Genomic DNA, 144,179 nt, shown 5'->3' with positions numbered 1-144,179 from the left:
TCAATTATGATCTCCATTTCTTAGACCAGGAAATCAAGGTTCAGAGAAGCAACCTGAAGGTCCATGGGCCCAGGGCTGGTAGGTAATGGTGCCAGTGTTTGGACCCAGGTCTCCTGACCCACCATATGTGCTGTCTGAGGTGCTTCATAAATATGCCAGTATTTTCATCACTACAGAGGGGGCCTGCCTGAAAGCACCCTACCACAAGCCTGTCTGGAGTTGCAGTGATAGTAAGGAAACCTTTCTTCCTGCTTGCCTGCTATAAATTATCACTCCTTCCCCAGTGAGCTTGTAATTGTCTTTTTATCAGGCTTGATTGGGGGAAGCTTAGCAATCTGGCTCCAAGCCAAAGAGCAACACATTGCATAAAAAAGACAGAATTCTGAAATGAGCAAATTAACTAAAAAGAAAATGGCAGTTTTGCATATTCTTTGAGGAGGAGGAGGATAAAAAATGTAGTATGCAGAAGGGGCCCAGTTTCCGGAAATTATGCAAATTAAAAGAAGTCAGAAATATGTGAAACTTGGACAAAGACTACAACAAAATAGAATTTATCCTACACAGACACTTGCACAGATTTTGTTAGCTTTCATTCATTGGCAGCATGGCTTGTAGGTGTCCCTTCCACAGACCCAGGCAAGAGGGGCTGGCACGTTAGACCAGCCCATGCATACATGAGCACCGTGTGGATTGGGACACTGGCATCCTTCCTCTGTACCCTGGAAGCAAAGGCTGACTGCACCTCAGTGCCAGACAGAGAGGTGTGGAGCACCAAAGATGAAATACTCCCCAGAGATTAGGGATGATTAGAGTTGACAGAAGCACTTACCTAAGCACTTGGGTAACTTCAAACCTCTTCTCTCACAGATATATCAGAAACCATAATTCCCAGTATTACCAAACCCCATTTCTGGCTCCTTTTTCTGTCTCAGTCTATCGCACCAAAAATTAGCACAGAAATTCTTATAACTCCAGGAACTACTCACAAATTAGCAAGGTATTCCCAGCAAGTGCATAAATGGCAGCTGAGCAATATTTTGCAATAGTAAGTAGCTCATATTATTCTTCTGTTTCTACATATGTAGGTCTGGACATAACACATATGAAGCAATATACAGATTATATTGGCCACAAGAGAGACACTGAATGCTAGAGTTGCTGACAGCCTAAATTTTGTAAAAATTATTCATTGCATTTAACAACATACACAAAAATTTTAACCAAATATTTTATTTTTAAATGAGGCTGGCTTACAATTTTGAAACTCATTAATAATTATTTGTATTTTGCTGGAGATGCTAGATAATATTAATATTTTAGGGGAAAATATCTTGTTTAAAATACATGTAAAATTTAACATTTTAAAAAGATTTTTATTTATTTATTTGTCAGAGAGAGAGAGAGTGAGCACAAGCACATAAGAAGGCAGAGGCAGAGAGAGAAGCAGGCCCCCCGCGGAGCAAGGAGCCCTATGCAAGACTCGATCCCAGCACCCTGGGACCATGACCTGAGCCAAAGGCAGTAGCTTAACCGACCAAGCCACCCAGGCATCCCTAAAACTTAACATTTTTAAATTTAACTCATACCTTTTATAAAAACATAGTCTATCTTCATTATTCATGGATTCCCTACTCAAGAATTCACTTACTTCCTAAAATGTATTTGTAACCCCCAAATCCATATCCACAGCGGTTTTGTGGTCATTTGAGGACAGGCACAGAGTGCCAAAAAATCTAGGTCCCCCAGTGCACATATTTCCAGCTGAGGCCGAACAAGGCAATGCTCTGCCTTCTTATTTTAGTTCTCATAACATAAACAACTATTCTTTTTGTAGTATGGATAGTATCCTACTCTTCTCATTTTTGTTAGTGGTTTCACTGTTCAGAATGGACCCATGCATAGTGCCAATGGGCTATCTAGTATTCTCAAGCAGAAGGAAGCTGTGATGATGGAGAAAATACACTATCAGATAATCTTTGTTTGGGTATTTTATAGTGTTGTTAGCCACGAGTTTAATATTAATGAACAACAATATATACTAAAGAAGGTCTTTCAATAGAAACACATAAAACAAGGTTATGTATTGATCAGCTGATAAAAATGTTATGACCAAAAGCTCACAGGAACCTAACTGTATCTGTTCTAGGAGCAATGATTTAGTATTCACTAATTCAGCAACCATGGTGACTTGAAAGAACTAACTACCCTAAATAATGAGAATCGACTGAATGTATACTCCTGTTTTGTATACTTTGAATACAATTGCTTATTTTTTAATTGTTTAGATCATACTATCTATAGATTGCAAGTTATGTGAAAATCTTGATAACAACACAATTCATAATTATGCTTAAGTGAAAGAAAGAAAAAAATTGTGGGGGTACCTGGGTGGCTCAGTTGGTTGAGCATCCCACTCCTGGTTTCAGTTCAGGTCATGATCTCAGGGTCCTGGGATGGAGCCCTAAGTCAGGCTCCAGGCTCAATGGGGATCTGCTGGTGGATTCTCTCTCTTCCTCTCCCTTTGTTCCTGTTCTCCTGCTTGCACACACCAACTCACTCTCTCTCAAATAAATAAATAAATCTTAAAAAAAAAAAAAGTGTTGTACTGCACCAGCCAGCCTCATATTTATAGCTCCTGTGAAGAAGGAAATGAAAGCCAAGGACTGGCCATGTTTAGATGTGCATCACGGTGGAGACACAAAAATTCAGAGAGACCAGAAGTAACCATAAGAAAATTCAGAGAAACCAAGGGAAAGCATCAAACAAGAGTTGGAATCATTCTTCTCTCAATCTCTTTCAGACCCCAGAGGACATCTGGGTGACACGTAAAATTCCAGAAACGTCTGTCTTTTGAAGGCAAAAGGAGAGTTTAGGAGTTAAAGGCATGATTTCAGAATAAAGGATACTAAGCCCCTGATTGAAAGGTTGCCACTATAGCAGGGTTTGACTACAGCAGGGTTTGAACTGCAGCTCACAACCAGTTAGTGGATGATAAAATCAAGTTGGCAGGTCACGATCATATTTTTAATGAAGTAATAAAATGAAAAGGAATAGTTCAACACCAGGGGCCATTAGAGAAATGCAAATTAAAATCTCAATGAGGGCTGCCTGGCTGGCTCACTCAGAAGAACATGTGACTCTTGATCTGGGGGTCCTGAGTTTGAGCCCCACCTTGGGTATGGAGATTACTTAAATAAAAAAACTTTTTAAAAAATTATTTTAAATAGTAACAATACCAAATATTGGCAAGAATGCTAAGAAACTGAATTTCTTACACATTGCTGGTGGGAATGTAAAATGGTACAGCCACTCTGAAAATTGTTGGGCAATTTTCTACCAAATGAAAATACACTTAACCATATGACCCAGCAACCACTGCCCTGGACATGATCCCAGAGAAATGAAACCTTATGTCCAAGCATACCAGAAAAAAGGTACATAAATGTCCATAGCCGTGTTATTTTTAATAGCTGAAAACTGCAAACAATCAAAATGACCTTCAACAGGTACCTTCATGTCATGGAATACCACTCAGAAGTAAAAAGGACCAATCTACTGATACCACAACTAGAATGGATCTCAAGGGCCTTCTGCTGAGGGAGAAAAGCCAATCTCAAAAGACAAAATTTTAGAGACAGAAAACAGATTGTCGTAGCCAGCGGCTATGAGTTGAGATCCAGGAGAGGCGTAGGTGACCTTATAAAGGGGTAGCACGAAGGATTCCCTCTGTGGTGATGGAATAGGTCTGTATTTGGATTGTGGTGGTTGTACAACTCTGAACAAGTGATAAAACTGCACTGAAATGCACACACTTGCACATAATACATGGGTGAAATCTAGAAGTCTGCAGATTGCACCAAGGTCCGTTGTCTGGTTTGGTACTGCCCTAGAGTTATAGAAGATGTTACCATCAAGGGCACAGGGAGCCTCAGTGTACCATTTTTGCAACTTTCTTTGAGTCTATAATCATTTCAAAATGAAAAGATTTTAAAAATGAAAATGAATAGAATAGAGCAGCTTAGAGTACAACAGTCATAGTGAAAGTGAATATTGTTCTAGGGAAATTTGTTTCATTTGTGTGTGCCCATGTGAGTCACAGCGTGAAAGGTACTTGATGCACTTCATGGGGAGGGAGGCAACCATCAAGGTCAAAACAGTTTGAAAACCATTGCTTTACAGCAAGCTTGAAAGACAAAGAGCTAGAGGGGCCAGGTAGACCACGTGAAGTCAAAATGGCCAGGCTCATTCAGATCATCATGGTTCATCTTCCCCACATACCCAGTTCACACTAGGGCGGGCTTCATAATGATATAAGTATTCTTAAATTCCACAGATAGGCAGGCTCTCTCTTAATTGTTTCAACTACATGGTACTCTTGATCTATCTGTTCTCCCCACTTTTGATAGTGCATTAGTTTATCTATTGCTGAGTAACAGACTACTCCAAATCTTAGCAAGATAAAACAGCAAACATTTAGTATCTCACAGTTTCTGGGAATGGCTTGGCTCGGCAGTTCTGGCTCAGGGTCTCCCAGGCAGTTACAGTCAAACTGTCACCCAGAGCTGCAGCCTTCTGAAGACTCAATTGCGGCCAGCGGACCCACTTCCCGACTCACTCGTTGAGAGCCTCCACTCCTCACTGGCCGTTGGCCACAGACTTGAGCTCTTCATGGTCCTCTCAATAGAACTGCTCACGACATGGCATCCAGCTTCTCCTGGAATGAGAGATACAAGATAAAGATAAAGCCAGGCACCTAAGGGGAAATTATAGTCTTTGATAACTTACCTTCAGAAATGGCATATGATCACCTCTGCTACATGACGTTGATCACACAGACCCTATCTTGGTACAACAGAGGAGCAGAATTCACAAGGGTGGGAACAAGAAGTGGATCATTGGGGACCATCTTAAAAATTGCCTTCCACAAGCATAACAAATAGCATGGAGGACAAGGGGAGTTAGAAAGGAAAAGGGAGTTGGGGGAAATTGGAAGGGAAGGTGAATCATGAGAGACTATGGACTCTGAAAAACAATCTGAGGGGTTTGAAGTGGCGGGGAGGGTGGGAGGTTGGGGTACCAGGTGGTGGGTATTATAGAGGGCACGAATTGCATGGAGCACTGGGTGTGTTGAAAAAATAATGAATACTGTTATGCTGAAATTAATTAATTAATTAATTAATTAAAAAATAAATTAGATTCTACATTAAATAAAAAAAGTTGCCTTGCACAGAGAGAGGCCCGGACACAAGAAATATTTCTCTACTATAAAAAAAAAACACCAGTCCAGATAGAAGAAATGACAACTGCCCCCCGGTTTCCATGCTGGGAAGACATTAGGGAGTGGTAGAGAATCCAATAAAGTGAAGAGAAAATGGCCTATTTCAGGGGTGCAGCTGCTAATCACAATGCTGCCATGAGAAGACAGAGATCTTAATGTGGAAATCGTTCCATGTTAAAATTTAATGAAAAATGTAAACCCGGCTTCAAATTTCAACAACACCAATTACCTGCGGTGTGACCTTGACCAAGTCTCAGAGCCTATGCTGTAAAGCAGAAATTATCGAAATAGTGCCATTTCACACTGCCTTTGTGAGGATTCTGTGAGATAATACCCACAGAAGTCCTCTGCACAGGGCCTGGAGAACAACAGCCACTCCATAATGTTAGTCGCCATGATTAGTGCTATTCTAGCAAGAGATGAAAACCAGAGCAAGAACAGTCCCACTCACACTGTGGCCATTAGCCACTTGGACAAGCTGAGCAGCTGCCAAGGCTTAAATAAGGGGTTTTCCTCCACACATTTATAGAGCAGAACAATCATCAATGAGACTGAGCCTCAAAGGCCTGCTTTCCGTTCTTCACAATTTTACTTCGGACAAGTCATAAAATTCCATGACCTACAAAGAGAACTAGGGTTTTGATGGCATGGCGAATACAGAGTTCACAGCCTGATTTCCTTGTTTCCCATACTTCTTTTGTCTGAGAGTCACACAGCTATCCTCAGGCTGGCAAAACTGATCCTCAAAAGGAGGCTTTTTCACAACTCAAGTAACAGCAAGAAAAGGACCAGAAAGGTCATCCGGGGAGAAATAGATTTGCTCACCTGTAAGCCTACTCCCATCCAAGGTATCCAAGGTATGAACTATTTCTGTAATAGTCCACATACCTGGTTATCTACTTCTCATTGAAAGCTTCCAATGACAGAGAACTCATCACCTATCCCAGAATAGCTTATTTCATTTTGACTAAGAATTTTATTTACTAGAGTGTCTTGGTGGCACAGTTGGTCAAGCATCTGACTCTCAGTTTTGGCTCAGGTTGTGACCTCAGGGTTGTGAGATTGAGACCCATGTCAGACTTATGCTCAGCAAGCAATCTGCTTGGGATTTCTCTCTCCCTCTTGCTCTGCCCCTCCCCACCCTCTCTTTCTTCCAAATAAATAAATATATCTTTAAAACGAAATTATGCATTGTTCAAAGAATATTGATTAACCACTTATGGTGGTGCTGGGATATCGTGGTAAACCAGACAGATGAGGTCTTCCATTTCCTAGTGCAGGGTGAGAGACAATAAACAAAGAAAGGAATATAAAACACATTTGGTGGGGACGGATTCTATGAAGAAAGATGAAATAAGGTAAAATTTGAGAGAAAGACAAGGGTGTTACTCTCTGTGGATGGTCAAGGAGGGTTCTCTGAGGAGAGGACACTTACGCAACTTTCTAAATGAAATTAAGAGGGTGCACAACGTGAGCATCTAGACTAAGATGCATGTCACATGGGCACTTCGGCAAGGGCGAAAACCATGAAGCGAAGTGAATGTCTTCCTTACAGTCGAGGGAAACTTGGACTGAACTCTTTCCTCTTATTCACGTAGCCACCAAATTCACCTCCTCTTGAGATGTCATCATGTTCATCACATCTGTGGGTACCTGTAGGGTTTGTGGTCAGATCAAGCAGACCCACATCTGCCCCCATCAGGTCCAATCTCACCATAGTTTGTCCAGCTTCTCCGCTGGATCCAGCTTGCCTTAGTGTTTACAGAGTTACACCCTTTCTAATATAATTAGCATTCTATCTTCATCTCCATCCAAGTCCCCAATTTAAAAAAAAAAAAAAAATACCACATGGAACAGGCCTGAGGAATGTTGCCTCACATATTGTCATCTCCTCTGTAAGACACAAATCTCCAAAGGTGTCCTCCCCTCCACCAATCGCCTCCCTTCACCTCCTCACCCTGCAGTTGATGATCATGGAGAGTCCGTTAGCTTCCTCTTATTAGCTCGACATTTTCTAAAGCATCCTTCTCAACAAAGAAAATGGAAATGTAATTGGGGTTGAGTGGTTCAGCTCTCTCAATACCATCTGTTAACAGTATATAATCTGCTCCAAGCAGCAGGCTGAAATGTTCAGACATAAATGGCACCCAAGTCATAAGTAAATGCAAGGCATGAGCATGAGTTTGTTGATGGACTTACAGTAATTCATTTACCACACTAGCCCTGTAACTCAGGAGTCTCCTCATCTTTATATCTGCCACAGCCGAAGGACACTGCCAGATACTTCATGGATATTTGATAAATGTTTATTGAAAAGAAGTATTTGTGTATTGCAGAAGATACTTAGGAAAAAACCCCAAATGGGTCCTGAGACTGGCACCACTAAGTTATGACTTTTCCACTTCACGGTGCTGCTGCATAACAAAACATTCTCAAACCTAGTGATTTAAAACAACTACAGGTTTATTCTGCTTGTGAACCTGTACCTTGGCTAGGGACAACTTGTATTTGCTCTTCCCAGCATTAGCCGGTGCAGTTCAAGTCTCATCTGTTTGCCTGTTTACTGGCTAATGCTGGCTGTGGGCTCAGACCTCAGCTGAGACTGTTGCTAGAATGCCTACAAGTAGCCTTTCCTTGTTGGTGCTTGGTTTTTCAGAGTGCAAAGGCATCCTGAGAGAAAGTCAGGCGGAGCCCTGTGGCCTTTTTTATGTCATAACCTCATAAATTGGAAAGCATAACCTTCTGCCATATTTCATTTACTAGAAGAAAGTCATTGAGGACAATCTATACTCAAGAAGGGCACCTGGGTGGCTCAGTTGGTTAAGCTTCTGCCTTTGGCTCAGGTCATGAACCCAGGGCAGCTAGGTTCCCTCCTCAGCAGGAAGTCTGCTTCTCCCTCTTCCTCTGTCCCTCCCCTACTGCTTGTGCTTTCTCTCTCTCTCTCTCTCAAATAAATAAATTAATTAATTAAATCTTTGGGGCACCTGGGTGGCTCAATCGTTAAGCGTCTGCCTTCAGCCTAGGTCATGATCCTGGGGTCCTGGGATGGAGCCCTGCATCAGGCTCCCTGCACAGCGGGGAGTTTGCTTCTCCCTCTCCCACTCCCCCTGCTTGTGTTCCCTCTCGCAGTCTGTCAAATAAATAAATAAAATCTTTAAAATAAATATAATCTTTAAAAAGAAAAGAAATGGTGGGAGAACTGTCAAAGGATATGCAGATGTTTTAAAAACACTACCCATGGGATTGGATGAGACTAATAGATTTGACAAGTGTTCTTAAGTAACAAATGCCAAAGAGGCAACCCACTTTCTTAGAGATGGGCAGCAAAACTGAGTAAGGAATGCCTGCAAGTCTCCTTAAGCACCTTTGTTTAGGAATCCTGTATGCTTAATGTGTTTGAAATGTGTATTATAGCTGTCTCTAGAAGAAATGGATTCCTTTGTTTCCAAAATAAAAGTTGGAATTGGAGTTCACCATGGGTCCCAACTGGGACAAATGCTCAGGCCAAAGGTGGGGCCCTGTAAGGTAATACCGAAATAATGCTTGGCATTGCATCTGAAAAGGAATCAAGTGTCAGTGAGACCTTCCTAAGAGCAGATGTCTCAGGATGTCTAGGTACTTTTTTTTTTTTTAAGATTTTATTTCTTTATTTGACAGACAGAGATCACAAGGAGGCAGAGAGGCAGGCAGAGAGGAGGAAGCAGGCTCTCTGCAGTGCAGAGAGCCCGATGTGGGGCTTGATCATGACCTAAGTTGAAGGCAAGAGGCTTTAACCCACTGAGCTACCCAGGTGCCCCTGTCTAGGTACTTTCAAGCTCAAGTTTGGCAGATCTTTGAATAGATATCACGGGATATCTTCAAGGTTAACTTCAAGGAGGAAAACCACACCCTTGGACACAGTGTTCCTCGAGCCCTGTGAGGAGAGTCTTCTTTGACTGTTGGCTCCAACCACCGCCTTTCAGACAATGCTTGTAACCAGGATTTAAGAACACCCGCCACCGCTCCTGCAAGAGCCGCCCAGCTCAGTAAAGCAGACGACGAGAAGGCAACCAGCCCCGATCTGAGCAAAGAGCAGAGGAAATCGGTTTCCCCTGTCCCTTCATCACCAGGAAGCCTCGGCTAGGATTCTTTCAGTGCGTGCGAGACTACGAAGGGCTCAGCCTTCCCGAAGAGAGGAAAAGGGGAGTTGGGGAGTTAGAGAGGGGAAGCAAAAGCCTGAGACGTGGGAAATGCACAGGGATTGGGGGGGGGGGGGGGTCTTGCGAGCAGGGATTACTGCAGAACACGCGCGCCAGGCCGCACATTCATCCACACCTACAACTACACAGACACGCCACATACCCCTTCCCCGCCGGCCCCCACGCCCATTCTGGAGAGCGCCAGATTCCCCGGGAGAGGAGCGCTGCCCCAAACTCTAAGAGAGGGCTCCGCGCCCAACGGCCAGTGCCGTCTCCACTGCAGGGTCGCGGCGAGCTGGAGGCGGGGGGGAAAGGGGGCTGGGCCCCCCCACCCACTCCCGGGGCACAGGAAGAGCCGCGCCCAGCCCCCGAGGCAGCCCAGCGGAGGGCGCGGCGGGGAAGCGAGCGGCCCGCGCCGCCCCCGCCCATCGCCTTCCAGCACCGCCCCCGCTGCGGCGGGCGAGGGGCGGGGCGGGGCGCGGCGTATATAAGGCGAGGGGCGGGCGCCGCTCTTTTGTCTCTTGCTGCAGCAACGCGAGTGGGAGTACCAGGCGCTGGGCTCGGAGAGGAACTGCACGGTGAGCGCTACCTAGGGCGGGGGCCCTATCCGGGTGGGGTCGGAGCAGGTGTCCCTGGCCCGGGCGCGGCCGCCGCAACAGGCGCCCTTCCCCGACGGGACGCCCGGCCGCTGGGCCACGCCCTGGGGCTAGGAGAGGGGTGCGGGACGCGCCCAGATCCTCGGCCTGCGGGTGCAGGGAACGCCCCGGCCGAGTGCCACGTCGAGAGGCGTCGGCAGAGAGGCGGAGGGGACGCTGGCCCCGGCCGCAGGCCAACCGCCCTGCTTTACCCACTAGGATCGCTTTAAGAAAATGGCAGACAAGCCGGACATGGGGGAAATCGCCAGCTTCGATAAGGCCAAGCTGAAGAAAACGGAGACGCAGGAGAAGAACACCCTGCCGACCAAAGAGAGTGAGTGCACCCCCGGCTCCAGGTCCGCGTGCCCCCCAGCCCAGCCCAGCCCTCCCCACTCCGCCTTTTCCTAGAACCCACCCCCACCCCCTATCTGACCGAGGCGCCGGATCCCGGCGGCCCCGGCCCCTTTTCCGTTCCACGAAGCGCGTGTCTCTCCAGCCCCAAGCCGCCGCCTCAAGACCCAGACCTCGTGGGTCCCTCGGCTGCGGGGGGGTTGCAAGGTGTCCTCATCCTCCGGTGTCTGCTTCCTGCTCCCTACAGCCATTGAGCAGGAGAAGCGGAGTGAAATTTCCTAAGAACCCGGAGGATTCCCCGCCCCCGTCATCCTCGAGACACCCCAGTCGTGATGTGGAGGAAGAAGAGCCACCTGCAAGATGGACACGAGCGACAAGCTGCACTGTGAACCCAGGCACTCCGTGCCGACGCCACCGGCCTGAGGGTCTCTGAGGGGACCCCCCCCCAATCGGACTGCCAAATTCTCCGGTTTGCCCTGGGATATTATAGCAAATTATTTGTATGTTTCATGAAAATAAAACACACCTCGTGGCACGGCTGGCGTGGTCTGAGTCTTAGTTGGGAACGCGTGGGCAGTGTCGCTGCAGCAAAGGCCCACGCGCTGGAGACAGTGCTGCGGCAGAGCGGGAGGGGGTCCCCGAACGGCGGGTTCGGAGGGACCATTTATAATTCTGATTTTACCTGCTTCTCCATGAGATTTTGTGGGTATTTGTTGCTGAGCTCTTGCTTACCCATGTAAAATGTGACCTCACTTTGTCATTCCTGGAAGCTCCTCGGAAAGACGCTTTTTCAGGGGAGCAAGATTTGTTTTTAATCAGCTTTTTACAGTCTATTTCTCTGGCCTCATAGTTCCGATTTACACCCGATAAGAGAGCGGTGTTTCAAAGACTGAGAAGAAAGGGGTAAGAGACTAAATACGGAATGTTGAGAATTGGGTGAGGTCACAAAAGTCTCCTGGAGGCTTTCTTGGAACTTAAAAAAGGAAAACAAAGGCCGGATCCAGGGGAAACCACAGCGGGAACATCAGAGCTGGAGGAGTGTGGGGGTGGAGGGGGACAGCCTAGCTTTTTGTCTTTCAGCCCTAGTGCAGAATCTTCTACAAAAGCCAGCCGTTAGAGGGAGTACTGGGCTGAGCAGCCTCCAGTGCTGGGAGCAGTAAGAGGGGTGGGTGTGTGGAGGGAGGGCTGGGGCTAGCAGCTGAGCCAAATAGGGTCACACCCTTTAGACCCCTGAGAAGAGGGGAACCAACCCTGAGGAGTAGTGGATAGGAGGTGGGGAAGCTGTAGGGCATTCTGAAACAAAAGAAAAACTGGCTTATGATTCCTGGGGTGGTTTTCTGCTAAAAAGAGGTGAGAACACCTGGTTTAGTGATTAGTCCCACATTTTTGTGTGACCATAAGGGGCTGGACATTGGGTGAGGGCAAGTAATTTAAATGAGGTGTGATCCCTGTACAGGGGAACTTAAAATTCTGGTGGGTGAGACAGGCAGCCACAGCAGACCAGAGCAGGGATACCTAGGTTGAGGGAGCCAATGCCCATTTTGCACAAAGGAGTGACTTAACAGAGAGACCTGTGCTGCGGAGGGTAAGTGTACCTGGGGTGGGGGTGGGGTCATCGGGGTGGTGGGATAAGGAAGAGAAACACATTAGGGCCATCCCCCACCTCCCTGTGAGGGATGCTAACCTTTACAGGCTGCTGTGAGCCACGCATTCCGTTGGGATTTTTAGTTCTCAGAAACCCTATTAAAACAGTAATTACCCATTTTACAGATGGGGAAGCTAAGGTCAAAGAGACTAGGGATTTGCCAAAGTCACATAGCCAGTGAGGACTGGAGCCAGATTTTGGGACCAAGGTTGTGCTTTTGGGGATTCCATAACCCAAGATTTGGAACATCTGTAGTGTCAAATGTTTCATGAGATTTCATGAGCCTTTACTGCTTGAGCATAATTGACCCCATTGGGTCTATTGTTGGGAGGTTAAAGAAAAGGGAACAGAAGAAATCTCTGCTGCCTTCCGACAGGAACACACTAGGTCTGCTGGTGAAAAGGGCTCTGACGGAAAAGGCTGGGTGGGGGAGGAGTGTGCTGGGACAAGAGAGGGAGGGGAAGCGCCATTGCAGTTTTCAACAGGGCAGTCAAGGGAGGCCTCTGGATAAGACAAGAGGTTCCAGAAAGGGGAACACAAATGCAGGGGCCTTAAGAAGAGTGTGCTAGGCCATCTGAGGAAGAACAAGAAGCGGGAGTGGAGTGAGCAAGCAGCGGGGAGATGGGTGTGAGAAGGCAGGAAACGGAGGAGGCCGATTTGAAGTACTTGACAAGGTTGGTTGCTAAAACGCAGCTCCTTCCGCCGCCCCCCCCCCACCCGCACCTTCCACCTCTGGAGCTCCATGAGCTCTCAGGGGCACAAAGAATCCTGTCTGGGGAGCCACACCTAAGGCCTCTCTGGGGCCCCATCTGGGACACAAATCGCATTCGCCCTTCCTTTAGGTCCCATAGACTCCCGGACCCCAGCGAACTCCCCCTGGAGAGCAGTTCCAGAACCCCGTTTCCCAGGGCGCCCTTACTCTCAGAAGATTCCCATGACTTTCCCACCCCCTCCCCAAGAAATCCTTCCACTTCTCAAGGATTCTTAAGCGGGGTGGTGCTGGTGACTGCCTTGCTCTTCCGAAGAATTTAAGACACAAATCAAGAGGAGCCTTAGGGCAGTTTTGCTTTTCCACCCCAAGACACTGAGCTGATGAGATGGGGCCACAGCGAGGTGGGGAAAGGAAATGCAAATAGGAGAGGGAGGTCACTTCCGGTTTCAGAAGTCTTAAACACAGAATCCGCTTATAACGCCACGCTGCCTTCCCCGACCCATGTCAGCTCCCCAGCTGCACACTGGTGCACACAGCTAGACATCCTAGGACCTGAATGTTAAGATCAAAAAGGCCAGGTATTGGCAGAAAGGCCCGCCTTCCTAGGCCCCACCTCTCTCCCAGTGAGGGATCCCCTGAGATCGGGGTCATCACAGGAGGTTCAGCCCCAGAATCGGAAGGTGGGGTATCAGAGAGCACTGAGGCACCCCAGGCCCTCTTGTCCTCTCATTTCTATGCCTTGCCACCTGTGAATACTGATACCCTTGGGAGAATTATAGTGAATTGCGGGTTTGTACCCACTCCCTCCTTTCTGACAATTCAGGAACCAATTACTAGTCCAATCCAATGAGGCTTGCTCTGAAGCTATAATGAGAAGATTTTTTTCTTTTAAGATTTTATTTATTTGACAGAGAGAGAGAGAGCACATGCAGGCAAAGTGACAGGCAGGGAGAGAGGGAGAAGCAGGTTCCCAGCTGAGCAGAGAGCCTGATGATGGACTCCATCCCAGAACCCTGGGATCATGACCTGAGCCTAAGGCAGCTGCTTAACTGACTGAGCCACCCAGGTGCCCCAGTTTTTTTAATCCTATGAGAAGCTAAGGATTCCCAGATTTTAAGGCCATATAGTTTTAATTCAGAGAAGAGCTGAAAATTATATAAACAAGCTTCCTTGACTATTTCCCTTACTTTGTCTCTTTTCTAATTAGTCACGTATTAGCCATCCTAAGAGGCCATGCCAATCACTTTCTCTGATTAGCCCTCCTGGATTTCCCAGCCAAAGACGTTCTCTTTCTCCTCTGAGCTCCTATCTGTACCTCTCTGTTGGTACCTGGACACACAAAGCTCTACGTGGCTAGACTGAATGGGGAAGGATACTTATTAATTGAAGCCAGCACATAATTCATGCTCAATAAATACTTACTGAATTATAGCTGAAATATCACCTGGCCTCAACTACTCCATCTTGGCTACGCTAAAGGCTCGCCTGTCCCAGGCCCCACGACGGACTTATTATCCATGCTACTGGGCATGGACAGAGCCCAGAAGATTTTAGGTACTGGACTGCTGATGTCAGCGAAATACAGAGACTGTGTTCTGATTCAGTTTAATTCAGCATGCCTTTCTGAGCAACCAGCGGGGGTCTATCACTGGACGAGGCCAGCAGAAGTGCAACAAGACGGGAGCCAGCCAACTGTACAAAAGGCAGAATGAAGGAAATACTCGAGAGAGGGTGTGCGAAGGAGTGGACACTCTGGGCAGGAGGCTGCTTCGTGAGAAAAGAAGCATTTGAAGAGCTTGAGGAGTGAGAGTGGAGTGATGCACAGTGATGTCCTGTTCCATGGAGGCAGAGGGAGCCGTTCGGTGAAAACAGAAGCCTCACAATTAGCCTAGAAAGGTACTTTGAGTGTTTTATTCCCATAGACAGTTGAGAGCCTTTACAGTTTGGAGAGGCTGAGACAAAGTGATCTGAGATGTATTTGATAGTATGTGAAGGATGTTGTGACCGACATGGATGGTTATCTAACCAGCCACCATCAGCACCACAACCTATCCTTCCTTTCCGGGCACATGGCAGCCCAATTTTTTTTTTTTTTTTTTTTTTAAGATTTATTTATTTGACAGAGAGAGTGCAGGAGAGTACAGCAGGAGGGAGTGGCAGAGGGAGAAGCAGGCTTCCCGCTGAGCAGGAAGCCTGCCCTGGGGCTCGATCCCAGGACCCTGGGATCATGACCTGAGCTGAAGGCAGACGCCCAAGCAACTGGGCCGCCCAAGTGCCCTATTGCAGCCCAGTTTTATTTATATCTGAAGCAGGTGACAAGCGTTAAGGGGCCAGCCCCAGGAGCAAAGTTTGATTAGTATAAATATAAGGCACTTAGGGGTTGAGCATTATAGAAATTTCTGGGGATGTTTGGTTGCATTTTGCTATCATAATGATTAGGGAACACTACAGACAGTTCCTAGGAAGGGGTCAGGAATAGGGACATCTGGGTGGCTCAGTTGGTTGAGTGTCTGCCTTTGGCTTAGGTCATGATCTCAGGGTCCTGGGATCGAGTCCCACACTAGACTCCTTGCTCAGCGAGGAGCCTGCTTCTCCCTCTGTGTGCAGCTTCCTCTGCTTGTGCTCTCTCTGTCTTAAATAAAATCTTTTTTTTTTTTTTTTTTTTAAGAAGAAAGGGGAGGGAGTCAAAAATAGTAGACATCCGGCAAGGCACGGGACAATTCCACACATCAAAGATTTGTGCTGTGCCCTACATGACTTTTTTTTTTTTTTAAGATTTTTTTTATTTATTTGACACACAGAGCAGCAGAGGGAGAGGGAGAATACAATATGGCACAGTGATATCCTACCGCTAAAGAAACAGTCTGTACTTGATGCTTGTTTGGACCTACACACAGCCTACCCATGAATCCAGCAGCTTCCAATGAGCACTGATACAATTGCATTGTGTCAACATTTCAGAAGCCAAGAAAAATATCACAGTCAGTGCCACGAACGCTTGGGAAAGCTCGGAGTTAAAACACAAAACGAGCATCCCTCAGTTTACATTTACAGACTAGTTGTATTCCTGGAAAATGCAATGTATACTGAATTGGTGCAGGATTCAGTTTTGCTGGATTCACGTAATTGTAATGAGAGATTTCATCAATACAAATGTTCAGTAATTCATTTCCAAGACCATTTAGACAGAGTTCAAAAGTAGGCAAAACCTATACATGCTGTGAGAAGTTAGGACAGGTAATGACTATCCTAGGCACTAGGATGTGTTCAGTTGGTAAAGGTTCATCAAGCTGTACACTCGTTTTTAAATTTTTTATTTTTTCAAGCTGTATACTTGTGACCTGTGCATTTTTCCATATGCATGTCATACAACAACGAAGAGTCTTTTTAAAAAGTCACATAGGGGGCGCCTGGGTGACTCAGTTGGTTAAGCACTTGCCTCAGGTCACGATCCCAGGCTCCCCGGATGGAGCCTCACATAGGGCTTCCTGCTCAGCGGGGAGCCTGCTTCTCCCACTCCTCCCTCCTCCTGCTGTCTCTCACTATCTCTGTCACTATCTCTGCCATCAAATGCTCTACCACTGAGCTGTCACTATCTCTGAAGAAAAAAAAAAAGAGGAATGCAGAGTCATACAATGGCTTTTCAAGGTCTTCTGGATAGGGCCCTTCCATTCACATTCCATTGACCAAAGCAAATCATAAAGCAAGCCTGACATCATCATGACCTGAGCCAAAGGCAGACGCTTGATGACTGAGCCACCCAGGCACCCCAAGCCTGATATCATTTGAGTGAGGCACCACGACCAGGCATACCCAACCCAGCTAGTGGGTTGGTATGTATAATTCTGTTACAGGGAAGGCAGGGAATAACTGGGAGTCATGATAATACAATTCACCATATAGATTAAATGTACATATATAATTTTTTGTAAACTCTCTTTATTTCACCTTTATATTCCAATAAGGGCCTGTATTGATATTGTTTTGAAAGTAGGTGTGAGCGTAGATTATATTATCTTTAATTTCCACTTCGGGAAGGAGTGTTATAAAATATTTGATGCAAAAGGAGAAGTTGGTTCTGAATGGTTGGAAATTAGCGGTCTGACCCAATTGTGGTAATTTTATTATTACCCTTACAATGATTGACTTAAGAATAGATACGGATTAAAAAAAAGAAGAAGAATAGATGTGGGTTGAGGGGCACCTGAGTGGCTTAGTCCGTTGAGTGGCTGCCTTCAGCTCAGGTCATAAGCCCAGGGTCCTGGGATGCAGCCTCACATCAGGCTCCCTGCTCAGTAGAAAGCCTGCTTCTCCCTCTCCCACTCCCCCTGCTTGTGTTTCCTCTCTCGCTGTGTCTCTCTCTGCCAAATAAATAAATAAAATCTTAAAAAAAAAAAAAAGAATAGATATAATTCTGGTCAAGGAGACCCACGAGAAAGCCTGCTGTGGGATTTCTAGGAAGACCAAATTGCTCCTTGAGAAGGACATAAGAAAAAGCATTACAGGCCCTTGTGTGAGGATGTGATGCCCTCTCGAACCATGACAGTTCTCTTGAAGCCGTGAAGGGAAATGCAACACATAGAGGTGGCAACGTGGAAAAATAAAAAGAATCTGTGTATGTAATGAGCTCTTGAGATGCTGAGGTTTCTTGAAAGTGCCTTATCTTCAAATATTTTGTTATGTGAAGTACATGTTTCTATACTTAAGAAATCTGTATTTAGGGGGTGCCTGGGTGGCTCAGTGGGTTGAGGCCTCTGCCTTCCACTCAGGTCCTGGTCTCAGGGTCCTGGGATCGGGCCCCACATTGGGCTCTCTGCTCGGTGGGGAGACTGCTTCCCTTCTGCTCTCTCTCTGCTTGTTTCTCTGCCTACTTGTGATCCTTGTCTGTCAAATAAATAAAATCTTTAAAAAAAAAAAAAAGAAATCTGTATTTAGGTTTCCTGACTTTCATTCAGGAGTCTCTACAATGATCATCTGCAGTAGGAAGTCTGGGTGCAGAGATGCTGGTTGTGAGGATATTGTCATTGTCCAGGCAAGAAGTAATGAGGACCGAAGTTAGGGGAAGGCCGGTTCATCCACGGTGGGATGCTGGTCAGTGTTTACCCACCAACTGTCAGTCAGGGTGGAGGTAGATAAGAGCTGATTCATAGCATTTGCTGATTTCTGTGGTGTAAATATTGTGAATTTTAAGCTGTCAAGAGTTTAACCATCAGCTTGCTGCCTTCTGAAAATGGGGCTCCTTGGCGGCTGACATGCCTTCGGTTAAGGTCCCTTCCCAGCAGGAAGCCTGCCTCTCCTCACACTCCCCTTGTCTCGCTATCTCTCTCTCCCTCGTTAGATAAATGAGTAAAAAATCTTTAAAAAAAAAATGTAGCAATTGGATCTTTGCAAAAGGAGAACTAGTAAGACTTCAGATGATGAGGGCAATTACAGAAGTTGTACTCTGACAGACAAACAGAAACTTTCACTGGTCTGTGTGACTTTGTGTGTCTCAGGTTCTAGACGGGAACTTGATAAGCAGGGTACTTCCCAGAAAGCACCCTGGGAGACACCGTACTGCTTTGGAGAGAGAGTCTACAGTCCCCGAGTCAGGATCATAAATTAGTTTTATGGCCAACACATTGTACAGAGAGACAATAAAATGAGGCCATGATGAAGTGGGTGTCTCTGGCACTGAGCCTGGGGAAGGGCAAGGTGATTCTGCAAGTCATCACGGACTAAACCCGGGAAGCTGCCCCTGGTGGGAGGCTGGATGGAAGCTCGGGGTGGAAAAAAGCAGCAGGGCCGGCCAGAGTCAACACACTTAGGTAGGGACAGCCACAGTGGAGAAGCTCTTGCTGTTCAATAAACTGTTGCTTTCTCTACTTAGTCAACCACAGCTTATTAAGCATCTGCTGCTAAGTACCGGGTCCCCAGCTAGGTAGTCGCTCAGCATAAACAAAGTCAATTCTCCTGGACCTCATTCGTTCACAGGTAAGATAGGTAGCCTGGATTAACGACAAAATATAGGATCATGGGATACTGTATTCTGTTAAAAGCTAAATGGGTACCAAGCTTAATTCTTCTCTCTCCAGTGAAATTCAGAAGACTGAGCCCTTAAGATGAAGAGATGGCCCTGTTTACTCAGTCCTGGCAGTTTTCAGCATTTATTCTGAATGTCCACAGCATTCATGTCATCTCTGTAATGTTATATTGATGTGTTTCATAGAAGTCAGTAAGATCAGAGGACTTGGCTATTAATTAGAAGATTAAAAACAACCTGTCGATTCACAGACCTGTACCCCTGGGGATAAAAATATGTTTATAAAAAATTATAAATTTAAAAAAAAAGATAAAAAAAATATTAGCTCCGTGAATGCTATCTACATTTGTCAAGCACCCACCCACAGCTAAGAATTTTTCTACATTGTGGAGAAATCCTGTTCTCTAGGAAGGCAATTCTGCCCCAAAAAAAAGCTCCCAGTCTTGCATCATCGCAGACCTAAGATCTTCATCAGAGACATTAGTAGCTAAAAAGAACCTGTTCTTTGAGTCACTGTTTTTGTCCAAATGTTACCTCATGCGAAGCTGTCCCTTACTTTGCTTCCTGCTACTCAGATGCCAGGTTATTTGATCTGGCTTGTTCTTCGGGGGGGAAAAAATCTGTAGAGTACAGACTTCTACCATGTGAATTCTTTGGTTTTTTGATTTAAAAATTCGTAGCCGACCTGTCGTAAGCAAAAAAAGGATTTATTTACTCATGTAAGCAAGAGATCCAGGGAGTAGGTTTTGCTTCAGGGGTGGCTGATGGAGGTAGTCAGATGGATGATGTCACAGGGACCTGATTTCTCTCTCTCCATCTTTCAGTTCCGCATTCTCCTCCTTGGGCGGGCCTCCCCACTCATGGTGATAAGACAGCTGCGACAGCTCGAAGACTACATTCTCCCAGGGTGTGAGAACAGCAGAGATGAGAGAATCTCTCTTCATCCCCTTCAGACACAAGCCTGGACCTAAGTTTCACCTGCCAGAATTAGGTCAGGTGCCCCTCCCTGACCCAATCACACTGGCCAGGACACAGTTTGGTTTAAACCTAGGTCATACGCTATGCCTGTTGTTAAGAGGATGGGCGGGCCTCACTAGAATCATAGGAACATCAAGTAGAGATGGAGTAGATGTCTTTATTTTCTTAATGAAGTATAATTGACATATGATATATTAGTTTCAATTGTACAACATAATTATTTGATATTTGCACACACTGTGAAATGATCGCCACAATCAGCCTTGTTACCATCTGTCACCGTACAAAGTGGCAAAATTCGAGTGGATTTGTAAATGAAAATTAAGGACTGCTATTAAGAACATGGTAAATGGATATTAAGCACCCAGACTCATCATTATTCACCACAGTCATGTACTAAACTGGCGTGTAAAGGCCTCATGTTAACCTCTTAGCTTCTGAAGACTACCTGAGCCTTACCTTGGTGTAGATGAACCTGAACTGGTAGAGAACACCTAACTTCTTTGTCATCATGGCCCTTGTTCCCAATGTTCTTACCAAAAAAATCAGGGCTGGGGCAAGGGCTCTGAGATTAAAGGGACACACACACACACACACACACACACACACCACCTATCTATATATGTGTGTGTACATACAGAAAGAGAAGAAGACATTTTTAAGGAATTGGCTCACACAACTGTAGGGGCTAGCAAGGCCAATATCTGTACAGCAGGTCAGCGGGCTGGAAGCTCAGCTGTTCTTCTAGGTTACAATCTTTAGACAGAATTCCTTCCAATCCAGGAAACCTCACTTTTTGCTTTTAAGGCCCTTCAACTGATTAGGTGAGGCCCACCCATTAACAGAGGGTAATCCCTTTTATTTTAAGTTAGGTGATTGTAAATGCTAATCGCATACCAAATACCTCCACAGCAAGACTGTGCTTGACAGATAACTGGGCACCATGCTCTAGTCAAGGTGACATATAAAATTAACCAGCACAGAAAGGGGCACCTGGGTGGGTCAGTCAGTTAATTGGCTGCCTTCGGCTCAGGTCACAAACCCGGGATCCTGGGATTAAGTCCCGAATTGAGCTCCTTGCTCTGCGGGGAGCCTGCTCCCTCTGCCTGCTGCTACTCCTGCTTGGTCTCTCTTGCTCTCTCTTTCTGACAAGTAAATGAAATCTTAAAAAAAATTAAGCAGGGACGCCTGGGTGGCTCAGTTGGTTAAGCAGCTGCCTTCGGCTCAGGTCATGATCCCGGCATCCTGGGATCGAGTCCCACATCGGGCTCCTTGCTCCACAGGGAGCCTGCTTCTCCCTCTGACTCTGCCTTCCACTCTGTCTGCCTGTGCTCGCTCTTGCTCTCTCTCTGATAAATAAATAAAATCTTAAAAAAAAAAAAAATTAAGCAGCACAGTGCCTTGAGGATGATAGGCACCGGATTCCAGGAGGCCTTGTCTCCAGGGAGGAACACAGAATGCAGAAGTCAGGTTCCCACCCTGACCTAAGGCCAGGAAATGACCCTAAAGATAGAAACTATATGAGGGATAGTGAAGCAGAAAGCTGGGAGGAGCCTCAGTTCTGAGCCTCAACCTCAGAGCCTCTGTGTCAGGCTTGGGTTGCCTACTCCCAGACTTCTGCATGAGGAAGACGAAAAAACTGTGATACTCAAGTCACTGAATTTTAGGAGTTTCTGTTATGTGCAACAAAGAAAACACCTTGTTTGAGAAAACAAAGGACTAAACAAGGAAACATTGTTTTATTTATTTATTTAAGATTTTATTTTATTTGACAGAGATCATAAGCAGGCAGAGAGACAGCAGAGAGAGAGCAGGAAGCAGGCTCCCTGCTGAGCAGAGAGCCTGATGTGGGGTTCGATCCCAGGACCCTGAGATCATGACCTGAGCCGAAGGCAGCGGCTTAACCCACTGAGCCACCCAGGCGCCCCTGTTTTATTTATTTTTAAAGATTTATTTATTTGAGAGCAAGAAAGAGAACACAAGCAGTGAGGAGGGGCGGAGGGAGAGGGAGAAGCAGACACTCTCTTGAGCAGCGAACCCAATGCAGGGCTCCATCCCAGGACCCTGGGATCATAACCTGAGCTGCAGGCAGATGCTCAACCAACTGAGCCACACAGGCACCCCAAGGAATGAGAGAAATAAGACTAGAGAGTTGTCTTGTTGTTGTTGTTGTTTTTAATATAAATATAAATGTTATTTTAAAAAATCTTTGTTGCAGTGCGGGGAGGGAAGGGAGCGCCTGGGTGGCTCAGTTGGTTAAGCATCCACCTTCTGGTTCAGGTCATGTTCTTGGGGTCCTGAGATCAAGCCCCAGGTCAGGCTCCCTGCTCAGCAGGAAGCCTGCTTCTCCCTCTTCCTCTGCCCCTCCCCTGCTGGTGCTCTTTCTCTTGCTCTCTATCTCAAACAAATACTTTAAAAAAAAAAAGATTTATTTATCTATTTGACAGAGAGACACAGCAAGAGAGGGAATGCAAGCAGGGGGAGTGAGACAGAGAGAAGCAGGCTTCCAGCAGGGCAGGGAGCATGATGTGGGGCTTGATCCCAGGACCCTCAGATCATGACCTGAGCTGAAGGCAGACACTTAACGACTGAGTCACCCAGGTGCCCCAAATAAATACATTTTTTTTATCTTATAAAAAAAAAAAAAAACCTTGCAAAGGGGCACCTAAGTGGCTCAGTTGGTTAAGTGCCAAACTCTTGGTTTCAGGTCAGGTAGGGATCTCAGGCTCATGAGATGGAACCCCACGCCGGGTAGAGTCAGCTTGAGATCCCCCCTCACCTCTGCTGCTCCCATCAGCTCACCTGTCTCTCTCTTTCTCTCTCTGATAAAATCTTTTTAAAAAAATCCTTGTGGAGGACTCTTAGTCAAAACTATTTTCAATCTTTTTTTCAAGAATGGTACATCAGTTTTCAGAAAGGCAAACTTAGGGTGTTAATATCAAACAAAGTAAAATTCAAGTCAGAAAACTGTAAACAAAGAGTGTTGTTTAATATTGGCAATCACTATTTTAAAACATCCACAAGCTTTTATGCACCGAATAACATCATGGGCGCACGCACACACACACACACACACACACACACACACACTTCGCACATCATTATAACTTAGTAGAGTGCCAGGCCCAGATGGTTTCACAGATGATTTATTTCAAAGCTGCAAGAAAGCAATAACTTCAACACCTCAAAATTTGTTTCAGTAGCTAGAAAAGGACATATGTCTACCAATACATTTTGCAAAGCCAAAAAGAGTCTGAAAACAAAATCTCCTATGAATATTGTAAAATTCTAAATAAAATACATACTAGCAAAATTAATCAGGAAGTACATTAAAATAGTACCACACAATGCTGCTAATTAAAGTGTATTACAACAATGCCAGGATATTTCAGTACCAGGAAATCTATTGTCATAATTCAGCTCATTAATTGGCAAAAAGAAAAAAGTATTTATCTTGCTATGAGCCCCCAAATCTGCTTTTATGAATTTGAACAGTTATATCTGATTTCTTAAAGTCCTCAATAAACTAATACTAGATGAATTACTTCTTAAAAGAATATAAAACTACCTGGTTCATACTAACAGCCAACACATTATTTAACAGTGAAACAGAGCAATTCTCACTACAATCTTCATCAACCTCATAAATAAAATAAACCTATAATGTCTTCATGTCAATGCAATTAAGACATCTCTAGAAAATACTCAGCTTTATTAAACTGCAAAAGCAGCATCCTTACTAGGCACAAAGCCGATCTATAGCTGCCTCCCTCATTCCCCAGCCCATAGGCCACACACTTCCAACTAGATTGCTGCCCCAGCCCCTTAAAAAAAAAAAATTATCTAGAGGCCCTAGTAAGGATAGAAATAAGACAAATGAATAGCCTTTGGTCCAACACTGCTCCTATCACTAAGGCTTAGCTCCTCCTGGAGGAGTTTCCCCCTCTTCTCCACACGGGCTTAGGGTGCTGAGGGGGCTCTTTCCAGAAACTCTCCTGGACTCTGGGCCACCGGAACCCCAGGCCAAGTCCGTGGCCTCCCCAAATCAAGTGGGGCAGGGGCCGATCCCGGGCAGGGCCAGGCAAGTGGGATGCATTGGGCTGTTATTTACAGCGCAAGCCTCACGAGAGGGTCTGATGAGTCAACTAGCAACTTCTTGAGCCAACACCACCCATGTGGAAAGGTGATCAGGATCAGCTGCGGGGCAGAATGGGGTAGAAATGCACCTCAAGCCGGCCACTCCTGGACTCGGGAGCTCCGGAAGCCATGCAACAAAGAGAAGCTGTGATGCAAGAGTGCCAGAAACGTGTGCGTCGTCCCCATCCGCTTGTGATTGCAGAGTCCCCAGGAGAGTAGACGGGCGCCATCTGGTGGCTCTCTGTGAAGGTGTCCGCAGAGTGGCGTGACCCCCGTTACTTAAATCACGCAGAGTACCAGGTCCTCGCCCCGCGGCGGCGTTGCCTCGCTCCCCGAACACCAGGGGGCGCCATTCTCGCCGAATCCAAAGTGAAGTCGCCCAATGGCGTGAAGCGGTTCTGTGGTCCTGATGGTGGGGGCCTTGGAGGTACCCACAACTCGGCGGAGGGGAGGGCCACGCCTGAGCTGGTTCTTGAATGAGGTGAGGAAGGGGAGAAAGGCCCTTCGGGCCGTAGGGCTTATGCCCTGGACGCAGGTTGTAGAAGGGCTTGCTTGGCACAGAGCATAAGTGCCTGGGGACAGATGGGACATGGGGAGGAAAATGAGGATGGGAATAGCTGGGAAGGGTCCCCAGAGCCATGGCAGGGAGTGTGGACTCTATCCCGGGCCAGGCATTTTAGATCTAAGTAGCGGGCAGGTGGGCATTATTAAGCCTGCTCTGTATTTTAAGAAAATTAAAAAAAAAAAAAAGAAAGAAAGAAAATTGGAATTGTGCTCTCAGCTGGCCGCACCACTCCCCAGCTTCACCCATATACACAGCTCCCCCGGCCCCTGAAGCATGTGGGTTTCTGCCCCTGTAAGGGCCTGGGGTGCCGCTTCTGCATAGCACAGCCAGGAACTTACCGAAAGGAGAGATGCCAGCCAGTGGCAGGAGCAGGGGTCTTCCAATCCTCCCCGTTGGATGGTGTGGGGTGAGGTGCTCCCCCCATAACCATCGTCACTACATGATGACATGAGAGGTCCAGGCTCTCCAGGAAAGGCTGCGGCCCTGGCCCAGAAACGCCAGGGGCACAGAATCCTGCAGTCCTGGTTTCCTGTCCTTGCTTCAGATCAACACTGGCTGGTCCCCTCTGGATTAAGGAATGCCTTGTGCACCCTTGCTCTTCCATGTGTCAATCTTTGCCTCTTCCTCCCTGGCTCAGGATTTCATTCTCTTTGACTCTGTCTCCTCTCAGGAAAGCACTGGATGTTTTGTTTTGTTTTTTTAAGATTTTATTTATTTATTTGACAGAGAGAGATCACAAGTAGGCAGAAAGGCAGAGGGGAGGAAGAGCAGAGAGTCCGATGCGGGACTTGATCTCAGGACCCCGAGATCATGACCTGAGCTGAAGGCAGCGGCTTAACCCACTGAGCCACCCAGGCGCCCCCTGGATGTTTTAGAGGTATACGAGACCTCCCCCATGCAGGCACTCAAACCACCAAGCTGATAAGCAGATTCCAGGTGCCAAAGACCAGAGACCTTAGAAGGGGGAAAGCGTGCCATCTGGTGGCCATTTGTGCAACACAGGGAACTAGAACCCATAGTATTTTGTTCTCTATCATGATCTTGAGCATCAAAGAAAAAAGCCAGAGAGTGGTGGAATACCTACCACATCAGACCAGAAATAACAAATTCAAAACATTCCCACATTCCCGCTTGGGGCGCCTGGGTCACTCAATCAAGCAACTGCCCTTGGCTCGGGTCATGATCCCAGGGTCCTGAGATTGGGCCCCCTGCTCCGTGGGGAGCCTGCTTCTCCCTCTCCCTCTGTCATCTACCCCACACACACTCGTGCTCTTTCTCTCTCAAATAAATAAATAAAATCTTTAAAAACAAAACAAAACAATCCCTCTTCTGCCAGAGCTGACCTCCCCTCTCTTCCCCAGTTACATACCCCCCGCCCCCTCATGTTATTTCTTTGTCTGAATACCCTTCCCTCCCTGCTGGCAGGCTGCTGCTCTTCCTTGGAGACCAGGCTCAAAGGGGATCCCTTCCGTGTTCCAGCGTAGCTAATGCCTTCCTCCCGTGCTCTCCCAAACCTAGCCAAACCAGTCCTGCACTCATGGCTGTGAGGGGTCACGCCTTGGCTCTGGCACTGTCTCCCACACCGATGGTGTGTGTGTGTTCCTTGAGGAGTGCTGAGCAGCTTCTCGTCCCATCCTTTGGTATCAGAGTGAGTCCTGTGGGTCAGATGCCCCAGAGGCACTCAGAAAAATGAGACCCCAAGTCCTCCTTTGTGTCCCCTTTTGATTTGACCACTGGGGGACAGAAGGGGCCCAAGAATGCTGAGATTTGGCCTTGAGCTTCAGTCCTACAGACCCCCAGCAGTGGCAGGGTGTTTGAGGACAGTCTCTGAGTTCCCAATCTTCATTGTTCACAGTCTTCACAAAGCTTCCTCCTGCTTTGACTCCACTTCAGAATTAAGTGCGGGCTCTGGGGAGGCCTCTTGTCTTCCAGGGTGCTGCCTTTCCACCTGCTCCCTGTGCCTGAACAGAGGGTGTCAGTGAAGCCTGCAAGGCTTCAGCTGGGTCTCCTGTGCGTCTCTTCTCCTCCTTCCCAAAGCTGCTTGTCTACCCACACACACACACTTGTATTGGGCACCTCTCAACACGAGCCTGATTTGAGTGGTTACAGTGTTGTGTGTGTCCCAAACACAGGCACATGAGTCCTCCGTATTGCCTTTCCGGCTGAGCACCCCTAGGAGACAGACAGCAGGCAGGTCTGAAGGCCTTTTGGGCAAAGGACAGGACCTGTGACCTTCCCCCATGGTGCTTGCAAGACAAGATGCCACAAGGCTCAGATATTTTCTTTAATTAATTGTAATATTTGGAATGGAATATTTGTGTTTGCTGATCCTTGCCATGGTCTCCCTGGCCGATGGTTTTGTCCCTTCTGAGAGAATTTGTCATTTACAGGCCTGCCCTTCATCTTAACAAGAAATGTTAAAAGAAGTTCTTTAGCGAGAAGGAAAATTATATGGATCAGAAAATCAGATCTACATAAAGAAATGTATTAGAGAAGAAATAATTGAAGGTAAAATAAAGGTGGTTTTTTTTTCTTATTCCTAATTGTCCTAAGATTCTTATTCAAAGTTATAATCGCAGCTATGTATTTGGTAATATTTGTGATACTTGTGAACTGATAGTGACTTAAAAGTAGGCTTCAATGCATTCTAGCAAACTCTAGCAGACTATAAGGTAACCACTCAAAAGAGTTTTTTCAAGAGATATAACTGAGGGGTGTCTGGGTGGCTCAGTGGGTTAAGCCTCTGCCTTCAGCTCAGGTCATGTTCTCAGGGTCCTGGGATCCAGCCCCGCATCGGGCTCTCTGCTCAGTGGGGAGCCTGCTTCCCCCTCTCTCTCTGCCTGCATTTCTGCCTACTTGTGATCTCTGTCTGTCAAATAAATAAATAAAATCTTTTAAAAAATAAAAGAAATATAACTGACATGCTAAAAGGAGAAAATAGTTTTTTTAAATACTCAAAACCAAAAAAGGCGGAAAAAGCAGGGGAGATACGAAGAAAAGAAAAGCAGGGACTACTTGTGCACGGATGTTCTTAGCAGCATTGTTTATGCACAATCGCCAGAGCTGGAAACAACCTCTACCACATAACAAAGGTCCACAGCAAGATGACTAGAGAAACAAAATGTGTATATTCTTGTAATGGATTATTATCCAGCCTTAGAAAGGAATTAAATTCCAATGCATGCAACAATATGGGTGACATTAAAAATGTTATATTAAGTGAACCAGACACGAAAATATGAATATCATGATTCCATTTCTTTTTTTTTAAAGATCTTTTATTTATCTGAGAGAGAGAGAGAGCATGAGCAGGAGAAGGGGGCAGAGAGAGAAGGAGAAGCAGACTCTCCGTGAGCAGGGAGCCCCATGTGGGACTCAATCCCAGGACCCTGAGATCATGACCTGACCTGAAGGCAGCCGCCTGATGGACTTAGCCTCCCAGGAGCCCCTCATTTCTGTAAGGTGCCTAGAGTAGGCAAATGCATAGAGACAAAAAGTAGAATAGAGCCTCCCTAGGGCAAGGGTGAGGGGGGGATAGGGAGTTACTGTTTAATGGGTACAGATTTTCTGTTTAGAATTGTGAAAAGTTCTGGAAATAGAGAGTGGTGATGGTTATATGGCATGGAGAGTTTACTTAATGCCACTGAACTGTACCATAAAAACGGTTTAAAAAAATGGATGGCTCTCAGTTAAGCATCCAACTCTTAATTGAAGCTCAGGTAATGATCTCAAGAGTTGTGGGATTTAACTTAGCATCAGGCTCTGCATTTAGAGTCTGCTTGTCCCCCTCCCTCTGTTCCTTCCCACTCCCCAACTCTAAACCAACTAACTAAATAAAATCTTTTTTATAATGGTTAAAATGGTAAATTTTATGTTAAGCATACTTTACCGCAATAAAAAAAATAATAATAAAGAACAAGTGCCATGAATGAAAATGTTACAAACAAGGTAGTTACTCACCTCACTCAATCAATAATCAATGTAAATGTGCATGGCCTAAATACACCAACTAAAACACAGAAACGGTCATAGTGATTTAAAGAGACCCAGCTATATGCTGTAAACAAGAAATCCACTTTAAATAGGAAGACACAGACAGATGAAAAGTAAAAGGATGGAGGAACTCCTTTCTACTTGCTAGATGGGATGCTGCCCATCTAGCTCAACTCATGAATTATTTAATAAAGCTGATTAGAGCTTCAAAAAAAAGTGGAAGGATGGAGAAAGACAAACCACACGAACACTACTGAAAAGGAAGCTGGAATTGCTATATTAATTTTAGACAAAGCAGAGTTCAGAGCAGGAAAATATCAGAGATAAAGAGGTTAGTTCTCAAAAAAAAAAAAAAAAAAAGGTTAGTTCTCCAAGTGGATGTAACAATCCTTAAACGCAGCAACAGAGAATTAAAATACGGGAGACAAACACTGACGGAACTGTGCTGAGACAACTCCACTGGTGTAGACCTCAGCCGTCTCTTTCAGTGACGGACAGATCCATCAGGCAGCAAAGCGTAAGGATATAGCTGAACCAAACAGTACCATCAATCAGCTGGATCTAATTGACATTTATAGAGCACTTGATCCAACAACAGCAGACTATACATTCTTCTCGAATTCACAAGTAGCATTCACCAAGACAGACCATCTCTGGGCCCTAAACCACACTTTAACTGATTTAAAAGAATAGAAAGCATACCAAGGTTGCTCTCAGACCAAATGAAATTAAACTAGAAATCAATACAGAAAAGTAACTGTAAATCCCCAAATATTTGGATACATTAGTATATATTATAACCATTATATGGATATATCAATAGAAGAATATATTAAACAGGGGTACCTGGGTAGCTCAGCTGGTTAAGTGTCTGCCTTCAGCTCAGGCCATGATCTCAGGATCCTGGGATTGAGCCCTGCTTCCTGCTTCCTGCTCAGTGGGGAATCTGCTTATCCCTCTGCCCCTCCTCCTGCTCCTGCTCATGGTCTCTCCATCTCTCTTTCTCAAAAAATAAATAACTAAAATCTCTTAAGAAAAGAATTTATGGGTGTGCCTGCGTGGCTCAGTTGGTTAAAGCCTCTGCCTTCAGCTCAGGTCATGGTCCTGGGGTCCTGGGGTCCTGAGGTTCTGGGATCAAGCATCAGGCTCTCTGCTCGGCAGGGAGCTTGCCCCCCCCCCACCTCTCTGCCTACTTGTGATCTCTGTCAAGTAAATAAATAAAATATTTAAAGAAAAAAAATTTATGAAGCACTTCACAACTTCACAAATAACATATGGGTTAAAGAAGTCTCAAAATAACTCTTAAAGTAGTAAAATATTTTTAACTAAATGACATTACAGTTTATTAATATTTGTGAGCTGCTCTGAGAACAATAAAGGGAAATTTATTTAAAAAAAAATAAAGGGAGGGGCGCCTGGGTGGCTCAGAGGGTTGAGCCTCTGCCTTCGGCTCAGGTCGTGAACTCAGGGTCCTGGGATTGAGTCCCGCATCAGGCTCTCTGCTCGGCCGGGAGCCTGCTCCCCTTCCTCTCTCTCTGCCTGCCTCTCTGCCTACTTGTGATCTCTCTCTCTGTCCAATAAATAAATAAAATCTTTAAAAATAAATAAATAAAGGGAAATTTATAGCACTGAACCGTACCCAGTACTGATACTTGCTGCACCATGGATGAGCCCTGAAAAGATGCTAAATGAAAAAACAGACACAAAGTCCATATACTGCATGATTCCATTCATATGAAATCATCATCACACACAAATCCGTGGAGACAAAGTAGATTAGTAGCTACCTGAGGCTCGGGAACATTTGTCCTGGGGAGTTCATTTGGAGTAGCTGCCAAGTAGAGTGATGAAAATATTCTAAAATTGGGGGTGGGGCACCTGGCTGTCCCAGTCAGTAGGGCGTGCAGTGCCTGTCTTGAGGTTGTGAGTCTGAGTCTTGAGGTTGTGTGTGTAGAGATTACTTAAAAATGAAAATCTTTAAAAAATCTTTAAAAATAATTAAATTAAATTGGGAATGCCTGGCTGGTTCCGTCAGTAGTAGGGCACGCAACACCTGATCTTAGGGTTGTGAGTTTGAACTCCATGTTAGGCATAGAGATGACTAAAAAAAGAAAAGAAAAAGGAAACAACAAAAAAAATGTTCTAAAATTGATTGCGGTGATGGTTGCACAGCTCTGAATATACTAAAAGCCATGAATTGTATGAGCTAAATCAGTGTATTATACAGTATGTGAATTCTGACGCAATGCAGCTGTTAACCAAAAACAGTAACTAGGAAAGAAAAATCTCTACATGATCTAAAAGGCATAAGCAATTAAATGATTTTGAAATGCTAGATGCTAGAAACACAGATGAAATAGTAAAACCAACGAGGGATGCCTGGGTGGCTCAGTCGGCTAAGGGTCTGCCTTCAGCTCAGGTCATGATCCCAGGGTCTTGGGATAGAGTCCCAAGTTGGGCTCCCTGTTCATCAGGGTGTCTGCTTCTCCCTTTGCCTGCCACTTGCTCTCTCTCTCGGACAAATAAATAAAATCTTTAAAAAAAAAAATAGTGAAAATAACAAAAACAAATATTAAAACCATTCAAATCCAGTTGGTTCCATGAGACAGGAGGGAGTTTTCTGGTATAAGATTACCATGTTCTGAATGTTTGTGTCCCCAGAATTTATAGGTTGGAATTCTACCCAGCCCCAACATGATGGCATTAGGTGGTGGGCCCTTGGGGGCTCATGAATGGGATGAGTGCCTTATTAGAGACACTCACCGTGTCTTCCTCCCTGTGAGGACACAGTGAGGACAGCTGTCTAGGGACAGAGAAGCAGGCCCTCACCAGGTGATGAATCTGTCTGCTCCATGAATTTGGACTTCCCAGTCTCCAGCATGGTGGGAGATTATTTCTGTTGTTTATGGTATTTTGTCTGTGGTATTTTGTATTATGGTATTTTGTTCTAGCAGCCCAATGGACTAAGACAAAGGTCACGTATCATGGAACCAACCTAAGGCAGTCCCAACACCCTGAAGGCTTCCAACCAGGGGGCAGAGGAGAGAACCGGCAGAGGCAGCCTTTTTCCTGGAGAAGAGTCTGTGCGCAGGAGGCCTACCCGGGATCGGGACACTCATCATGTTTTGTTTGTTTGTTTTAATGAAGGTTTATTTTATTTTATTTTATTTTTTTTAAAGATTTTATTTATTTATTTGAGAGAGAGAGACAGTGAGAGAGAGCATGAGTGAGGAGAAGGTCAGAGGGAGAAGCAGACTCCCCATAGAGCTGGGAGCCCGATGAGGGACTCGATCCCAGGACTCCGGGATCATGACCTGAGCCGAAGGCAGTCGTCCAACCAACTGAGCCACCCAGGCGTCCCGAAGGTTTATTTTATTGATTTACTTAAGATTTTATTTATTTGACAGAGATCACAAGTAGGCAGAAAGGCAGGCAGAGAGAGGGGGCGGGGAGGCTCTCTGCTTAGCAGAGAGCCCAATGCGGGTTCAATCCCAGGAAGCTGGGATCATGCCCAAGCCGAAGGCAAAGGCTTTAACCCACTGAGTCACCCAGGCACCCCGCACTCTTCACATCAGAATCTCCTGTGCCTTCCCGCCTCAAAAAACAACAAAAAGGACAAAAAAATAAATAAAAATAAAAATAAAAATAAACCGAAAACCGCAAAATCCTGTGTACTAACGTGAGCTGGAGCAGAGCAGCGGCTGCCTCCTTTCTAAAAGGCCCGGGTCCTGCCGCTCTTCCAGGACCCCCAGCCCCACCACCGCCTCACTCCTGGGCGGCCCGTCTACCTGGCTTGGCCGGCCCGGCCCCTGAGCAAACCTGTCCCCCACTAAAGATTCCTAAGGGAAATGGGGAGTCTGCTCCTCAGCGCCCTCTATGGTTTGCAAGAGAAAGAACGAGGGATCCCCTTATGGCTACTTTTCGCCTTTAAAAAATGTTTCTTAGTTGTGGGCTACCTTTGAAATACGACTCTTCAAAGAAAAGGCGGGGTGGGGAGGGAGAGGCAGAGGGCAAACACCCCTCCCCGGACGGAAAGCGAGCGGAGATGGAGAAAGTCCGCAGGTGTAGCGGCGGGCGCCTGCGGCCACCCGGGCCCTGACCGGCCGCCGGAGGAGGACATGCGGAGGGTTTCGCAGGCACTTGGTGGGGACCGTTGGCCGTTACACTTTGGTTTCAGTTTTCAGCACGTGGCTTCGGAGGGGACTTCCCCGGCGGAGCAGGAAGAGCTGACGTTGCCGCGGCCAGCAAGCGCCAGAGCCTGACGCGCTGGAGCGTTCGCTGAGCTGCCCACAGCCAGAGCCCGCCAGGGGACCGGCCGATCGGAGCCTCCGGACCTTCCCCACACGCCGAACCCTGAGATTTGTGAAAGCACAACGTCTCCCGTAGGGCGTGGAAAAGGAAATGAAAGACAACATTGGGTGGAGCAGCTCTCGGTGGCGCTCAGAGTTCATGCCGAGTCGGGCGAAGAAAGATGCCCAAAGATGGCCTTTCTGGGGGAGGAGAAAGGGATCCCCGAGATGAAATCAGCCAGGCCCACCCTGCCCAGAGATACACACTGCCAGCCTGCTTCCTGCCCTCTGCTAGGCATAGAGATGGGTGCTCTTTTCATTTTTCTTTTTAAGATTTTATTTATTTATTTGACAGAGAGAGAGAGAGAGACCAGGAGCGCAGGCAGTGGCAGCAGCAGGCAGAGGGGGAGGGAGAAGCGGAGTCCCTACTGAGCAGGGAGCCCAACTCAGGGCTTGATCTCAGGACCCTGGGATCATGATCTGAGCCCAAGGCTCAGAACAACTGAGCCACCCAGGCGCCCCTGAGGGGTGCTTTCTTTCGAACAGATAATACAATAAAAAGTAAAAGGTGGTAAAAATGACACAGTGAGGTCTCCCTGCCTCATGCCTCAGACACCCATGTCCTCTCCCCAAAGGAACCATGTGTCTTTTGTGGTTTCCTTCCAGATCTAGTTTATATATATGTACAAGCAAAATACCTAATTTTCTTCTTTTTTGTGTGCAAAAGGGTGCATGTTAGGGCACAGCTCAGACGCTTGCTTTTTCACTTCTCAGTATGTCCTTTTTTTTAAAGGTTTATTTATTTGACAGACACAGCAAGAGAGGGAACACAAGCAGGGGGAGTGGGAGAGGTAGAAGCCGGCTTACTGCTGAGCGGGGAGCCCGATGTGGGGCTCGATCCCAGGACCCTGGGATCCCATGACCCAAGCCGAAGGCACATACTTAACAAATGAGCCACCCAGGCGCCTCTCACTTCTCAGTGTGTCTTGGAGATTATTCCAGATCAGCGCCTACTGAGCTGATTTTCTAGTTGCATAGTATTCCTTTGTGTGGTTGTACTATCTGTTTTATCAGTGTCGAGCCTCAAGGTTATTTCCAATCTTTGTTATTGCCAACAGCGCTGCCGTGAAAAACCTTATACGTATCTACGTATCTAATTCCTTACACGTGCATGGAAAGGAAGAGAAAATGCTGGAAATATTTTGCTAGTGTTTACCAGATTCTGCTCCCTACAATTCCTGCCAGCTTTACCCTCCCATTTGCAATACAGAGCAGAGCACCGAGCAGGAAGTGTGGGGATTTCAACCCCACTGTTCTGAGGAGCTGCACAGGGGAAGGCGCCCCAGGGGGTAAAGGGCTGCTCCTTCCTTCCACAACTCTTCCTCTATAGCTTTATTGTTCATAATCATCACATTCAGGATGGTGATTTGTTCAGTCTGTCTCCCCTGCTCAGGCGGATGAATGCCTCAAGAGCTAAGACTGGGCCTTGTACCTCCAGCGCCTGGCCCAGAGTAGGTGATAGATAAATGCTTATCAGACAAATGAACAAATTAATAACTGGGGTAGTAGGTTCCATGTAGGAAAAAGAATTAGAAACTGCAGGGGTTGGGGCGCCTGGGTGGCTCAGTGGTTTGGGCTGCTGCCTTCGGCTCGGGTCATGATCTCAGGGTCCTGGGATCAAGCCCCGCATCGGGCTCCCTGCTCCGCAGGAAGCCTGCTTCCCTCTCTCTCTCTCTCTCTCTCTCTCCGCCTGCCTCTCTGCCTACTTGTGATCTCTGTCTGTCAAATAAATAAATAAAATCTTTAAAAAAAAAAAAAAAAGAAGAAACTGCAGGGGCACCTGGGTGGCTCAGTGGGTTAAAGCCTCTGCCTTCAGCTCAGGTCATGATCCCAGGATCCTGGGATGGAGCCCTGCATTAGGCTCTCTGCTCAGCGAGGAGCCTGCTTCCCTTCCTCTCTCTCTGCCTGCCTCTCTGCCTACTTGTGATCTCTGTCTGTCAAATAAATAAATAAAATCTTAAAAAAAAAATTAGAAACTGCAGAATGAGGACTATGGCCCTCATAACCTTAAAAGACTTGATTCTCTGCAACATTTCTGCAGGCGTCTGGGTGGGGCGAGGCAGGTTGCCTTTTTGCCTGTATTTCCCTAGGGAGATTAGCAAATCTCAAAAACAAAAAACCTCGCAGGCCTCTAGAGTATCAGCCAGCAGGAGCCAGGAGGCGACTCCATGCTTTGAGCCCGTGTTGTTGACCGTAAGTCCAGAGTCCCAAGTGATGTCTTTGTGGTACCATATTTTCATGCAATGTGGAAGCATTTCCAGAGAGCTGTGGAGTGCCAGGCACGGTGCTGGCTGGCTGAGCTCCACCCTGGTGGGATTTCAGAGTGTTGGACGCCCCCACCCGTAGTGCACATTTTTGCTTCCTCTACTCCCCAACCCACCCTTCCCCCCCCACCACCACCACCAAGGACCCATCCATTCCTCCTTATTCAGCAGAAGCCCTTGCTGCTGGCCCCAGACTTCAATGATGGGTTCAGGAGCCAGCAAACAGCCAGGATGGTTTGCTCCCCCATCAGAGTGACTCTCAGGGCTGCTGCCTGCCCTTACAAATGGAAGGCTTGCTCCTTCTGGCTTGACTGGGCTGGGAAAGAATGACCTGGAGCTGTGGCAGCCACTTTTAGCCACCACCGGGGAGAGCTTGCTGACAACAGAGCCTTGAGCCAGAAAGTGAGACTAAGTCATCAGAGACTGAAATCACAGTCCCTGGGATGACATTTACATCCAGTCATGGCTGAAGTAAGATCCAGCCCCTGGAATTGTCAGTTATGTGAGTCAATAAGTTCTGTTGTTTGCTGAAACCTGTGCACGCCAGGCTTCCAGTGCAAGGCAAGCAAGAGCCGTACCATGTGGCCCCGCTAAGTATAGGGAACGGAATGCATGAGAAGGGTCATTCCACGGGGCCACCCAGGCCCTGAGCATCTGGGGTCTGGGTGTCTATAACAGGCCCCTCGCAAAGATTAACTGAGAGAAAGAATTCCTGGAATACGTGGGTGGCACACAGCCACTAAGGAAAGCCGACAAGGGGCATTCTGCACTATACTAAGACACAGCAGATGTGTGGGACACAGAACAGATCAGACAGAAGCCATGCCCAGGATCTCGGGCCGGTCAGCTTGGCCCAGGGGTGAAACGAGTGAGGAGTATCTTTTGCACGCTGATGAGCTGGCTGGTGGATGCGATTCAGAGAGTGTCTAGACTGGTGGGCACATGGAGGTGCTAGGAGGGTGAGCACTCAGAGAGGACAAATAGCAGCAGGGAGCCTGCTTCTCCCGCTCTCTCTGTTAGCTGTTCCCCCTACTTGTGCTTTCTCTCTTCCTCTGTTAAATAAATAAAATCTTCAAAATACAATGCATTAAAAGTAATTTCTACAATATAGGCACCAGTAAAAAGAACTTTCTTGGCATATGACATGATCACGACTTATTCAGGTATCTGTATTATTACAGAAAGAGAAGAGGTAATGGCCACTTTGACTTAAAACTGTATTCTTGGGGCACCTGAGTGGCTCAGCCCTCTGCCTTTGGCTCAGGTCATGATTCCAGGGTCCTGGGATCAAGCCCTGTATCAGGTTCCCTGCTCAGTGGCAAGCCTGCTTTTCCTGCCTCTGCTTGTATTTCCTCTCTTGCTGTCTCTTTTTATCAAATAAATAAATAAAATCTTTTTTAAAAAAGAAAAAATGAACAAATGATGCTTATGTACTGGATGATTATAAAGAACAACAATGTATACATAGTTTATAGGACATTTCACTACCATGATGACAATATACTGGTGTAAGTTATATTCATAGCTGTTGATCAGCTATTTAATCATATGATCATCATATGATTTTTACTCAGCTTTTACTCAGCTCCCCAAATCCAAGTATATAATATGCGATATATAAGTTGAAGATCTTAAAAACAAAAACCTGATAAATTCCTCCAGTATTGCCAAAAACCCATCCTTGACTTAGTATTGCTTTAAATAAAAATAAGTTGTTTTTAAGAGCAAAGCTGTTTTGAGGTGCCTGGATGACTCAGTCAGTTAAGGGTCTGGCATGGGCTCAGCGGGAAGCCTGCTTCTCCCTCTCCCTCTGTTGGCCGCTCCCCATGCCTGTTTCTCTTTCTCTCTCTTTGTCAAATAAATAAATAAAATCTTTTTAAAAAAAAAGAGTAAAGTTTGTTTTGACATAAGAATAAAGTAAATGGGGGGCAGTGGGTTAAAGCCTCTGCCTTCAGCTAAGGTCATGGTGCTAGGGTCCTGGGATCGAGCCCTGCATCCGGCTCTCTGCTCAGCAGGAACCTGCTCCCCCCCACCCCCCCACGCCCCCACCCCTGTCTCTGTCTGCCTCTCTGCTTACTTGTGATCTCTGTCAGTCAGGTAAATGAATAAAATTAAAAAAAAAAAAAAAAGAATAAATGGTGTCAGGATGTCATCATCTCATCTACAGTCGTTGATAAGCACTCAGTAGGTCAGCTGCTATGGGCCACCGCGGAGGACTTATCAATAAAAACCACAGAGAAGCAACTATGTCACGGAGACACTTAGAATATAAATACCGAGAGTTTGTGAGATTATCCAAGTGTTCAGTCTGGGCAAGGCAACCTTTTGCTGATCTAAATAGCTCTGTGAAGACCTTGGGGGCAATAAAGGGGACTCTTTCTACCTCTTGTCAGTCAGCCCCCATTATTCCTAGCGATGAGCTCTAGCAACAGGGGACTCTTACTTAACTTCTACCCTGACAGCTGGAGGTCCGCTCTTTGGTTGGCTAGGCTGTCTCTCCTGGGTACCAATTCCTATAAAGATACACTTTAACTCAATTTGGACTTGATTCTTTTCAGCTCCTCTTGCCTGGAACAATAGTGTGATTAATCAACCATTGGTTTGTACACTATTGGTTTGTGAAATTCCCACAGTGTTAAACAAATGGCTGGCAAAGACAGGCTCAGTCTCTGAGTATTAATTTGCCTCGAATAAAACAGATTATCCCGATTCAGCCTCCCGGATACCTCTCATCTCCACTCTTCACTTTTCATTCCGTCCTTTATTCATCAGTCGGGGGTATTTCCTAATCCCCTTCTCTGTGCCAAGTTTTATGCAGCCCTTTGGAGACCCAAAGATTTTTTTTTTTTAATAAATATTTTATTTATTTATTTATTTGAGAGCGAGAGTGAACAAGAGAGAGAGAGAGAGCGAGCCCGATGAGGTACTCCCTCCGGGGACCCTGAGATCATGACCTGAACCAAAGGCAGACATTTAAACGACTGAGCCATCCAGGTGCCCCCAGGAGACCCAAAGATTAATGAGACCTGACTTCTATTCTAAGAAAATCACCATCTATTGATAATTCAGAAACTGAAATACAATCATAAAGCAAAGAGAGTCACACCAAGATGGAAATACGCAGAGCCTCGGAGAGCCCAGAGTAGAAGTCCTTGACCCAGCTGGGAGTGGTAGGATGTGGAGTGAATTTATCACAGAAACGTCTGTGAACTTTTCTTGGCGGAGGGAGAGTTGAGGCCTGAGTTTTATAAACTTAAAGATTAGTGGAGAACCGGCCATACCAAGAGGAGAGGAAGGGACATAGTAAGCACAAGGGACAGCTTAGGGAATGGCCCAGAGGGGAGGGGTAGCATGGTCTAAATCCACTCTGGGGCTGAACCCAGGCTTTTGTCACTTCTCACCTGGACAAGAGATGATTGAGGGCTCTCCCCCCATTTCCCAGGACCGCCAGAAAATCTTCTCGAGCTCAGATGTGACTTCCTGTTTCCCTTGCCTGCAGCCCTCTGCTGGTTCCCCTTCCTGATCCGAGGTCTTTCGGCTTCTCCTCTCTTCATAAACTTCTTAGGTGACTTTGACAGTAGTTCCCATTGCTGAATCCTCATCTCTGCTCTTCGGTCTGGAATTTCCTGCCCTGCTTTGGTTGATGCGGCAAACTCCTATTCATACTTCAGAGTGACTCAGATGTGACTCAGATGTGACCTATTGCACAACGATTCCCTCCCACTTGCACTCCCCTCTGGGCACACATACTCCGGAGCTGTGCACTTCACCAACTAGCTAGTCTGCTTCTTACTGCACTGCAGGTGTGGACCTCCTCCCCACACCGCCCCGGGGCTGGCCTGCAGCCCACGGCCAGCTCCTGGCTAAGGCAAAAGTGCATCTTATGACCCGGAAAGCAGAAGCTGCCCTAACATTCCGTGACCCTTCAGACCCAGAAGGAGCATGACACAGGGGCTACTGACCAGGCGAAGGCCCAACCCGAGCCTGCTGCATCTGTCCCGCACTCTGCCTCAGACCTTGGCTTCCAGATTCACCCTCATGCTTCCCGACCAAGGCTCTGACTTGGCATCTTCACCAAACCTGCCTCCCCTTTGTCCGTGGATCCATCTAGACTCCCATTTACACCCATGGGATTCTGTAGCTTAGAAGGACTGTGGAATGGTGACTGTACTGTGTGGCTGTTAAGACTGTGAGGTGGTTACATTTTATGTCGAATACAAGTTTATGCACATTATGAATAAGACCAGTAAAGCTCATTTGAATGGGGAAAAAAATCCCAATGCAATTATTTATTCATTTATTTATTTACTTTGAGAGAGTGAACAGGGGAGCGGCAGGAGAGGGAGAGAGAATCTCAAGCAGGCTCCATGCCTACCCAACCCAGCCCGGAGCCAGACAGGGGCTCAGTCTCCGGAAATCACAACCAGAGGCATAATCAACAGTCAGAGGTTTTTTTTTTTGTTTTTTTTTTTTTTTTGTTTTTTTAAAGAATTTATTTAGGGCGCCTGAGTGGCTCAATGGGTTAAGCCTCTGCCTTCAGCTCAGGTCATGATCTCAGGGTCCTGGGATCGAGTCCCGCATCGGACTCTCTGTTAGGCAGGGAGCCTGCTTCCTCCTCACCGCAACACCCCCCCCCCACGGCTTGCCCCTCTGCCTACTTGTAATCTCTCTCTGTCAAATAAAAAAAATCTTTAAAAAAAAAAGAATTTATTTTATTATTTGACAGACAGAGATCAGAAGTAGGCAGAGAAACAGGCAGAGAGAGAAGGAAGCAGACTCCCTGCTGAGCAGAGAGCCCGATGTGGGACTTAATCTGAGGACCCTGGGATCATGACCTGAGCTGAAGGAAGAGGCTTTAACCCGCAGAGCTATCCAGGCACCCCAAGAGTCAGAGGCTTAACAGATAGAACCACCCAGGCACCACAATCAAATTTTATTTTAATTACACAACCAAGGCTCTTTCAGGGCACAACATTCAAGCAACAAGGTAAGGAAAAGCCCCCATCTGCCCCAGCCTCCCACTTCCTCAATCCCAGTCCCTCTGTGTGTTACTGTAAACAGTTGGGTGTGTGTCTTTTAAGACTCTTTCTGGGGCCTGTACAAGTGTGTGTGTAATTTTGCCCTCCTCCTTCCTAGAAATACAAATACATATATATATTTAAAGAACCTGATGTACATCTTTGTCAATATACATAGTTCCATTTGATCCTTTAATAGCCTCATAGAAGGGGTTCATTGCAGCAGAGGTCAGCAAACCATGGCCCATAGGCCAAAGATAGCCCAATGCCTAAAAAAACTCAACTGGAACACAACCAAGCCCATTTATTTATGTCTTGTCTATGGATGCTTTTGCACTATGATAGCTAAACTGAATGGTTACATCAGAGACTCTGTAGCCCACAAAGCCTAAAATATTGCTATCTGACCCTTTACAGAAAAAGCATGCCAACCCCTATAATATATGACTAGACCAGGCTTTTATTAACCAGTCCCCTATTAATAGTATTTAAATTCTTTTCCTTTGCTCAGGGTTACAAATGTTTCCACCAATAAATAATACCTTTTCTTGTCAGCATGACACAGTCGATTACTACCATTGGAATCAGTGAGTGAGAATATGACCAAGTGTGAACTCGATGTGTCCACAGAGAAGTATTACCTTTAAGTAGGGTCTTCATGGGGTGCCTGGGTGGCTCAGTCACTGAGCATCTGCCTTTGGCTCAGGTCCTGGTCCCAGAGTTCTGGGATCGAGCCCTGCATCAGGCTCCCTGCTCGGCAGAGAGCCTGCTTCTCCCTTTCCCGCTCCCCCTGCATGTGTTCCCTCTCTCTCTGTGCCTCTCTCTGTCAAATAAATAAACAAAATCTTAAATAAAAATAAATAAATAAATAAATAGATAAATAGGGTCTTTGAGGGATACCTGGCTGGCTCGGTCCACAGAACATTCGACTCTTGATCTCAGGGTTATGAGTTCAAGCTCCAGTTTGGGAGTAGAGCCTACTAAATTAATAAATAAAATAAAATGAATCTTTAAGTCAACGGAACGGTGTCTGAAGGGGGGACCCTGAAATTAGGAGCAGTTGCCCAAATCATACAAGCAAAGGGCTGTAAAGAGAGAGCTTATCTTTGTGATAAAGAACCGGAACAGCCACCAAAGAGCATCAGAGCACATTCATGGGGTGGGGGGCCGCACCTGGGTGACTCAGTTAAGTGTCTGCCTTCAGCTCAGGTCATGATCCCAGGGTCCTGGGACCCAGCCCTGCGTTGGGTTCCTTGCTTGGTGGGGAGCCCGCTTCTCCCTCTGCCTGCTGCTCCTCCTGCTTGTACTCTCTCTCTCTCTCACTCTCTCAAATAAATAAAATCTTAAAAAAAAAAACAAAGCACATTCTTGGATCCAGGGTGAGGGGACAATCAAATGTACATACTAGCAATCAAGGGCCTACAAGACATAAGAGAGCCCCCCAAAAAAGAGGGAAGGAAAGAAATGAACAATTCCCAACTGTATGCCAGACGTACGGGCTGGATACTCAGGACGTGGGCACAGGGCTCCACACATCATGGCCCGGCATCAGCCCATCCGAACAGATGCGGACCTTCAGAAATTGGTATAGCTGACGCTGGATATCATGCTGCTCATATTTATTTTTTATTAATATATAATGTATTATTTGTTTCAGGGACACAGTTCTGTGAATCATTAGTGTTTTTTTTTTTAAGATTTTATTTATTTATTTGAGAGATCACAAATAGGCAGAGAGGCAGAGAGAGGGGGGAAGCAGGCTCCCCGCTGAGCAGAGAGCTCAATGCAGGGCTCGATCCCAGGACCCTGAGATCACAACCTGAGCCAAAGGCAGAGGCTCAACCCACTGAGCCACTCAGGCGCCCCATGAATCATTAGTCTTTATACAATTCACAACACTCACCATCGCGCTGCTCATATTTAATACTCAACTTATTCCCCTTAGTAATATGCCCCCCTGACAGCTGGGAAAAGCCACTTTGAGGAAACCCATCCACCCACACAGCATCCCTCTTCCTTCAGGGAATAGGATAGCATTCCTACCCCCTCCAGTCTAACTCCTGACGGTAACTTAAATAAGCAATGATCAGAACCCACACACATTCTCAGACTGTCCATAAGGAATGTGGTTATGTGCATACAGAGTTAAAGTCATATCTTGTTTGAGATATTTTTCAAAAGAAGATATACAAGGGGCCAGTAAATGTCTGAAAAGATGCTTAACATCATTTGGAGAAAAATACAAATTGAAGCCACAGTGAGGTCTAGCTTTGTACCGAGTGGGATGGCTATCATAAAACGATGGGCAGTAACCAGGGTTGACAAGGACGTGTGGACATTCATGGTGGGAAGGTAAAATAGCATAGCTGCTGTGGAGATAGCTGATAGGGAACCACTTCCCTAAAAATATAGACACAGGGTTACCTACTTAGGACCCAGCACCGCTATTCATTAAGCGTGTACTCACTCCACACAGAAGCTTGACATGAATGTTCATAGTAACATTATGCATAATAACCAAAATGTGGAAATAACACAGGTGCCCTCCTACTGACAGGGTTAAATAAAATGTGGTAATAGCCATACAATGGAATAGTATTTGGCCACGAAAAGGAGTGAATTACTGAGGAGGTTAGAGCTTGGGTAAGCCTTGAAACCATCACGCTCTGTGAAATAACAGACACAAAAAGGCACACACATATCGTATGAGTACATTTTAAAAGTTTATTTATTATTATTATTTTTAATAATCTCTATAGCGTACACGGGGCTTGAACTCATGAGCTCGAGATCAAGCTTCACATGCTCTTCTGAGTGAGCCAGTCAGGTGCCGCTGTATGATTCCATTTCTTTTTTTTTTTTTTTAAGATTTTATTTATTTGTTTGACAGAGAGAGACACAGCGAGAGAGGGAACATAAGCAGGGGGAGTGGGAGAAGGGACCAGCAGGCTTCCTGCTGAGCAGGGAGCCCAATGTGGGGCTTGATCCCAGGACCCTAAGAGCATGACCTGAGCCAAAGGCAGCCCCTTAATGACTGAGACACCCAGGCGCCCCCTGATTCCATTTCTTATAAAATGTCCAGAAGAGGAAAATGCAGAGCCTGAAAGTAAATTAGTGGTGGCCCGGGGCTGCGGGGAGGGGGATTGAGGAGTTCTTACTGCAGGGGGATGCAATTTTCTAGACTCTGATAATGGAGTTGTTTGCACAACTCTGTGAGTATACTAAAACCCTCCTTCTGAAGGGTGAAGTATATGGTATGTGAATAAAATCCTTTTAACAGTTACACATTGTCATACCAGTGAACTATATTGATCAGTGATTTGCCTTAACATTTCATCCCAAAGCTCTCACCCTGAACAAAAGAGAACATTTGCTTCATTTGCCTAATTTTGACACATCTCACCTAAGGTGTCCTTCCAGCTAATTCTGCTAGTTCCTTTTTGAAACCAAGTGCTCTGCTCAGCCTTGCTACTGAAGGACTGCTTCCGACTGTGCTTCTCCCCTAGACCTTGCAGGCCTCACGCAGCCCTTCAGACCAAACCCTCTGGTTTTCTTTCTGCACACGGTGCCTTGCTCAGCCAAACTGTCACCCTTGTACGAACAAGAGTCAGCACCACTTCAGCAATGGAAAGAAGAAAGAGAGAGAAAGAGAGAAGTGAGGGAAGGAAGGTGGGAGGCAGGGAAGGAAGGTCCCAGGTCACCGGAAGCCAAATCTTGCTCTTGACTCGTTTATTTTATTTAATTTTGTTTTATTTTATTTTATTTTATTTATTTATGGTTTGATAGTGTCTTTTATTTTCCTTCTCTATCCTTTCCTCCTTGAATTCATTCATCTGTTCATGCTCTTTTCAATACATTATTCTTATGGGCCAGGCACAGGACCAGGCTCTTAGAAAGCCACCACTTTTCTCTTTCAAATTTGTTCTTCCCTTCGGTAAATTTCCTCCTCCTTTTTGTCTATTCGCAGCTGACATTCAGACTGACTTTGCCCAGTGGCCACGTGGCCTTAGTCGCAGAAGTCCTCTGGTCTGAGAGTTCGTCAGCAACACTCGAGCAGCTTCTCCATCTGAGGTTCACTCCTGTATTTTCCTATTTCAAAATCCTTGTACATGGGAGTCCAATTCCCGGCCTAAGAGACGCCCAATGCCCACAGTTCATTCATTGTCAAAGGAGCCAGTAGATTCTGGACATTCTCTAAATTACCAGCCCTTCACACTTTGCCAGGTAATTAGGGAAGGGCAGTTAGCAAGCCTCAGTCTTTGTTCTGATGGAGGGTCACTTGTAGTGAGGGGAAGGAGAGATGACTTCATAGGGGCACCAGATTGGATAAAAGGGATCACTGGATCACAAACGGAGGTAAAGCCAAAGGAATAGGTCTATTGACCTATTTCCTGAGCACTCCTAGCTCATGAAAGTTCAAGATGAGTCCTACTTGCCAATTACAGGGAGCATGGTTTGAAGCAACATAGCAGGAGTTGGGGGGGGGGGGGGTCCGTAAACTTTTAAAGTATGGCTTACTATTTTTGGCTGTTATGTATGCCTTCCTCCTTGGAGAACAGACCTTGTCTATTTTAATTACAGGGGAATGGCAACAAGAACAATAAATAACACTTAGATAGGCTTACCCTGGGCCAGACACTAAACTGAATGCTTTCCATAAGTGAATAAACTTTTTACTAGGTGGGAGAAGCCACTCTTTATACTCGTAGACCAGGGGTCCCTGAGGTTTCCCCATGAGAGTTCTGAAGAGCTGGCCCCAATACTGGGGTGGTGGCCCCAGGGGTGCAGTTTGAGAGCACAGGGCTCCAGGTTCAAAAGAATCGAAAGAGAACTCAGGAGCCTGGGACGCCTGCGTGGCTCAGTCAGTTAAGCATCCAGGTCGTGATCCCAGGATCCTGGGACTGAGTTCCGCCTTGGCCTCTCCACTCAGGGGGGAGTCTGTTTCTCTCTCAAATAAATCTCTCTCGGGGTCCTGGGATCGAGCCCCGCATTGGGCTCTCTGCTGAGCGGGAGCCTGCTTCCCCCCATCTCTCTGCCTGCCTCTTTGCCTACTTACCTATCTCTCTCTCTCTGTCAAATAAATAAATAAAATCTTTAAAAAAAGAAAAAAAAAGAAAAAGAAAACTCAGAAGCCTGATATTTAGAGGATAGCCCAGGATAGTGTTCAGTAACAGAGAAACAAAGAACCAGCTGCCCCCTGACACTGTTTCTGCTGAGCCCTTTTAGACTGGCACCTTGGAGGGTCTCCCTCTGCACCTGCTATGCAGCCCATCCACCCACCTTCATTCCATGGCACATGTTGGGAGCAGACTCAGCTCTGCCAGCTCTGGGCTGATTCCTGAGCTCCTGTGTTACCTTATCCAAGTCTTTGCTTTATACTCTGACCCCAGGAGTCTGCAGCCCGGGGACACCCAAAATCAGGAACCAGGTTGCACAGACTGGGATTGGAAAAGAAGTGAGAGTGGGAGGTAAGTTCCCAAAAGGAGACTGTGTTCAGCACCCCACAGAGGGGCCGATGCTACAACAAATAATCCCAATAAAGCACAATAAATTTAATCAGGTCTACATTGAGAGTTCTTGGGGCTCCACGTCAAGTAAGATGGGGTCAGAAGTATGTAGGGTGAGGGACAAAATGGCCCTGGAGTTCAGGGATGGTGCTGATATGGCCTTCCAAGCCTGGTTTTCCAATAGGTCTTGATAGGGCGGTGCCTGGGAGAACAGGGGCTGGACTCAGGGCTCTGGATAGTGGCCAGAGTCAAAGATCCAGTCCACAGGGAGGGCAAGGAAGAGAGCAACCCATCACAGGGGGACCCCAAACAAAAAGCAAAGCCAAGGATGTAGATCATAGGCAGGGAAAGCAATGATTTCAGAAACATGTAGGCTCAGTAGGTGTCCCCGGGCTGGAGACCCCTGGGGTCAGAGTATAAAGCAAAGACACGGATATGGCAACATAGGAGCTCAGGAATCAGCCCAGAGCTGGCAGAGCTGAGTCTGCTCCCAACGTGTGCCATGGAATGAAGGTGGGTAGATGGGCCGCAGAGCGGTGCAGAGGGAGACCCTCCAAGGTGCCAGTCTGAAGGGGCTCAGCAGAAACGGAGTATCAGGGGGCAGGACAAGAACTAGAGACGTCGGGGCACCTGGGTGGCTCAGTGGGTTGGGCCTCTGCCTTTGACTCAGGTCATGGTCTCAGGGTCCTGGGATCGAGCCCCACGTCAGGCTCTCTGCTCAGCAGGGAGCCTGCTTCCCCCTCTCCCTCTGCCTGCCTCTCTGCCTACTTGTGTTCTCTCTCTCTGTCAAATAAATAAATCTTAAAAAAAAAAAAAAAAAGAAGAACTAGAGACATCAGGATAGGGCGAGTGCTTTCAGAATGAGGAGACAGTCCAGGTCAACCATGGTTTTATGCCCTGCTGGGAAGAGGGTACTAATGAAGGCATCACTCCAGCTCAGACGGAGGCTGGGTCTGCCTTCCTTCCTCACTCAACCCCACGAGCCCGGGCTGAGGCTACTCCTGTACTCCCCACCTTGAGGACTGGCTCAAGAAGTGGATTTAGGCAAAACAGCAGTGGGCCAGCTGTGAGCTGGCATTGCTTGAGTTCTCCCTGCGGCCAAAAGCATGGCCTTTAAGTTACAGTTCATCTTTCCAGACTTTCTAGTCTTTCTTCCTTAAATGAAGTTCTCCTTTTATAATTGTTTATCAACCACAACCTCTATAAGTGCCCAAATAACAAGTTTCAGACAAAATGACAAGTATCTGTTAATAAAGTAGGCATTGCGTGCATTTTACAAAAAATAAAAATAAAAGAAAACAAAAAGGCTAAGCTGGGTTTTTTCTCCATTCTTCGGAGGAAAAAAATCCCACATCCCTGCTTGTTGAGCACTGTGGGAGTGAGACACTTGTGTATATCTTATTCTTTGTTCAACTGATTTGTAGTTTTAAGTCATTTGGGGTTGTTTGTTACTGCAGCATAGTTCACTTGGCCTGCTTTATATGAGAATATAAGAGAAAGAGACCAGGGGCGCCTGGGTGGCTCAGTGGGTTAAGCCACTGCCTTCGGCTCAGGTCATGATCTCAGGGTCCTGGGATCGAGTCCCACATCGGGCTCTGCCTGGCAGGGAGCCTGCTTCTCTCTCTCTCTCTCTCTCTCTCTCTCTCTGCCTGCCTCTCCGTCTACTTGTGATCTCTCTCTATCAAATAAATAAATAAAATCTTAAAAAAAAAAAAAAAAAAGGAGACCAGAACAGGCTTCCCAGAGGACCAGAGGAGCCAGGGGAGAACAGAGAAAAGGAAAAGGACATCCTAGAGAGGGGGTGGGGCAGAACTCCGGAGCTGCACGAGCCACTGACCTGATCTTTGGTCTTCTGTGGCTGGGGTGCAGGACACGGAGGGGAGAGGGAGAAGGAAGAGACAGGGCTGCAGAAAAAGAATGGGACCAGGTCATCAAAAATCTTGGAGGGTCCACTTGGGAGTTGCAGAAAGTAAGGAGCCAACAAAGGGGTTTGAGGGAGTAAAACCCTAATGGGATTTGTATTTTAGAAAAACCTCCAGCCGCTGAATCGAGAGAGCAGAATTCGGGGGGAAGACCAGAGGCTTTCTAAAGCCTTTCTAGAGCTTTCTAGAGCTTTTTCCATTGACAGTTAGGAGTCAGTACTACAGGCTGGAAGGAAGGAAGGCCTAAACCAGAGGTTGACAGACTTTTTCTGTATCGGGCCAGATGGTAAAGATCAGCCTTCGGTTGCCACATCATTTCTGTCATAGCTTTTCAATTCTGTCCTTGTATCACAAAAGCAGCCATAGACAATGTGTAACAAAAACATGTGTTCCAATAAAATTTTATTTACAAAGAAGGCGGTGGAGCCACCTTGGCCCATGGGTTGCAGCCAGCCAACCCTTGATTTAAATAACAGGACAGCTGCCACTGGTTGAGGCCTACCAGGTACCAGGCTCTTTATATACACTTCTGAGTCCCACAATCTGGCAGAGAGGTGTTACTGGCCCCATTTTGCAGATAAGGAAACTGAGGCTGAGAGATGGGTAATCTGCCCAAGGTCTTGTGACAGTGTGTGGCAAAGTTGGGATTCAAACTCAGGTCTGACTCTAGAGCTCATGCTCTTTTGTGAGTTCGTGCCACCTCCGGCAGGTGGTCAAGAAGGAAGGGAGAGAGGGATATACAAGACTGTCAATTCTGAGAGTCCAGGGCGAGTTCACTCATTCATTTGCTCATTCACTCACTCATTCATTCATTCACTCATTCATCCATCCACTCATTTATTCATTCTTTCAACAAATACTTGGCTTCTGCTGTGTGTGAAGTACTGGGAATTCAGAGATGAATGACAAATGATTTCCATCCCTGAACAGCTCAGTCTAACATTTAGACCTACAGCTGGGTATGGGGGATGAAGAAAAAAATGTGATCAATAAGAACAAGGAAGTAAAACATTAAAGTTGCTCTCATTCCTGCCTCCCTCTTTCCTTTACACATCCAGAGAAAACCTCTGATCCTCTGGGATCAGAGGCACCCGATCCTTTTCCCCCTCTAACATGAACGCAAAGACGGATTTACTGTGAAACTATTGAAGTTGAAGCTTCTGGGTCCCTTGCTTCCTGAAACAGGGCCTTCTAATGCCCTGTGTCTAATTTTGTGTTTCTCTCTTCAGAGTTGACCCTCAGAAATACGTAAACCTCAGGCACCCAAACGCAGATCGTCTCTTGAGTGAAAGTTTTCCAGAGCCAGGTCTGTTAAGTGCCAGTTGTAGGAATTACTTAGGGGCTAAGGATCTTGGTTTTGGCTCTTGAGGTCTCTCTCAGGGGAACTAAGAATCTGGGGGCTGTCCTCAAAGTCCCAAGTGTGGCCAGTCCAGAGTCTGTTCCCATTATGTCCACTGTCCTCCGCTACCATCAGCTGCCCCTGCTCCCTCTTCCTTCCAGGTCAGCCCAGGGCCCTCCCTTCTCTGACTTAAGCTCTTTGGAATTCAAGGTTCCAAAAATCCCCTCAATAACCTCTCTGGGGGCCTTCGGGGCAGGAAAGGACACCTGCAATCCTGATGGGGGTGGGGGACGCGAGGCACTGCAGTAATAGAGAGCCGCTGGAGGCTGGCCAGTCTCCACTGCTGGGCTTCCTGGGGCAGGGCTGTCGCATCAAGCCCACCAGCAGGCCCAGCTCTATAGCCATCTGTCCAGAGGAGACAACACTCTAGGAAAGACCGCTTCACATTCACCCATGTCACAGATGATTCAAAGCAAGAATGCTATTAGTGTGAGCACAGGAGGCCTGCTGGCAAAACAGCTGGCTCTGGTCGCTTGCTGAGTCCTGTGCCTTGCCAGGCAAATCCGCAAAGCATACCAAATTATAGGCTGGGAGTCGGGTGAGTGAGCAAGAACAATGCGGGAGTCCTTTCAGGGCAGGTACAGTGTCTGTTTGCCCACTGTCACATCCCTGGCAGCCAGTCCAGCCCCAAGCCCATGATGGAAGGTGCTCAATAAAGTCTCTGATTAAAGAAAGAGGATTCACTGTTCTTAGGAGATACCACGATTTCTCCTAAGATGAACAGTCATTCTCTTGAACTAGTTCTCTCTCAGGGAACAGCACTAGCCAAAAGAATCAGAGCATGTCTATCCTTGGGTAGTGTGGGGGATACCCTGTAATTTCTCCAGGCAAGTCACACACAAGACTTCTGCAGGACTCCACCTCCCAAGCACCCATCTTAACTGCTACATTCCAGGGCTCTTTTTCAGGGTACGTTTTAACTCCTTGATGGGTTTGGGGGAGACTTGGGTGACACAGAATAGACACCGCCTGTAGGCGCTTGTTCCTATAAACTCGTGTTGATTCTACTCAGTTTACTTCTGAGCTCTACACTTTTGAAAGAGGACTTCGACCACCTCTGTTCTGACCTCAAACTTCCCAGTTAACTTCTTCTTTCAAGCTTATCTCTAGACCTGAGGACAAAGCATCCCCTGAAGGGAACCAAAACTACCCCTTTGAGGGCTCCTGGTTAGCTCAGTGATGTGATTGAGCCCCACATCAGGCTCTCTGCTTAGCAGGGAGCCTGCTTCCCCCTCTCCCTCTGCCTGCCTCTCTGCCTACTTGTGATCTCTGTCTCTGTCAAATAAAAAAAAAAAGAATCTTAAAAACAACAACAACAAACTACCCCTTCAAGCAATAAGCACGGTCCTGAGCCAGCAAGACCCCACCTGCAATTGACCCCGAGACAAAGATAACTTGACCTTCCCTCCCCACCTATAAGACCTGGAAATATTTTCAGCACTTTGGAGACAGCCTTTGAGATGCGAGTCTGCAGTCTTCCTGGGTTTATCCTCTCTGAAATAAATCCCTTTCCGTTCTCACCACCCCACAGTTTCTCTGCCTTTGGATTTTGTCAGCAGGTAAGTGGCCGAGCCTGGTTTGGGACCCCTGGAGCCCGTTGCTCTGGCTCTCCTGCGGCCCGCTACACTTTGAATTTTCTCAAACAAGCCTCCATAAGCCCCATTGTTCTCAGGGTCTCTCTTTGTGTGAGGTTAAGTTTGCATGGGATTTTTAGACGAGTCTAAGCAGGAAATACTTTCCTGAGAATTCAGAGGCTTAAGGTGGAGTAGGGAGGTTGCGGGTTGGAGGTCAGGACACCTAAGCCCCAGATTTGGACACATTATTCATTTCACAAATGGCTTTCACAAAACCCAAGCCCGCTCTCCTATCCCTACCTAAGGCCGGGCTGTACTAGAAGCCTGAAAATGAAGAGACACTCCTTCCCAATAGTAGCGCGGTGGGGGAAGGGAATAGTTTAATTTCAATAATGGACAGTTGCAAAATGAATTAGGAGCACTTAGGGGGGTGATTCTCCATTTTATGGTGCCACTGGGGTTCCCCATGGGTGTTCTTTCAAATGTAGATCTTGGGCCCCACCTCTTAAGAATTCTGACTGTATGGGCATGTTCAGGGACTGGCAACAAGCCCCATTTCCCCAAGGTGACTCTACTGCATCTAGCCCCAGCACACTTGAAGGAAGAAGTCAGGAAGTGGGTCACAAGGACAGAGCTCTACAGCTGATTTTTTTTTTTTTTAAAGATTTTATTTATCCATTTGACAGACAGAGATCACAAGTAGGCAGAGAGACAGGCAGAGACAGAGAGTGAGGAAAGCAGGCTCCCTGTTGAGCAGAGAGCTGGTTGTGGGGCTTGATCCCAGGACACTGGGATCATGACCTGAGGAGGCTTTAACCCACTGAACCACCTACGCGCCCCTCTGCAGCTGATTTTTAAAGGAAGGAGTAGAAACTTACAGGCACAGAGGCCCAAAATGGTATGACCTTACCTTCCACTTTGGGAAAATGGAGGTCATGAGGCAGGACTGTTACAGCTTCCCTCTGTAACCCAAACTGACTTTATCTCCATTGACAACTGTCAGCAGAGGATGAAGTATGAAGGCAAGCCTCATCTGGGCTCCTCCCACTCCATCCTTCCCCTGCCCCACTTGAACACTGACATGTTGAACACAACATAGGAGCACACCTCTTCCCCTCAGCCTCTAAACATGCTGGTGTCTCTCTGATTTCAAAAACAATCACAATCAGAGCTGTTTGTTTCGCTCTAGACTGCACTCCACTTACCACCTTCTACCTCTTATTTATTTCAATGACAACCTTTATTTTTTGTTAAGATTTTTATTTATTTATTTGAGAGAGAGAGAGAAAGAGAGAGAGAGCTTGAGCAGGGGGAGCAGAGGGAGAGGGAGAAGCAGACCTCCCACTGAGTATGGAGCCCAACTCGGGACTCAATCCCAGGACCCTGAGATCATGACCTGAGCTGAAGTCAGATGCTTAACTGACTGAGCCACCCAGGTGCCCCTCAATGCCTACCTCTTTTACTAAACATTAAAGGAGAAAAAAGAAACGAAAGAGCAATGAAACTAGTATAAGTTCATTATAGAAAATTTCAAAACTAAGGCCCTTCACACCTGCATCAGGAGCTCTCAAAATACTTATCAGAACAGTGAGTCAATTCAATTAATTTTGTCACCAGAATGTAAATATCTTGAGGATGGGAACATGGTTTTCCTTCTCATCCTTGTATCCTTGGTGGACACATAAACTCTTGATAAGTATGTATTAAACAAATAACATACATCATTCATGCTATGCCCCCATAACCATATTAAGAATCTGGTATATATACAGTCTATATATTTTTTTTTTTTTTTAAAGATTTTATTTATTTATTTGACAGAGAGAGATCACAAGTAGGCATAGAGGCAGGCAGAGAGAGAGAGAGGAGGGAGCAGGCTCCCTGCTGAGCAGAGAGCCCGATGCGGGACTCGATCCCAGGACCCTGAGATCATGACCTGAGCCGAAGGCAGCGGCTTAACCCACTGAGCCACCCAGGCGCCCCTATACAGTCTATATTTTTAAAAAATGGCATAATGCCATTTAGAAAAGGATCATATGTTTTTGAAACCTGCTTTTCTCACTGAAAATGTACCACAAATATACTTGTAGCTGCTTTGGGCTTGTATAAAGCGTAATTTATTTAGACTGTCTTCAGTTTTAAATATTAAAAAGGAACATTGTGATAAACTTCCTTGTATCTACTTTGCATGTATCAGTCATGATTCAAATAGGCCAAATGTCTTGAAGCGGGACTGCTGCACCCAAGAATGGGAAAGAGCCTATGGCTCTTGAAATCCTGTTTTGCAATGGTTGTAACAATTCTTATGAATAAATATTAAAAGAAAAGAAACAGGACTGGCGGGCTTGGGTGGCTCAGTTGGCTAAGCATCTGCCTTTGGCTCAGGTTCTGATCTCAGAGTCCTGGGATCGAGCCCCGAGTCGAGTCCCTGCTCAACGGATAGCCTGCTTCTCCCTCTCCCTCTGCTGCTCCCCCTGCTTGTGCTCTCTTCCTTTCAAATAAATTTTAAAAATCTTAAAAAAAAAAAAAAAAAGGAACAGGCCATTAAAAAAAAAAATCAGTGTGTAGGAGGAAGACATCTTCTATGAGATAGAATGGTTGGGAAAGGTTTCTCCAAGATGACCTTAAGTTAAGCCTGTCACAGGAGGAATTAGCTACAGACATGCCAGAGAAGCAAATGTGAAGTCCCTGAAAGGAGAAAAGGAGACCACACTGAGCCAGGGCAACCCACTTAACACTGACTGCGTGGTGGAGAACACCGCCCCTAGGGCGGGAACCAGTAGACGGCTGGAGCAGTGCAGCAGGCCTATAAAGACTTTAGACCTTGGTGGGCATTTGGGTTATCGTAAGAGGGAACATTGAAGGTGAGCCGTTGAAGGCTTTAAGCAGTGGAATATGATGCAGTCCGTGATTCTGAACAATAGCCCTAAGAAGGAAACATCTCAAAATATAATTTTTTAAAAAATCTCTGGGTGCTAAGATTATACACAATTTTTAAAATGCTTTTCTGTATTTTCCAAAACTTCTTCAAAGAACATGCATTACTTTTACAGATTTTTGTTTTATTTAAGTGGGCTCTGCTTCCAACATGGGACTTGAACTCATGACCTTGAGATCAGGAGTCACGTATCCTGCTGATTGAGCCAAATAGGCAACCCTTACAGATTTAAAAAATTTAGTCAGAAAATGAAAAAAGGCAACTGGAAATGGTATGAAGGACAGTGGATGGGAGTGTGATGAGTGGTAAGAAGTCAGGATCACTCTGAGTCTCAGAGAGGGATGGGAGTGGCCTGCAGTGGTTTGGCCACCATGGGCATGGAAAAAGGGGTGAACCTGACCAATGTTTCATGAGTAAAATCTGCCGGTGACTGATTGGCCATGAGAGGTAAATGGGAGGGAAGTCTAGGAGGACTGCTGGTTTCATCTTGGGTGACTGACGAGGCTGATTGTGACTCTGTTCAACTCAGTAGGAGATAGAGGAAGAGCACGGACATGGCAGGCAGTGTGAGCAATGGTGTCATAGATAAATGAGAGTGACTCACAGCATTAGACACCCATCAGCCAGATGCATCGGGTGATAAAGTTGAGAAGTGATAGTTCTTCCAAGAAGTCTGACTGTGGAGAGAAACAGGACAGTAGCCAGAGGGAGTATAGCATTGGAGTGTTTTTGGACAAGGGAAATGAACCAGGGAGGCCGAGCAGTTGGAAGTACAGATGTTAAGGGGGTGGCTAAAGGAGAGTGAGCCAAGAAGGGTTGAAGTGGAATCCTAAGCAGAGGTGGGATTGAACCAAGCGACATCTCAGTTCTTCTGGGACGGGAGCGAGGGCGTGAGGCAGCAGGATACACATGGACAGATTCCCCTAGAGGCTCGTAGTGCCAAGATGCTCTTGCTTTTTATTTATTTATTAAGATTTTATTTATTTGACAGAGAGAGATCACAAGTAGGCAGAGAGAGTGGGAAGCAAGCTCCCCACTGAGCAGAGAGCCCATGCAGGGCAAGATCCAAGAACCCTGAGATCATGACCTGAGCCGAAGGCAGAGGATTAACCCACTGAGCCCCTTCCTGCTTTTTATTTATTTATTCTATTTTTAAAAATATTCATTTATTTATTTATTTGACAGAGATCACAAGTAGGCAGAGAGAGAGAGGAGAAAGCAGGCTCCCTGCAAGCAGAGAGCCTGATGCAGGGCTCGATCCCAGAACCCTGAGATCATGACCCGAGCCGAAGGCAGAGGCTTTAACCCACTGAGCCACTCAGGTGCCACCTGTTCTTGCTTTTTAAAACTTTACTTTGTGATTAGAAGGTGAGGTTATACATTAAGGATATAAATGCATAAGCAACTGAAGGCAAGTGAAGGTTTATAGTAATCTGAGAATGATAGATGGCTGATTAAAGACATGGACTACTGAACAGAGGTCCAGCTGCAGTTGGACCCACTAGATTTTTTTAACAGCTCTCCACCCCCCCCCCCCAATACGTTTCCATCATTTTTTAATGCTATGTTCTGCACCCTAATCAGATATAGGCGAGGAGAAATGGAGTCATGCAAGTGATTCAGGACAGGAAGTTTGCAGAGCTGATGTAGCTTGAAAACGAGGAACTAGGGGCGCCTGGGTGGCTCAATGGGTTAAGCCTCTGCCTTTGGCTCAGGTCATGATCTCAGGGTCCTGGGATTGAGCCCCACATCTGGCTCTCTGCCTCAGCAGAGAGCCTGCTTCCCCCTCTCTGCCTACTTGTGATCTCTCTCTGTCAAATACATAAATAAAATCTTAAAAACAAAAATGTAAAGGTCATGAATGAGAATACCTTGAGTTGCAGATAGGGCACCTGCTGTATCAGGAAGAGTCTGGGGTTAAAAGAAAAAATAAGGGCCAAATGGCAAATCTGAGGGTTTGGGATTCTAAATAAGTAAAAGTATACATATACTGGTAGATTAAGAAAACTGAAAAAACAGGAAGTTATAATAAAACAGGAAGTTGTATATCCAAGTTCCGGGTATGGTCATGAGACGGGACTAGGTGAAGCGTAGGTACACATGGCTAGATTTGAAATCAAGGCATTGCAAGGCCATGCTTGAAAGTACTCAGGATGGCATTATTTGAAACAGTAACAGTAAAGCAGGGTTGCTGGGGTTGCTCAATTGGTTAAACATCTGCCTTCAACTCAGGTCATTATCCCGGTGTCCTGGGATTGAGCCCTAGGTCGAGCTCCTTGCTCAAAGGGGAGCCTGCTTCTCATCTCCCTCTCACTCCTGCTCCCCCTGCTGTGCTATCTCTCTGTGTCAAATAAATAATAATAATATATATTTTTTTTAAAATTGCAAAGCAAGTTCAAGGCCTTAGTGACTCTTGCAGTGACTATGAGGTTAGAGAGCGTACAAGGGGTGAGGTTACCAAATAGCACAAGCTTTTCTGAACCTTTCCAGTCCTCTAAGGAGGTGGAAGAAAACTAGTTAGTAGCAGAGCCTCTGGCACCACAGCGGCTCAGATCCTGGCTCTAGCAGTGACTAGGTATGTGGCCGTCAATTAACTTCTCTGTGCCTCACTTGCCTTATGAGTAAGATAAAGATATACTAGCACCCATAAAGTAACTAAAGGGATTTTTTAAAAAGATTTTATTTATTTATTTGACAGACAGAGATCACAAGCAGGTAGAGAGGCAGGCAGAGAGAGGGGAGGAAGCAGGCTCCCTGCTGAGCAGAAAGCCCAATGTGGGACTCGATCCCAGGACCCTGAGATCATGACCTGAGCTGAAGGCAGAGGCTTAACCCTCTGAGCCACCCAGGCGCCCTAACTAAAGGGATTTTAACAATGCCTGCTACCCATACCAGAGCACTACTAATCGTCCATATCATTATCTCTCATTCCAACGAGGGGGTTGTAAGAATCTCTACCTTTAGAGATTCTTAAATGTTTTGGTTTCAGAATCACTTTACACTTTAAACGTATTTTTAAGAAAAATAACAATTTTCCCAAACAAAAACATTTGGAGGTGTGACAATGTTTGCTGGTTTTACAAATATCTTTAACGTTTGGCCTAACTGAAGACAGCTGGGTGGCCTTATCTGCCTCTGCATTCAATCTATTGAGGTGTGCTGTTTGAAGTATATAAAATCCAAGCATTTTCACTGACCTTCTAGAAAGGTCTTGAGGACACTGGACCACACTTTAATAAGTATTCTTCTAGTTTTCAATCATTCATTCACTCACTCACTCACTCACTCATTCAATGCTACTGGATCCCAGAGATAGAAATGAATCATATGAGTGCCTACCCTGGAGTTTAGCTGAGAGATGAAATCTAATTAAAAATTACAGCACACAGTGAGAACGGAGCAGAGGAAGGTACTACTGTGCCTAATGGGAGGCAAGGAAGGCTTAACAGAGTACAGGGAATCTGAACTTGGGCCTGAATTTCCTGTGCTCTCTTTAAGTGAAAGGAAGAGCACGTGCAAAGGCTCGGGGGCAGGAATCAATAGAGTATAAACAGCACTGGCAAATGGAGGATGTTGGGCCTTACACAAGTTAAATTTTATTCTGATAGGCCACAGGAGGCTGAGGTGACAAGAGCTTGCTTTCCTATTTTTCAAGTCAGTTTTGAGGTATAATTTATATAGAAGTAAACTTTACCCTCCTGGGTGCGTAGTTCTTTAAGCTTGGACAAATGTATTCAGTAACACTAATACAATCAAGACTTGGGATGGCTGGGTGGCTCAGTTGGTTTAGTGTATGCCTTTGGCTCGGGTCATGATCTCAGGGTCCTAAGATTGAGTCCCACATGGGGTCCTTGCTCAATGGGGAATGTGCTTCTCCCTCTGCCTGCTCTGCCTGCTGCTGCCCCAGCTTGTGCTGACATAAATAAATCTTAAAAAAAAAAAAAAAAAAAAGACAAACAAGACTTAAAATATCCCCATCACCTCTCAAAGTTCTCTCTGTAGTCAATCCCCATCCCAGGCCCCTCAGTGGCAGGCAATTATCTGATTTGTCTACAATTTTTAACCCAATGAGCCACCCAGGCGCCCCTGATTTGTTTTACAATTTTTTTTCTCTGATAATTACACACACAGGAAGTTGCAGGGAGGGCCCATGTATACTCCCCTGGCTCCCTCCAATGGTAGTAACATTTTATAGGACTACAGAAAATTATCATAGCCAGGAAGTGGATGTTAGCACGATACAATTAACCAGACTACAGACCGTATTCAGATTTCACCAGGGTTTCCATGCGTTAGCTTCTTTTAACTGAACAGAATTGGGCCATGGTATGGAAGATGGGCTGGCAAGGTAAGGACCTGGAAGAATGCGAGGAAATACTGGGAAAAGAAAGGACTGGAGGGACCATTTCTAGAGAACAGAAATCATCTGATAGACAGTTTGGTATAAGCACTTCATCTTTTCAGAAATAAAATATCCCATATGGCAGGACAGCAAGCAGGTTGTTTTCAATTGAAGGGCCTGACCTTTAACTGAATTGAGAAAATGTTTCCTGCAGCCAAGAAAACTCTAAATAACTATAATATTCTTGCTTAGTCTTATGCAAAGAACAGCCCTTAGTCACTTTTCTTTCTTTTGACGAACTGAAAACAATGGAATAACTATCAAAGATCTGATGTTCCCATGAGTTTTAAGACACTTACCTGTTTGCTCTCCTAAACAGAATTAGATAACCCTCCAAACAAAAACTATATCTCTATACTTACTCTTATTCCTTCCTGAGTGCAATATTTTTGTTCATTCTCCTACCTACTCCAGCATGCTTTGACTGTTATTGACAATGCCTTAACCTCTGTGTCTTAAGATATTTACAGACATCATTCACTCACGAAACTGTAGGGTGGTGGTGTCCTCACCTTTACAGCACAAGAAACAGAAGCCCATGTTTGGTACCAAGGATCAGACACACCAATACTGTAAGTGCTCAGGAAGATGCAGGTAAGCATTCAGTTTAAGTGTTAGCCAGCCCTGTTGGAAGCACAGTTCTCTCTATTCCACTAAACCCCAATTATGGCCTGGATGGACCGCTTTCTTTAACCACTGTGCTGGATTTAATTTAGGCAAAAGCTCCCAAAGTGCAATGGAAATATTTCTGGTGACAAAGTTCTTGTTTAAATCCTTGTTTGTTTAAACCTTATTTGGCTGATATCTATCACTAGTTACTACCAAATACAGTCCTTGCATAGATCTGAGTGTCCTATAGCTATTTCTTGACTTAAAGATGAGCTTTTCAAAATGTTTGAAATCAAAAAGTGCCTTAAAACCAAATTTAATTAAATTTGATAACAAACACTATTTTTATTATGTCCTGTGCTAGATATTGCATGTACATTTCAGCACTTAATCCTCCAAATACCTCTTCGTTACTATCATTATTAGACACAATATCATCTGTAATCATGCTCAGTTTAAAGATGGGGAAATCAAGGCACAGGAAGGCTGTCATTTGCCCCGGGTCACACAGCTAGTAATGCGGGATTAAGAGTAGTAGCCTTAGCCTAGAGACAGGATTAATTTTACACACACACATGCACACCAAAAAAACCAAGAACAACTTCAAATATAAAAGGATAAATTAAAACCAAACATAGTACAATGAAACGGAGGCTCAGCAAGGTTAAATAATTTGTCCGAGGCTACACAGAGGATATCAGAACCAGAATCCGTTGGCTGATCTGTCTTGACTCCAAAGCATGGGTCTATTCCCAACAAACCACGCTACCACGAACACGTGTTAAGGGGCAGTATGCATGTTCGTTGAATTAATAAGCCTGAAAACAAAGTTGACAAGAGGGTAAAAGTGTGAAAGAGAAATGAAAACGGTAAAGTGGTTCACGGGCAGGGGGGAAAAAAAAAAGGAAAACACCCCCCGCCCCCAAGTTTTCCAAGCAGCGCACTGAGGGCGAGCCAAAGTGCTGGATCAAACTTTGCGCGGGTACCGTCGGACACCCAGACTGGCGGGGGCAGAGTCTTCAAAGAGATGGTTCTCGAGGAGCCTGCCTCGGAGCACAGTAGCCAAGCCCGGCCGCCTCCCGCGCCCTCCCGCGCCCACGCCCTCTCTCGACCGCGAGAGACCGGCCGGGCAACACCCGACGACCACCGGAGGCCAGCAGCCTCTCCGTCCCGAGCAGCTGGCTTAAAAAGAAACACAAACACATGTCCCCAGGCAGTTCGCAGCCTCTCCTCGGGGTCGGAGGCCGCCGCTCGCTTCCCCAGCCGGCCGGACAGCCACGCTCCCCAGAACCAGAGCCCCTCGGGGCCCGCAGCTCGTCGCCGTGCAGCGCCCGCCGACCGCCGACAGTCCAGCCCAGCCCGGCCCAACGCAGCGGCGCGGGCGCCCGCTGCCGGGACCCCGGAAGGGGCCAGACGGAGCTGGGGCGGCGGGGCAGGAGGGCGCCCTTCGGGCCACGCGGACCGGCAGTACCGGCGAGCAGCGGGCGCCGGCGGCCGGGCATTTCCTCTTCCTCCCTACGCGCTGCGCGGCGGCGCGCCGGCGGCCAGGCCAGGCCGAGGCCGGGCTCGGGCGCCCGACCGCGGCCTGCTGGCGAGCGCGGGGAGGCGCCGCGCCGCCCCCGCCGCGACCGCCGGCCGCGGGGCCTGCGGGCGGCTGGGCCCGGCGCGGGTAGCGAGAGGCGGGGCCGGCGTGCGGGCGGCGGAAGGAGGCGGAGGAGGAGGAAGAGGAGGAGGAGGCGGCGGCCGGGAGCCGGGGGAGAGGGGCGGGGGGTGGGCCGGGGGAGGGGAGGAGCGGGATTTGCGGAGCGCCGCGCCGCAGCCGGGAGCCGGCGGGCCCGAGAGTGACCGAGTCACGGCGGGCGCCGGCGGAGCCGCGGCGTCGGACCCGCCTCCTGGAGGAGCTCAGCCCCGGCCAGGCCCGGCCCCATTCCCGCCCCGCGCCGCCTCCCCGCCGCCGCCGCCGCGGGAGCGCTCCCCTGCCCACCCCGCCCCCGCGGCCGAGCCCGGGAGTCGAGTGGGAGTCGGCCGGCCGGCGCGGGCAGCGCCGGGACCCCGCCGGGGACACTGCAGCCGGAGCCCGGGAGGGGCCGTGCCGCCACCGTCTGAACTAGGATGTCCCGACATGAAGGTGAGAGGAGCCCCCGCCCCCACCCCCACCGCCCGGGCCTCGGCCTACCCCGCCCGGGCCAGGCGCCGCGGAGGGCGGCCGGGAAGCGGCGGAGACTTCGGTCGAGCCCGAGCCGGGCCCGAGGCGCCTGGCCTGGGAGCGAGCGAGCGAGGGCGGAGAGCCGCGGCGGCACGGCGGCCGCCGCCGCCGCTGCCGCCGCCGCCGCCACGGCCGCGGCCCTGAGCTGGGCCTGGTGCCGGAGGCGGGGCGGCCGGGCCGGCCGGAGGGTTTGCACTGTCATGGGGCGGGGGAGGGGGAGGGGAGTCGGCGGGGCCCGTTACCGGCGGGAGCCCGGCCCTCGGGACTGATACCGGACGCCGCGGCCCGCCTGGCCGGCCCCGGAGCCGCGGGCTCCGGCGCGGCCTAGCGCTCCCGCCGCCCCGGAAGGGCTCCGTGCGGCCGCCGAACGGGGCCGCAGGCGGCGGCGGGAGACAGAGGAGCCGTCCGTGGACCCGGCAGGCGCGTCCGGTCGCCGGGAGACGACGGCGAGTGCCCCTGCCTGCGGGCAACCGCGGGGCAGGCGGGAAGGCTCTGCGGCCGGGGAGCGAGAAGCCCCCGCCACTCGGAGCCCGCCCCGGCCTCGCGGCTAGGCCTCGGCGCGTCCCTGGGCTCGGGTAACCAAGTTCCCGGGGCGGATCCGGCCGGGCTGGGGCGAGTAAACTCCCTGCTCAATCACCGGGTCAGAGCGGGACTTGCTCCGGGCGGGTCGCGGGCCCCTCGCCCTGCCTGCACTACCTACCCAACCAGGTTTTGGTAAATGACCGTGGTGAGGTCTGTTAATGGTCAGGGGGCGTTTTGGACTTGTTTTTCGATCTAAAAACATGATTGGGGTTCAGTCAGATAAGCAGACAGTTCTAACCCAGTCCCAGGGCACAAAGAGAAACATGTTTAGGACCGATGTATAGGCGTTGAGCCGGTAAAAAAATAAGTTAACTTCAATTTAGTGCCATATGGTTTAGAAAAAGGGGGAGGGGGTTGTGTTTTCTTTGTTTCACTACCACAAGTCTTTAAATAAACAAAAAAGTGTTAAGAGACTTGGCGAAAAGTTTATCCTGGTAAGGTTAATGCAAGATTGTAGAAGTGGCTTGCAAGTATTGTGTACTCCTGATTTTAAAATCCTGTATAGGTGATGTAGGAGTGGAGAAAGTTTAAGTGAGTCAGATTAGTGTGTGCTTCACACCACTGCAAGGGTTTTCTTAGAGAAATGCAGGCCTTAGAATTTCGAGGTTGAAAACTCAGATTGGTTAAAATTATATTTAGAGTAAGTTTCAGAATTTGTATTATTAATTGCAGTGTTGAGATTGACTCAAAGAATATTGAGTTCAAGGATTCTGTATCTTAAAAGGCTCAAAACTAAATACCATCTTCACTTACAGTATGCAAGTGTTGGACATTTTGAGATAATAAGGTACTTAGGCTCATAGAAATATTTGGAAACTATGCCCATTTCCCCAATTTTGCCTACTTAATGAGAATGTATCCTCTATCTCTGGAATTTAAAAGAAGTTGTTACCAAAGCTCCGACCAGATTTTAATTTGGGATCTTAAAGTTGATGTTATATGTAGTTGTATGTACATTGACTACCTTCAAGACAAAATGAAACTGAGCATGGCTGCAGGCTCTTTTACTCATGAGAACTGGGATAGTTAAAACTATAGAATCAGCAGTGGAAGAATGGTTTGAGACCCATTCTTCTGCTTCAGAAAAACATCCAGATAGCTCCATTCTAATTGAATGGTGTCCTGGGAAGATTCCTTTACCCTCAGTAATCTTTTAGAGTAATTAAAATTCTTGAATGTAACACGAATTCTGTAATTTAAGCCCATTTCCCCCTATTTGGCCCTGTGGAAAGGCATATGGTTATGAAACTTACATTACCTTTTAGTTACTTGAATATTACTGAACCTCAGCACATTAATAGCACACTTGCTGGTAACTTAACATAATGCCAGATGTTTCTGAAAAAGGAACATTCTTATAATTGGTCAGTTGAAGGCCTACAGTACAGTATTTGACAAGTGATTATCTTTTAAGGGGCTACTTTAAGGCCTAAGGCAGGAGTGGCAGCCTCATTAAGAATCACATTTAATTCATTAGATATCTGTTTTGTGGAGTATTGGTTCAGGCTGCCACTATTCACTCTATTAACAAATGTAGAGTTTGACACCCTCACTATTGTAGTTCTTTTCCCACCTTTCTATTTCTCGGGCAAACGAATCCCATTTCTTTTAGCATTTCTTTAGTGGTATGATTTTTGTGGTCTTTTAATCATCTGTCCAACCTCCAAATTCTCTGTGGTTCTTATTTCCTTTCACACTGTGACCCAGAACTCGATGTAGTAGTCTGGTAAAAGAGCTGAAGTGTGATGCCTGTAATGTTGTATTTGGATTATGCTACCTTTTCAGGGCCTTCCGAATGCATGTGATTTGTTACTTTGTCTTTGTGCCCACCCTAAAGAGTTGCAGGATATTATATGTAATGATGTAACTTTGGACAGCACAGCCCCAAGATGGACATCTGTCAAGCTTAGAGTCTCTACCTTGCAAAGCAGTGGACCACCTCTGAGAAAGGAGATGCAACCAGGAACGTAAAGAAATGCTCTAGCCAGGGTTCAGCGTACTTTGTCAGCCAGGTAGTAAATACTGTAGGCTGGATGTGCTGGAAGGTCTCTGTCATCTCTGCCATTGTGGTCCAAAAGCAGCTATAGACCACATGTAAATGAATAAGCACAGCGTTGTTCCAATGAAAACCTTATTTTTGGATGCTGACATTTGAATTTCATATAATTTTCATGTGTCATAAAATGTGAGTCTTTGTTTTACCATTTAAAAATGTAGAAACCATTCTTAGCTTGCAGGCCATACAAACACACGTGGTGGCTGAATTTGGCCCAGTTTGGCCTGTGGGCTATAATTTGCCTACTTCTTTTCTCAACTAGAGCTTTAGAGAGTTGATGGAACTGAAATTGTTGGGAGCCCGTAAAGGGCCCACTCTGCTCGGTATTCATTCCATCATTTCCTTTGGATGATGGTAGTGGGGAGTAACTGGTTTGGTCTGTGGTCTGTACCTCAGTTTCTAGCCGCGCTGTGTAGCTTGGTAGAGAAGTAATTGTTCTTCAGGGTGGGATACAGGCTTCCCAACTTCTCAAGACGCTGTCTGAGTGGAGACTTCAGTACTCTGTATAAGTCTCCTGCTTGCCCACTATGACTTTTCTAGCCAGAATTCTATTTTTCCAGCTTCTAAGTCTCTTGGTAATGTTCTTGTCATGTTAACAAACCTTTTACTTCAGTGCTGGGTCACTTTGTGTTCACCATACCAACACCGTCTAGTTCCAGCAAAACCAATCATTGCCTTTTTTATTTGTATGAATATTTTTTTAATGTTTCACTACATACTTTCTTTTGAATTTGTTGAAAAATAAGAATGTTACTTAGAGCTTGAAATTCATTTAATAGCTGGGCAAATTATAAACACGTCAAATTACTCAGTGCTTATTAACTAAAATGAAATTATCAATGTTCTTGCATGAGTTTGAGCCTAATTGATTACCTGCAGTTGAAACACATGTATTGCCTTAATTCAGTCAACCTTTTTTCAGTTGCTACTATGTATAGGGCACTTTGCTAGAAACCGGGGAATGTAGGGGTGAATGAATGAGAGACCCAGCTCCTCATCTTTAGTTCAGTGGCACAACATCCACAGACAAATGTGAGACATGCCTATGGAATGGCTAAATGAATTAATAACAAAATAATTACCAGCTTTTTTCTTAACCAGATTTCTGCACTTCAGAGGGGGAATCTGGCTTTGAGTGCCGTCTTAACTTTCTGGTGGGCTACTCTTAATTTTGGAAAAAATTGAGATTTCAGATAGAGTCCTTATCTTTCCTGGATTTGTATTTCCCCTAGCATTTAGAAAATTCTCATATGTAAAAATGATACCGAGTAAGTGAACAGGTAGGTGGTCATGTTCTGATATTATTCTCCGAAGCATCTGATACTGTTTGTTTTCCAACTGTAAAGTACAGAAGTAGGTAGGCCATTAATCTAGCTTTTAAAAGTTGTATCATTTTTTAAAATTGTGTCACTCTTGTTAGAAGTTTTAAATTTTCTCTTCTCTAAAAAAGTTATCTGACACTAAAAGCATACATGCAGACGATCCCAGAGTGAAGTACAATAATTTTGTTTTCAGGATTTGGGAACTCCAAAACCAGGATTGGTAATTGGCTTGTGATTTTAATGTGGTGACTTTTGCCTTCCTGTAAGCGAAGTAAATTGACTCCCACTGAAAAGATTTTTACCAACATGTCAGATCATTTATTTTATTTTAACTATGATCTGTTAAAAGATTATGACATTCTTATTTAAGGCTTTTTCAGTTCAATAAATCGTGACTTATATTTACCTTGACTTTCAATAAAGGATAGATAAGAATGTAAATATTTTAATTTCTCTGGTCTTCAGTTTCATGATTTCATAGAAAGCTCATTTTGGACTTCATTTCCCCTAAATTTTGACATTCATGTTTAAGTTAAAATGTCCGAAAATGTAATTTTCTTATTTTAAATTGGAAATTTAATCTGGAAGAAATTCCCTTCAGTCTTAGAATTTTAAGATATATTAGCAGCAATCTTATTTAAAGATTGAAAACTTTTTTTTTTTTAACAATAAAAATGTAATAAACTGATGTGAAACAAATCCCTAGACCAGGCTTGCAATATCTTCAAAATGAAGAAATCCGTGCACTTATGAGTCATAATTTTCAAAACTTCAGCTTTATAACATTTACCAAGTACATTTGCTGAAGTTTATGGGTTTTTTGGTGTTTTTGTTTTAAACTGGAGGTCCAGAAGCTATTTTTAGTGAAGGTTAGGTATTGTTGGATTATCCTAGAAATAGTGTTTTTTAATTACAGCATAAATATTCCTGGGGGTTATTTTCATGAGCATGAACTCAAAGGAAATATTTCCTACATTTTATATTCATAAAAGTTAAAGGGGTGCCTGGTTAAGCATCAGACTCTTGATTTTAGCTCAGGTCATGATCTCAGGGTCATGAGATCTAGTCGACTCCCTGTTGGACTCCACACTGGGTGTGAAGCCTAATAGTCTCTCTCCCTCTCCAACCCCCTCCAGTGCGGGTACTTGTGCGGTTCTCTCCCCATCTGAGTTAAAAGTAAAATGCTGTTCATAATTAAAATCTCTGTTTGTAAAAGATTTGTTCCGTATTCATTTTAGTGTTGTCCTAGGAGCCATGATTTTTTAGTTTTTTTTTTTTTTTTTTAATGATAAAGTATAGATTTTTTTGTTGCGGAAGTTATTCATTAAAATGAGGAAAGTGGGGCGCCTGGGTGGCTCAGTTGATTAAGAGTCTGACTCTTGATTTTGGCTCAGGTCATGATCTCAGGATTGTGGAATTGAGCCCCTTGTGGGCTCTGTGGCTGAGCGCAGTCCGCTTGTCCCTGCTTGCACACACACATTCCCCTCTTTCTCGCTCACTCTCTCTCAAATAAATGAAATTATCTTAAAAAATTATTTTGATTATTTTAATTAAATTTATTTTTAAAAATGAAATTGTAGAACGAACCCTTAAGAGGTGTACAATCAGAACTTTTTAAAAAATGTAATTTTTATATGTTAGCCATGATGGAGATATGTGATAAGGCAGACCGTTTTCTAAGGGCACACATTACCTAGATTCCGTGGGAAGGAAGTGGGTGATCAAGAAAAGAGGATGTTCTTGGTATGGTAAGGGCAAGAGGACAGGATGGTGTTGGCAGAGGAAAGTTTAGGCAAGTTGGGCATGAAGCTTGGAAATGATCTGTAGCCACAGACCAACTTTCTTGCCTGAGGAAATGTCCTAAGGGCTGAGCACCAAGAGGTGAAAATTTGGTGTCCTGCAAAACTAGCAAGAGATGAATTTTCTGGTTAGGCACCTTCCAGGTTGCCATCCCTATTAGCTCTCTTACCGCCCTCCCACAGTGTTTGCTAATGGTGGTTTTAGTTGTCTTTCTGAATAGTAACAGAGCAGTGTGGGTCCATCCGCTTCGTTTATGTGGTCAGTGTATTTCTTCCATGGCTGCAGTGCCAACCAGCAGTCCAGAAGATTTCACTGCTGGCTGCAAGGAATATCAGAAGTATGGATGGGTCCCTGCAAGTCTATCACTGCTGCTAGAAAAAGCCAGCTGGAATCACAAGAGTGCGTCAAGTCAAGTCACCTTCAGCTAGGAGGGACAGACAATAAATGGGTGAAGCCTCTTGACATCATGACTAATTAGGTTTAGCATTAAGTCCTGCTGAATTGTGTGGGGCTTTTTTTTCCCCTCTCTTGCTGGTACTCAGTGCCAGTGTCATGAACTTCATTTTTTTTTATAGTAAGAGGATTTTCATTAGAGTCACTTTAGAGTGCTAACTTGAGCTAGTACAACAGTCACAGGCATATTCAATTATAATTTATTTTTTGGTGTTGACTTATTTCTTTTGTTGTTCCTTGAAGACTGTTGTCACCCTCCCCTCCCACCCAGTAAAATTAAGGGTCCCTCTAGTGGCATGCCTACCTTATTCTCCAAGCATTTTTTTATGCTGTAATTGTTTGCTGGTTTCCCTCCCCAGGAAGCTCCCTGAAAGGTAGGTATAGTGTTACACTTACCTTTGTGCCCTACCACCGAGCCCAGTGTCCCGCCGTGAGAGGCCAGACATCTATGTGAACACTAGTGTGTGATTGTTGGAGATGTTATTACTCATCTAAAAAATGGTGAGACTAGAAACTGCTGTCTTTTTTTTTAATCTGGGGAGCTGGTTAAGAAGGAGGGAGAATGGGGGAAAGGGGATTTGGGACTTTCATAAACATAAGAGGGGGATAAACTACACAGAACAAAAAATCTTAAGAAGAACTGACTCCTGGGGGAATGGTTTGGGATTAGCCTCAGGTACTGTTTTTGGTTCTACTTCTAGCTCTAGTTTCAGATTAACTGGCTATGGGTTCTGAATATTAATTACACCATGCATGAGTTTTCTGATTCATTCAGTTATTCATTCAGTGGCTATTTATGGGCTTCCCACTCGAGTACCACTCAAAGTCATCTCCAGAGCTTGCCACAAGTTGTTGACCCTTGCTGCAGGATGATTATATTCAGTGGCTTTGAAACACCTTTGGGAATTAAATGCTTTCCTGCTGCCCAGGCTGTGGTTCTTTTCCAGTATGCTGGAATTAGTCCTTGAAGTTTATATTTTATGATGGGGTAATTAAATCATGTATGTATTTTAATGTTTTGGCAATATTCATCTCCTCCTCCTTTTTCTTTTTCTTTTTAAGCTTATTTTTATTTAAGTTTCTCAATTACTTCTAACTCTACATGGCAGTACATTTCTTTCTGTAACAGTATTGTCTTTTGACTATGGTAGTCTCCACACACATCTGTGTATGTTAATCTGTGTTCAAGAAGGTTATTCCTCATAGATATATAAGTATCTTTTTGATGCTTAGAGAGAAAACAGCTCAAGGGATAAAATGTTTAAATTTTGTATTCAGTTTAGGGTTTTTTGGTGCAAAGGCTTAATGGCTATATAGCAACTGTTGAGTGAGTAAGCACACAGTAACTGCTTTTTGGTATTCTCCTCAATCAGTATTCTCCTTTCGTGTCCTCTATGGTTGTAGAGGTTTGGCACTGCAAGGAAATGAGAAACTTTCTAAGTTAGGAGTTAAGGACATTGCAGTAAAACAGGCAGGGATTTGTTTGTTTGTTTTGTTTTAAAGATTTTATTTATTTATTTGACAGAGATCACAAGTAGGCAGAGAGGCAGGCAGAGAGAGAGAGGAGGAAGCAGACTTCCTGCTGAACAGAGAGCCCCACTCACGGCTCCATCCCAGGACTCTGGGATCATGACCTGAGCCAAAGGCAGAGGCTTTAACCCACTGAGCCACCCAGCTGCCCCCAGGCGGGGATTATTTATAGGAGTTGTTACAGGGGCATCTGGGTAGCTCAGTCGGTTAAGTGTCTGACTTGGGTTCAAGTCATGATCTCAGGGCTCCCTGCTCAGCAGGGAGCCTGCTTTTCCCTCTCCCTCTGCCCCCACTCATGCTCAGGTGCACACACTCTGTCAAATAAATAAATAAAATCTTAAAATAAAAATAGGGGCGCCTGGGTGGCTCAGTCAGTTGAATCTGCCTTTGGCTCAGGTTGTCAAATAAATGAATACAACTTTGAAAAAAAATAAAGGAGTTGTTATAGATGTGTCTCTTCTAGAAGAATGAAATACATACTGGGAGCTGGGGGTGTTTGAGAATTGGGAACCAGGTAGTTTTCATAATCAGAGATCTTGCATTCAGCCTAAAAAGCTAGGGATTCTGATACAGTTAATTGCAACTTGAAATTAATGTAAAGTTTGCAATTTGTGTGTGTGGCTATAGCTATGGATATACATAGTGGTCACAGGGGAGGGACTGAACTTCCCTTCCCTAGGAAAAATGGTTATTAGACCTGAAGTGACAGTGGATGAACACCTGACCCATGGTTTTCCTGACGTCCCATGTCAGCCATACCACATAGCTTCATGTTCTTTTATTGCTCGATATCATTTTCTATAAGCTTTTTAGAAATCACCCAAAGGAAGAAGGAATAGCAAGTCTACTTACAGAATTGGATTAGCCTATCACTATACAATAGAAATCTAATGCAAGCCAGAAGTAATTTTAGTTCTCTGGTAGGGGGGCACCAAGGTGGCACACGCGGTTAAGGGACCTACTCTTGGTTTCAGCTCAGGCTGTGATCTTAGGGTTGTGAGATTGAGCCCTGTGTTAGGCTCCATGCTCAGCATGGAATCAGTGCTTGAGATTCTCCTTCTCCCTCTTCCTTTCCCACTTGCGTGTGTGCACGAGCTCGCTTGCTCTCTCTCTCTCAAATAAATCTTTAAATTCTCTGGTAGCCACAGTACCAAAGCCAGAGAGGTGAAATTAATTTAAATAGTTTGATACTTTAACCTAGTATATCCAAATTAGCATTTAAACATGTAATCAACATAAAAATTATGTTCTTTTTTTCCTTACAAAATTTAAAAATCTAGTGTATATTTTATACTTAGTACACTTCAGATGCTAAATTTGGATTGAAAATACTTGATCTTAGCTGAGAATCATCTTCAGACTCGTGCTTTGGGGGTCTGCTAATACATTTTTTGATCACATACAGTCTCTTTTTCTAGGTGCATATTGATATAGTATTGCTGTCTTCTTAATGCTCCATTCATTAACAATCTGGATTTTTGTTTCTTGAATTTCTTTTCTAAGAACTTTTTTTTACCTTCCTTTTTCACTTTAAAAGTATTATTAAACCCATGTTAGCGGGCGCCTGGGTGGCTCAGTGGGTTAAGCCGCTGCCTTCGGCTCAGGTCATGATCTCAGGGTCCTGGGATCGAGTCCCGCATCGGGCTCTCTGCTCAGCAGGGAGCCTGTTTCCTCCTCTCTTTCTCTCTATGTCTGCCTCTCTGCCTACTTGTGATCTCTCTCTGTCAAATAAATAAATAAAATCTTTAAAAAAAAAAAAAACCCATGTTAGCAACATATAGCCATTACAATAGAAAACTACTTTATAAACAGCTACAAATGTATATAAAGTATAATCCCTCTGTGGGCTGTTAAGATTGGAAGAGTAAATAATGGCCTTGGGGTGATTTTAATGTGAGTTTGGGGGGTTATTTTAAGTCCTCTGTGATGACAAATGTAGAACTTAAAAAAATTGTTACTAGTCCATTGCAAGTCTATTATGGTGGATTCAGGAGGTAGTTGTAGATTCTATCTGGTGGTGATAGACTTTTTATCATTTCAAGAAAGTGACCTCCAGGCTTGGTAATTTATTGGAGGGGTATATTTCATTGTAATGAGATTGGATATCTAGTATCCATCTGGAAAAGGCCTTTAGCATCTAACAATAGAAAAGCAGGCAGTTATGATTCTTCCTCAAAGTAATTTTAAGAAAATTGGGGCATGTGGCTGGCTCAGTCTGTAGAGCACGAGACTCTTAATCTTAGGGTTCTGAGTTCAAGCCCTATGTTGGGAGTGGAAACTACTTTAAAAAAATAAATAAATAAAATTAAAAAAAATTTTTTAAGACCTGATTATGAGCTAATAGTCCACTATCAAGGTTAGTCAGCCACTGATGATTTATTTCTCTTTTGTACCTGTTTGACATATTGTTTTAGCCAGTTAGAACTACAATTGCAAGTAAAAATAGAGCATCGGGTGGTCTGTTAAAAATTAAAGACCTTTTGGTTTTTGCCTTCATTTCACTAAAGCAGCATTTCCATGCAAAGTCAATTTTATGGTTCTGTTTTTTTTCAGTCCCCTGCAACCAGATCACTGGAATATCAGGAATTTATGGCTTTCCTTTTCTTACTAGTACTATATGGTTTTGGGGTGCTCTTATGTACGAGTTCCCAGAGAGTACTTGAGTACCAGCACTATTAACATCACCTAGGAACTTGGCTAGAAATGCAGATTCTTGGACTCTACCCTGAACCTACTGTATCAGAGTTTCTGGGGGTGGAGCTAAGGAATTTGTGTTTTAATAGGCTTCTGCCTGGACCCAGTTAGGACCAAAAGCCTATATGTGTGAGATGGTTATTGCTGGTGACAGGGGCACATGATGGTTGCAATACCATTTTTCATGGTATGGTGCTAACCAAGTGAAAATATATCGTTGCTGACTTTGGCCTCATTCTTCTTGAACACCATGTTACTGTCACCCAAGGAAGTGGAAGAGAGTTGAGGCTCCCCACTCCAGACCAGTGGACTATTAATTTATTCAGCACATATTTATTGAATTAACTGGATGTGTACTTGGGGCTAGGCACTGTTCTGGCCTCACGAATACCATAATGAGTAAAACAGAAGTTTCCTGTCCCTATGACACTCATACTGGATGTTTTTGTTTTTGTTTTTGTTTTTTTAATGACCCATTCTATTAGAATTAATATTTTAGGACGGGCACCTGAGTGGCTCAATGGGTTAAGCCTCTGCCTTCGGCTCAGATCATGATCCCAGAGTCCTGGGATCAAGGCCCAAATCGGGCTCTCTGCTCAGCAGGGAGTCTGCTTTCCTTCCTCTCTCTGCCTACCTCTCTGCCTACTGTGATCTCTATCTGTAAAATAAATAAATAAAATCTTTTTAAAAAATGAAAAGAAAAAAGAATTAGTATATTAGGGGTATGTGGCCTCTGAGCCAAACCTAGCTGGCTGCTTGTTTTTGTAAATAAAGTTTTATTGGAACACAGCTGCATCTGCTCATTTACATATTGTCTTAACTGCTTTTATATTTTAATGACAGAGTTGAGTAATTGTGACAGAAGAAGCTGAAAATATTTACTGTTAGGCTTTTTATAGAAAAACCTTGTGGATCCGTGGGGTAGACCATAAAAGAATCAATGTTAATAGAGTGTTAGGAGGGGACACCTGGGTGGCTCAGTTGGTTAAGCAGCTGCCTTCAGCTCCAGTCATGATCCCAGTGTCCTGGGATCGAGTCCCACATCCGGCTCCTTGCTTGGCAGGGAGCCTGCTTCTCCCTCTGCCTGCCACTCTGTCTGCCTGTGCTCACTCTCGTTCCTCTCTCTCTGACAAATAAATAAATAAAATCTTAAAAAAAAAAAATAGAGTGTTAGGAGGCGACAAGTGTTATGAAAAACCATACAGTTGGTAAAGGGAATAGAGAGTGGGGTCTTCATACTGTGGTCAGGGAGGGCCTTTTTGAAGATGAGACATTAAAAGAAAAAAAGGGAAGTAAGTGAAGGATATTTAGAGAAGGAAGGGCATCTGCCTTGGGCTCAGTTCATGATCCCAAGGTCCTAGGATCAAGCCCTCCCTTGGCCTCCATGTTCAGCAGAGAGACTGCTTCTCCCTCTGCCACTCCCCATGCTTGTGCTTGCTTCTCTTTCTGTCAAATAAATAAAAAGAAGAAAAGAAATCTAAAGAAGGAAGGATACAGCTAAGGATATAGCAGGTGCAGAGATGCTGAAACTTGGAATGTTCTGGGAACGCATGGAGGGCACTGTGGCCAGAAGACCATGATTGAGAGGGAAAGGAAAATGTTGCCATAGACAGGCCAGATCTTACATACCCTTGTATTGTGGGCTGTGGTAAGGACCCTTTAACTGTGAGTATGGAGAAATACGTTTTCAGAGCCCTTCTATAGAGAGGTCTTCATGGCTAAACAAATGGCAGAGGCTGGAAACTAAATACCTAGTGTTGTAGCACATTCCAACATCTCTAAGAAACATTTCTTTACAAACTTTCCCTTACACTCATTACTCTTTAAAGCTTTGACTTCCTCAGCCCCTGTGTGTCTATGTATTCTGTTTAGCTAATTGTTCTTGTAGGGTGTGGGGTTTGGTAGAAAGCAAATATCTCTCTGGCTTAAATGTAAAACCTTTGAGCCTAGAAACTGGGTCATCTACATTAGGAGCTTTCAAACTTTGAATATATATATATATATATATATATAATATATATATATAACACATATTAAGAATCTGATATTATGATCGAGCAGTTATGTACAGATGTAATGAAATAAGAGTTTCACAAAACAGCACTCATCTTTACTATGAGAGATGTATTTTGTTTTCTGTTGTTTCATTAAGAACAAAGTACTGACCTTTTTGTAGTTCATAAGCATGGTGATTGGCTGTTCACTGTGTATGTGACACATGCCTCCCTCAGACCTTACTACCACCTCGGCACATTACCCATATGAGATGGAAAAAAAAATACTAGTTGTGACGTTCTAGATTGACTTCACATTCTACTCGTGGTTTGTGACATGCTATTTGAAAAACACTGGCCAATGCTGTCTAATCCAAAACTTACAAGTCCTTATGTGCAAGTATTGTGATAGGTACAGAGAGAAATAGAAAACTCTAACAATTTTTGCTTTTGGAGGGGGCTGTTGGAAGGCCTAAGTATATTAGATAAACTAGCTATAGTATGACTGGGGCAGTAAGTGTCAAATCAGTTATTACAACTTCCATGGTGTTGGCATGTGGAATAGAATGTTATTGGGTGTCAGAGAAGGCATTCCCAAAAGGGTGGAATTTAAACTGAAGACTTGAAGAAACAACTGTGAGTTTTTTAAATTGAAGTGTAATTGACATAGAATATTATATTAGTTTCAGGTATACAACATTGTGATTGGATGTTTATATACATTTTTTTAAAGATTTTATTTCTTTATTTGACAGACAGAGATCACAAGTAGGCAGAGAGAAAGGAAGGGAAGCAGGCTCCTGGCTGTGCAGAGACCCAATGCGGGGCTCCATTCCAGGACCCTGGGATCCTGACCTGAGCACAAGGCAGAGGCTTTAACCTACTGAGCCACCCAGGCGTCCTTATTAATATACATTTTGAAATGATTACAAGTCTCGTTTGTTCCCATCTGTCACCATACAGTATTTTTATAATATGGCTGTATTATAATGGCTGTATCCCCCATACTGTATTACTGTATTTTTATAACAAGAGTTGGGGATTAGGGCCATCTACCAAGTGAGAGAATGGTAGAGGGTAAACTAGAGAGCTAAGAAGACGTGAGGTATATTGGAGAGAGGTGGATGGGACAACACTGAGACTGGAGTTTCTGGAAGAGAAGACTCCTGTGTATAACTGGAGGGAGTGAGGTATTCGGCAGATTGATTTACCTAGGAATCCAAGTGGGGAATGTTCTGACTCCTAGCTTGGTGCTAGAAGTCTGTTTTCTCATCTATGAAAGAAAGATACTGATATCTGTTTAGCCTCTCTCCAAAGGTTATTTTGGAGATGAAATGCCAGCCAGGTAGGAATGTTTACTGAGTAAAATAAAGCTCTGCGTAAATGTAAGATGATGATATTTTTATCCTGTGAATAAGATTAAAAAGGAAGACTGGAGCAAGGTAGTTAGGGAAGGAGTTTAGGTTGCCACACTGAAGCCAATCTCTGCCTTTATCCATATAGATTATGGGATGGAAGAGAGGGTAGTACACCAAAAGTTTTAAGCAGAGAAAGGGCTTGGTGAAAAGTGGTATGTTTTAGGAAGACGAGTGTGGTAGCGCACGCAGGATAGAGTGGTGCCTGTGGTGGGGAGACCAGTCAGAGTTTTTTTCGTGGAATAAGCTTGAAGTTAAAGGGGCCTGAAGTAGTCAGTGGCAGTAGGAGCAAAAGGAAAAAGATGATTTGAGCTAGCCTTATTGCAGGAGAACAAGGACTAAAGTATAATTTTAGGACAGCCAGCCTGTGCACTGGAAGAATAAGAGGTTCTTCTACTGAATGAGGAAGATCGGAGGGGAGAGATGGGGAACTGTTGGGGGGAGAGTAATTTACAGCTTTTGTCATTTTCAGTTTAAGGTGATTCTGGGCCATTAGGTAGAAATCAGGAGTTGAGAAATACTACCCTGGCACTCAAGAGAGCAAAATCTTGGCTAGGGATGAGAATTTTATAGCTCCCTAATTTGAAAGCCTGGGGATTTGCTAGATTTCTAAGGAAGAAAACATTTAGAAAAGGGAGGATTGGAGATGTAAGAGAACCATGACTGTGATGTGAATGCAAGCCACAGAGACCCTTTCCTGATCACCGGTTTTTCTATAATTGTACTTGTCACGCCGGTATTAACTTACTTCTGTACGTGCAGGCTTCTTTGCATAGGCATGAGAGGTGATGTAGATGTAGGAAGGGAAAAACTAATATTAACCATTAATACTGCTATACTAATAGTAGTATTTATTGAGTGCTTGCTGTCTGCAGGCACTGCTTAGCATTCACTTGTACCAACCCATTTAAGTCTCACAACAGTCCTGTGAAATTTACTATCCACGTCTTATTGTTGCACTGAGAAGTTAAGCATCTTGCCCAAGGTCATACAGTCTGTCATAGAGCTGGGATTCCAACCTGGGCCTGGCTTCTCAACATTAAGTACCTCTGTACCAAGCACTTTATAGACTGGCTCCTACAGCAGAGACCCTGATTAAAAGGCTTAGTAAAATTTCAGAACAACCCAGCAAGATATGTTAACCCATTTTACAAATTAGGAAATTGCATCTCAGAAAGGTTAGGTTATTTGTACTAGGTCACACAGATAGTAAGTGGTGAAGCTTCACCACTTACTATCTTGAACCAATTTCTGTCAGAAACCAAAGCCCATGTTCATGTATATTTCACTTGGAGGTCAGCAGACTTTTTTCTGTAGAACTTACAGCAAATACAGCTTTGGGGGCCATATGGCCTCCATTGCTGCTGCTCCTCTACTCTGCTGTTGGCAGTATAAAAGCAGCCGTAAGACTAAACATAAACAGGTGAGCATGGCTGTGATCCAGAAAATCTTTATGGACTCTGGAATCGGAATTTCATATAATTTTCATGCAGTACCAATTATTGTTCTTAAATTTTTTTTCTTTTCTAAACATTAAAAAGTGTAAAAATTGTTCTTGGCTAGCAGGCTGTACAGAAACAGGTAGCAGATTTGGCCCATGGGCTGTTGTTTGTTGACCCCTACTTGATTTTATTTGTGGTTTGTTTTTTTTTTAAAGATTTTATTTTTAAGGGGCACTTGGGTGGCTCATTTGGTCAAGCATCTGTTTTCAGCTTAGGTCATGACCCTGGAGTCCCGGGATCAAGTCCCACATCAGGCTCCCTACTCCGTAGGGAGCCTGCTTCTTTCTCTGCCCTTCACCCTGCTTGTGCTGTCTCTTGCTCTCTCTCTCTCTCTCTCTCTCTCAAATAAATAAAATCTTAAAAAAATTTTTTTAAGTACTCCCCACACTGAACATGGGGCTTCAACTTAACCCTGAGATCAAGAGTCTCATACCCTACCACCCAAACCAGCTGCCCCTGCTGACCCCTACTTTAAACTATTCATTTAATAAGTATATTTTGAATACCATCTCTAAGTGGAAATGTTATATTGGGCTCTGGCTCTTATAAGATGAGAGAGGTGATTATAATTCAATATTGTAAAAGTGTAATAAATTTATACTTTCAGTATATAGTCAATAGGTGATGGAGGCTCTGTTTCTTGGATGAATTCATGAAGGCATTCCAAGAGAAGTTACGCATTTGAACTGGTAGTTGATGGATTTCAGGGTGTTGTGGTATGGGGAGAGTAACCCATGGAGGGAGACTTGAAAAGGATTTTCCTTTGAGGAGAGACCATAAAAAATTTAACATTACTGAAGCAGAAAGGGCTGGAGGGGGCTAATGCCAGGGAGATGAACTTTGTCCAGAGGGTAGGGTAATAGAGAGTGAATATTTGGGAAATTCTAAGCCAGGAATTAGATTTTTGTGTTCCAGAAGGATAACTTTGCAGGATTTGCAGGGAGGAGGGGGACAGTTAAATTAGCATAAGATCAGAAAGTTGCTGTAGTGCATGCAAATAGGTTATTGGTCATTAACTAGGCATGGGGCTTGTGGAAGAGTGAAAAGTCCAGGAAAGCTCAGAGTTCTGGCTTGATTAGTTGGGCATTGCTGTCACCAAGACCTGCGAAAGTCAGAGAAACATGCTTTGAGGAAGAAGGTAGGAAGCAGGGGAAAGAGAATTGATTCCACTTTTAGCATGTTGGGTTTGAGGTACATGTGGGAAGACCAGCTAGAGATGTCCAGGGGCAGCTGAACATGTGGGTCTGGAATTCAGAAGAGTTTGGACTTAATCCATAATAGTGGAGTCGGTTGCTCAGTGACGGTGAGAACATATGGATTGAGAAGATGAGGGGAGACTGATCACTAAGCCGTTGGAAACATTGAACATTTAAGGAGCAGGAGACTGTGAATGGGAAAAGCCTGGAGAGTGGGAAGAGAACCAGGAGAGAATGCTGGCTGATTTTCTGGAAAGGAAGATTCAGTCAGTATTGCTCAGATAGGTCAAGAGGACAAGGAACGAAGTGTTCATTGGCTGGAGCTATTGGAGTGAGGAAGTTGTGGAACTCAGTGAGCATTTTCAGAGGAGTGGACTAGAGAGCCCAGACTGCAGGGTGTTCAATCCTCAGTGTAGGTAAGAAGTTAGGAACACTACCTAAAGATTTAGCGGTGGAGGGAAGGAGAGATGTCAACAGCTAAAGGTATCTCCAGCACCTAGAACAGGTTTTGGCAAATATTACAAACCGGGAAAGTTCGGGTACCTGGGTGGCTCAGTTGGTTGGGTTTTGCCTTGGACTTAGGTCGTGATCCCAGGGTCCTGGGATTGAGTCCCACATGTGGCTCCCTGCTTAGCAGGGGGTCATCTTCTCCCTCTTCCTGTGCCCCTCCTCCCCTGCTTGTGCTCCTGCTCTCTCTCATAAATAAATAAAATCTTAAAAAAAAAAAAACAACAACTGGGAAACTGGGAAAATTCATTCACTCAATAAATAAATATGTACCTGTAGGCACTCAGTATTTGAAACTGGGAATAGAGTAATGAAAGATAAGAAGTTCTTATTGTAGGGTTTACATTTTAATTGGGGGAAGAGGACAGCAAAGAAACCTGTAGTATAATTTTGATTCATGATAAATTCTCTGAAGAAAGTAAAGCCGAGTGAGGCAGTAAGGATTGAATATGATAGAAGGTGAAAGAGTGGTCAGGAAGGTCTTTCAGACGATGTGGTCTTTCCTCTCTCCTTTCTTCCCTTCCATCCTTCCAGAGAGAACTAGAGTGAGGAGGGGAGGATGGTTAGGAGGAGATTGGAGGGAGGGAGACTCCCAGACAGGCTCCACACCCAGCATAGAGCCCAATGCGGGGCTCAGTCTCATGACCCTGAGATATCATGACCTGAGCCAAAATCAAGAATCATAGGCTTAACCAGCTGAGCCACCCAGGTGCCACAGATGTTCTCTGTGCAAGCAGATACTTCATCGAGAATAAAGCCCTGGGGTTGGAATAAAGTAGGTTGTTTGAGGAACAGAGTGGCTGGGAGCTGACTAGGCAGGGAAGAAGAGGAGAGAGGACTTGGTAGGGAGAAATTTATAGGCCTGGTGAGATATTTGAACTTAATTCTTTGAATGTAGAGCTACCAGAACTTGCTGGGTGTAGTGTAGCCAAAAGCATGTGGGTAGGAAGAGGGCCACTTACTGAGACAAGGGTGGGTAGGAGTTCTCTTTCAGACATACTAGGTTAGAGATGTCTGTTAGATGTTCAGGTGGAGGTGTGTAAGCCGTCTGGATGAGTGACCTGGAGTTGAATTGGCTGAATGAGTGAACAAACACATGCTTAGCACGTCATCAGAGATCTGAAAGTCAAGAATTGATGTGACTGATGTGATTGTGTTGCTTGTCTCTCCAGCTTACTGTGACTTGAGTTCCCCAAACCTTTAACCAGGTAAATGTCTGTTTCAGGGCCCACAGACCTTGTCTTCTTTTTTCAAATAGCAGGAAAGAGGCAGCACAGAGGTAGAGAGCTTGGTGTGTCTCCTGGGGCAGTGCTGTAGTGATACAGGACTAGACCAGGAGAGCTCACTGTGGGAATTAGGCCAGCTTGGTAGCTGGATAATGAATCAGTTTATTTTTGTTCTCTTTTCTCATGAATAAAATCAAGAGGTAGCTGGAATAATAGACCTTTTGGTCCAGAAGGAAATCAACCTTGCTTTTTCTTTTCTTTTTCTTTTTTTCCCCCAATAAAATTGTGTTCTAGAAAGGCTGAGTCATACTACTTGAGATCATAGTTAGGACTAGCATTCAGATCCTATGACTCTTATTCTACCCTATTTTTTTTTTAAGATTTTATTTATTTATTTGACTGACAGAGATCACAAGTAGGCAGAGAGGCAGACAGAAGAAGGGAAGCAGGCTTCCTGCGGAGCAGAGAGCCCGATGTGGGGCTCCATCCAAGGTCCCTGTGACCATGACCTGAGCCGAAGGTAGAGACTTTAACCCACTGAGCCACCCAGGCACCCTCTACCCTGTTTTCTACTGTACATAGTGTTGAGATGAAGTGACCCAAAACTGTAGGCTTAGAGTTTATTTATTGGTTTGTAGACTAATGCTAGAGGCTAGATTTCTGAGGGGATAAAATTCTCCTGTTTACTCAAGTTTTTTTTTTTGAGATGCTGAATAGTAAATTTAAGAATGGGATTTTGTAGCCAAACTGCCCGAATTCAAACCCACCTTGTTCACTTACTGACTGTGACATCAGTAAGTTGTTTATCTCTCTGTGCATCATTTCATGAAATGGGCATAATGCTTACTAGCCTTAGGGTGGTTGGTCAGTGGTTATTATCTATAAAATAGGCTAGTACCTGGCATACAACAAGCACTCATTACTTGAGCCATCTGCATCATTTTCATCTTGGGTATAGAAAACAGCTATTTTATCATACTTCTAAATTCTTTGCATATAATTTGAGTGCTAACAATATGCAAGGTATATTTCCTTATATAAGATATAGTCCCTGCCCTCAAGGAATTTGCATTCTAAAAGAGCAGGAAGGATAAAAATACAGGAGATACCAAAAGGCTTTCCTGCTTCAAATTAAAAGGCCAATGAGAGCTACCAATGCCTCTTCATTTTCTGACATTCTGTAAATAAAAGTGTACAGATGAAGGCACGGAGACTGAGGAGAGGGGATTTGAGCCAGCTTTATGGAGAAGGGACTTGTCTCGACAGAGTAGAAGCATATAGACATTCCAGACCAATGCCATGGCCAGAAATGAGGTTGTAATGCAAAGGCCACGGCAGGAAAACACACAGGAGATTTTGTGAACAGTAGAACAAATCTGCTGAGGAAAAGGCCTATGAAAGATAATAGTGAAAAGGATCCATGGAGAATATACCAAGACCAAACTTAGCTCTTTTTTTGATTAGGCTTCTCAAGTGCTATATCAAGGGGCACCTGGCTGTCTCATTCAGTAGAGCCTGGGACTCTTGATCTCATGAGTTCAAGTCCCACATTGGGCGTAGAGTTTGCTTAAAACAGAAAGATATATCAAAGCATCACTGTAGACAGTACCTCTCCCACATTAGGGTATATCAGACCAAGACACTCCTTGCCCTCAGGGACAGGATGGTTTTATTAGATGACAGGACAGATGTATTAGATAATGGTGTAAGAGCTGCTCATTAGTTGAGTAACTCACAGATTGTTGATCCATAGGTTTGTGGCAACCTAAACACAACTAAGGAGATGATTCTGCATCCTTTTTTTCCTGTTCTAGGACTTTAAAGAAGTCAACTATGATTAACACATAATTAATATATTAATATTTCTGTTACCAAGTTTTAGCACATCCACATTTTGCCATTTTTGTATCCATTTCCAGGCTCCTCCCTTTTTGGGGGGTTTGAAGATTCTAAAGCAATATCATTTCATCCACAAATATTTCAATATTTATTCCTGGCTGGTAGGGATACACTACTGTACACACGCACACATACATATGCACACATACATTTGTAAGTGAAGCTATAGTATCATTACCGTACCTCCTAAAATTAACAATAATTCTTTAATATTATCTAATACCCAGTTCATGTTCAGTTTTCCCAGTTGTCCCAAAAGTGTCTTCTTAAAGTTAGTTTGTTAAAATCAGTACTTACAAGTCTACATATTACATTAGGTTGGTATGTCCTTTAAAATCTCTATTAATTTATAACAGCCCTCTCCTCTTTTAAAAATGCCATTTATCTGTTAAAGGAACTGAACTGTTTCCTTGATAGTATTTCCCACATTCTGGCTTACATTTTTGTGAAGTCATTTTAATGTATCCTTTCATTCCACATGTTTCTTTTAAGTGGTACTCTGTTCTAGAGGCTTGATTCAGATGTTTGTTTTCGGTAAGAATGTTTCATAGGTGCTGAATATTTCATAATACTTCTTATTATATCACGCTGAGAGACCCATAATGTCTGTTTGTCTCAGTGGGTTCAAATGTCAGCCTGTCTCTCTGTGGGCTGTCAGTGATGTAAGCTGCCTGGATCTGTTGTTTCAGAGTGGTTGCAAGATGCTGATTTTCCAGCACTTACCATTTTTTCTGTGTTTATGCATTGGGATTTTTCTATAAAGAACTCTTATTTGCATACTTTAAAGAAATCACTGTAATGCTATAATATAAAGGAAAAATAAAAATGAAATAATGTATAATAAAATAATGTGTCTTTCAAGATGTAAATGCTCAGGTGTGAGTATATTAGAGGAAATAACAAAAGAGGTTGTACCTATATACAGGGTCACTTCACAGTGACTGCTTCAGATACAGATCCTTAATAGACATATTGGCAGTTCACATGTCTTAAACAAAGTTGCCTTCAATGCTGTTTCTTTTTGAACAACTCATGGTGTCAAGTTCTAAACAATTTACCCAAACAGTTGCATTACTGGTGATTTCAGTGTGTGTTAAAATCATGCAAAAAGTACTTAGTATCTATATGTAGCACTGACTTAAGCTTCTAAGTTCAAGTCATTATAGACTGGGTTTTCCATTGGGACATTTTATTTATTTTTATTTTTTAAAGTAAACTCCACACCCACATTGGACCTGAGATCAAAGTCACATGCTCTGCCAACTGAACCAACTGGGCACCCCTCCATTGGGACTCCCCCCACCCCACTGGACATTTTAAAGCCATGGGAAAGGTGGGACAGTTCTTCACTGTAATCACATTGCAAATTTTTAGAATCCCTGGTATCAATCAACCTCCCAAATGCCCAGGTGATATCCAGTCATTGTGATAACCAAATTTTCAAAATGTTCTCTCAGAAGTAACACCTCCAGTTGAGCATAACATATTAAGACAGGAAATCAAATAACTACTGCAAATAAACACTTGGAAATAAGAGATAAAATATATTTCTCTTTCTGCTAATATTTATTCCTAGAAAACTTGAGACTCTTAATAAGTTATCTCGTTAATTCTATTCATTTTTTAAGTGTCTAGGTATATACCTAGGAGTAAGAACTGCTGGATCATATGGTATAACTAATTTTCAATTAAAAATTTATGCTGCACTCACTTTTCTCCCATCACTAGAATTGCTTCTTTCTTTCTGATTATTGTTGGTCTTAGGAATTTTAAACCTTTTTGATACAAGGACTTTTTTCCTAGTCATATTTGCCTTGAATATATATATATATATATATAATGTCTTGGCTCCTCCCAAAGATTTTCATTTTTCTTGTAGACATATCTCTGCCTTTTCTTTATGCTTTCTGGATTCCATGATGTCTAAAAAGGTAACTTTTTAAAAAAGATTTTATTTTATTTATTTATCTTATAATTCTTCTTGAAGATTTATTTATTTATTTGGTGGGGGGCACCTAAGTGGCTCAGTCCATAAGCGTCTGCCTTTAGCTCAGGTCATGATCCCAGGGTCCTGGGATCAAGCCCCATATCAGGCTCCCTGCTCAGCAGGAAGACTGCTTCTTCCTCTCCTGCTCCCCTTGCTTATGTTCCCTCTCTTGCTGTTTCTCTCTGTCAAAAAAAAAAAAAAAAAACCTTTTTTTTTTTAAATGTTCTTTTTTTAAAAGAGAGGGAGAGCGAGCACAAGTAGGAGGGGCAGAGGGAGAGGGAGAGAGAATCTCGGGCAGACTCCTTGCTGAGTGCAGAGCCTGACTCAGGGCTTGATCTCATGACACAGATTAGGGCCTGAGCTGAAGCCAAGAGTCAGACGCTTAACCAACTGCTCCACCCACACACCCCAAGATTTTATTTTTAAGTAATCTCTACTGGGTCCCTAACTCATAAGCTGGAGATCAAGAATCACATGCTTTACCAACTGAGCCAGCCAGCTGCCCCTATAAAGGTCACTTTTTTGGCCTTTTGCCATGCCCATAACTTTTTCTTTGTTTATTTACTTGCTTGCTTTTAGGACAGAAAAAAGGTAAAAAATAAATTGAAGGGGTGACTTGAATCCATTCCTGTGGGAGAGAGAGGTAAGAAGACATGGAGATGGGAAATAGATTGCAGAATGCCCAGGAGGGGAAATGACCTTGTAGGAGGATTGTTGACCACTGCTCTGTACAGTTACTGGGGGAGGTGGAGAAGGAAGGGACTTTTTTAACAGAGGCTTGCAAACTTATTTGGCCCTGAAATGTAGCAAGAAACACTTTTTTTTTTTTTTTAAGATTTTATTTATTTGACAGAGAGATACAGTGAGAGGGAACACAAGCAGGGAGAGTAGAAGAAGGAGAAGCAGGCTTCTTGCCGAGCAGGGAGCCCGATGCGGGGCTCAATCCCAGGACCCTGCAATCATGGCCTCAGCCACCCAGGCGCCCCAAGGAACACGTTTTTCAACACTCAGAAAACACACACATAAGGGAAACGAAAGTTTTATGAAACTACCCTATTTACAGTATACTGTGATAATTTTTCTGTTCTATTCCATTTGCAAGAAATTCTGCTTAAGATCCACTAAATGAGTGATCCTCAACCCTATCAGATCCAGTGCCTTAGTTATTTGTATAACAAATATTTTAATACTCTGTTGGTTATTCCTAAATAAAGTCCATTGATAAGTCATCAGCTACCTTAGATGTTACAGTGAAGTACATCATTGAGTGCCTGCATCTATTTACAGTAAATATGTTTGGATTTAAATAAGATCAGGAAACCTATTCTATAAAAAGTGTAGGAAAATGAAAGAGCTGAAATATATGTAGATAGTAGAATAAAAACTGTTAGAATGAAGAAAAATGAAATAAGAGGAAGTTTTAAAAAGAGGGAAAATGTAAAGAAGGAAATGATCTTACTTGATGTAGGGATAATATAAGATAAATTAGATTGTCAACATATGGGGGCACTTGGATGGCTCAGTTGGTTGAGCAACTGCCTTGGGCTCGGGTCATGATTCTGGAGTCCCGGGATCAAGTCCCGCATCGGGCTCCCTGCTCAGTGGGGAGTCTGCTTCTCCCTCTGACCTCTCCCCTCTCATGGTCTCCCTCTCTCTCTCAAATAAATAAATAAAATCTTAAAAAAAAAAAAAGATTGTCGACATATGTAAACAAAAGTAGCAGTATATTCTCATCAGTGAGTTAGGCCTTGTTTATAAGTGTCGTGTCAAAATAATTCTCTGTGAAATGACTTGGTATGGGACAAGGAAGTGATGTCCAACAGAAAAACTTATGGAACCTACCATTAACAACATCCATTTATTTTCTAGTCTTTAACCCCCCTAGAGAGTGTATCTTGATAGATAATAGGGAGTAGAGTCTAGACTGGAAAAAGAAATAGTGACAGCTATGTGGTAGACTTTGGGAGACATTATTTGAGTAAAAAAGAAAATAACAAACCTCAACAAAATTTAACATTTAATCTTCACAACATAGATTTCTAATCATTCTGCCACAAAAAAATTAAATGTATATAGGGCAAATTTGATGTGAAATACTTTCTTTTACAAGACTTACTTACTCATTTTAGAGAGAGAGTGGTGGTGAGGGGTAGAGGGAGAGTGAGAGGCTCTCAGACTCCATGCTGAGTGCAGAGCCCCAAACCAGCCCCCAGTCCCGCAACTAAGATCATAACCTGAGCAGAAGCCAGGAGACAGACACCTAACCTACTGAGCCACCCAGGCGCCCAACTGTGAAATACTTTTTAATGTTAATACAATTTGGAAAGAACCCTCTTGCATAAATCCCTACTCAATAATGTTTGGAAATAAATCTCTTCAAAGGAGTCTGTATTACTTATTCGAAAGTATATCTATAAAAGCTGTCTGGTATAGGTATGCTCTACTAGAAATTCAGCTATTACAGTTTCATCAGATTTTCTGAAATGCTAGAGAGCCTTTTATAAAGTTCTGAAAAGCACAATGGTGTTACGAGATAGTGACATACCTGAAAAGTGTTTGCTAAAGCTGCAAAAAATGCTTTGTGTTTATGGGGGAAATGAAGTTTGGTAGTATGATTAGATAATTTTAAAGGTTTATTATTATTATGTTTTGTACTTGAATGTCTAGTGGGAGATTTGGCATATCTTAGCTGGACAGTTTTTTACTGCATTTCCAGACACCTAGTATCTTTGGTACCTTTCCTCTGTAAACTCCAGTAGTACCCCCCAGTCACTGTGAGTTCCAGCCTGCCCCCTGGGAGTGTTACCTCCAGGGAGAGCTGTTGTGACTAAACTGATTTCACTGGGTTGGGACCTATAGTTGGAAAAACACTTACAAAAGGCTTTGGGGTCTTCTTCAAAACTAGCAGAAGTGAGGTGCATGGGTGGCTCAATCGGTTGAGGGTCCAGCTCTTAATTTCAGCTCTGGTCTGATTTCAGCTCTGATCTGACTAAGATCAACCACCCCCTCAGACTCTGTGCTCAGCAGAGAGTCTGCTTGAGATTCCCTCCTTACTCTTCCTCTCTTCCTCTGCCCCTCCCCTACTCATGTTCTCTCTTTTTTTCTCTCTCTCTAAAATAAATAAGCCTTAAAAAACAAAACAAAACAACAACAACAAAAAACCTAACAGAGTGGGTGTCTCAGTTAAGTGTCTTGCCTTCAGCTCAGGTCATGATCCAGAGTCTTGGAACAAGCCCCACATTGGGCTCTCTGCTCAGTGGGGAGCCTGCTTCTCCCTCTGCCTCTCCCCCTGGCTTGTTCTCTCTCACTAGCATTCTCTCTCTCTCTCAAATAAATTCAATCTTTAAAACAAAAACAAAACAAAACTAGGAGAATCAGTTGCAACATTATTGGAAATCTAAGATTATTTCCCTAGTGTTGATGGATCTGCTTCATTTAGCTTTGTTCTTTACATTCTGGCTTTTGGACTCCAAGGTTAGATATTAGGGGCCCTCCTAAATTCATCTGACCTCCAGTTTAAATGGTAACAGTGTGCCATGTATGCAGATATCCTTTCAAAGGCGCATTTCAGTTTGTCTAATCTCTGAACACAACCCATGCATTGATAAGAGCATTGACTATGCTATTGAAAGTCATTTGTTGAACCATCTGCCTCCTTCTTTCTTTCTTTTTATAACCTTTTAATTTGTCATAATCTCAAATTTATGGAAGAGTTGCAAAGGTAGTTAAGACTTTCCATATACCTCTCACCCAGTTTCTCCTAAAGTTAACATGTTACCCTGTAGTATTTGTCAAAACTACTTCCCTGACATTGGTACATTATTATTAAACTGCATACTTACTTGGATTTTACTAGTTTCTCTGCTAATCTTTTTCTGTTGCAGGATCCAGTACAGGGTAGCATGTTGCATTTAGTGCCTTCTGGTTTTGACTTCAGTGGCGGGAGAACCAGTGCACTACTTTCTTATGGTAGCTCTGTTTAAAACTGTCACATCCCCTGTGCATTACCTACTCCCAGCTCTTTTGCTAAATAGTTCATTTGGTCTTTTAGTAATTTCTCTTGACTTAGTTTCTAGAACCTTTACCATTCTGTCATTATACTGTATTTGTTTCTCATTTTAAAACAAGACACCCAGAACTAAATGCAGTTCTTCACATATGGTCCAACAGGAGTAAGACGCTGTGGGAATATTACAGTTATGTATCTTACGCATTTGTTTATACCACCTGAGCTTGTTTATTTGCTGGTATTTTAGCAATCGCATCCCATCTTAAGCTAATACTGCAGCCGAAGTTCAGCTTAGTTAATTCTCCCAGAATTTTTTAGCCCATAGATTGATGTTTAATCTAAAGGCAGGACTTTATGAGATTCCCCTTAAAAATGTATCTTACTTTGGCACACACATTCACCTTTCTTTGAATTTCTGTTCTGTCACCCAATATTGTAGCTGTTTCTTTCATGCACAAGCTTTATAAGTATATTTTCTGTCATTTTCCAAGTCACTATTAAAAACATTAGGTAGAACAGGGTCAAGTACATGACCTTACAATGGTGCAAGATAAGTGGGCAAGTGAAAAGATGTAGCAAGTATGTAACTATGTGAGGAAGCTAAAATGTTGTTAGCAAAGAGTGAAGGCCTTGATTCGCCTGACTTCTGTGTTGACTGTGGGTGGTGCCTAAGCTAGAGCTCTTACCAAATGAGAGCATTTTAATTTTTTGGAGGAAGGTCTGGTAGGAGGAGGGTCAGTTTTACCTCAGCATAAAACCAGTTTTTGATTCACAGGTATGATAGCTTACTTTTTATTTTGCTGGTCATCCTTGAACCTTCTACTTTAAGATTTTCATAAGCCTTACTTGAATTAGGCCTTTTACTGAATGACATTGAGAATTTTGGAGGACTTTAGATACTTTTCTTATTACCAAGGATATACTTGAATCACATACTTCCTCTTCAGTATACCTGGTCATATCTCATTTCCCATTTTTCTAATTCTTTTTTTCCTGTTGGTCTTTTTCTTAATTTTTAAGAGCCCATCATTGTTTGTTTATTGCAAATATTTCTCATCTGTTGTCATTTGACTTTGTTTGTGGAATCTTTTGCCACTATTAAAATTGTATACCTCTCATCAAATTTAGTGTGCTTCCCCCCACCCCATTTATGGTTTCACATTCCCTGTATTGCTTAGACAGACCTCACTCACCCACCAAGAGGTAATGAAAATATCCTCTTAACAGTTTTATTTTTCCCTCTAAAGATTTTATTTATTTATTTGACAGAGATCACAAATAGGCAGAGAGGCAGGCAGAGAGAGAAAGGGGGAAGCAGGCTCCCTGCTGAGCAGAGAGCCCAACGTGGGGCTCAATCCCAGGACCCTGGGACCAGGACCTGAGCCGAAGGCAGAGGCTTCAACCCACTGAGCCACCCAGATGCCCCAGCCCTCTTACAGTTTTTTTTGTTTTTGTTTTAAGATTTTATTTATTTATTTGACAAAGAGAGATTACAAGTAGGCAGAGAGGCAGGCAGAGAGAGAGAGGAGGAAGCAGGCTCCCTGCTGAGCAGAGAGCCCCATGCAGGACTCCATCCCAGGATCCTGAGATCACGACCTGAGCCGAAGGCAGCGGCTTAATCCACTGAGCCACCCAGGCGCCCCCTTACAGTTTTTAAAAGAAGTTTCTAGCTCTTTTTTTGTTTTAAGTCTAAACAATATTAATCATTTTTAAGATGCATGGCCAGTAAGTCAGTCCTTTTCTTTAAAAATGGAGTTTTTACATATGTGAGAAATGTATCAGGCATTCAGAAGGGTATATAAAGTGTGTGTATTCAGTAAAAAGATAAAACAAAGATCTTTGTTTCCATTACCCATATTAAAAAGCAGACCATCTCACAAACATGTCCATTACCACTATCTGGACCTTTGTCTTGATCATCTTTTGTCTTTCTCTATACTTTAACCCTCGATATATCTATTCCTGTCTAAGTAACATATTTTTAGTTATGAAACATGGAGTAGGAAACTACAGCCTTGCAGTGTGAGGAGAGGGCAGCTTGCACTATTGGGTGAAGTCGCCGAGGACAGGAGAAGCTGAACAGTCTGCCTTCAGCCTCACTGAGAGTTTCTGGGAGACTCTTTGGAGAAGTCGTTGAGTAAGGTCATGCTTGCCCCCTGCAAACTCAGGGCTGCCACAGCTGGGGGATTCAGCTGGCCATTGTGTGGCCCAAGGCAGATTTATGGCAGAGGTGTGGTAAGAGGATGGCTGTTCACGGTGGCCCACCTCCTGCTCTCATGAACAGGTCAGAGCAGAACACTTGGGGGAAATGAGGGTCCTCGGCTGAATCTCTGCTCTGGTGGGGAGAACACAACTTCTTCAGCACACAGTCGTGACCAGCCCAGTCCAGACAAGCAGCTGAGCCTCGGCCAAGACTCCCTGGGCCTTGTCCTGTTATCAGATTAACAGGAAAATGTACAATACTCTGTGATTGTGTATGTATAGTTGATTTCTTACTACCTCTGGTAGTTCTGTAAAGTTTCCCTGAACACTGAATTAGCAAATACTGAATAATTGCTCCTAGGGGAAATTCAGGGTTAGGTTCCTGTAAGCCTCTGGTCACATTTTCATCAATAGATCAGTCTTGTTTTTTTTTAGAAGTGATTTTGTTGAAAGACAGCTTATGTAATACATTTTGTTGATTTACGATCATAGAACTCATAGCCAAGAGCAGTGTAACTCATGCCCAAACAAAGCTTATCTAATATGTATTTTCTCTGTAAGACACATCACAACCTTACAGGGTGTAGGAACACTGGACAGCACTGCAGCCATACTGTTAGGGGCCATCTGAAACTGTGAAACCACCTGTAAACAGTCCAGAAAGATGAAATACATGGGACTAAATAGACCATGAAAAAAATACTTGTTTACACTGTGAGGGCAGAAAAAAGAAGGGAGACAGTTAACTTTTTTTACCCTCAGCTAGTAATATGCACAAATGCCTGTGAGAACACTGTAAGTATTAATATGTGTGTACGTGTATTTACACATGTATGTCAACAAGGTGGAAAATTAACATAGAATGTTAAAAGTCAAGAAAGTCACTTGGGTGGTTACTAGAAGGGGCACGAGGGAGACTTTTGGGGTTCTTGATCTAGGTGTTACACAGAATGTGTTCACTTTGTGAAAACCAGGCTATGTGTTTATGATTTGTGAACTTATCTGAATGGTGTCAAACTTCAGGAAACAGTGTAAAACAAACACTACTGTGACCTCAGGATCTAGATGATGACCCCTTGGCATACATGGCTTTGAGTGTTACTGCTCTTTGGGGACTGATAATTATGGGGCTTCCCACTTCACTGTCTAGCTTCCTGGTGATTTTTGTTGCTTCTTTCTTTTCTTTTTTCTTTTTTTTTTTTTTTTTTAAGATTTTATTTATTTATTTGACAGACAGAGATCACAGGTAGGCAGAGACACTAGCAGAGGGAGGAGGAAGCAGGCTGCCTGCCAAGCAGAGAGCCCAATGTAGGGCTCGATCCCAGGACCCTGGGATCGTGACCTGAGCCAAAGGCAGAGGCTTCAATTCACTGAGCTTCCCAGGTGCCCCTGTTGCTTCTTTCTTTTATTGGATCTTCTGATTCAGTCTTCTGATTGCTAGAGTCCATCTCCCCGTTGTTTCTCTCTCTCACTCTTTTGGTAACTTATACTCCTATAGTTTCAGGAGAAAAGATGCATGGGAAGTAATTTTTTAAAGGACTTAATGCACGTTTAAAATGTTGTTTGTTATACTACCCGCATACTTGAGTGATAACTTTCCTGGTGTGGAACGTTAGTTTGGAAAGTCTTTCCTTTAGAACTTTGGTGACAATAATGCATCCCCTTTCATTGTCCAGTGTTCCTATTGCAAACATCAGATCTTTGATCTTTGTGTGACCTCTATTCCCCTCTTCCCCCAGCCCCTCTTTGGGAAGCTAACAGAATTAGAGTGTCCTCTGAAATGTGATTGGTAGGTCTCCTTTTATCCACTGTGCTGGGTATTCTGTGGGCATTTTTAGTCTGGCAGCTCATATCCTTTTATCTGAAACATTTTCTTGAGTTATTCTGTTGGTTATTTCCTCCCCTCCATGTTCTCACTTAAAAGGGTATTGAAACTTATAGACAAGTATTCCAGTTTTCTTCTCTTTAATTTATTCTTCCCCTCTCCCCAACACTACTTCTCCTGAAAGTAATTCAGTTACCTAACTCCCCGCTCTGCCGACTTCAATACATAATGCACTTTACTGCATTGTTGTCAACAATGCCATGAGTTCCCTAGGTTCAAGACTCCCTGGTTTACCTGCTTTAACGAATAAGCTTTTACTTTCCACTTGGAGTATACTGTTGGAGAGGCAACTTAGAAATATAACCGGCCGGGCGCCTGGGTGGCTCAGTGGTTACGCCGCTGCCTTCGGCTCAGGTCATGATCTCAGGGTCCTGGGATCGAGTCCCGCATCGGGCTCTCTGCTCAGCAGGGAGCCTGCTTCTGCCTCTCTCTCTCTCTGCCTGCCTCTCTGCCTACTTGTGATTTCTCTCTGTCAAATAAATAAATAAAATCTTTAAAAAAAAAAAAAAGAAAGAAAGAAATATAACTGCATCTCAGGGCATCTGAGTGGCTCAGTCAGTTGGTTAAGCTCAGGTCATGATCATCAGGGATGTGGGATTGAGCCCTGCATCAGGCTCTGTGCTCAATGAGGAGTCTACTTGGGATTCTCTCCCCCTGATCCCCCACTTGTGCTCTCTCTCTCTCACATAAGTAATAAATAAAATCTTTTTTAAAAAAAGAAATGTAACTGCTTCTCGACTCTTAAGTATAGAGAGAACTGATGGTTACCAGAACGGATATGTGGGGATTAAGGAATGTACTTGTGATAAGCAACGAGTAATATATGGAAATGTTGAATCACTATATTGTACACCTGAAATTAATGTTAATTAACTGGAATTTATTTATTCACTTTAAACGATTTTATTTATTTGTCAGAGAGAGCACAAGCAGGGGCATCCTCAGGCAGAGGGAGAGGGAGAAGCAGGCTCCCCGCCAAGCAGGGAGCCTCATGCACACTTGATCCCAGAACTCTGGGATCATGACCTGAGCTGAAGGTAGACACTTAACCAACTGAGCCACCTAGATGACCCAACTAACTGGAATTTAAAGGCTTAAAAGAAATGTAACTGCTGGGCGTCTGGGTGGCTCAGTGAGTTAAGCCTCTGCCTTCAGCTCGGGTCATGGTCTCAGGGTCCTGGGATCTAGCCCTGCGTCAGGCTCTCTCCTCAGCAGGGAGCCTGCTTCCCCCTCTCTCTCTGCCTGCCTCTCTGCCTACTTGTAATCTCTCCGTCAAATAAATAAATAAAATTTTTTTAAAAAAGATAACTACTTCTAAAGTCCTTTTACATCTTCCGTCTTTCTACAGTTCTCCATCCTTTCACTCTGTTGGTACCCGATGCTGCCAGTCCTGGACATATTGTTGCATCTACACTGTAAATTGCATTGTTTCTTTGTTTTCTCCTTTAACCAGATTAGGATTTAACTGTCTTCAGTTTCCTAATTCTTGTTACCACTCATCCATCTGCTTTCCAGCTTCCAAATTTTGTTGCTATTGTTTACTCTTTATCATCATGAAATTGTTTTTTAAATTCTAATACTAAATTTTAAGAGTTTCAGAAAAGAAGAGAAGTAGATCTTACCTTTTTATTTGTTCTAGAATTTATCCTCAAAAAATTATGGTTTAGTCTCAAATGCCGTTGTCCAATACCTTGCTATACAGTGCAGTAACCACTAGCCATGTGAGCACTTGAAATGTGGCTTGTGTGGAACCGGATTTTAAATTATATTTGATCTAAAGTCACATTTAAGAAGTTGCATGTGGCTAGTGGCTGCAACTGGACAGCACAGGTCCAGTGCTCGTGAAGTAGGATTTAGCAGTAACTGATCTCTATATCTAATCTATATATCTATCGTAAGGAAGAGGATTTCTCTTTTCCGATTTCCTACACTATAAGGAATTTTCCCCCCCTATTTCCTTCTCTTTGACTTTCTTATTTGTATCAGTATGGACACTTGAATTTGTGTTCGGTGGGTTATAATCTAATACTTTTATTATTTATTTTGGTGCTCAGATTATCCCAGATTTGGCCAATGGAAACCTCTTTAAGTGACACCTGGGTGGCTCAATTGGTTGAGCGTCTGCCTTCAGCTCAGGTTATAATACCAGGGTCCTGGGAATGAGTCCTATGTCAGGCTCCCTGCTCAGCGGGGAGCTTGCTTCTCTCTCTGCCTGCCACTCCTCCTGTTTGCACTCTCTCTTTCTATAGCTCTCTGACAAGTAAATAAGTAAAATCTTAAAACCAAAACAAAACAAAAAAACCCTTGATGGTATCTTCTGTATCCTTTGACATGTATCCATCATTCTCTCTGCATCATTCATTGTAGAACTACATATTACAGGCTCATGCACTTGCCCTGACCCAGCCCCTGAAATTATCCATCCTCCCAGGGAGCTTTGGTTCCTGTTCATGGAGGTTAGAAACCTTGGTTTAGAAACCAAGATCGTGGTGCTGTGCGTGCTCATTGCTGCTGGGACATCACTGCTTCTAGACTTTCTCAGCTGACGGTATTTTAATGACTAGTAGCTGTTGCGTTGGACAGTACAGATGTAGACATCTCCACTTTTACAAAAAAGGAAAAGATGGTGTTACTAGAGTTTTATGAGCCGGATGCAACTGGCTGGTGATGAGAATGCTGGGGCCAGAGTCCCTCTTCTGCTGGAGGGATGCTTTCTCTCTCCCTCTAGGGCCTCCCATTGGCAGAATGTAAACATGAAGCCAGCTGCCAAGGGAGTCTGAATAATGGTTAGTAGACCCTAGACATGGTTGCTTAACCTCAGTACCATTGACATTTTGGGCCAGTGGCTATCCTGTGCTTTGGAGGATGTTGAGTAACATACTTGGCCTTCTACTCATTTGATAACCCTCCCTCCAACCCAGACATTTCCATACATTGCCAGATATCCCCTGGGGGACGGCCCCTGGTGAAGAACCACCTCCGAGAGACCCAGCTTTGCAGAGCTGCTCACAGAAGGGTAGGCTTGAAGCTGAGAAACGGCGGTAATAAGCAGCACCCTACTTTGTAATTCACATGCTATTGATATCCTTGAAATGTGAAGGAAGGGAGGAGAAATTTGTATATGAACATATATATGTGTGAGTGTGTGTCAGCCCTGCAATATAGAAAGATTATTGTATGCTTTCTTCCCCCCTTTTATTGATGAAGGAAGCAATCTCCTTGCAGTCAGACAGGATTTAGATCCTTGCCTGTAAAGTTATTTGTTTACCTGCTCTGTAATGTTTGCTCTTGGAGTTATTGCCATTACTTTTTTAAGTGGGTGAACTGCTCCTTTGAGTGTTGCATTTCAAAGTTACATTTGAAACATTGTCAGCCTGGATGCATATTCTGTATGGTGCCCTCCTCAGGAGGGTCGTACTCCTCAGAGTCTTGGCTAGAAGTGTTCATAAGTGGAGGGAAGAAAAAACACGATTAATAATTATATATTACAGCCAATGTTTTTATTTTATTTTTACCTTTGGATACTTACATTTGAACACCAGTTGATTTCTTAGAGACTTACTTCAAACTCTGTACTGTTCATTTTCCTCATTTTGTGCTTTCCTTCTTTCTGTTCCATACTATTATATCTCTCTCCCTGATACAGGGATGTGTCCTCTCTTAAAGGGAATATCCCAAAGATCAGCCTGACTGTTTACAATATCTTTCTGCTTTCATGTTTCATTATCACCCCAAAGGTAACGTCTAAAATTGGATAAGTATGCTTCCTAAACCAGATGTAAACTGCCTCTTTTCTCCCAGTGCTAGAGCATTCTCTGCACTTTGTGTTAATTATTTCTAGTCCTCTCCAGAGTTTCAAGGCTGCTGTAGGTCCCTTTATTAAAATCAGTAAAGAACTGGAGCAGACATAAAGAAGAATAATGTAAGAGTTGAAGGGAGCATTTTTGAAGACCTCTTGGGTTTTAAATTGGCTAGCCTAGACAAGAGGAGGTAGTGACTGAATTTTTGTCTTAAAGCTATGTGATGGATTTCTGAGAATGAGTTTAGAGTTAACTGTTCTGTGTATAGGTAACATGGAAGAAAGGGACCTGAGGTGGTTATTTCAGTGTTTTGAAGAAAAGGTACCTCAGGAACTGCATGGGACAAAGAGTTGTGTCAGAGGGAGGCTAACTGTGGGTTCTCTTGTACCCTTTCAACCGGAAGAGGTCATCTTTTTTTTTTTTTTTTTTTTTTTTAAGATTTTATTTGTTTGAAAGAGAGGCTCAAGTAGGGGGAGGAGCAGAGGGCAAGGGAGAAGCAGATGCCGAGCTGAGCATGGAGCCTGATGCAGGACGTGATTCCACGACCTTAGACCCAAGCTGAAATCAAGAGTCAGACCCTCAGCTGACTAAGCCACCCAGGCACCCCAGAATAGATCACCATTTATTGTTGTTATTATTCATGTTGGATGCATTTCCATAGTTCTTTGTCCTTGAGTCACTCTTTGAACTGTAGTTGGTTGTTTACATTTCTTTATTTCTTTAAGCACTGATTGGGTACGGCAAGTGGTCAGAATTTTTTGTTGATTAAAATAATGTGTTTAGGTAAATCAATGCAAAATTAGCTCCTACTATTGATCCAGGACAAATGTTTTCCACTACAATAGAAAGAGCTGTCATGTGCCTTGCTTGACTAGGAATTTATCACAGGTACATGTGCATGCATTTCTAGCTCAAAGATCATTAAGTAGATACTATTAGACACTATGTGTTCTGCTCCCTTCCTGGTCATCTTGTGGTACATAAAGGATTTCCAGTTTTCTTCCCTTTTCCTTCAAACAGTTGTATAAAATTAGTTTTAAAATATTTAAATGTAGGCCAGGAAGTTCGGGAGTAGGGATGGGGGGGATGCAGTGTGTGTGTGAGTGGGGGGCAATACCTTTTAAGTATGTTTTACCTTTTAGTTGTTTGAAGTTACATTGTTTTCTTACACAAGTATATATATTCTGTCTTTCCAGGCAATAAGTCCCCTAAGCTCTTTGTACTTAATTGGCCAAGTATATGATGGGAAAGCATTCTAAACGGTGCCTGCACCCTGCTGTCAGTGTCCAGTGGTATGAACGTACTGCCTTTGCATTGTTTAGCCTGCCCGACTCATAGACCGTGCCTCAGAGAAGTCATTCTTGAATGCTTAGCTGGACACTCAGCGACTAATTCATATTTTAGCAGGAATTAACAGGTATCGGATATAGAATCCATCTTTGCCCCCGCAAATTTTATTTCATAATTTCATGAGATCAGCTATTTTACGCATTTATACCTCTGCACAAAACCAGCCACCCTGTGTCTAAAAGTCCTCTTCCATGTTACTTTATAAGTTAAGAGGAGATGGGGAATTTGTCCATGTTGCTTGATTTTTTTTTTTAATTAAGAAAACATTTTAAACATAGAATTAAGGCTTTGCAGATATAGGTGAATTCCATTTTTTTAATTTATTTTTTTTAATGTTATTTATTTGTTTGACAGAGATCACAAGTAGGCAGAGAGGCAGGCAGAGAGAGAGAGAGAGAGAGGGAAGCAGGCTCCCCGCTGAGCAGAGAGCCCGATGCGGGACTCGATCCCAGGACCCTGAGATCATGACCCGAGCCGAAGGCAGTGGCCTAATCCACTGAGCCACCCAGGTGCCCCTGAATTCCATTTTATATCCTTTCTTGATTCCATTCTGTTTCCTTCTATCTCTCTACCTCCCCGAGTAGCACGTCTTAGCAATTGGTATGTATCCTTTCTGTTTGCATTTCAGTATGCTTTGCACATATGTATGTGTCCATAGACTATTGTGTACTTTTAAACTTATGGAAGTGGTTCCATATAGTATGTATCCTTTTACCACTTGTTTTTTTTTTAGGGATTGGTGCACATTGATACAGGGAAGGATTGTAGTTCATTGGAGCACAGTGGTGTAGTATTGTAGGATGAGATTGTGGCATGTGTCATAGGCTGTCGCTTCCCATGTCTGAAGATGCATGTATCCTGGATTTCCTGACTTGTTTGAAAAGACCGAAAGTGAAAAATAAACTATATATTTGAGAGTCCTATTGATTGTTCTGCCATGATTTGAAGGAGTGAGGCCAGACAAGTTTCCAGCTTCCTGAAATTTTATTTATTTCTACATGGTAGCAAATAAAAACTGCTGAAAAGAGACACTTCTGAAACAAACAACAACAGATTTATTGTCACAAGGCGTGTCCTGGTAGGTTGCCCTGTGTAGCAGTCATTGGTCTGCCACTTAATGGCTGTGTTCTTTTGGAGCCAGGTGCTTAGTGCTTGTGTCCTCCCTTTATTTATCTGTAAGAGAACAACAGTTCAGTGACCAAGCCTTTCGGCAGGTGCCTGGGGCATCAAGGTCAGTTAAACACTGATTGGTTATTGCAGGAACCTTGCTGGGTAGAGGTGAGCTGAGGGATTGCCCTATGTCGTGTAATGCCCACTTAAGTGTTATAATTTCTTTATACTAGTTTGAAATTTAGTGTTTTTTACTAGTATTCGCCTTTCCAAATCTCTGCAGAATATAAGCACTAGATATTTTCATTAGAATGGTTGCCCTCTCTCAGGTTACTTGTTTCGGGAGGGCCAAGCACTCTGCCTCGCCTGTTGGCCCTGCCTGGGCAGGGCTCGCAAATGGACCAGTAGTTTCTCTGCAATAATTCTGCTTGTGTGAAAGCACTTACACCGATGCAAAGCATATATGTGAATGCCGGGCTTTTATTTTCTATTTGTACACATAAAACTGTGACTGACCAGAAGTAACCTGTTTCCCAACCCCAGTGACATCATTTAATACAGCTGGCAACCAAGCTCTGCTGGGCCGATGTTGCTGGCTGGTGGCTGGTGCCTACAAGTATTGGGCACAGCATTTTTGTCTTAACTCATTTTCTTTTCTCCTATAGGAAACAAGTACCTGTTGTTCAGTTGCTTTCTCTTCCCCCTCAATTTTCATCATTCAGTCATTCATACATCAAGAAGTCTATTATAGACACATAGTAATCCCTTTCCCTTCTCTCTTTTTGAGCTCTTATCTAATTACTCTAGGAAAATATCCTCTTCTCTTTTCATTCATTCAACAGATATCTATTGAAATCCTTATATACCTCCTCTTCCTTCATTTTATGTGTGAGTCAGAAAACAGCTGTAATCATGGCTGAATGTAATAACCGATTGAGTAATATAGAAGCCTCTCTATTTCCAGATAAGAGTTTCTGAAAGGCTGTTCATCAGTTCATGAGTGAGCAAGTCCATTGTTACTAAGGCTTCCTTTGCAGGCCAGGGATGCAGTTCTATGAAATAAGAGGGTAGACCAGTTCTTTAAAACCAAGCAAGCCAGTTATTTATTCCAGAGTGGACCAACTTCCGCTAATTGGAAACTTTTAGAGGTGAATTTAACTTCCCTTCTTGACAAAATGCATAAGGAACCCAGTCCAGCCCCTGCCTCTCTGTCTACTTTTTGGGGCAGATTTGAACTGGCTTTGAATCTCCTTAGCCACAAAAGAAGTTTTATCACACTTTGCAATGCCTTATAACTTTGTTGTGAAGATTAAGAAAGCAACACATGTCAGCTTTCTGGCACACAGTAGATAGTGGTAGAAGTTGCTACTCATACCAGTGGAGTATTAGCTCTGTGTAGCAGACATTTGTGTATCTGATACATAGTAGATAGATACTCAGTAAATAATGAAAGGATAGATAGATACTCCTTATTGTTACATATGACAGAACTTGAAGAATTCTACCTAAACAACAATAAAAGTAGGAAAGTTGAGGCTACATACAGAAAAGGTTGTTGTAAATTGTGGGTAATATATCAGTTTCAGGCAGGTCTGTTAAGTGTGAAAAGCACAAGTACTGTGAACCTACTTCTCAATCTTACCCATGTTTTCTCTATTCCAGTGTTCCTCTTGGTCACCCAGTTCTGTTCCTTCTGAATCTTGCCTTCCCTCAGCTGTATACCTCTTTCTCATTTCTTCTCTTCCTCTGCCCCAGACCCTCTTTAACTGTAGGTCTTTTCTTGAATGGTATCTTTATATAGGTCTCTACCCAATTTTCTCTCCTTCTGACTTTCTCCCTTAACCATATGGCAGAGATTTTTTAAAATAAACATGTACAGAGTTACATATGTATTTAATTTTTTTGGTTTTGTTCCTAATTCTAAAAATAATTAAGTAGGGCTTTTTTTTTTTTAACTCCTAGAGTTTCTTTACCTTTGCAAGGCATGATTGATTGTAGTTCCTCTGTAATGCTTTAATAGAAAGAGGGAAAGCTTTTTGTTCTTGATCTAGGCTCCTAGTTTGTGAAGCATTTTAAAATATATCTTAAATTCCTTCCTGCAGCAGTTTTGCTTGAGATGTTTCTCCAGGTATTTCAAAATATCCTTCGACCCTCTTAAATGCTGGCTCCTTCTGCTTTTCACAGCGTCAGAACAGTTCATTTATTTTTTTTTTTAAGATTATTTATTTATTTGACAGAGAGACAGCAAGAAAGGGAACACAAGTGGCAGGGGGAGCGGGAGAGGGAGAAGAAGGCTTCTTGCTGAGCAGGGAGCCCGATGCGGGGCTCAATCCTAGGACCCTGGGATCATGACCTGAGCTAAAGGCAGCCGCTTAACGACTGAGCCACCCAGGTACCCCTAGTTCATTTTTTAAATTGCTTCCATGTTCATCTGAGATCCTTTCAAAGGATTGCATGATTTTTCAACTACCTAAATGCAAAGAGTCTGTTCTTGGGAATTGTCCTTATCACCATAAAGTTGTTTTAATGGCATAGTTCTCTGTGCAGTTCTTACTATTAAAATTATCATACAGTGCATATAGTATAATATCCTCTCTTTTTAGAAGTCACACTTATTAGAAGTGCATAGGCTTACTAGAAATGCATGGTATGGGACACCTGGGTGGCTCAGTGGGTTAAAGCCTCTGCCTTCGGCTCAGGTCGTGATCTCAGGGTCCTGGGATCAAGCCCCGCATCAGGCTCTCTGCTCAGCAGGGAGCCTGCTTCCTCCTCTCTCTCTGCCCACTGCTCTGCCTGCTTGTGATCTCTGTCAAATAAATAAATAAAATCATTTTAAAAAATGCCTGGTACTTAGGTGTTTTGTTAAAGTAAAAAGGTCTGCTCCCCAAATTACATGGCACTAGAAGTCAGAATAGATTGTCATTGACAGGAGTGCCTGAGTGGCTCACACTTGTAAGCGTCTGCTTTCAGCCCAGATTATGAACCCCAGGTCCTGGGATCAAGCCCCACATCAGGCTCCCTGCTCAGCAAGGAACCTGTTTCTCCCTCTCCCTCTGCTGCTCCCCCGGCTCATGCTTTCTCTCTCTGTCAAACAAATAAAATCTTTTTTAAAAAATTGTCATTGACAAATACTGTATAATCCTAGGCCTTCAAATTCCAGGTGGGGTCAGTTTCCTTCTCTGTTCTTTTTCACTGTGATCCTTGACACATCGCTGCCCTTTATTGACCATCCCTTCCAATCAGCTCTTCCCTACCTAAAAATTTATTCCAGTGAAAAGGGTGTATCACCTTTTGGGTGATAAAAGGTGAAACTGTAAATAGGGGTACCTGCCTAACTCAGTTGGTAGGGCATGTAATTCTTGATCCTCAAGATTGTAAGTTTGAGCCCCACATTGGGTATAGAAAGTATTTAAAAATAATCTTTAAAAATAAATAAATCTCTGTGAATAAACAACTGTAAAAGCCTTTGTTTCATTTTTATTATTAATTTTTTTAAAGTATTTATTTGACAGACAGAAATCACAAGTAGGCAGAGAGGCAGGCAGAAAGAGAGAGGGGGAAGCAGGCTCCCCGCCAAGCAGAGAGCCCAATGTGGGGCTCGATCCTAGCAGCCTGGGATCATGACCTGAGCCACCCAGGCGCCCCCTTTGTTTCATTTTTTAAAATTAAGGGTAAAAAAGACTTTAACATAGTACTTCAGTGGTTGGTTTGTTTTGTTTTGTTTTGTTTTAACTTATTTTGTGTTCCCACTAGAGGGCATTCTTTCCTTTGATTTTTTTTAGTTCATAACTTTTGTGTATTTATTTTACAGAACTGTTAAATAAAAAGGTAAATGTTGACCATGTGAATGTGCTCAGATATCCCTCTTACAGATAGCCGTTGTCAGATACACACATTCTCTTCATTTAAGTTTCACTAGGGCTAATATCATAATTGAGGTTAAACTGTATTTCCTAGCATTTTTATCTTATAACTTGGTCAGATGGAGATCATAAATATCCCACCATATCATAATGATATAGCTTGTGCAGTTACCATCTTATAAACCAGTGCTTACCAAATTAATTTATGACACACTATGGCTAACACTAGATTATTCAAAGATCAGTTGCCTGTTTTGTTATGTGGTTAACTCAGTTTTTGCAGGATATATTTAGTGTAGGGTAGATGAACCTAAATAATGTTTTTAATCTAGTAGATCTCAGTGCTACCACCCAGTGGTCCCCCAGCCTTGTCTTATAAGGCAGTATTTTGTTTGACAATATTTGAACTCTTCTTTCTTTTTTTTTTTTTTAAGATTTTATTTATTTATTTGACAGATCACAAGTAAGCAGAGAGTCAGGCAGAGAGAGAGGAGGAAGCAGGCTCCCCACTGAGCAGAGAGCCTGATGCGGGGGATCATAGGCTTTAACCCACTGAGCCACCAAGGCTCCCCGAACTCTTATTTCTGTTGTAACATTATACTATTCTTTGGGAACATTAATTCTTAACATCTAATCAGAAGCAAGTCCGTTCTTCCTATCAGGGAATTGGTAATTTTACATATACCTCGTATATGTTCTGTTTCAGATTTTCCTGAGCCTCCTGGTAACAGGTAGGACCGCAACTGTTAACCCAAGGGACAATGCAGCAAGGAGCTAACTTATTTTCTGTAATAGAAACTGTAGATTGCCTGTAGTTGACGCTAAGGGAGCAAATTCTGTTAGTCTGTGTTACACAATGAATTCAGACAGATATACTTAGAAGGGACTCTGTTTTAAGTGGGAAATCTGGGCTCCTTTTCAAAGCTAAATGAGGCTTGGTAATTCTAAGTGGGAGTGGGGGAAGACGTGGCTGCTGTTAAGAAACTGCCGCAAAGCCCATGCCTGCTTCTGTGCTTTGCTTTCCAGTCAGAAGGTGGTATGGAATCTTCTGTAAAATTAGATATTGACTCATTAGGTATTGATTTAAGCTTATGTTGACAGATTAGAAGTATTAAATTAGAAGTGTTAAATGGCAGAGTTAATACAATGAGAAGGGCAGGCTGTGTGGAGAACTATGTGGTAATAAAACATTTTCACCTCAATTTTTTATTCATAGTCCACTAATCACACACACACAAAAACCCTCCCTCGAATACTTGCCACCATAGATTATTATAAAGTAACTCTTGGGTGCCTGGGTGGCTCAGTGGGTTAGGCCGCTGCCTTCGGCTTGGGTCATGATCTCAGGGTCTGGGGATCAAGTCCCACGTCGGGCTCTCTGCTCAGCAGGGAGCCTGCTTCCTCCTCTCTCTCTCTGCCTGCCTCTCTGCCTACTTGTGATCTCTCTCTGTCAAATAAATAAAATCTTTAAAAATAAATAAATAAATAAATAAACTCTTGGGTTTTAAGAAACCCTCTAGGAACTTACCCTACATAATGTTTGGAGATTTGGCTGAAATAAGTATTTGTGTTTGAAATAATAACTTTGAATCCTAAACATTGTTGAATGTCTTAAGTGTTTAAGAAGTTAGAAAACATATACAGGTTGCCTTGATGGCTCAGTCGAGTAAGCATCTGCCTTCGGCTCAGGTCGTGATCCCAGTGTCTTGGGATCGAGCCCCTAGTCGGGCTTCCCGCTCAGAGGGGAGTCTGCTTGTCCTTCTGTGTCTTTCCCTTGCTTATGCTCTCTCTCTCTCTCTTTTTCTCTCTCAAATAAATAAATAAAATCTTTTTTTTTTTAATGTTAGAAAAGATACATTTCAGAAATGACTCCATCATGGTCACATCAGCAGCACATACACTGAAATTAGAAATGACTCCCATCAAAAAACAACAACAGCCCTACTTCTTAAGATTTTATTGTTTTTAAGTCATCTCTATACCCAGCATGGGGCTGAGACACAATCCCAAGCAAGGGTCACATGCTGTACTAACTGAGCCAGCCAGGCGCCCAGCAACCCTTTTTCTTAAAGGTCTGATAGTTACTGAACTGCAGCTGGGCTGTGGGTGAAGCCTCCCACCACCCCATACCCTCATCCTGCAGGAGAACTATGGGCATTTAGATTTAGGTAACTTAGAATTATATCAGAAGAATGAAATAGGGAAGGGACGAGCATCATCAGACCTTCTGCTCAAAGTGGTGGTTGCGGAGTTTGGTGGTGTCGCCATGCACAGCTGCCGAAAGTTTTGTTCTATTATACCGGTCAGCAGGCGCCCCCACTTTGGAAAGAAAAGCCAGGCCTGCAGGGTGACCTCAGACGGGACACAGCAAAAAGTTATTGTTCAAAGCTGGGTTTTCCTTTCTGCCACCTTTTTAGCTCAGTTCATGCCACATATGTTTGGCAAAGTTACTGTATCCAATTACATTGAACTTCCGTTGTGATCTGAATAGTTATTTACCTCTTTTCAGTATCTTTAATGTTATGTTGGAAGCATTGGCCTGCCTGGCAGCTGTTTTGAATGAGCAAATTTTGAAATATTCCATCTTTTTGCTCAAATACCATCTTTTCTGTGAAGCTTTGTTGCCCACACAATTTTTCCTTTTCTGCTTTATTTTTCTCCATAGCGCTTTCTCCTGATTTGCTTTACAGCTTCATTTGTTTCTATACCTGTCTTTATCCACTAAATGTTAGCTTCACAGGGGCAAAGCTCTGTGTGTTTTATTGCTCTAGCCCCACGGCCTAGAACATGGTAGGCACTCAATCAGTATTTACTGAATTTGCTGAAAAACTGTTGGCTTGATGCCATCATTGGCTTTCAGTGTAACTTTGTGAGATCTCAGTACAACTTGGAAAATCTTAACAATCTGGAAGGGTGTTTTGAGGGCTGATTTTTTTTTTTTAAGATTTTATTTATTTATTTGGCAGACAGAGATCACAAGTAGGCAGAGCAGTAGGCAGAGAGAGTGGGGGAGGGGGAGGCAGGCTCCCTGCTGAGCAGATAGCCCAGTGCAGGGCTTGATCCCAGGACACTGAGATCATGACCTGAGCTGAAGGCAGAGGCATAACCCACTGAGCCACCCAGGTGCCCCTTGAAAACTAATTTAAAAGGTTGTATACACTAGCACTTATATTGAATATTAGTATACTAGAAAATGTGATAACATCATCTTAATACATCCAAATGAAATAATGCAAGACCTTCAGGGGCACCTAACTGGCTCAATTGGAGGAGCATATGACTCTTGATATCAGGAGTTCAAGCTCCATGTTGGGTGTAGAAATTACTTAAAGGAAAAACAAGAGTGGTACTACAGACCCCCTTTACCAGATCTAAAAATGTGTCAGTCCTAACCTTTCAAGATCACTGAGGGTACCCCTCAGAGGGAACCACTGCCCAAAATTTTAACATTCCATTTTCCTTTTATAGTTTCATTACATGTTTGATTTCCTAAACTAGATAGTGTTTTTGGACTTTAAACTGTATATATCCATTTGAGACTTTGTTTCAGTCATGTGAGATTCTTGAAGTCCTTGCCTGCAGCTATGATGCATTGTTGTCTTTTTTTTTTTTAAATATTTAATTTACTTATTTGACAGGGAGTTAGGAAGCACAGGCATGGGTAGGGGGAGAAGGAGAAGCGGAGCCAGATGCAGGGCTCCATCCCAGGACCCTGGGATCATGACCTGAGCTGAAGGCAGTCGCTTAACAACTGAGCCACCCTGATGCCGCTATGATGCATTTTCTAATTCGTGCTATAATATAGACTGTTATGGGACCTTTGGGTTGTTCACACCCCACCTCCCCCATGCCTGTTGCAAAAATTGCTGTGAACATTCTTCTACATTCTTCTGATACACATAGACAAAAGATTCCCCAGGGAATCTACTTACAAGTCAAGTCTCAGACTCTTAGGAATTGCACAGATTTAACTTGAGTAGAATGTGAACAAAATTTTCCAAGTTGCTGTACTGATGTATGCTCCCTCTAGCAGAGTAGAAGTGTTTCTGTTGTATCTTCGCTAGCATAGCCTCACTAGCATTTGAAATCCTCAGATTTTTAAGTTTTTGCCAGACTGGTAGTTGTGAAATGATAGCTTGTGAGTTTGTACTTCTTTGATGACTGATGAGATTGAGCATATTTTCATGTATTTCCTAGTCATTTGTATTTATTGTACTTTGTAGTGCCCACTCAAGTCTTTGTCCATTTGCCCATTTTTCTGTTAGATGTTGGTCATTTTCTTACTGATAATGTCAGAATTCTTAATGTATTCTGAACCGCAAACTGTTGTCTGTTGTGCATGTTGCATGTGTCATCAGTTTTAGGGCCTTCTCTTTCCATCGCTAGAAATGGAAAGAGCATTTAAGGGCTCTTTTTAGGGCATTTAGAGGTTAATGTAGTTAAACTCATTGTTTGGACCTTGTTGTGTGTGTTTTAAGAAATTGTTTCCTACTCTGAGCACATAAAGATATTCCCCTATATTGTCTTCCAGAGATTTTTTTTTTCCCCATTTTCCTTCGGCATTTGTCTTTAAACCATCTGGAATTGTATGGGATCTGTGGTGGAGATCTGATTTTATTTTCCCCACATACGGATAATCACCTGTCCTGGCACCATTCATTGTCTCCTCCTTCCTTTCCCCACTAATCTTCTAGGGCCTTTGTTGTCATAAAATAGATTTCAACATGTTGTCCTAAAATAGATTTCAACATCTGTTTTGGGCCTTCTATTCTGTTTCATCGGTCAGTTGATCTGTCTCTGTGCTAGTAGTATCCTGTCTTAATTACTGTACTTTTATTATTTTTTAGTTTTTATTTTATTTTATTTTATTTATTTATTTGACAGAGAGAAATCACAAGTAGATGGACAGGCAGGCAGAGAGAGAGAGAGAGAGAGGGAAGCAGGCTCCCTGCTGAGCAGAGAGCCCGATGCGGGACTCGATCCCAGGACCCTGAGATCATGACCTGAGCCGAAGGCAGTGGCTTAACCCACTGAGCCACCCAGGCGCCCCATATTTTTTAGTTTTTTAAGTCTTTATTTGTGAGACAGAGAGAGAGTGCGCGTGCTGGTGAGCAAGAATTCACAGAGGAAGAGTGACGCAGGGAGAGGGACCAGCAGACTTCCCAATGAGGATGGAGCCCCATGTGGGTCTCCCGTCCCAGGATCCTGAGATCATGACTTGAGTCTGAACCAAGATTACGAGCCTTAACACTTAACCAGCTGAGCCACCCAGGCACCCCTAACTGTAGCTTTATAATAGCTCTTGATATGTTAAGCAGATCCCTCCATCTTATTTTTCTTCAGGAGCATCTTGGTTATTATTGGCCTTTTGCAACTTTCAAAAAATTTGAGTCAGTTTGTCCTGTTCCACAAAAAGTTTTTTTGTGATTTTGATTAGAATTGTGTTGATTCTATCAATCGATTTAGGGAGAATTGACATTTCATTTAATTGAAGCTTCCCATCTGTGAACCTGATACTTTTATTTTTTAAAGTCCTTTAAATGTCTTTGAGTGTGTGTATGTGTATTTATTTATTTAAAGCTTTTATTATTTTTTTTAATGTACTCTCCGCATCCATCATGGGGCTCGAGCCTACAACCCCAAGATCAAGAGTTGCACACCCCACCCACTGAACCAACCAGGCATCCCTGAATATATGTGCACTTATTTGCTTCATAAAGAGCTGCCTTTCTTTGGTTAGTTAGATTTACTGATAGGCATTTTTTTTTTTAAGATTTTATTTATTTATTTGACAGAGAGAAATTACAAGTACACTGAGAGGCAGGCAGAGAGAGAGAGAAGGAAGCAGGCTCCCTGCCGAGCAGAGAGCCCGACGTGGGACTGGATCCCAGGACTCTGACTGAGATCATGACCTGAGCCGAAGGCAGCGGCTTAACCCACTGAACCACCCAGGCGCCCCTGATAGGCATTTTTTTAATGCTGTTTGTAAATGCCATAAATTTTAAAAGTTATTTTCATTAGGAATGTAAATCAGAGTAACAGATCCACCATATTGTTGGAAATTCTTAGAACATTTATGTTGTTTCTAGTCATTTTGGGAAGGAAATATGGGGTTAAATATGTATCTTAAAAATTTTATAAAAATGAAATGGCGTGTGGCCTATTACAGTTGCTAATTAATGATATTTCTTTTTTTAATAGGTGTCAGCTGTGATGCATGTTTAAAAGGAAATTTTCGAGGTCGCAGATATAAGTGTTTAATTTGCTACGATTACGATCTTTGTGCATCTTGTTATGAAAGTGGTGCAACAACAACAAGGCATACAACTGACCACCCGATGCAGTGCATATTAACAAGAGTAGATTTTGGTATGTATTTAGTTCACATTCTAATGGGTTGTCATCTGGAAATTTGTGTGTATGTGTGTGAAAAAGGAAAGGCAAAATGTTCTAAGACTCTTGCCAATAGGATACATTAAAAATAACATGAATCTTACTTCTGTATTCTGAATAATTCTCTTAATCATAGCTTAATTGTTCATGAAAGCCATTCAGAGATCTGTAAAACTGACAAGGTCTGAGATGGAAAATTGCCTCAGCATAGAAGGATTAAAGCCAATGGACTGTTCTTGCCAACAGCTTACAGTATTCTTGCTCTGATTATCAGAAAGCAGACTGTTTTCTACAGTTGATTAGAAGACCTTATTAAGCCATAAGAAAAGCTATAAATGTTTCATGCTGTAATTTCTTACCTAGTCATCACTTGTTATCTTTCTGTTTACAACCATCACAGTTGCTGTGAGGTAGTATCTCATGGGTTTTTTTGTTGTTTTGGTTTTTTTTAAAGATTTTATTTATCTATTTGACATAGAGAGAGAGAGATCACAAGTAGGAAGAGAGGCGAGGGGTGGGGTGGGAAGCAGGCTCCCCGCTGAGCAGAGAGCCTGATACAGGCTGGATCCCAAAACCCTGAGATAATGACCTGAGCCAAATGCAGAGGCTTAACCCACTGAGCCGCCCAGGCACCCCTCTCATGGTTTTTTGGGTTGTTTTGTTTTGTTTTGTTTTGTTTTTCTTAAGATGTTATTTATTTGAAAGAGAGTGATCACAAGTAGGCAGAGAGGCAGGCAGAGAGAGAGAGGGGGAAGCAGGCTCCCTGCTGAGCAGAGAGCTGGATGTGGGGCTCCATCCAAGGACCCTGACCTGAGCCGAGGGCAGAGGCTTAAACCAATGAACCACCCAGGTGCCCCTCTCACAGGGTTTTGATTCATGTTTCTCTGGTGGCTAATGATAGTGACCATCTTTTCTTATGCCTACTGGTCATGCAGTAGATACATGTTGGATAAATATTAGTTCAGATCCTTTGCCCATTTTTTAATTGGGTAATATGTCTTTCTTTTTTATTATTGAGTTTTAATAGTTCCTTGTATACTCTTTATACAAGTTCCTTATCAGGTGGATGATTTGTAGAAATTTTCTTGCATTCCATGAGTCTTTTCACCTTTTTTTTTTTTTTTTAAGATTTTATTTATTTATTTGACACAGAGAGAGGGGACAAGTAGGCAGAGTGGAAGGGAGAGGGAGAAGGAGGCTCCCTGGTGAGCCTGATGCAGGGCTCCACCGCAGGACCCTGGGATTATGACCTGAGCCAAAGGTAACTTTTTAACCAACTGAGCCACCTAGCCCCCCAACCCCGACTTTTATTTATTTATAAAACTAGGCTCCCCGTCCAGTGTGGAGCCTGATGCAAGGCTTGAACTCAGGGCCCTGAGATCAAGAGTTGGACACTTGACTGACTGAGCCACCCAGGCACCCTGTGTCTTCACTTTTTTGATGTGTGTTTTGAAGCACAGAAGTTTTAATTTTTTCTTTTTTTTAAAGATTTTATTTATTTATTTGACCGACAGAGATCACAAGTAGGCAGAGAGGCAGGCAGAGAGAGAGGAGGAAGTAGGCTCCCTGCTGAGCAGAGAGTCCTATGCAGGGCTCGATCCCAGACCCCAGGATCATGACCTGAGCCGAAGGCAGAAGCTTTAACCCACTGAGCCACCCAGGTGCCCCAGAAGTTATAATTTTGATGATGTCCAGTTTATTTTTTCTTTTGTTATGCTTTTGGTATCACATCTAAAAAACCATTGGCCAATCTAAGATCACAAAGATTTTAAACAATGTTTTCTTTTAAGAGTTTTATTGTTTTAGCTTTTACCTTTAGATCTTTGATCCATGTTACATTAATTTTTGTACATGGATTGATGAGGTAGACCATTTTTTGCATATGGATACCCAATCATTCCAGCATCATGTGTTGAAAAAGACTTGTTTATCCAACGAATTGCTTTGGCATTCTTGTTAAAAATCAGTTGACCTGAAGTGAGGTTGGGGAGACGGGGTGATGTTGGTCACAAGGCACAAAGTTCTATTATGCAAGATGAATAAGCTCTAGAGAGCTGATATATTTGGTATGATGACCATAGTTAACAATATTGTATAACTGAAATTTTTGGAGAGGATAGGTCTTAAATCTTTTCAACGCACACATACAGGTAACTGTGTAGAGGTGGTTGTTATGTTAGCCTGATTTTGGTGATCTTTTCACAGTATGTACATGTATCAGAGCATCAATTTGTATACCATAAGTATACACAATTTGTATGTGTTTAAGATATGTCCATAAAACTATTAAAAAAGAAAAGTTGGTTGATGATAAATATGTCTATTCCTAGACTCTCAGTCTATTTCATTGATTTATATATCTTTCTTTATGCCAGTACTACACTATCTTAATTACTATAAGCTTATAGTAAGCTTAGAAGTTGACAGGCGTGAGTCTTCCAGTTTTGTTTTGTTTTGTTTTTATTTCTTTCAAGATTGTTTTGGGTATTCTAAACCCTTTGAGTTTCTATGAAAGAATTTTAGGATTAGCTCATCAAATTTCTGCAAAGAGGCCAACGGGGATTTTGATGGGGATTGTTTTGAATCTGTAGATTGCTTTGGAGAGCAAGTATTAAGTCTATCAGTCCATAAACATGAGATGTTTTTCCATTTATTTAGGTCATCTTTGATATTTTCCAACAAAGTTTTGTAGTTATCAGAGGATAAGTTTTATACTTCTTTCATTAAATGTGTTCCTAAGTATTTTATTCTTTTTGTTATTGTAAATGGATTTTAAAAATTTTACTTCTATCTTTTTTTTTTTTTAAGATTTTTTCTTTATTTTTCTGACAGAGATCACAAGTAGGCAGAGAGGCAGGCAGAGAGAGAGGAGGAAGCAGGCTCCCTGCAGAGCAGAGAGCCCGATGTGGGGCTTGATCCCAGGACCCTGGGATCATGACCTGAGCCAAAGGCAGAGGCTTAACCCACTGAGCCACCCAGGTGCCCCCAAAATTTTACTTTTAGATTGTTCACTGCAAGTGTATAGAAGAACAATTGGTTTTTGTACATACATTTTATATCCTATAATGTTTTTGTTGTTTATTCTAGTAGTTTTTTTTTTTAAAGATTTTTCTTTATTTATTCAACAGACAGGGATCACAAGTAGGCAGAGAAGCAGTCAGAGAGAGGGGGAAGCAGGCTCCCCGCTGCAGACAGCCCGATGTGGGGCTCAATCCCAGGACCCTGAGATCACGACCCGAGCCGAAGGCAGAGGCTTAACCCACTGAGCCACCCAGGCACCCCTATTCTAGTAGTTTTTTAGTGGATTTTTTGTTAGCATTTTCTCTCCTTTTTTTTAATTAATTATTTTTATTAGCATATCATGTATTATTTGCCCCAGAGGTACATGTCTGTGAATCATCAGGCTTACACATTTTACAGCACTCACCATTTCACATTCCTTTTTTTAAAAAATATATATTATTATTATTATTATTATTTATTTGGTTTTATTTATTTATTTGACAGACAGACGTCACAAGTAGGCAGAGAGAGAGGAAGGGAAGCAGGCTCCTGGCCAAGCAGAGAGCCCAATGTGGGGCTCGGTCAACCTAAGCCAAAGGCAGACGCTTTAACCCACTGAGCCACCCAGGCGCCCCAGTATTTATTTATTTTGAGATAGAGAGGCAGGCAGGGGCAGAGGGAGAGAACTTTTGAGTGCAGAGCCTGAAGTGGGTCTCAGTCCCATGACCCATGAGATCATGACCTGAGCCAAAACTGAGAGACGAATGCATAACTGACTGTGCCACCCAGGCACCCCTAGGATTTTCTATATGCAAGGTTATGTCATCTGTTAATAGAGATGGTTTTACTTCTTCCTTTCCATGTAGCTGCTTTTCTTTCTTTTTTTCTTTTCTTTAAAGATTTTATTTATTTATTTATTTGACTGAGAGAGGGAGAAGCAGACATCCACAGAGGAAGAAGCCCAATGCGGGGCTTGATCCCAGGACATTGGAATCATGATCTGAGCTAAAGGCAGACACTTAACAACTGAACCACCCAGGCGCCCCATCATTTAGCTGCTTTTCATTTTGTTTCCTTGTCTAATGATTAGACCCTCCAGAAAATAATGAATAGAAATGGCAAGAGTTGGGCTGCATGGGTGGCTCAGTTGGTTGAGCTTCTGACTCCCGGTTTTGGCTCAGGTCTTGGGATCTTGGGATCCAGCCCCCCCTTTGGCTCACATGGAGTCTGCTTGAGAGTCTCTCTCCCTCTCCCTCTGCCCCTCTTTCCTGAATGCATTCTCTCTCTCTCAAATAATCTTTAAAACAATAATAATCTTTAAAATAATAATCTTTTAACAAGTGGACATCTTTAAAAGAATGGACATTTTTATCTTGTTCCAGGTCTTAGGGAGGAAGACATCCAGTATTTTCACCAATAAGTATGATGTTAGCTATGGGTTTTTTGTACATGCCCTTTATCAGGGGAACAGGTTTTATTCATTTTTATATATTTATCCCATCAACCCCAAATCTACCTGGCAAGTCTTATGCATATAATAAATGGGTAAATATTTTTAAGATAGTCTGAATCTTCCTAAAAACAAATGTGAACAAATCTGTCATATAGTGAATACTCTTTCATTTTCTCTTCTCACAAAAATGGTCGTATCTTATTAAGCATTTATGTCTTGTTACATATAGTTATTTATAATGGAGGGACGTAACATACTAAATATACTTGCAATTGTATTTCCTATTGTACTACTAATGGAGAAAAATAGAACTTGAAATGTACTAATGAGGCAAACAAATTATTTGCATGGAATATCTTTAATTGGTTGGTTCTTCAGTAACCAATTTGGACAGAGTATATTGTGGTAGTGCTCCATTCACATTAGCATTTTACAAGAACTGAATGCTTTGGGTCCCTCCTGCTGTAGGAATGGTGTGTGCTTTAGACAGATAACTGCATCGGGAGTTGGCATATTGATCGCAGTGGCATACTCTGAGCACTTGTGTTCTTGTATTAGGATACACCCTGCTGATTGTTTTTTTTTTTTCTTTTAAGATTTTATTTTTAAGTAATCTCAACACCCAGCGTGGGACTTGAACTCACAATCCCAAAATCAAGAGTCACACATACTCCACCAACTGAGCCACGAGGCGCCCCTCACCCTGCTAATTCTTTGTGGTGAGATTGGCTACACATAAGAGATAAAGAAAAAATAAATTACAATAAAATTAGAACTAGATGTGAAATGAGAGCTGTTTCAAAATTAAATGAAGGGAGAGGGTGCCTGGCTGGCTCAGTCAGAAGAGTGTGTGACTCTTGATCTTGGGGTCATGAGTTTGAGTCCCACCTTGGGTATAGAGATTACTTAAAGTCTCCCCCCGCAAAAAAAAAATTCAAAATTAAATGAAGATATTAGAAGTTATTTGCTTTATTTTTCTATTAAGGCAATAATAGCTATATGGGTAGAAAAGAAATTTTGGAGAGGTGTCAGAGTCCAGGGAGAATAAGGATATTGTGTAAGTAAGCAGAGAGGTTCCCAAGCACTCCTTGACAAAGTAAGGTTGTTGGAGATTTCAGGCACACTTCTGTGTTACATTATTGTACCTTCTGTTTACATTTTTATGTAGTTAAAAAAAAAAAAAGGTAACAAAAACAAAAAAAATACAATAATTATTTCTTACTACAACTCCACATTATTTTTCAGATTTATACTATGGTGGGGAAGCTTTCTCTGTAGAGCAGCCACAGTCTTTTACTTGTCCCTATTGTGGAAAAATGGGCTATACGGAGACATCTCTTCAAGAACATGTTACTTCTGAACATGCAGAAACATCAACAGAAGTGGTAAGTGAAGCAGCCTTGTGTCTAAAAGGATGTGTTGAAGTACATTATTTCTACAAAAATAAAGCTAGGTCACTGTCAGCTTATCTCCTGCTAAGTGGACTGATACTGTTGGCATAATAGCTATTAAAATTATCTTTTAACAGCAAGTTTTACACATCCTAGGAGGCTGCACATGTGCAAGATAGTACGCTTCATTTGCTCACACTAGCCTTTCTTACCCTGCTGCCAAAAGTGCAGTGTGGAATCTTTTTTTTTTTTTTCTCAATGTGGAATTTTGACCAAATTCAGGAGCCCTTAGCAAATGCCCTGTGCACAGGGTGAAAGCACCCCAGCCTGCAGCATAACTCTTTCTAGAGTATTCTTGCTACCTGCTTCATTTCTCTTCGATGAGGAAACCTTCCTAAGAAAATTTTAAATCTTAAGTCATTAAGTACAGTAATCCTTTGTCACATCTCACTGTAACAGATCACTTACTCAGTTTTCCTCAGATCAAAGCTGTAAAAGTCCTTAGAAATTCCTCCTACTCTAATTTTCTCCTTTGGCTAAAAACCAAGGACTTAGAATAATGCACAAAGAAAATCCTGCCTTGAAAGCCTTTTGGATATTTTATTTGACGTCTGAGTCAGCATATATTCAACTTTTAAGAAATGATAAGGTACACCCCCCTTTACCATGGGTAATAGTAAATAAAGTAAGAGATGAGAGCTGTAACTCTGGGTCTGGAATTTGGAGAATTTTGGCACAAGCAGTTGCACATTGCATCAACTAATAAGCCCTTAAGTGTACTCAAACCAAATTAGCTGAAAACTCAAGAGAAATAGTGTGTCCAGGGACACACAGCTATTAAGGGGCAGAGCCAGGTGTTTGAACTCAGCCAAAGTCCCTCCGGGTTGTAGAGTCCCTACTTTTTTTTTTTTTTTTTTAAAGATTTTATTTATTTATTTGACAGAGAGAAATCACAAGTAGGCAGAGAGGCAGGCAGAGAGAGAGAGGAGGAAGCAGGCTCCCTGCTGAGCAGAGAGCCTGATGCGGGACTTGATCCCAGGACCCTGAGATCATGACCTGAGTCGAAAGCAGCGGCTTAACCACTGAGCCACCCAGGCGCCCCTGTAGAGTCCCTACTTAACCACTGTCCTCTTTTCTCTTGGCTACAGCTCTACTGTACACTTATGTGTAATTCAGGTTCAATTCTATTCCCGTTTACACTGCTTAGCTGGATGCTTAAAGTTGCTCAAGAGATTTATAGTTCAAACATTTGGTAAATTTACATTACGTTTGTCCTCCAGCCAAATCTTACTACCTAACAGCTCAGAACTGCTTTCGTCTTGTACCATCTTGCAGCCTCAGAAAACTGTTGTCACGTTTTACTACTGTTCTTAATCTGTTCTTATTCTGTAAAGGTGACTTTGCTTCCTTCGGGAACAGTCCCAGGTACCAGTCTGAGGAATGTGGGCTTGATTGCATCTCTGTCCTGGTTGTTAGAGAAAATTGGGATTAATTTCTTTTTTATTTAATTTCTTTGAAGTTTGGGTACTTTAGTTATCTAGATACAGTAGAGAGGGGTGTCCCCACTGAAGGAGGCATTCTTAAAGTCGTTACTAGCAGTAGTAGGTCCTGGTACAGTGCTTTCATCACCCCACCCAGATAGGAAGGCTACCTGGTATTCTGCATCTGAAATGGGAGAATCTAGCAGAAAGTTAAGTCCTTTCCATGAATGAAAGGCTAATTCTTTAAGAATCAGTAGGTCTGCCTCAGCAGCTTTGCCGTTATTTTTCTCCTGAGATTAAACACTCAAAATTTGTTTACACTCCTCTATACCTGATCCATGGTTTGAAAATTTAAATACTTGCTGTCTACAAAAGGTTTCATGGTGTGTCTCTCAGAAATCCTGTTCAGTACATGCCTGGAAAGTTGGCAGGCTCTCGGTACATAGCTCAAGACAGTGGCCTTACTGTTTTTCAAGTGATGTTGGTAGAGTATTTTAGGGATTGCTGCCTCCTTGTCAGCCCCTGTCTGCATGAACACTGCATCTGCCATGTGTTTCCACCCAGGCATTTCAAGTGAAAAACGGCAAGTAAGCAAGAATCTTTGATATGAAGGACAGGGTTTTTTCTTCACGTAAGTCATGTCCTCCTCAATCCCAGGCTGCACCGTGTATGGCTTCCTGACTACTCTCCATTGCTGGAGGACTGTTGCCTGTGCCACCACAGTTATTAAATATTTTCAGTGGCTCTCTGTATGCATTTGGAGCATATTATCAGCTCTTGTAACGTTATAATTGTATAAATGTCCGGGTGATGTTACTATGTGTCCCCTTGTTAGGTGTACTCCATCCCCCATTGCAGTGTTTTGCCAAAGTCATGGTTAGTCAAACATGGAAAAGTTCTGGATTTCAAGAATGACTTGTCATTTTGGTAGGGGACTGTATTCATTTAACAACTAACTGTCCCTCCTTTTCTCTTCCTGTTGTACAGTTTTCCTTCTGAATGCTCAGTGCGCAGTGTGCTGTCTTCTTTTGCCCCTGTGTTCCCTGCATGTGTCCTCTAGGCCAGCTGTTTGTATCTTCCTAGAGGACTTAAGGATCTCACTCCTCTAACCAGCATCCATCTGGAACATTTAGGGGCAAGAGGCTATGTCACTGCAGATGTCATTGTTACCAGTAATAAGCATTTACTGATACCTGACACAGCTAGCAAGAAAGTCTACTGAAGGTTAATTTTCAAAACAACTTTGTAGACAACTTTGTAACCTTGTCTATATTTTTGTTTTCTTTCTCAACTAGGGACTCTAAGGCCCCAACCTCTGATTTCCCTCCATTCTTAAGATTAATTTGCAGTTACTCAAGAGATTTTTGATTTTGAGGGTATGGAAGGGACCTTTCAGAGCCAGATACTGTGAAAAACAACATCTGATATAGAATGCATAGTGAAGGTGATGACTAGTTAAAAATGTAAGAAGCAGATTGGGTATAATCTCAGGAGTTACACCAAATATGATCAACAGTTTGATTTTGAAATTAAGCATGAGTTCTTAAAATCCCTGGGAGTTGGTAGATGGGGCAACTAACTGGATTTTGGTTGTGGGAAGAATTAAGAGGGGAAGGAGCACAGTATGTAATTTTAAATTCCATCAATCTGGTAGTAGAGGTGAGCAATCATGGTCAAATGGGATTTGCAAATACGGATTATTGAGGAAGTGTTAGGATGGCGGAAGAAACATGGTAGGTAGAAAAACTTTTCTTTGGACGTAGGAAGGAACTGAGAAAAAACTCCTGAGATTTTCCTTCAGTCTTTCATTTGAGCTTGCACTGCCCCTAACTAGAAAGCCTTCAGGGATTTTGTTGTTGCTTTTAGATGAAACACGCTGCAATGTTTCATTAATGAAACGTAGTTAATCTTCTTTCACTCCTTCCTTTGGTAAATCTCTTCTAATTTATCTGTAGAATATTATGCTTAAAAGAGAACAGCACTTTTTTGTTTACCAACATTTTCTTCCCACTTCCAGAAATTAAGAACAGAACCGAAGGGCTCAAACAGGTCATTGCTGGGAAATTTTTGCTTTCTGTTTTTCATTTGACGTATCTGTTCATTTTCCTCGCTCTCTAGAATGGGGGGTTAGGGCAGTGGCCAGCATTTGAATTCTCTTCCTTTATGTGAATGATACATTTTCCTCCCTTTTTAATGAAGACCTAGATGTATTCATAATAGAATGGAATATATTTGAAATAGCGTGGTTTTACTGTGTTCCACTTATAAGAAATCAAATTCAAGGAGAAAGAATGGTTTTTGGAAATTTCCCACAGTCTGACTTGAGACAATTTTATTTTGAGTGATAACTCCTGTGGCACTGGCTGGCTGGGTTGGAAGAGCATGCGACTCTCCATCTCAGGGTGGGTAGTTGGAGCAGATCGCATACGTACGTACATCCTAAACTTTAACAGTGACGGTTATTGTGGAGAAAAGTAAGAGCATAAAAGGACCTTTAAGTCATTTTTAATGATTCAGAATAATTGGTATTAGCTGGCATTTATTAATATTTAAATAGTTGTTTGAGTGTCATAGAGCACAAAATAGAAATTATCATCACTGTTGTGGCAGTTTGTATATAAACAATTATATGCATTTGATCTCTAAATTAAACAAGCAGGAAAGTATTAGATCAAATCTGCAAACCAGATTAACATTGGTAGATATGATTTATGCATGAGAGCTCTGAGAAGTGCTACATATTTTAAATTGTCTATAGGACTTTTGAGACTTACTATCAAAATATCTGTATTTCAGGGGCGCCTGGGTGGCTCAGTGGGTTGAAGCCTCTGACTTTGGCTCAGGTCATGGTCCCAGGGTCCTGGGATCGAGCCCTGCATCGGGCTCTCTGCTCAGTAGGGAGCCTGCTTCCCCCCCTCTCCCTCTGCCTGCTTCTCTTCCTACTTGTGATCTTTGTCTGTCAAATAAATAAATAAAATCTTAAAAAAGAGGGGCGCCTGGGTGGCTCACTTCAGTTAAGCACCTACTTTTGGCTCAGGTCATGATCCCAGGGTCCTGGGATTGAGCCCCGCATCCCCGCATTGGGCTCCTTGCTCAGAGAGAAGTCTATTTCTCCCTCTCCCTCTGCACTCCCTCACCCAGCTTGTGTTCTCTCTCTCTTGCTCTGCCCCCTTTCTCTCAAATAAATAAAATCTTAAAAAAATAAAATAGGGGCACCTGGGTGGCTCAGTGGGTTAAGTCTCTGCCTTCGGCTCAGGTCATGGTCTCAGGGTCCTGGGATCAAGCCCCACATCAGGCTCTCTGCTCAGAAGGGAGCCTGCTTCCCCCTCTCTCTGCCTGCCTCTCTGCAGGCAGAGAGAAGTCTATTTTGATATGTACGTATATAGAACTAATTTCCCAACACATTTATTTCTTTATTAGGGGCAATAATGGTGGAGTGAACCACAGTTTTTATAAATCTTCTAATTTAATTTTATATACTTTCTTAAATACTCTAATTCACATTTACCCTTTTAATTAGATAATCAGAAAAGGTAAGCATTTAAAAGCCAAATATACATTTAAAAAAAAAATAGGCTTTGACTTCTACTGCTTGCATTCTTTATCAAAGAATGCCGTTGGATGCTGTCTGCTTTTGTGTGAACTAACAAGGGTATTTTATTTAATAATAGTGGAGAAATACATAGGATTTGAGAAATACAGTTGCTATAGGCAACCATGTTGTCACTGCTCAGCTGCATTCAGCTAGAGAAACTGTAGAAGATTAGGGTTTGGTACTTTTTATCTTTTGTGCTTTTTGTTGGTTTTGACCCAAAACACTTTCTGTTTTATAAATCACCTTTTTCTATCTTTAGTGTTTGGCTGTCTTTGCATATTTTGAAATAATAGTTATTTTGAACACATTTATTTGTTTAAAATCAGATAGATCATAGTACTTTCCATTTTAAGGGTGATACAGCCATTAGCATCCCGGCAGATTTTTTGGGTTGTGAATCAGGGAGGAAATGATAGGAGACACCTATCTGGAGACAGAGGTTCCAGGTTTGTTCTGGGATAATCCAGTATGCATATGTTACGATGTTTTTAAGAGATGTTTCTATGAGAAATCAGTTTCTCAAGATGATATGAAAACCAACAAGAGAATTATGAAATTATTGAGAAAATGAGATAATAACTTTTCTAGGAAGGTATCTGTGCCTGGTATTTGAGAGGCTTTTCATTACTTTCTACTTTCTCCTATGTTGAAGTTGAATTAAAATCCTGTAGGGGAAGAGAGACCGGCAGTTTTCTGAATAGAAACAATGCCTAACGTGCAGGGGGGCATTGGCTAAGACAGCAGCTGTCAGACACATTCATTTTGAATTCTTCTTTTCTTTAGCCACTGATCTGGTTTATTCTTTGTCCTCTGAAGTGTTGGTTTGTCTAGTTCAGTGTCCAAACAGCTAATTTCAGGTCAAAGAAATGTTCAGCAGGATTTGTAGGAAGATTTGTAGGGAAGATCGTATAAAGATGGAGCTCTCTGGCAACTGTTGGCAAATTACAAGGTGGCTCAGAAGAGTTTTTCAAGCAGGTTTTAGCTTTGTCTCTTCTCCCCTCATTTCTTCTTTTCCTGACCTACCCCTCAAATTTAAACAGATAAAAACAAAACAAAATAAAATAAAAACAATAAAACCACAAAAACTGATTAAAAAGATTATTTGAAGACAGGGCACTTGGGTGGCTCAGTCGTTAAGCATCTGCCTTTGGCTTAGGTCATGATCCCAGAGTCCTGGTATCAAGCCCCACATTGGGCTCCCTGCTCAGCAGGAAGCCTGCTTCTCCCTTTCTCGCTCCCCCTGCTTATGTTCCTTCTCTCGTTGACTCTGTCAAATAAATAAATAAAATCTTGTAAAAAAAAGTTATTTTTGTAAATGCCCTTTGGACACCTAACTTGAAACCAGAGCACAGTGAGCACATAGGTTGGTAGAACACAGCATGTGATGAAGTTGATTTCAAAGCTAGCTTAGGGAAAGCCTGTGTAACCTTATGTTAGAAAGTGAGTATGGTATTAAACAACAGAGGGAAATTCTTTGACTTAAAATAGTGTTTTGGGGCGCCTGGGTGGCTCAGTAGGTTAAGCCTCTTCCTTTGGCTCATGTCATGATCTCAAGGTACTGGGATTGAGCCCCATATTGGGCTCTCTGCTCAGAGGGGAGCCTGCTTCTCCTTCTCTGCCTGCCTGCCTCTCTGCCTACTTGTGATCTCTCTCTGTCAAATAAGTAAATAAAATCTTAAAAAAATAATAATAAACTTGTGTTTTAATCTTCCTTGTGATTACAGTGTCTGTGTGTGTGTGTGTGTGTGTGGCAGGGAGGCAGACTTGCATAAGGATGAAAAAATAAATAGCTTTTATGAAGGTAGTAGAGCTGTGGCATGATTCTTCACTGTCTTTTTTTTTTTTTTTTCTTTTAGGATCTTATTTACTCTTTTATTTAGAGAGCACATGTGGGGGGAGGGGCAGAGGGACAGGAGAGAGAGAATCTCAAGCAGACTCGGCAGGGAGCCCAATGCAAGGCTCAGTCTCATGACCCTGAGATCATGACATGAGCCGAAATCAAGAGTCAGACGCTTAACTGACTGTGCACCCATACTGCACTACATCTTAATTTTGCTCCAGAACCCCTAACTCATCAGATATAAGAGCAGTACCTTTCATCTTTTCAACCATGATTAATTCACACCTTGACCCAGAGCTATAGTAGAGGAAAAAAACAAGGAATGGGGGAAAGGAGAAGGAAAGTTCAAGTGATGACTGGACAAAAAGCAAAGAAACAGGAGAATGGGGGCTGTAGAAAGGTGTACATGAGAAAAGGTGTGGGTGCCTGAGAAAAATTAACGAGTTGTTAAAACGGGAAGAGGGTGAGGGGAACACAACATTTACCCCACTTCTTTGCCTTCAGAAGGATAATGTCAGAAGAAAGTCTGTTTTAGATCATTCCTGGGTCAGTTACTAAGGACAGCTTAGAAAGGGAGATCTTTACTGGCCTTTCTCAAGATTAATGTTCATGACTCTGAATATGTCTCTCCAAGTATTAACCAAAAGCATTACATTTAATATGTAAAGTGTGAAATACCGTTTCCTGAAGTACCTAAATCGTGGAGTAAGGCACAATGGCTGTTACATAACAACCTTAAAATAGGGCCTCATCCCACACGAAACTTTATGGGACATTTTTTTTTTTAAGATTTTATTTATTTATTTGCCACAGAGGGAGAGATCACAAGTAGGCAGAGAGGCAGGCAGAGAGAGTGGGGGGAAGCAGGCTCCCTGCTGAGCAGAGAGCCTGATGTAGGAGGGCTCGATCCCAGGACCCTGAGATTCATGACTGAGCTGAAGGCAGAGGCTTAACCTACTCAGCCACCCAGACACCCCTTTATGGCACATCTTAAGACCAAACTACCTGATTTGACAAAACTGGAGAATGACACAGAAAAAGTCAGAGGGCTTTATGACTTTACATAGGCTTTGAAAAATGGATATGATTTCAAAAAGTGGACAGAATGGGAAAGAAAGGCATTATTCAGAGGGAAGAGACGACACGAACTAAGATGGGGTGTTGAGAAAGAAATGTAGGAAGTAGAAGGGATGGTAAGGCATTGAATGTTGTGGAAAATAGTGAGAAATAAAATGGAATCAGCTGAGCGAGGCCAGATAATAGAGAACCTTTAAAACCAGAACATTTGTCCACTTGAGTTGGTGGACAGTCAAGGGAAGATTTGGCATTTGTACAGAGGAATAACATTATTTTCTCCATCATCATGCCACACACGTGGGCTGTTATTTGGGAGTGGAGGATGGTAGAATATGAGTGATTCTGTAGTTCTTTTGAGACAGGATGAGCCTATTCAGGATGATTGTGTGCATGAAAATGAATCCAGAAAAGGGCCCAAAAAGAAATGACAGAGAAGCTGTGCTACCATAATAAGATCACGGTTGCCAAAGAAATGGTGCATCAGGGGCGCCTGGGTGGCTCAGTGGGTTAAGCCTCTGCTTTCGGCTCAGGTCATGATCTCAGGGTCCTGGGATCGAGCCCCACATCGGGCTCTCTGCTCAGCAGGGAGCCTGCTTCCTCCTCTCTCTCTGCCTGCCTCTCTGCCTACTTGTGATCTCTCTCTATCAAATAAATAAATTAAAAAAAAAAATTAAAAAAAAAAAAGAAATGGTGCATCAAACATTCGCTGTTACCAGAAAGTAACGATAGAATACGATAAAGGGAAACTACTGCTTTTTTTTTTTTAAGGTTTATTTATTTATTTATTTGACAGAGAGGGGGAGTATAAGCAGGGGGAGTGGCTGGCAGAGGAAAAAGCAGGCTCCCCACTGAGCAGAGAGCCCTAATCGAATAGGGGCTCCGATCCTGGGACCCTGGGATTATCACCTGAGCCAAAGGCAGCTACTTAAGCAACTGAACAGCCCAGGTTAAGCAGCTGAAATCACAGCTCTTGAACAAATACTCAAAAGAAAGTGTTTTTCATGGAGCTAAAATTAGTCAGATAAAAGAAATAAATGAGTTTATCAAGTTTGTGATCCAGAAACTTAGTTGAGAAATACCAATTGGCAAGGTAGTTGCTTCTCTTAAAGTGTTTGCTGTTAACAAGAAGCGTCGTCTCCCAGAATCTGAGTTCAAGGGCAGTTTCAAGTGGTCTGGGAGGATGATGCTTCCAGGTGGGTCGGTCAGCCTCACGGTAGAGAACCGGTCTAGCCCTTCCCCAGCACCTTGAATGGTTTTGGTGCGAGACCCATCTCACTGTGGTGCTGTAATCTAGCTTCAGATGAAGCCATATGGTATGTGGGGCAGAGAGGCCGGTTTTTTAAATGCATTTTTCTTTTTAACTTTTTTTTTTTTTAATTTAGGATTTTATTTATTTATTTGAGAGAGAGAGAAAGCCTGAGAGGGGGGACGGTCAGAGGGAGAAGCAGGCTCCCCACAGAACAGGGAGCCCAATGCGGGACTTGACCTTGGGACTTCAGGATCATGACCTGAGCCGAAGGCAGCTGCTCAACCAGCTAAGCCACCTGGGTGCCCTTAAATGCATTTTTCTGTAGCAGTGAACAGAGCGGGCAAGAAACTTGTTATGAGACCTATCCCCCCAAAAAAGGAAAAAGGGAGAAGCACTTACCACATCTTTTATTTTTGAAGTGCTGTGCAGCGGCCAGAGAGAGAAGCCCTCCACGTGAGTGTATGAGCTCAAGAAAGAAGCTGCAGGGAATGTGCACTTGCTTCAGACTAGTTGGCGGTTGTATGGGGAAGAATGTGTGGAGTTCCTGTTTAAAAACAAAAACCAAGCATGCTGATTTTAGATTTTTTTTTTTTTATATAGATATAACCTGTCACAGGGGAAAATGTTCTATAAATGTAGTACTGAGCTGGTGTGTATGAAATAATGGCTTCTGAGGCTGTGGGCTGGACGTTGGTGACCACTGGTGTTAAGGATCCACGCTGGCCAGGGCGCCTGGGTGGCTCAGTCAGTTAAGCATCTGACTCCTGGTTTCAGCTTAGGTCTTGATCTTGGGGCTGTGAGACAGAGCCCCACGTCAGGCGCTGCCCTCAGTGCAGAGCCTGCCTAAATTTATCTTTCCCCACGCTGACAATGGTTGCTTGCTGGCAATCATGCACTGGAGCCATGTGGAAAATTAGAAACTCCATTATGGTTTTGGCATGGGATTTCATCTCAGTACATTGATGGAAGCTTCCAGAGGGCTGCACATAAAAAGCAGGACTGATGGTGAGCTTCAGTAGTGAGATGAAGCAGAAGACGAAGACTCAAACAATAGCAAAGACAAGACTGCAAATAAATAGCAAGGACATTTGTGATTAAAAATTTGAGCAAGGTGGGGCGCCTGGGTGGCTCAGTTGGTTAAGCAGCTGTTCTTCGGCTCAGGTCATGATCCTGGAGTCCCAGGATCAAGTCCCGCATTGGGCTCCCTGCTCAGCAGAGAGCTTGCTTCTCTCTCTCCCTCTGCCTGCTGCTCTGCTTACTTGTGCTATCTCTCTGTCAAATAAATAAATAAAATCTTAAAAAAAAAAAAAAAATCCGAGCAAGGTGATATTAAGTAAAGCAGCGTACCGTGTTTTGTTCCACAGGGTAAATATTTCTTACTTTTCAGTACCATTGTACATTCGATCTGTATTTGCCAAATTGATCTAATTATAAGATAATTGGGACCCTTGTCAAAAACATAGATTTTCAGATCTCCTAGAATCAGTTTTCAGGCATGGGCCTAGGGAACTGTATTTTTAACAAATGCTCCAGATGAATTTATATACTCAGCCAATTTCAGGAAGTACTGAGTTATGCCAATTCAGTGTGCCTGAATGTTGGCAAGTTGTCAAACGTTAAGCTCATGTGTTACATGGAATTTTCTTGTTCAAGTAATAGATGTTACTGTATCATGTGGCAGTAGAAGAACGATAAATATTAATGTTGACGAACTCATAATTTTAGAGTTTAAGATGAGGAGTTTTTAGAGTTTAAGAGAAGCTTATCCTTTTTGTGGAATTTTCCTGTCTTACAGAGGTATTAGGTATCACCATGTGGAAATAAAGACACACACAAAACTAAACAGAATTCCACATCCTAATCTCAATTATGCTTTTCTAGTTCATAGGAGACTATCGATCCTGTTAAGGGCATTCTTAGTATGCTTGGTGTCTGTACTTTCCCATTCCATCTTCCTTCCAGGAATGCAAATCCTCAAGGAGGTTTTTCTCATCTAAGAACGCTTGCGTGTGTCTTCAACATACTGAAACTTCTATGGCGATATTTGTGCAGTTAAAGTTGTACATAGATTTTATCCAAAGGTCAGCCTAAAGGAAATACCTTAAAAGGAATGTGGCTTTTCCTCTTAATGGTTATTACTTTCTTTGGATAAAAATCTTACAGTTGCAGTCTGTGGGGTTGTAATAAAACTGTACATAGTCCAGTACCTGTTAAGTGTTGCAAAAATATCTAAATTGGTTTATTTGTTTGATTTTTAAATAACTAGTGGTGGTTTCTCCTACTCCAAACCCATTGGTCTTTTTTTTTTTTTTTTAAGATTTTATTTATTTGACAGACAGATCACAAGTAGACAGAGAGCAGGAAGCAGGCTCCCCACTGAGTGGAGAGTCCAGTGCGGGGCTCGATCCCAGGACCCCGAGATCGTGACCTGAGCCAAAGGCAGAGGCTTTAACTCACTGAGCCACCCAGGTGCTCCCCTGTTGGTCTTTTTGTTATAAGTAAGTGTGGTCACAGTTCCCAAACAAGAAACAAATCACACTGTCTTGCATTTCTCAAAAGCTATTGACTATCCAGCCAGGCAAGACAGAAACACACAAGAAATAAGTGTACCAGACACTGCCTTGCAATGTCACAGCACAGGATAAAAACTAAATTCCTAGGAAATAGAGTTGGGAAGTGGTAAACTTATGAACAGTTACAGTTGCTTTTCTCTCTGACAGAGGAAAGAATGTCTGACTACCTTTCTGGCATCTTCTAAGAAAGGCACACACATGTCCATCTACTTTTCTCTTCATTTCCCCCACAGGCACCTTCCTTTGTGATACCCCTGCCCCCACCACTTCTTTCTCACTGTCCTGCTAAACCTAAATGTTATTTCTCATGAGCATCTTTAGGTTTTCTTGAGGAAATGTCTCAGACTCCTGAGGCAGATGGAATCAGGACAGCTGACTGGGCACAAGAGGAACTAGGATCAAACCAGAGTCAGACTCTCAGGGACTCCTGCTTTCTGGTCCAGAGAGGACGGGGATTTGTGTTGGCTTAGGCTTTTGCAGTCAGTTTTCCCTTCCGTATCCTAGCGTGGGCTTTCCAGTTCTCACCTTGCCCATGCCTCCTCATCTCCAGCGCTACTCTCGTCTTCCCTCTGCCATGAACAGGCAGCAAGCTCAAGTGAGTGCCTGAATCTTACTCCAGGGGAAAGAATTGAGGTACAGAACACATGTACTGGCAAGATGAATCACATCCCATCCTCTTCCGTCCCTAGAGAGACACAAGCCTAAAAATCTGTACATTTGCTGGGGCTTCCTTTGGTTGTGCTCCTTTGATTCAGATGTTCTTCTTGGCTCTGTTCTCTAAAGTTCTTCCTAAACCAAGGCTTGGCTGCCACTCTTAGAACATTATCTGCCCACTTGGATTTCTAGAAGAGAAAGGGCCTTTCCACTGAAAGTGCCTCAGTCTTTCAGTCCTTCCCCTCTTCTCCTTATTTCACCACTTCCCTTGAAGCTGCTGTTTCCAAACCAGCATTCCCAACCTGTCAAGTCTCCCCTGAGCTCTGCCTCTGTACGCACCATTTTATCCCTCCTTTGTCCTGTCCCTTGCTTCAAGGCTCGCGGGAAGTTGGTCTTCCAATCCTTGGCCTTTTGTTACACCCCCATTTTCCCTTTTAAGTCCTGTTCATGAATGTATAGAGCACATTTGCTTGTTAGTAGTAAATATTGTCTTGATATTTGAGTTTGTGTAGTTGTGTTTTAATAAGAGCTTTGCTGTCATGTTCAGAGATTGGTCCTCTAATCTAGCTTACTTTGGGGACACGTATGTCTCCGTCTTTACCATTTAAGACCAGACTTAGTCAGATGAGAATGTGCACTAAATAGCACATCTTAATTTTTTTTTTAACATCTTAAAATTTTTTATGGATACTATTTTACTAGACCATGCAAATGCATTGGCCAGGCTGTTAGAAGGCTTTGCCAGAGCTCATGTTTGAGCTGTTTGTTGAGAACTGTTATTCTGACCCTGAGAGGTGGTCTGTTTGAGTTGAAGGACCAGCATGGACAGACTGTAGTCCATAGGCCTCTGGTGCATCTGACGAGTTCACGGTCTCTACTGCGTTTGTGCCTGGTTGAAACTCAGATTTAGTAAAATATTAATCCAGAAAGATGTCTGATCATTATTCATCTATTAAATCTGCTTTCTTTTCTTTTATTTCAGATTTGTCCAATATGTGCAGCATTACCTGGAGGCGATCCCAATCATGTCACGGACGACTTTGCAGCTCATCTTACGCTTGAACACAGAGCCCCTAGAGACTTAATATCCTTTTAAGAGGCAAGAAGGAATACAGTTGTTTGTAATGTTTGTTGTTTTGGTTATTTTTAAGGACAGTATCCCTGAAGAGAAAAAGTAACCTCTGAATTATGTTAATTTGACCTTTCCTAAAAGTGACTCAGTGTTGAGATGCAGTTTACTTGTCTTGTTGTGTGCTGTGACTGTCACTTGAGCAGTGCTTATTAACTGAAAGTTGCTCATCATCTTTACTTCATTACAGGCAGTTTTTTTTAAGACCATTTAACTGGGTTTAAGTTTTCAGCAGGGTGTTTTCATACAAAAGAGGAAAATGCTAAGCCAGATTAGAATGTAAGTAAATATGAAGAGAATTTACTTGCTTCCCCTCCATGTCCTCTGTTGCCTTATCCTGTTACCAGCGGGCGGTATGATGAGCAGGGGTGCATGTTGTGGCTGCTTTCCCTTTTGGAGTCCCCTTCTCCAGAGACCACCATTCCCCACCCAGTCTCCGAGTAGGACAGCATAAGGTCACGACCAGCTCCAAAGTCCTTTCCCACTTTCCTTCCTGCTTCCGCTTTGCAAATCTATCTCAGCCGTTGTTGGTGATGTTCCCTGTAATCCAAGAGATGAATGGCCTACCAGATTGTACATTCTGTGCTTCTTGTTTCAAGTTCTGAATTATTTTTCTTTGATTATTATCTATTAACTTAGGGATCTGTTTTCATGTAAAGGTTTCAGTGTTCATTGCAGTTTGAAACAGTTCAAAAGCTAATCACTACTTTTCTCTTTGCCAGACTTTATTCTGATTTCCTTTGATTGCCTCCCAGCAATCATAATTCAACCTTAGTCCTATTGAGGAAGAAACTGGTTTAATGGTTTTCTCATTCCACAGCCCCCATCCTGTCCTTACAGTTCCTAATTTTCTAATTGGAAGTATGGTCCCTTAGAGTTAGGGGAAGATGGGAAAACTAATGGAAAGATAAAGACATGGAACCAGCCTAAGAAATTAGAATGTCAGCCAGACCTGAGCCAATCAAGGGGCTAGTACTCACTGAACAGAGGAAACCACTTTTCCTCTCTCCTAAGTGCCGAGAGCACTGAAAGCATAATGAAGAAAGTGTGTGGTTTGGTGGTGGTGGTTTTGTTTTTTTGTTTTTTTTTTTTTAAGAGAATAAGAAAACCCAGATGGGCCAAGAATACTTAAGTCTTTGAGTCACTTCACTTCACATTTTACATAAAAGAACCTTATAACAATACCCGGAGGGTTATGCTTGATTGCTATTTCACTCTATCTTCATGAAGAAGCTAGGCAAATAAGCTGTTATCTTGAACTTTTTTTTTATCCTGAGCTTTTTCAGCAAGTTCAGGGGCTTCTAGTGAAATTGGTTTCCATTCAGTAGAATGTCTCACATCACCTACATTCATTTTTGTGCAATTTTTACAAGAATCTGTGGTTATCAAGAGATTAAATTATGCAAAATATAAGAATAAGAGGAGGCATATATTACACTTTAGATTCCTAATGAGTATTACCATGAGGTTCTGGAAAACAGAATGTTGACATTGCAGTTATCCTGGAAATATACTGATTTTTCAGGTACTTCAAGTGCTGCTGTGGGGTGACTTTATTTGTCGTGAAGGCGCAGCTTCTCTTCAAGCCTCATAAGCACCAGAGCTTTTTTCTTTTCGACTGTTCTGATGGAACTCTTCCTAAAGTGTACTTTTTACACCTTGATGCTTTTAAAGGACAAAATACAGTGATCATGACATCACTTTTTTAGAACGTGAGCATGGTCCTGAATACCATGGTAAGACAGTGCACATTCCCGTGGCTTCTGAGGGCTTCCTGGAGCCGCTCAGCCTGTCCCTCAGTGACTCCACAATCATCAGCTGAAGACTGGGAAGCCAGCAGAACGTTACTCTGCACGATACAGATGTTCTGTGTGCTGCTTTGAAAGAAAAGTCTTATGATGAGAGCTGTCTTTTCCCACACGTCTGCCAGCATGGAAACACAAGATTGTCTTCATGAGTTTGGGCGGCTGTGTGCTCTTCGGGACGTTCTTTAGTTTGAGTCAGCTGCAGAAGACTGGGGGGCAGGAGGCTGCTGGCAGTGGGACTTGTTGGGAACTGTGGTATTACTCGATGTCCACTTCTGCAAGAAAATCAACTCTAATTATCTGTTTTGCAGCAGTGAGGACAGATTAAAACTAGTAACCAAAAGGAGTCTTTTACTCCTTAATTTAAATTATTCCTACTGTTCTTTTCTCATTATAGATGATAACTGAGATCTGATTAGCACAACTCTCCTCAGGTATTAAAATTGACGCCTCTTAATTCTGGTTATTTCCATGTGAACATATATGAAATTCAGTACTGAGGTCACGGTATGGAGACGCCTCACCTGGGTGTCTTTCGCCCCATCTGGTTATTATAGCTGGAGCCTAGGAAGAAATTTCTTCTTGCCTGGAAAGCCTTTTTCCCCTTCAAAAGCATACACACACATACAGTATATCCACATTCACTCATTGCTTTCTATTTGAGAGTCTTTTTTTAGAGTTAATAGCCCTCATAGATATGGTTGTGACATCTGCATTCTAAATTAAATGTGCTATTTTTAAATGTTTACAATTTAGGAAATCTGCATATCTACCTAGCAAAGGCTCAAGTGATTTTTTTTTTCTTTCTGTGAAACATTTGGGTTCTTTTCTTAACTTTGGAGTTATGATGAATCGAGTGGTGTTCGACATGTACGTAGAATGTTTCACCCTGGCCGGGGATTAGGAGGTCCTCGTGCTCGTAGATCAAACATGCACTTTACTAGCAGTTCTACTGGTGGACTTTCTTCTTCTCAGAGTTCATATTCTCCAAGCAATAGGGAAGCCATGGATCCTATAGCTGGTAAGTTAGTTGCACGTTCATAAAGGAAATGGCCTTTATGGGAGGGGCCTCGCTTTAAAAGTTTTTGTTGGAATTTGTGGGTGGTGGTGGTTGTTGTTGTTTTTTAGATTTTATTTATTTATTTGACAGAGTGAGAGACGTAAGCAGACAGAGCAGCAGAGGGAGAGGGGGAAGCAGGCTCCCCACTGGGCAGGGAGCCCAATGCAGGGCTCAATCCCAGGACCCTGGGATCATGACCTGAGCTGAAGGCAGTTGCTTAACGCACTGAGCCACCCAGGCACCCCTGGAATTTGTGTTTTTAATTTCTCATTATGCCCCTGTATTCCTTTGCAAAATTCCCCTCCTTTTTTTTTTTTTTTTTTTTTTAAGATTTTATTTATTTATTTGACAGAGAGAAATCACAAGTAGATGGAGAGGCAAGCAGAGAGAGAGAGAGGGAAGCAGGCTCTCTGCTGAGCAGAGAGCCCGATGCGGGACTCGATCCCAGGACTCTGAGATCATGACCTGAGCCGAAGGCAGCGGCTTAACCCACTGAGCCACCCAGGCGCCCTTTTTTTTTTTTTTTTTTTTTAAGATTTTATTTATTTGACAAAAAGAGATACGGCGAGAGAGGGAATACAGGCAGGGTGAGTGGGAGAGGGAAAAGCAGGCTTCCCACTGCACAAGGAGCCCGATGCGGGGCTCAATCCCAGGACCCTGGGATCATGACCTGAGCCAAAGCAGATGACTAACGACTGAGTCACCCAGGCGCCCATAAATCTTAGAATTATAAAATACTGTAAAAGTAGACAGTGTAAAGTAGTTCATAATATTCTGGCATTTCCTTAAGTATATAGAGCAGAAGATAATAAGAAATGGTTCTGTTTGTGGCCTCTGTTGAAACCCAAGAAAGTGATATAAGATTTCAGAGTTGAAAGACCACCAGAATCCCATGGTTCAACCTCCACAAGCACACAGATAATAAGACTAATTGACACAACTAAAGAATTAAGCTCTTCTCATAGAAGAAAGTAAAGTAGGAGTTTCTCTGTTCTTGGCCTTAATTTGAGAACTATATTCTTAGCGAACATACTGAAAAGTACATGTTAGTAGCTTAGAAAAATCTTATTTAAAAAAAACATTTGAACATGTAGTTCATAGCCAAGTCCATCAGGTCTAATACATGGCCAACCTGGGAAGCCAGCAGCAGAGCAGAAGAGTTGGGAGTCAAAATGCAAGGTCAGAAATCACGGTAGCCTGAGACTGTAAGACACAGGAAGGACAGACAGGCAGTAAGACCCTGGCAAGCCTGTACAAGTACTGAAATGGGTGCACATGGTGGAATATGCATCTGGAAATTGTGATGCACCTTGCAGGACACCCTGAAACACTGGTGGATGTAAATCTAATGGCAGCTAGGGACAGTTTTACTCATAAAGTGTTCTGAAAAATGTACAGATGTACAGATATGAAATCTGAATTCTGAATGTGCTGTGGGCATTTGCACATGTAGTAAGCCCTGTAAACTGAGCTTTGGGAATTTTAAAAAATACTTCTTCTTCCAAAGGGAATATTTACCTGCTGTTCTTGGTAGCAGGCTCTAAAACTTAATTTCTAGAAGCAAAATTCAAAAGAAATTCTGTCCATTCAGTTTTCTTTGTCAGTGAAAATCAGTTTGTTTTAGTGCTGGACTCTGTGAAAGAATGATGTAAGAACCCTTGGGATAGAACAACAGCAAGCAAGAAAAAACAGAGATGTAGCCTGTTAATGAGTTGTAATGATGGAGAGCATTTGCCAGTGAGGGAATGTCTGTGCAGCAGACGTCGATCCCATGTAAGCTAGGGAGAACCTCCCCACTCCAGAACACACACACACACACACACACACACACACACACACACACACACATGTGCCCATGCAAGCAAGGCGATTCCTGCACCCAATTTAGAATGAAAACTCAGGGGCAGAGGTCCACATTGCCCTTGATGAGTACAGCCTTATTGAAACAAGAGTCTGGATTGTGGCAGGCCACTAACTAAGCTAGAACAGTCAGGAGCCCGTCTACCTCACTGGGCATTGCCAGTGCTACTCACTGCAGTGGTACGCTGGTACTCTGAAACGAGAGAAGGCAGTGGTGAGTGGTACAAGGGGCATGGATAGAATGATCCAGGCCTCTTGGATACAGTTCTGACCATCATTCAATCATTGCATGAATGTTAGAGGCCGACTGTGTGTCAGGCACTGTTCCAAAGGTTGGGAGTATCACAAATGGTAGACTCAATCCCTGATTTCAGGGAGCTTGTGTTGAGAGGATTTATATTGTAATTGCACTGGCAGATGATCACTTTAATTTACTGAATATGGAGAGGAAGTGTAACTAAATTAGTCCATTAAGCAACAATCTGTTATGTTTTACTTAAGACAAAAATAGTTGTATGTGGACTAGTTGTATTTGCATTCCCCATACACAACAGCTCCTACCTCTGGGAGGCGTTCTGAAAAATACTGCGGGGCGCCTGGCTCACTCACTCGGGAGAGCATGCATCTCTTGGTCTCAGGGCTGTGAGGTCGAGCCCCACGTGGGGTATAGAGATTACTTTAAAAAATAAGCAAAAATAAAAGGTATTGAGCTCTAAGCTGAAACTTTATGTTGCCATGGATACCTGCCTATTGACAGTCATTTCCATGTTCCTCTGAGTGATCTTTAGCGTTTTGTTTTCCACACTATTTTAAGGAGACATTAATCACCTTCATTTCCATTGGCAGAGCTTTTATCTCAGTTATCAGGAGTGAGACGTTCTGCAGGAGGACAGCTTAATTCTTCCGGCCCTTCCGCCTCTCAGTTACAACAACTGCAGATGCAGCTGCAGCTGGAACGGCAGCACGCCCAGGCAGCGCGGCAACAGCTGGAGACCGCACGCAACGCAACCCGGCGTACTAACACGAGCAGTGTCACCACTACAATCACACAATCCACGGCAACAACCAACACGGCTAACACAGAAAGCAGTCAGCAAACTATCCAGAATTCCCAGTTTCTTTTAACAAGGTATTTCATTTGTCAGTACAGCTTCGTTTGAGAAGTTAATGTTTCATTAAGCACTACACAGTCTGCAGTGATCTTTTATCTTTTTTTTTTTTTTTAAGATTTTATTTATTTATTTGACAGACAAAGATCACAAGTAGGTAGAGAGGCAGGCAGAGAGAGAGAGGAGGAAGCAGGCTTTCCGCGGAGCAGACAGCCCAATGTGGGGCTCGATCCCAGGACACTGGGATTCTGACCTGAGCCGAAGGCAGAGGCTTTAACCCACTGAGCCACACAGGTGCTCCATGCAGTGATATTTTATCTTTCGGGCCTTACATATGTTCTTGGAGATTTGGCCTTTGATCAGACCCTTAAAACTCCCAAATCTGATTGAAACTGCATATTCAGATTTCCCCAAGAATATGAAAAATAATGATTATTTTAGAGAAAGTGGGAATGTTTGTGGTCTTGTTCCAATAATAAATTATTATCGAATGTGAATTTTTCCCCCCATGTTGCCTATAAAACTGAAACCTAGGAAAAAACTGAAAACCAAAACACCATATCATTACATTTTGGGGGCATATTAGGTCCATTTATTGTCATAATTAACCATGCTTTTTTTTTAATTGCCCATTTTAGCTGTGAAATATTAAAAGGTACAAAAGAGGATTTCATAATATAGTAGTTTTTTTCTGAGAATTTCCAAAAAAGCAGGATTTAAATTCTTAGAGTTGCCACAAACAAAAGTGGTTTTAAAAAAAAAACGCTTCACCATGGTGAAAAAAATAGTACACACAGTAGATGGTTTTACTGGATCGAACAGTTACCTGCTTCTGAAAACTACCATTAGTCACCAAATACGTTCCTTTCTGTTGTCATTTTATGTCACTTTTAAGAATATAAAGGATTTTATTTTAGAAGAAGCGGTGATGAGTAGACTTAGGCTCAACAGGTAATGAACTTGGACCTATCTGGGTCTTTAATGGAGCAGAGAAGAATATAAAGTATAAACTATGAAGTGAAGGAGAAAATTAATGTAATGTATCAGTTATCTCCAGACAGACAGCAGAAGACAGTATTATTTCTCTGTGTATTTATTTTATGTTATACCTTTTCACATCTCTGTTAGTGCAATGGCACATATGCATAGTTGTAAGTAAACTGTTGTGGATGCAGAATAAAAAGTGTTTGCAGACCTCTGTATGGAGCCCCAGTTTGCCACTCACTAGTTTGGACCTTAGGCAAGTCACTTAACTTCTCTTAACCTAAGTTTTATCATCAGTAGCCCCTGAGTTCGGCCTCTTGAGAAGGAGGAACGTTTTAAGGATGAAACAATTTCAATGTATGTATGGTCTGTCTCAGTATCTGACATATAATAAAGGCCCAGTTAATGGTTCCCATTATGATCATTGTTACAGATCTAAGGAGGAAGTGTCAAGTGGGGGAATATACCTTTGGGTTATGTCTGCACAGTCAGTAACTATGCTGAGTTATGACCAAAAGTGTTGCTTCAGCTTAAATCACAGAGCCACCCTGCTACTATGTAACCTTACCTGTAAGCACCTAGCAACTTGCCAGAGCCAGATACTGCCCACAGACAGACCTAACTATGTGTATCCACTGATAGTTCACAGAGCTGTGGATGGAGTGAACGTCTTCAGAAAAGACATCTTCCCACCCTTGACCTATGCTTTTTTTTTTAAGCCCCAAACTCAGTGGACTTGATTTGGGATTTTTCTCTCTCTAGTTACTCTGCACCAGACACCCCACTCCCAGGGGATGGGATGGGTAGCCTTTGGGTTTCCTTCCTTGGATTCTGGTTGTACCTTCTTAAAGAGTCCTCTCAGTCATCTGGTACACGACATATTGCACAGTACCTTGCAGTCTGCAGACTACTTTCCCCTTCTTTCATTGTATCATTTGATCATGACTCACATGATCTATTTTAGGCAATATTTCCCAAAAATGTCTTCTGGGACTTGATATGTTATTCTGAGGAACATATATAATTATTTATGTTCAGTTTTTGGTTGTTTTTTGTTTGTTTGTTTTGTTTTTTTTAGATTTTATTTATTTATTTGACAGAGATTACAAGTAGGCAGAAATGCAGACAGAGGGTTGGTGGGGGGAAGCAAGCAAAGAGGCCCAATGTGGGGCTCGATCCCAGGTCCCTGGGACCATGACCTGAGCCGAAGGCAGAGTCTTAACCACCCAGGTGCCCCTTATGTTCAGTTTTTTCCCTGATGAAGAATTTTGGGCAAAACTAAGTAACAGAAGTAGTTTATTTATTGTTGAACTTCTCAGAACTTTAAATATATTAACATGCATTATGAATCTTCAAGGCAAGAGAGCTTCCAGGCTGCAGCGTTTCCAGAGAAAAAGCCTGGTCTCTGGTTACATAGCCATTACATGATGTATGTAGAGCCCAGGCCTTATCTTTGGCCCCTTTGACCAGGGACTGTTCCTGTTCATATTGCCTTGGAGCTCCTGGTGGGGAGATAGTTTCTTTTCTTTTCTTTTCTTTTCTTTTTTTTTTTTTTCTTTAAAGATTTTAATTATTTGGGAGAGAGAATGAGAGCATGAGAGGAGAGAGGTCAGAGGGATAAGCAGACTCCCTGCAGAGCAGGGAGCCTGATGTGGGACTCAATCCTGGGACTGCGGGATCACAACCCAAGCTGAAGGCAGTCGCTCAGCCAACTGAGCCACCCAGGTGCCCCGGGGGGATAGTTTTTTTGGATCCAAAGGGTGACAGTATCGCAGCATAATGAAGGTGACAGCTTAAAGTCAGGCATTCCAACAGTAGGTTTCAGAGTTTGGCCACCTGTAAAGCTTGCATGGGATCAGAAATCGTCGAAATTGACCCTGCCATCATTCTTTGCCACTTTACCAATAAGATCTTTTCTTTTTAACTCCTACAGGTTGAACGATCCTAAAATGTCAGAAACAGAGCGCCAGTCCATGGAAAGTGAGCGCGCAGACCGCAGCCTGTTTGTCCAAGAGCTCCTTCTGTCCACTTTAGTGCGTGAAGAGAGCTCGTCCTCCGACGAGGATGAACGGGGGGAGATGGCAGATTTTGGTGCTATGGGCTGTGTAGATATTATGCCTTTAGATGTTGCTTTAGAAAACCTAAATTTAAAAGAGAGTAATAAAGGAAATGAGCCTCCACCACCTCCTCTTTGATGACATCCCAATTCGCAGACAATGTCCTCTGTGCTGTATTTGCCAATGAAAGTGGACAACAACTATCTTGGGTTTGTTTGGTGATTGTAATTTCAGGTCTGTCACTCTTGTTACATTGTGTACATTCAAAGGAAGAGAGAAAATATATATGATAATCATTTCCACTTAACTAATTTTTACTTCTAGCAGGTAAATGTAGGTAGCAGTGCAGGGGTGATCTCTGCTTCCTGTACCTTGACATGCAAAAGGCTCTCCTAATACTCCACATTCAAACTGAAGAGGAAAATTGAAATCTCTAATGAAGCTGCTGTGTGTATTTATGAATATTAATGAATAAAAACTGCTTGGATGGTTTACCTTAACTACTGCATGAGGTTTTTTGCAGCGTGCATGAGTTTTAGTGACCTTGTTATTTAAAAAATTAAATACAAGGAGTAAAACTTAAACAAACATAAAAAGCCCAAAGCTTTCCTGAGCATTATTCAATGGTTACGCGGCAGAAGAGTTACACGGCGAAGTAGCTTTTGAATAATGTCCGCCCGAGTCACCTTTCTTGTGTGCCTCCTACGCACAAAGCCAGCTCTGCAGCCGAGTCTGGGGGTCGTAGCCAGGGGTCGCACTCTGCCTTGTGTGGCTGTCCTGTCGCCCTGTTAGTCATCCTACCTGTGTGGAGCTCAACCTGTCTCTTTTTAAACTCATCTGTAGAAGACACACCAGTAAAGCGACTGTCGGAATCTGCTGCGGGGTGCCCGTGTGCCCTCAAAACAAAGCCTGTTCATATGTGTTTAAAGTTTTTACTTGTTGTGGTTGTTGACAATTTTTTTCAATTGTTAAATATGTTTTATTCAGGTGTAGATGAATTTCATTTATTCACTGTTCAACGAAGTTAACCTGAATTATGTTGTCTTTGTTTTTGAAAATCTCACATTCTCAATCATATTTTGCGTTATTTATGTACTTGCTTCATAGTTTGCTGAGACAGATCAGATCAGGGGAGCTTTGAGGATTTGCTTTCCCAGATTTTGTCAGTATATCACAACCAAATTCTTAATGCTAACTCTAGCACCTTTTATTTATTGGGTTTTTTCTGGCATAAAAAGTAAAGCCTTTTAATTGAATCATGCCACCTATATGCCTATATTATTAATCCTATGTGTAAAAAAAATGTACAGCTTTTTGGGGGTTGTTTTGGGTTTCGGAGGGGCCGGGATATTTTTTATTTCCTGTTTCAGTTTTTGTGCATAGACTTTCACAATAGCTCCAAGGCAGGGACAGCGGGTTTGGGGGTTGGGGGGCAGTTTTTGGAATGTAAATTTAGGACTTTTAAAAAAGGTGCGCACAGCTTCTGATAAATTTATAACTAGACTTAACCTAATCATGTCTTGTTCCAGTTCTCCTTTCTCAAGTCTCCTCTCTTTCTCCTGTCGTCCTTTTCCTTTCCCATCTGTGTTTCTCCGTTCCTCCAACATGACAAGCATACAGACTTGAACACCCTCCGGTGTTCTTCCGAGAACTGTGAAGTCCATGTTCGTCCAAATGTAACCAAAAAAGAAGTCACCCCACATGTCTAAAAACTGTTGCTTCTCCTCCTCTGAAACTTCAGACTCCAACAACTTCCAAATATAATAGCTTTGTTTTCTTTAGTTTCTGTGATGGAAAATGTTTTCAAGGAAAATTTTACACCAGGCTTCTAGTTATACTAGAAGTCAAGTCCATTAGAGATTTTCTTTTTTTTTTTTTCAATTGGTTGTTGAGACGTTTCAAAAACCAGTTTTCAAGCTGTGGTCTTTTCAAACACATCTGCACATAAGTCACACATTTCAATAAAGCATTTTCAAGACTGTTGACCACTTGAATTTCTTTGCTGTTGGTGAATTAGCCTAACCATTATGCAGGGACAGTATTGTATCTCTAATCCAATAGATTTTTTTTTCCTTTTTATGCGAAACGTGGAGGTCCTCATTTTGTGTGAATGCATTGCTTTGGATGTGAGAAACAGGAATTGCCAATAATGTGCTTTCCCTTTTCTGCACAAGTCCTGGGAAAATGTAAGATCCTTCCTTTTTTCACATGGTTTGAGGGAACAACTGTAAGTCCATTCAGGGCAGTTTAATTTAGATGATCAGTTGAACACTTCAGCAGACCTAAAGGTTCATAAGATTCCATCTCATGTAGAATACTGTATATTAATTATTTTTTACCAGATATTTTACAAATACCTCACCTCGTCCTGTATGTAATCAATAATAATGTATTTTAGGCTAGAAAGACACAGACTATCAATATAAAAAATATATTTAAGCCCTTCAAATTCTTGTGTCCTTTTTCTTCAGTTTCCGAATTAACATCATGCTGTTGGATTTATTGAATAAAAATAATTATGAAGATTTTGAGATACAGGGGACAAAATTCAGTATACCATTGTTTGTTACTACTACACCCTCAAATTTCTAAGGACCAGATCCTGATTTTTGCAGGGTTTTTGTTGAGTTTTGAATACGTAGGGCATAAATTGGAAGTGTTCTTTCTGTAGTGCTTGTCTCTACTTCCTGGTTGGATATAATTTAAGTCTTTCTGCTCAGGGTGTTCCAGGAGTTTAATGTCATGACTCATAGAGAACCCAAAAAATTGATAGTGAAGAAGAAGACCTACAGAGAATGTTGGAAACTATACTTCTTTCTATTTCTGTGTGAATTATGGAGTAGAAGATACAGTGTGTTTAAGAATCCCAAATTAATTCCTGCTAAACCATCATTGTGTGTAGGATAGCGATAGACATTACACTCCTGGATATTTCATCATGGAGAACGATGGAATTTGGAATTTGAGATGTAGAATCTACCTCATTACTTCCTCAGATTGTTTTTCATTCATATTTCAGCTATTTTGAACAAGTAGAAATACCTATGCTTTCATAGCCACAGTCATAAGATTCCATTTGTGTGGTTGGCTACAGTGAGATACGTGGACGTGTATTTAGTTTGTATTGTTATTTATTTAATAGAATTGGAGCCTAGGTTTGTTACTAAGGAATAGTCAATTCTTCCATTTACTGGACTCAGGTTATATAATAGCCCTTCTCCCTATGGCACCTCCCCCTCACACCCCCCACCAAAGAAATGTAGCTTAGGATAGCAGGTACCTTATTACCATAAGAGAAGTAACAAAACATTCGTCCCATTATCTATTTAAAGCAAATAAAAGGTGACTGAGAGGAAGGGTAGCAGAAGGAGGTGGTAGGAGGAAAAGGGTCTTCTGAATGGGATCCCTGCCCTTGAAATAGATTGAGTAAAATTCTAAAGTAAGTGGAGGCTAATCTGGGGAGCTCTGCCCTGTGGGCCTTCACTGCATGAGAACAGTATACCAGAGGAGCTGGCACTAAGAACTCTTCAACAAATGCATCTGTCCTTTGGAGGAAAGCCTGCAGCGACTTTTGTAGGAAATATCTTGGGTTTTCAAAGTCTATGCTCGCAGAGTTGTGGAGGCACACGCAAGCTTCATTCCATGTACGGTAATAGGTAAACATTAACTCTTGGTTCTATTTTTCGGCCTATCTCTGCTTAAATATTTGCTCTGGAAATAAAATAGATGAGCTTGGGGAGTTCCTTATGTAAGGAACCCCACAGCACATCTCAGATACAGACGTTCATTGTCACTCCCTCAACTTCGTTAACATTCAAATGTTCAAAGAGGACTGAACTCTCCACGATGTGGGCCCAGATCAATCCCACATGGCATTTGAGGCCCCCGTTGCCAGGTGGGTTGTGCCCTAGTCACAGTCCTCAAATTACATGGTAGGATGCTCCCTGCAAGCCTGCGGGTCTTACCAAGTCAGCTGAACTATACAGCAGTGGGTAAAGGGTCAATCAAAAAGCCCTGCAGTATGATTTTGTATCCCCGAGGCTGCTCCTTGGCATACAGCTCGTGCACAGACCCTACTGAGTGCGCATGGGGATTTGAAAGGCCTGTGGGCCATGTGCACAAATCCCTGAAGGACTGCCTTCCTCAGGCCTAGCCTGACAGTTTCTCTCTTCTGGTCTAAGAGGCCTTTAGTAATCCTTTACAAAGCACCAGGGACCTGGTCCTCACTTTGTTTCCTCTGTAGACAGTTGGCTGTGGCCTGTGGTTTGATGGCTGCTCTGTCTCCAAAAACCAGGGGCACTGTCCTCCCGATCTTACCTACTTTTTGAGTTCTCAGGGGGTACAGAGCTTTGGGCTAAGCCTAAGCATCATTGACAACTTGCGATTTTTACAGACATTTCCCCGCAAGAGAATTTTTCAGAAACAATTTCCTAAAAGAGCCCTTCTCCCTCTCCCAGCTGGGGGGTGTCTCAAGGTCACCAAGCCTGTTGGATTTGGTAGGTCAGGTGTCCAATCGGATCTGGTGTGTGAGCTACTGCTTTAAATCTTGCTGCCGGATTTGAGCATGTTCAGAATTCTGCTGCACACAGAAAAACATCAGTCTGCATTTAATAGCAAAGCTGGCACAAAACAGTTGGGATGTCCTCTTCTGTAAGTTGGATGGAATCCCAGCTCTCCCTTAAGATGTTCTGACCGCACCCCACATAAAAGGTTTACTTCAGGTGGAAGCAACCATATTCCTAGGATAAGATTTTGTAAGCCTCCTAAATCAGCAAATGGACCAAGTCACCGGGAAGCAGGCCTCAGCCACTATCTCTAGGGAGTGAAGACTTCATTGTTATGCCCTAGTCCCATAAACTATTCTGACCAGACTTGAATGCCTTTAATCTTGCCTATGACAGACTCTCATGGCAATTAACAAGACACTAGTTTCACCAATAAAGACTCATTTTTGGGGGGCATGTGGGTGGCTCAGTCAGTAGAGCACATGACTCCTGATCTTAGGGTTATAAGTTTGAGCCATGTTGGGTGTAGAGATTACTTAAAAATAAAATCTTCAAAAAAAAAGAAAAAAAATTTGGATATGCAGTATGCTAATTAAAGTCTGTTGAATTGCAAAAGAGCATGTTGGAGCTGCCATTGGAGTATGGCCCAGTTGGATGGCAGCCACCTTGTTAGCTGACTTCTCCAGAATTAAAGCTACCTTGGAAAATATCACATTGAGTGTACAGTAGAAATTTAGAATAAATTACAGACATTACAACAGGCTCCCAGACTACACTGAACCTTATATGGATTATCTTTTATAACATCATCACTTGGCCACCCAGCCTTTCTGTGTTTTCTGATTTGAATACATTCTTGGGTACATATATAAATAAACTTCGTGCAATACACATCACTTTCCATTTCATTCATGTGGATAACACAGCTTGACTTCAATGTCTAAATTGTATCATCTTAACATATAAGTAGTGCCCAACAACAGACTAGGACATCTGTGTATGAGGGTCTTAGCTGTTCCACAAGGAATTTCTGTAGTTTGAACCGCCCACCCCCCCACCCGTGAATATCTTATTTCTCCTTTTTGTCCCTCCCTGCTTCCTCTCCTGTTTCCTTCTGTCTTCTGTCTCTGTGTGTGTTTCATTAATGCTGACATTTTTAGCTACATTTGCCCACAGAATTTTCGGGACCTGCCCAGGTTGTTTCCCACCCATTGTTGATGTCATCTGGGATGACCAGGAAGATCAGGCGGGGCCTGATAGGTGGAGGTGTGGCCTCAGTCCTCAGTCCAGAAAAGGACTTTGAATTACTTATTACACTTACTTACTTACACTTACTTACAACTTCACAGGACAAGTTAGACTAGAAAGAGAAAATCAGGAAGAACCTTTAGAATTTCTTTGTCTGCTTGGATAGCGTTCCCATTCAGGACCAGAGGGGGTACAAGGCTTTGCTCCTTATTAATCTTTTTTTCCTCTTCAGGGTCCCTATTGGTGTCTTGATTGTTGTTGTCAGTTTTCCCTTTTTATTTATTTATTTATTTATTTGACAGAAAGTCATCACAAATAGGCAGAGAGGCAGGCAGAGGGAGAGGGGGAAGCAGGCTCCCTGCTGCGCAGAGAGCCTGATGCGGGGCTCAATCTTAGGACACTGAGATCATGACCTGAGCTGAAGGCAGAGGCAACCCACTGAGCAACCCAGGCACCCCAGGTTTTCCCTTTTTGAACACCCAACTGCTTCCAGGTAATAACAGCATTAAAAGTGTTAGTGGAGGGACATCTGGGTGGCTCAGTCAGTTGAGCCTCCAACTCTTGATCTCAGCTCAGGTCTTGATCTCAAGGTCATGGGATGGAGCCCTGTATCAGGCTCCCTGCTCAGGGGGAGTCTGCTTCTTTCTCCCTCTCTCTCTGCTCCTCCCCCCAGTTCATGGTCTCTTTCTCTCTCTCAAATAAATAAACCTTAAAAAAAAAATTATGGCGGAGGGGTGCTTGGCTGGCTCAGTTGGTAAAACATACGACTCTTGATCTCATGGTTATGAATTTGAGCCCCACACTGGATATAGAGATTACTTAAAAATAAAATCTTTAGGGGCACCTGGATGGCTTCATCAGTTGAGCATCCCATTCTTGGGTTTCAGCTCAGGTCATGACCTCAGGGTCCTGGGATCAAGCCCTGAGTTAGGCTCTGGGCTTAACCAGGAGTCTGCTTGAGAGGTTTTCCCCTCTTTCTCCCTTCCCGCTGCTCCACCCCTTCATCACACACACACACACACACACTCTCTCTCTCTCTCTCTTTCTCTTTCTCTCTCTCTCTCTCTCTCTTTCCCTCTTTCTCTCATAAATAAAATCTTTAAAAAACAACATAAAGGGGCACCTGGTGGCTCAGTGGGTTAAAGCCTCTGCCTTCGGCTCAGGTCATGATCCCAGGGTCCTGGGATCGAGCCCCCCATCGGGTTTCTGCTCAGCAGGGAGCCTGCTTCCTCCTCTCTCTCTCTCTCTGCCTGCTTCTCTGCCTGCTTGTAATCTCTGCCTGTCAAATAAATAAATAAAATCTTTAAATAAATAAATAAATAAATAAAATCTTTTTTAAAAAAGAAAAAAAAAGGACAGTGGCGGAAATTACAAAAGTTTGGCATTTAGCCTGAACAACTCTTTCACTTTAACCTGGAGCTATAGGGTTTGAGACTTATGAAGTGTGTCTGGGAAGGAAGGTGGAGTGTACATTTTAAAAGACTTTAAGCATATTTCAATGAGTCTTTTATTTATTTTTATTTATTAGAGAGAGAACAGGACGGAGGTATCATCCTAGGTCTGGCGACACAGGTGTCAAAGAATCAACACTGATAAAGGCCTTCCTGAGGATCCCACCACCCTCTCATGTACTTAGTTGACTGAGCCCCATGCGGGGCTCTGCCTTGAACGAAGCGAGGAGGCCCCTGACCCTCTAAGTAACACGGCCGTCTGTCCCTGCAGCTGCTCAGGCCAGAATCTGTTGGGATCATTTTCTACTTTTCTTTCTCCTTGAACTTCACATCCATTTAATCAGCAAATCCGGTCGGCTCTCTTTCCACAATTTGTCCAGGCACTGGCCTCTTTCCACCACCTCCAGGGTCGCCCCTGACCCAGGCCACCATCACCCGCCAGCAGGCTCGTTGCCACAGCGTCCCCGCCGCCTCCTCCCCTACGCCTCCTCCCGCGCCCTCCCCGCACAGCGGCCGGACGATCTCGCGAGAACCCAGGAAGCTCCCGTCGCCGTGAGCCTCTCGGTGCCTCGTGATGGCTGCCACGTCTCCCGGAGGGAAGCCAGAGTTCTCCCCGTGGCCTGAGGGCTTGCAGGTTGTGGTTCCTGTTACCCTGCTGTGCTCGGTCCCTGCTGGGCCCGACCCCTACTGCTCTTTATTCCCTCCTCGCTGGCCTCGCCGGCTGCCATGCTGCTCCTTGGACCTGCCACAGCTTTGGGACCTCGGCCTTCGCCGCTACCGTTTTTTTGAAGGGCCACGTTCCCTCACCTCCTTCCCTTTGTCAGCGAGGGCTTCCTGACCATCCAAGTCAAAACAGCCATCCCAGGCCCACCCGAGGCTCCCCAGCCCCTTTCCCGTTTACCGGTAATTCCATCAGTGTCACCTCCCCAACATACACACACACGCACACCCACACGCACACACACACACACACACACACAGAGACACGCAGACACGCAGTAACATACACACTTACATACACATAAAATCATACAGCTATGCACATATATGTGCACGCACACACGGGTGCCTGCTCTGTTTTTACCACTCTATCTACAGCAGTGTTGAGCGCAGAGGAAGTACCCCACAACAATCTAAGGGGTGAAAGAATGAATATTGTGGACCAGGCTCTGTTAAAAGTGGTTTTATTATTTTCGAA

The 144,179-nt window shown here is 43.4% G+C and overlaps 2 protein-coding genes and 2 long non-coding RNA genes across 5 annotated transcripts; 3 read left to right on the top strand and 1 right to left on the bottom strand.

The window, feature by feature from the left end:
- Positions 1–9,913: 9,913 nt before the first annotated feature.
- Positions 9,914–10,977, top strand: TMSB10 (thymosin beta 10). Its single transcript, XM_082745775.1, has 3 exons — positions 9,914–10,034; positions 10,311–10,425; positions 10,690–10,977. The coding sequence occupies exons 2-3, from the start codon at positions 10,326–10,328 to the stop codon at positions 10,722–10,724; spliced, it is 135 nt and encodes a 44-aa protein (XP_082601901.1). The 5' UTR covers positions 9,914–10,034; positions 10,311–10,325; the 3' UTR covers positions 10,725–10,977.
- Positions 10,978–11,453: 476 nt separating this feature from the next.
- Positions 11,454–19,065, top strand: LOC309871088. The gene is made up of 3 exons (XR_014315024.1): positions 11,454–12,027; positions 14,007–14,695; positions 18,874–19,065. It is a non-coding gene; the product is annotated as an uncharacterized lncRNA (long non-coding RNA).
- Positions 19,066–58,801: 39,736 nt separating this feature from the next.
- Positions 58,802–61,125, bottom strand: LOC309870934. Its single transcript, XR_014314879.1, has 2 exons — positions 60,925–61,125; positions 58,802–59,294 (listed from the first exon to the last, which is right to left on the bottom strand). It is a non-coding gene; the product is annotated as an uncharacterized lncRNA (long non-coding RNA).
- On the top strand, positions 59,287–136,277 carry KCMF1 (potassium channel modulatory factor 1). Of its 2 annotated transcripts, XM_082743499.1 has the most exons (7): positions 60,455–60,604; positions 107,266–107,433; positions 113,159–113,298; positions 126,756–126,859; positions 129,550–129,728; positions 132,474–132,756; positions 135,654–136,277. In XM_082743499.1, the coding sequence occupies exons 1-7, from the start codon at positions 60,589–60,591 to the stop codon at positions 135,913–135,915; spliced, it is 1,152 nt and encodes a 383-aa protein (XP_082599625.1). In that variant the 5' UTR covers positions 60,455–60,588; the 3' UTR covers positions 135,916–136,277. The 2 variants fall into 2 exon arrangements, 1 of the variants encoding a protein (XP_082599625.1); XR_014314870.1 differs by lacking the exons at positions 113,159–113,298; positions 129,550–129,728; positions 132,474–132,756; positions 135,654–136,277 and adding an exon at positions 95,938–96,158 and having other exon boundaries at positions 59,287–60,604; positions 126,756–126,844.
- The last annotated feature ends 7,902 nt before the right edge of the window (positions 136,278–144,179 follow it).

This window comes from Mustela nivalis (genome assembly GCF_964662115.1).
Source record: "Mustela nivalis genome assembly, chromosome: 8".
Taxonomy (NCBI): domain Eukaryota; kingdom Metazoa; phylum Chordata; class Mammalia; order Carnivora; family Mustelidae; genus Mustela; species Mustela nivalis.
This window is presented reverse-complemented; position numbering and strand designations above follow the sequence as displayed.

Bases quoted from the DNA above. Each gene is read 5' to 3' on its own strand.
- KCMF1 (XM_082743499.1), top strand. The intron at 107,434-113,158 runs GTATGTATTTAG...ATTATTTTTCAG, and splicing joins ATTAACAAGAGTAGATTTTG to ATTTATACTATGGTGGGGAA. The intron at 129,729-132,473 runs GTAAGTTAGTTG...TTCCATTGGCAG, and splicing joins AGCCATGGATCCTATAGCTG to AGCTTTTATCTCAGTTATCA.
- TMSB10 (XM_082745775.1), top strand. From the start codon at position 10,326: ATGGCAGACAAGCCGGACATGGGGGAAATCGCCAGCTTCGATAAGGCC. The intron at 10,426-10,689 runs GTGAGTGCACCC...TGCTCCCTACAG, and splicing joins CACCCTGCCGACCAAAGAGA to CCATTGAGCAGGAGAAGCGG.